This window comes from Melanotaenia boesemani, chromosome 14 (assembly GCF_017639745.1).
Source record: "Melanotaenia boesemani isolate fMelBoe1 chromosome 14, fMelBoe1.pri, whole genome shotgun sequence".
In the NCBI taxonomy this organism is placed as follows: domain Eukaryota; kingdom Metazoa; phylum Chordata; class Actinopteri; order Atheriniformes; family Melanotaeniidae; genus Melanotaenia; species Melanotaenia boesemani.
Window position 1 is genome coordinate 34,902,281 of NC_055695.1, and position 144,179 is coordinate 35,046,459.

At 45.2% G+C, this 144,179-nt stretch overlaps 2 protein-coding genes, 1 long non-coding RNA gene and 1 pseudogene across 6 annotated transcripts; 2 read left to right on the forward strand and 2 right to left on the reverse strand.

Annotated features, from left to right (window-relative positions):
- The first annotated feature begins 1,327 nt into the window (after positions 1-1,327).
- btbd8 (BTB domain containing 8) lies at positions 1,328-85,427 on the forward strand. 4 transcript variants are annotated; one of them, XM_042005494.1, is made up of 19 exons: positions 1,328-1,422; positions 2,203-2,321; positions 24,800-24,973; positions 29,673-29,749; positions 29,982-30,099; positions 30,827-30,916; positions 44,424-44,504; positions 44,587-44,683; positions 44,904-44,995; positions 46,900-47,002; positions 47,298-47,480; positions 47,556-47,714; positions 48,640-48,769; positions 49,837-49,898; positions 50,455-50,974; positions 71,592-71,682; positions 79,447-79,520; positions 79,609-81,417; positions 84,594-85,427. In XM_042005494.1, the coding sequence occupies exons 2-19, from the start codon at positions 2,218-2,220 to the stop codon at positions 85,091-85,093; spliced, it is 4,464 nt and encodes a 1,487-aa protein (XP_041861428.1). In that variant the 5' UTR covers positions 1,328-1,422; positions 2,203-2,217; the 3' UTR covers positions 85,094-85,427. The 4 variants fall into 4 exon arrangements, with proteins under 4 accessions (XP_041861428.1, XP_041861427.1, XP_041861429.1 ...); XM_042005493.1 differs by lacking the exon at positions 1,328-1,422 and adding an exon at positions 1,538-1,828; XM_042005495.1 differs by lacking the exon at positions 1,328-1,422 and adding an exon at positions 1,538-1,828 and having other exon boundaries at positions 44,907-44,995.
- Positions 82,196-82,608, reverse strand: LOC121652638. The gene is made up of 3 exons (XR_006012651.1): positions 82,550-82,608; positions 82,457-82,500; positions 82,196-82,258 (listed from the first exon to the last, which is right to left on the reverse strand). It is a non-coding gene; the product is annotated as an uncharacterized LOC121652638 (long non-coding RNA).
- A 2,521-nt stretch (positions 85,428-87,948) lies between the features above and the next one.
- Positions 87,949-93,275, forward strand: LOC121652626 (protein SPO16 homolog). Its single transcript, XM_042005511.1, has 5 exons — positions 87,949-88,099; positions 88,190-88,283; positions 88,363-88,528; positions 92,945-93,023; positions 93,104-93,275. The coding sequence occupies exons 1-5, from the start codon at positions 88,022-88,024 to the stop codon at positions 93,209-93,211; spliced, it is 525 nt and encodes a 174-aa protein (XP_041861445.1). The 5' UTR covers positions 87,949-88,021; the 3' UTR covers positions 93,212-93,275.
- A 1-nt stretch (position 93,276) lies between these two features.
- Positions 93,277-114,569, reverse strand: LOC121652627 (annotated as a pseudogene).
- Positions 114,570-144,179: the final 29,610 nt, after the last annotated feature.

Genomic DNA, 144,179 nt, shown 5'->3' on the forward strand with positions numbered 1-144,179 from the left:
TGGCTCACTGCAGGACTCCAGCCGGGGCAGAGATGACTATTGGGATGCTTAAGGCCGCTTCCAACGCCTTCGTAGGCTCAGAGCGGCCCCAGATAGGGCATGTGACATTATTGTGGCATGTGATGTTCTCCACAACATCGCCACAATGAGAGGAGCAACATCCGACTCAGCCACTGAATGCAGCTGATAATGAAGATCCTGACCCCTGCTGAAGCACAAGATGGAAGAGCAGTCAGAGACACGACATGCCACCATCTCTCTGAGTGATGCATCAAGACATAAAGAAATAAAGACATAAATACATTATGCTGTTTGTTTTATGAAGTCTTCTTTATTCCCTGCAGGTACTAATGCAGTACAGTAGTTAACAGGTGATTCTTGTCTTGGTAAAACACGTTAAATGATCCAGTCGTGGGTTCCTCATCCACCTTTAACTCGCGTTCCAGCAGTTCTACATTTGTTTCTTTCATCTGCAACCTCATGTGCTCCATTTCTACATGTGATGTTTATGTTTGTTGGTGGAGGTGCAGCTTGTCAGCTGTTCCAGGTCTTGGTTCATTGTAAGCCGCAGGCCGAACAGCGGCTTCCTGGAGTAAGTTGGGCTGTGGAGGTGGATGGACCCATCACAATTCATAGAATATACAACTGTTACCTTAAAATAAATTCCATCTAAAGGACCCCTTAGAATAAAAAGAAACTACCATCAGTCACAAAGAACTGTCCTACAAGAAGATCAGTCATGTTGTGTCTGAGATGGATGTGTGTGCATCACGGAGTTGACCCCGGAAGAAAGGATGAACGTACATCTGTCATTAATCTAAAGAACTAACCTCTCATGTAGGCCCTGGTGTCCTGGAGGCTGGTTGGATGAGCTTCCTCCACATGTTCCCTCTGCAGTAGGACGCCCACTGTGTGGACTGAGGACCATCTCCTCAATCCCTGACCGCTGGTGGAGCTCCACCTGTTTTCTCCTCAGCCTCTTGTAATTAATCCGTTAAAGCTCTACGTTACAACACACTTCCTCTGTTAACTGGACATAAAGTCATTGTCAGGTGTGTTGTGTTGACTTGATGCTGAGAAAGACAGATGCAGACTAGAAACTAAAGAAACTGCTAAAGAAAAGAAAAACAGCTTTAACAGGCTGTGCTCGATCTCGGATCATCCCTTTTTTTGCAAAGGGAACACAAAAGAAAAGAAAATCCGTGTCCCCTGGGGGCTCCGTACACTATTTCCCTTTTATGGCAGGTTGTAGTTAAATTTTGACATATTGGTCCTTTAAATGGAGTCAAAACTCCGCCCACCCGGCTCACTGTGGTTGCGACCAGAGCAACTTTAGGATCTCAACGTTACTGAAAAATGGTACACGGCAGTCAGCGGAGAAGACGGCACTCTCAACCTCCTCTGACTTCTTCAGAAAAGCAGGTATGATCGTGTATGTTGGCATGACGCTGCAGTTTATTCACCAAACCGTCACATTAATACTGCGCATGTGCGAGGCTGTGACGGTTTGACCGGACCTTCTGTGTTTGGTAAACCGTGTGTTGTGGGTGGCGAACAGCGTGTAGCTGCCGTGTCAACAACGTCGGTTAGTGGATCAGCTGTCCGGTAATTTTACATCCACCAGGTGTTCTAACACAGGAACAGACCCGCCACCGCTCCACTTCATTTACTGGGTTGTTTTTATCATAAGGAAGTCAGGGTTTGTGGTTTAAGAGAACATTTAGTGGTAGATTTCCTTAGCTAACGCTGGTATGTTAGCCTGGAAGAAAAGATGATGATGATGATGATGGCGTCTTCATTGCAGCACAGATTGGGCCACACAGTTCAGGTATGTTCAGGTGGATCACTGAGTTTCTGTATGCAGGGCAGCTATAAAGGGGATTGCTAACACCAGCGCGAGCTCTTCGTTTTTACTTCCTCCAGCTGACAGTTATCATTGTAATTTTATATCTGACGGCTCTTCTTGCCTTGTTACATGTAGTGGTTGTAAATTTGATGAAAGATGGTGTTACTGACTGCATAACAATCATGTCAAGTCGTAAAAATGTCGTTTTACTGTGTCATTAATCAGAAAACGGATGAGGATTAATACTGCTGCTGTTTGGACTTCTCTCACCAGCTTCTTCATGATGTCTCATCCTCTCTTCACCTTCACCTGTTTAGTCTTTCACTAACTCAGGTGTCTGTCTTTGTATGTCTTAGAAAAAATAATGAACCATGATCACCACTGAGGCTGTTAGAGACTTCCAGACCAAAGAGCGCAAACACAAAGAGCAGCTGAAGAGATGTTTATCATCCGCCTTGTCTGCAGACCTGAACAGGTAGGACACGTTGCAGCTCCCTGACCTGCAGGTCAGTCTATACCTGCAGGTATAGACTGACCTGAAGATGCACCTCAAAAGGTGTAAGGACAGATAGGTCCCTGTAATTTCCTCGATCACGGAATCGTGGAATTGGCCGATTAAAACGGAATCTATTTTTAACGTGGAACATCGCGGAATTTGACCTAATTTGACTGCGATGCTGTTATCGTGTGGAGGAGGAACGCATGTCTGGGGAAAACTGCATGGAGGTAAGCACACCTGAGTGGCACAACAAGCCCCCTCCTCAGACTAAGCCCCTCCCTTTTCGAAACAACGTACACATGGCACAGCGGCGACCTGCGGCGTGTCGGTGAAAGAGCTGCAGACTCGGCGCTAACCCGTCAGTACAGAGCCGAGCAGGTCCCAAAGGACTTTTATGTGTCTGGTGAACTGATGTTTGCAGATTCTGGCAACACTCCATTGACCGGAAAGGTAAAAGTACAAGCAGCGACCATGTGCTGTCCAAAAGCGAGACACGAGGACTGAACTCAACACGAGACTGGCGGTCATGTATTTCAGTGGTGATGTCTTTGATTGGTGGACTAACTAGTCCTACAGCTTAAATAACCTGCTCAAGTTACTGTTGAAGTTTAAAATGTTGATTTGTGACTCTCAGCTGAAGTTTAATTACTTGCTGCTTGTTTTTGATTCATGTCTGTTACTGTAGTGAGGAAATGTCGCCTCAATGAATTTGAGTTCATTTCTATTTAATTATTGTACATTTTGGTCATTTACATTAAAAACATGCTGGTTTTGGTAGTAAAATAGGAGTAAAAAGGTGAAAAAATGGGATTCCCAAAAATGAAAACAGAAAGAACGGAAGTCAGCTGTAAACACTTCTTCCAGAGAGGACTGTCGTCAACCAGCAGCCACGCCGACACCTGATGATGATGATGATGATGGTGCAGCTTTGTAAGTGGAAACCATTTTCCAGACAGCTGTCTTCTCGGTGCCCACACCCTGCTTCATCTTTTTTACTGTCCGTGGGGCCTCAGGTTTGTAGTGAAACTTTGTGCTGAGGAAGACGTAAACCTGGTAACCAGAACTGAACTAGAACCACTGATTTTCTCTCCAGTCAGATACGGAGGAAATTCATGTTGACACGAGAGACGGACACGAGGAAGACGGATGGTTTCCTTACGTATTCGGTTGATGTTCAGGGAGCTTAGGACTGCAGAATATTTCATCCAAAATTACAACAAAATAGTCGATATGGAAGATTGGTCAACGAGTTCAATAATTACGTTGTAGATGTTGGACCGTAACTTGCTGATAAAACGACCACCGAAGAACAAACCACTGTCTCTGAAAACTCCTCCTTCCTCAGCCCGGTACATACAAATGAGATAATTAACATTGTGAGGAAATTTCAAAGCAAAAATCTACAGACTGTAAAAGTCTAGATATGAATTTAACCAAAAACCAAATACATGAAATTATACAACCAATTACACATGTATGTAATCTCTCCTTTTCACAGCAGCGTCCAACCAGAATGCAAAAGGCAAAAGTCGTTCCAGTTTATAAAACCGTTGTAAATTACAGACCAATCTCACCGGTGCCTCAATTCTCGAAAATTCTTGAAAAATTATTTACGGATCGCTTGAACAGTTAAACAATAAGTAGTCAGTATGGTTTCCGTAGTAACAGGTCTACTACTCTCGCTTTGATTGATCTGGTTGAGGAAGTAAGTAATAGTATAGAAGACAAAGATTTCTCAATAGTAATTTCTATAGATTTAAAAAAGCCTTTGACGCCAGCTCATATGCTCTACTTAAAAACTTGAGAAACTGCCGTTCGGGAAACACCAGTAAAATAAACCTTATTTAACGATGAGACAGCAGTGTGTTCATACAGGTGAGTACAAATCAACATTGAAGTGTATTACCTGTGGCGTCCCGCAGGGGTCCGTGTTGGGACCGGTTTTCTAGTTTTATTAATGATCTATGTCTAAAATACTTAAAATGGTACATTTTGCAGATGATACCACATTTTTGTGTTCTGGTAAGGACAGCTGGTACTGGCCCAGATGACAGTAGAAATGAACAAATAAAAAATGGTTTGATGATAATAAATTGTTATTAAAAAAATAAAAAATAATGGTATTTGGCAACTGAAGCAGTGATGTACAGATTAAAATGGAAATCCAAACTTAAATTATAGAACGCATATTTAAAGACAATTTTCTTGGAGTTATTTTTGAGCACAAACAATATGAGAAGTAAAGAAAAAATATAATCGTCATTCTTTATAGCAAGCAACGGCGAAATGCAAGAGTTTTACAAAGATTTAGAAATTTCTATCCTCAAAGTAGAGTCTCGCGGGACGAGATTTTACGAGAATAACAGCTAATGTGCTAAACACCGTTAAATGGAAGCACCTGCAAATCACAACTGCACTTTATCGAAATCTTAGAAATATCGCTTTTATTTAACGAAATACTGTAATGGAAACGTGGCTAGTCACACTTGTGTGAAATCAACCAGGAGACAGGCCAGTCCATCAGGAGACGTGGAGGAGGCCGTAGGAGGCAACAACCCAGCAGCAGGACGCTACCTCCACCTTTGTACAAGGAGGAGCAGGAGGAGCACTGCCAGAGCCCTGCAACATGACCTCCAGCAGGACACAGATGTGCAGGTGTAGCTCAAACGGTCAGAAACAGACTCCATGAGGGAGGTATGAGGGCCGAAGTCCACAGGTGGGGGTTGTGTTTACAGCCCAACACCATGCAGGACGTTTGGCTTTTACCAGAGAAAACACCAAGATTGGTAACTTGGCCACTGGCCCCTGTGTTCTTCACAGATGGAAGCAGGTTCACACTGAGCACATGAGACAGACGTGTTAGAGTCTGGAGACGTCGTGGAGAACGTTCTGCTGCCTGAACATCCTCCAGCATGACCGGTTTGGCAGTGGGCCAGTAATGGTGGGGGGTGGCATTTCTTTGGGGGGCTGCACAGCCCTCCATGTGCTCGCCAGAGTTAGCCTGACTGCCATTAGGTACCGAGATGAGATCCTCAGACCCCTTGTGAGACCACATGCTGGTGCGGTTGGTCCTGGGTTCCTCCTAGACAGTGCTAGACCTCATGTGGCTGGAGTGTGTCAGCAGTTCCTGCCAGACGAAGCATTGATGCTATGGACTGGCCGTCCGTTCCCCAGACCTGAATCCAGCTGAGCACATCTGGGACATCATGTCTCCATCCACCACAAACTGTCCAGGAGTTGGCAGATGCTTTATGTCCAGGTCTGGGAGGAGATCCCTCAGGAGACCATCCACCACCTCAACAGGAGAATGTCCAGACCTCTTGGGAGGTCCTACAGGCACGTGGAGGCCACACACACTACTGAGCCTCATTCTGACTTGTTTTAAGGACATTACATCAAAGCTGGATCAGCCTGTAGTTGTTTTTCCACTTTAATTTGAGTGTGTCTCCAAATCCAGACCTCCATGGGTTAATAAAACTGATTTCCATTGATCATTTTTATGTGATTTTGTTGTCACCACATTTAACTATGTAAAGAACAAAGTGCTTAATATGAATATTTCATTCATTCAGATCCAGGATGTTCAGTGTTTCTTTATTTTATTTATTTATTTATTTGAGCAGTGTACAAAACCTTATAAATAATAAAGAAAGCCAAGTACAACCTCTTGCCTCATAATATACAAAAAATATTTAGTAATGAAGACCTGAAGAATAAGAGGAGAAATAAATCTAAAAAACAGTGCATGCAAACCACCTTAAAAAAGATGTTAATTAAAATTAAAATGTCATATAAGCACAAAATATTACACCACTATGCACTTAAAGATGATTAATTAAATTGTATTTTCCTTTTCTCTCTTTTCTTACAAACGATTGAATGTTGACTAGATCGACACACGTGAACATGCACACCTCTATATACCTCAACTAATGACTATTCTGATAGTCGACTAGTCATCGACTATTAAAACGACTAGTCGACTAATCGGATTATGTATCCTGTAATTATTAAATGGCTCTTATTTCACTTTCAGCTTTTAAATCTTGCATGAGGTTGTTTAAATGATGTACTAATTAAAAGGGGGAGATGGACTGATAACTTTGCTGCTGTAGTTTCCCCACTGTGCGAAAAATAAAATTTTTATCTTATTTTAACAGAAGTAAATACAAACCACAAATCCATAAAAAAAAAAGAATGTGCAAATTAGCAGCAGAAAACAGCAAATAAGCTTAAATTTAAATTTTTTTAAAAAGTGAATTTTGTGCAGAACATTGAGTGGTATATACGTTGTTTGTTGAAAGTAACTACAAGACAATATGTCAATCAGTTCATTCATGCCAAGGAATGCCAGCATCTCCACGTGGTCCTGGGTCAGGCTAGCTTTCTTCTTAGAGCAGATGTTCCCAGCTGCAGAGAAGATTCGCTCAGATGTTGCAGGGATACACAGAAGGGATCTTGCCAGCTTTGACAGTGTGGGAAAACGCCACTCATTTTCTTTCCACCATCTGAGAGGGTCTTCCTTTTTGGATATTGCTGGCTCTGTGAAGAACATCTGAATTTCCCTTCTCACCATTTGGATCTTTTTGTCCTCCTGGGTTTCCTCCTCTTCCTCACTCAGACTGTCTGTGTCCGACTTAAGCAGGTTATCCAGTGCTGAGGTTTCACCTGGAACACTCACCCTCTTCTGCTGCAGCTCAGGGTCACAGCCATCATGCATTCCAGTCTCCTCCTTTGCTTCTTTGATAACAAGAACTTCAGCTGTTCCTTTCAACCTTGTGCCATCTTCAGCTGACATAAACTTCAGTTTTCTGAATCTTGGGTCTACCGGCACCAGACAGCAAGGCTTTTTCTGGGCTCATTTCTAAACGGATTTGCTCCATGGACCGTTGCAGCCCTTTGACCAGCTGTGGAAGACATGAAGCAGTAGCGTACTCCTGTCCACCAAAGTAAACGGTAGCACATTCAAATGGCTGCAGTCCTTGCACCAGCTCCTCAAGCAGCACCCACTGATCTGGCTTCAAGTCAAAGTAGTGCTTGCCTCTGTGAGTTACCTCAGGATCTGATAAAGTTGCTGTGACTGGCCAGCGCCGTTCCAGGAGCCTCTCTACCATGTAGTAGGTACTGTTCCATCTCATACTGACATCCTGAATCAGCTTGTGGTCTGGAGTGTTCATTTGTTGTTGTTTCTTCTTTAATTTAGTATTAGCCAGCTCACTTCTTCTGAAGTGTTCCACAAGGTTTCTTGCAGCACTAACTGCTTTGCTAATGCTGAGATCTTTAAGGGCACTATTGACTTTGAGCTGGAGGATGTGCCCAGTACAACGGACTGAAACCCAACCATGTTTTTCTTCCAGCATTCACATTGCTGCCACCATGTTGGACCCGTTGTCATGAACAACTGCTTTAATTTTGTTCGGTAATATGTCAGATTTCCCTATCACCTCCTCCATCCATGTTACGATGTTGGCAGCAGTATGCCTCTCCTCCAGAGGCATGGTGGTGAGGTTGAAAGTCTTCATTTGCCAATCTTTGGTGATGAAATGGCAGGACACTCCAAGATAGGACTCTGTGGCATTGCTGGTCCACACATCAGCAGTCAATGTGAGGGAGCTGTCAACCTCTTTTAAAATCTGCTTTACCTGTAAAGACAAAGTGGACTTTTGTAAATATTTTTTAGTAGTAAAAAGTTTTAGTAGAAACATTTATACAATGTGTAGCTCTTTGTTTTATTTAATAATAATAATAATAATAATAAAAGTTTATGAAATGCAGTATGATTGGTGTGTCTGTGAACACTAAACATTTACCTTTAGGAGGGCAGTCTCATATTTTTTCTCCATCAATTGGGTGAAATGGGTTCTGGATGGCAGGATGTACTCTGGATTGAACTGGCGAATCATTTCTTGAAACCCTTCACCATCAACCATAGAGAGTGGTCTCATGTCATGAATGAGCATGTTTAATACTGAGTTGGTGAGAACAGTCGCCTGCTGCGGAGTGCACGTCTGTTTCTTTTGCAGAACGTCATCTATGCTTAGACTTCTCTTCGGCCTGTATAAATTTGATTAAAAATGCTTTCGTCACACACAGGATTAAACTTTCATCTTTTAAGCTAAAAAATGACTTAACAATATACGTGCAAGCCAGTTTTTGTTATTGATAAAATCATGCATGCATACTAGCTTACAAGTTATTATCTTACCGAAGTGAGTCCGACTCATCCTCAACTCCGACATGCCTCCTCTTCAAGTGTTCATGCATTGCAGACGTACTTCCATGGTACACAAGGTCAGTCTTACAAATCTTACATGTACATAACTTATTCTGTACGTTTAGTATGAAGTGGTCTCAGACCTTCGAGGTCCTCTGCCGTCGTTTTGTTGCTTGCTCTGCCGCCATATTTTTCCACTGGCGGACTTTCTTGCGCATGTGCAACTCTCAGCAGAGATAGGGGGAAAAAGACGATGTCTCATTTTTTTTTTTTTTTTTTTTTTGCCGACAATAGTCGACGGGTAAATTCCTTGTCAACTATTTTTATTGTCGACTATAGTCGACAACGTCGACTAATCGTTGCAGCCCTAATAAGGATTAATGAAAGTTAAGAGTTTACTGTTTTTACTTATATGTATGCACACTAGGGCTGCAACTAGTGACTATTATGATAGTCGATTAGTGATCGACTATTAAAACAGCTAGTTGAGCAATCAGATTTTATATCTCGTAATTCTTAAATGGATCTTATTTCACTGTCAGCTTTGAAATCTTGCATGAAGTTGTTATGTAAGTCCAATGTTCCTGCTCTTTGTTCGTGGATTGTAAACGCACTTCCATGTTACGCAAGGCCTGCTTTACAAATCTCATGGGTATTTCATTTATTTTATAAGCTTAACGTGAAGTTGTTTCAGACTTTTGACATCCTTTGCTGCCGTTTTATTCCCTAGTCGGTCACCATATTTTTCCCCTGGTGGACTTTATTGCACATGTGCCACTCTCAGCAGAGATAGGAAAAGAAGACGATGTCTCACTCTGTAGTTTTTTTTTTTTTTTTTTTTTTTTTTTTTTTTTTTTTCCAACGGTCAAATTCATTGTTAACTATTTTTATTTTCGACTATTGTCGACGTTGACTAATCGTTGCAGCCCTAATGCACACTGGCACACGAATAACTTGCGTGAGTGCTGACACATGTATGCCTTAAAATGCTTAATAGAGTTGATGTTATACGGGGTGTGCTTAAATAAATTTGTCTTCTTCTCACTCCTTTTCGAGCTACAACAACAGATGTATATTCTATTCTATTCTATTCTACAGTCATTTAGCAGACGCTTTTATCCAAAGCGACTTACATTTGAGAGTAAGAACAACACAAGCATGAATTCAAACAAGATGGATGTCATCATTAAGTGGTAGTCAGACTGCTGTGAGTCCAGTTGGACCAGGTGCTGTCATGTGTTGCTCGAGGCAGAGCATATGAGCATATATATATATATATATATATATATATATATATATATTGTAGTGGACTCTTAAGTACATAATTCACCATGCAGTAATATAGACTGGTGTTTAACGTTGTAGCAAGTTGTTCACTGTTGCCCGGTAACCCCAAGACTGTATCTGGGGTTTCCTGTTTTCTGTCTCCACGGGCTCCTCCATATTGTTTTTTCCTAAAAAAAAGTCTGTTCTTGTTTTTGGAATAAAACGACACGAGTTGTGTAGTTAAAGTGAGAAATTGTCTCTTCCTTTCTACAATTTCCACACTGGTGACCCCGACGTGGACGTTTTCCACAAACTCCCGATCGACGATGACTACGAACGTGGTGTCTCTGAAGCTGCCAGAGTTCTGGGAGTCGTCTGCCTCGGCGTGGTTTGCCCAGGCTGAAGCACAGTTCGCCTTGCGGGACATTACCGTGGACACCACCAAGTACTACTATGTTGTCGCGGCGCTCAGCAGTGCTACAGCCACGAGATTGGTCAGTCTTTTAAAGAACCCACCGGCGGACAATAAGTATGCTGCAATCAAAGCTCACCTGCTCAAGACTTTTGAACTCTCCGATGCCGAGCGGGCCAGTCGTCTATTCTCGTTGCACGGTCTGGGTGACAGTAAACCCTCCGAGCTCATGGACAGGATGTTGGATCTCATGGGGGACCATGCACCAGATTTCCTCTTCGTCCAACTCTTTCTGAGACAGCTGCCTTCCCCGGTACGAGCCGCTTTGGCTAACACCAGCATCACGGACTGCCGTGCCCTGGCTGAGGAAGCCGATCGTTTTTTTCTGGCAAGCCGACACCACGGACCGGCTCCTTCTGCACTCGCCACCTTCGCAGCTGCGGCACCGGACACGGATTTCTCTGCTGCTGCAACGGTCTCCGGCGACATGGCGCTCACTGCAGCGACGGTCCCCCTCCGCCACCACTCCGGACAGAGTTGGTGTTATTATCATGCACGTTTTGGATCTAAAGCCAAGCGCTGCCATGCTCCCTGCGGCTACACGGGGACGGGAAACGCCAGAGCTGGCGCTCAGTAGTGGCCTTGAGTGCCGGTTCCATTGACAGGCTGCTGTTCATCCATGACGTCATCTCGGGGCGCCGTTTTCTGTGCGCCACAGGCGCGCAGAGGAGCGTCCTGCCCGCATCAAGACTGGACATTCTAGCAGGGGGACAAGGCCCCCCCCCTACAGGCCGCTAACGGTACTCCCATATAAACTTTTGGTACCCATAAGGTAGAACTGTGTTTTGGCGGACAACGATTCCACTGGGATTTCATTACTGCCAAGGTGGCAGTCCCCATCTTGGGCGCAGACTTTCTGTGTGAGTATGGCTTGCTAGTAGATGTCAAGAACCGTCGTTTGGTTCACGCCACCACCTTCTCTTCTTTCGACTGCGTCCTGAGTGCTGTAGACTCTGTCAGACTTTCAGCGGTGCTCCCGCAGGCTGACGTGTTCCATCACCTGCTAGTTAGGTTTCCGGCACTTACGCAGCCCACCTTCTCGTCCACCTCTCCCAAACACGGAGTGGAGCATTACATTACCACCACCGGCCCACCAGTCCACGCCCGTGCAAGGCGCCTGGACCCAGCTAAGTTAGCCATCGCCAAAGCTGAATTTGGCAGCATGGAGCGCCTTGGAATTATCCGCCGCTCAAACAGCTCCTGGTCTTCACCTCTCCACATGGTTCCTAAGCACGGTGGTGGGTGGCGCCCATGCGGTGATTACCGCCGGTTGAATGAGGCTACAACACCGGACCGCTACCCGGTGCCTCACATCCAAGACTTTTCGTCACACCTGGCTGGTAAAGTAATTTTTTCAAAGGTGGACCTCGTCCGTGGTTATCACCAGGTCCCAGTACATCCTTCAGATGTCCCCAAAACAGCCGTGATTACCCCTTTCGGACTATTTGAGTTTTTGAGAATGCCATTTGGCCTTAAAAATGCGGCCCAGTCGTTCCAACGTCTTATGGACTCTTTGACCGTCTCAACCAGCACGGACTGATCGTCAACCCAGCCAAATGTCAGTTTGGGTTAACTACCATTGACTTCTTAGGTCATCGGATCAGCAAGGATGGGGCTGTCCCGCTCCCATCTAAGGTACAAGCGGTGCTGGATTTCCCACGCCTGGCTACGGTGCGGTCCCTTCAGGAGTTCCTGGGTATGGTGAACTTTTATCACCGTTTCATTTCTAAAGCTGCAGCCCTCATGCGCCCACTACATGAGGTTTTGAAGGGCAGGTCCCCCAAGCAGTTGGTGGACTGGACCACTGAGAGGACGGCCGCTTTCACTGATGCCAAAACCGCTTTGGCCAATGCTACGATGCTCGCTCACCCATCACCCGAGGCCCCCATTGCAATCACTACGGATGCCTCGGACTATGCGGTGGGTGCTGTACATGAGCAGTGGGTGGCCGGCGCTTGGCAACCCCTCGCTTTCTTCAGCCGGCAGCTCCGCCCCAATGAACGCAAATACAGCACTTTCGACCGGGAGCTGCTTGCACTGCACCTCGCTGTCCGACATTTCCGTTCGTTGCTGGAGGGCCGGCGGTTTACTGCTTTTGTCGACCACAAACCTCTCACTTTTGCTATGTCTAAGGCGTCTGACCCTTGGTCTGCCCGACAGCAACGGCAACTGTCCTACATCTCAGAGTTCACCACGGACATACAACATGTTTCGGGCAAGACCAACGTTGTCGCAGACTGCCTCTCCCGCGCTTTGACTGGGGTCGTCCACCTGGGGCTCGATTATGCCCGCATGGCAGCCGATCAAACCTCCGACCCGATGGTCCGGTCGCTCAGGACCGAGGCTACTAGCCTTCAGCTGAAGGATGTCCCCTTTGGTGAGGGCAGCTTCACGCTGTTGTGTGATGTTTCCACCGGTTGTCCAAGGCCCATTGTTCCGACCACCTGGAGACGCCGTGTGTTTGATGCGGTACATGGTCTTTCTCACCCTGGTAGGAAACCATCCCAGCGTTTGGTTGCGTCCAAGTTTGTCTGGCGTGGTCTAAAGAGGGACGTGCGGGACTGGGCGGACACCTGCGTGGACTGTCAGTGTTCCAAGGTTCACCGCCACACTACAGCTCCCCTGGCGCTTTTCCCGGTGCCGGAAAGGAGGTTCGACCATGTGAATGTGGACCTGGTTGGCCCCCTTCCCCCCTCTCTTGGTTTCACTTACCTCCTTACCATGGTGGATAGGACGACCCGCTGGCCTGAGGTTGCTCTGCTAACATCGGCTACGGCTGCGGAGATGGCAAGGGCATTCATTGGTGTTTGGGTGGCCCGCTTTGGCACTCCATCTGATCTCTCCTCGGATCGGGGCTCACAGTTCACCTCGGAGCTCTGGAACGCAGTAGCAAACGGCTTAGGGGTGAAGCTCCACCGTACCACGGCCTATCACCCACAAGCTAATGGCTTGTGTGAACAGTTCCATCGTTCCATGAAGGCCTCCCTCCGGGCCAGTCTCAGGGACAGCAACTGGGTTGATAAGCTCCCATGGGTCATGTTGGGCCTCAGGACTGCCCCTAAAGAGGACCTCCAGGCTTCGTCTGCGGAGCTGGTGTACGGCCAGCCTCTGAGGGTCCCTGGGGATTTTTTTCCTGACGTTACGACCCCGTGGTCTGCAATCCATCAACGCACGGTCCTCGCGGATAAAGCGCAGCTGTTTGCTCCTGTTCCAACCTCCCAGCATGGCCTGCCGCAGTCCTACATTCCCCCACGCCTACAGTCGGCAGATTTCGTCTTCATTCGCCATGATGCTCATCGCGGGCCACTGCAGCGTCCTTATGACGGCCCTTTCCGGGTATTAGAGGCGGGGGGGATAAATACTTTGTGGTGGACATGGGCGGTAAGGCCGAGCGCATTTCAGTGGACCGCCTCAAGCCGGCTCACCTGGATTTGAGTGGACCTGTCGGGCTTGCCCAACCTCCGCGACGGGGCGACCTCCAACCGGTCCTGGGTCCCCGGGTGACCCCTTGCGGGTTTCCCCGTCCCATACCTGCTCACCCTCTGTTGTTACCTCAGGACCTTCTCCTGCAGAGGTCCCCGTCCCCGCTGTTGTTCAGCGGAGTCGTTCCGGTCGTGTGATCCGGCCGCCACCTCGTTGATTTTTCTTTCTTTTTCATGGTGGTTTCTGTTTTGTGTCTGCCACGGTAAATTCTGGGGGGACGTGTGTAGTGGACTCTTAAGTACATAATTCACCGTGCAGTAATATAGACTGGTGTTTAACGTTGTAGCAAGTTGTTCACTGTTGCCCGGTAACCCCAAGACTGTATCTGGGGTTTCCTGTTTTCTGTCTCCACGGGCTCCTCCATATTGTTTTTTCCTAAAAAAAGTCTGTTCTTGTTTTTGGAATAAAACGACACAAGTTGTGTAGTTAAAGTGAGAAATTGTCTCTTCCTTTCTACAATTTCCACAATATATATATGTATGTGTGTATGTGCTTCTTCAGTACCTGGTTGAGCCAAAGAGCTGGACAAATATTTCTAACTCATTCTGAGTAGAAGAGTTAAGCTAAATGTGGAAATGCTCCTTAAACAGCTGAGTCTTTAGCTTGCTTTTAAAAGTGGATAAGGACTCTGTGGATCGGATGGAGTTTGGTAGATGGTTCCACCACCGGGGAACAACAGAGGAGAAGAGTGTAGCTACTGATGTGGCGCCTTGTGGTGGGAGCACTAGGCGTCTTTCTCTGGCAGAGCGTAGCTGTGGAGAGGGAGTGTAGCTCTGGATTAAGGAGTGGAGGTAGACCGGAGCCGTTTGGGTTTTTGTTTTGTAAGCCAGAAGCAGAGCTTTGAATTTGATGCTCTGCAATTGGAAGCCAGTGGAGAGCGATTAGCAGCGGAGTGACATGAGCTCTTTTGGGCTGGTTGAACACCAAACGTGCTGCTGCGTTCTGGATCATCTGCAGAGGTTTAACTGAGCATGCAGGCAGGCCAGCCAGTAAGGAGTTGCAGTAGTCAATGCGTGAAATGACCAGAGCGAGTGATCTGGACATTCCCCCTTGCCAAGATACTTTGAAGGATCTTCCTGTGAGGTAGGACATAAATCACGAGAGGACCGATCCTGAGATGCCAACCTCTGAGAGTGTGGAGAACAGTATATGATGGTTGACTGTGTCAAAGGCAGCAGACAGGTCCAGCAGTATAAGGACTGAGGATTGACCAGCAGATCTGTAGAGCAGCCTTGCCTATAGCCAGACTGATATGGATCTAGCAGGTTGTTGTCTTGGAGGAACTGTGAGACCTGACTGAAGACTGAAGCTCTAGTAGTTTAGACATGAATGGAAGCAGTGGGACCGGCCGGTAGTTTCCAACCTGGGCTGGGTTGAGTGTGGGTTTCTTCAGCAGCGGGGGAACCCGAGCTTGCTTGAAGGCAGAGGGAAAGACACCAGATTTATATATATATATTTTTACCATGGTCTGGGTGATAATGGACACCTATGAAAGAACTTCCAGTCAAATAGACTTATTGTTGTAAATTATTGCTCTGACTAAAATGTAGTTGGTAACCGTGGCAACAGAAACTCAGACACAGGACTGGAGATGCACCAGATCATGTCTGATGGCGCATCGCTGTGAAAGCAGCTTGCAGGCTTATTGGACTCTGTCAGTCCAGGAGAGACGAGAATGGAGCAACATTTTCTCATCCCGCAATGTCCCAAACAGCAACGGTTAGAGTCCACAGACGTTAAACCAGCAGCGATCAGGGTCCACAGACGTTAAACCAGCAGCGATCAGGGTCCACAGACGTTAAACCAGCAGCGATCAGGGTCCACAGACGTTAAACCAGCAGCGATCAGGGTCCACAGACGTTAAACCAGCAGCGATCAGGGTCCACAGACGTTAAACCAGCAGCGATCAGGGTCCACAGACATTAAACCAGCAGCGATCAGGGTCCACAGACGTTAAACCAGCAGCGATCAGGGTCCACAAACGTTAAACCAGCAGCGGTCAGAGTCCACAAACATTAAACCAGCAGCGGTCAGGGTCCAGAAACGTTAAACCAGAGCTGTCAGTTTCCACAAACGTTAAACCAGCAGCGGTCAAAGTCCACAAACGTTAAACCAGCAGCGGTCAGAGTCCACAAACGTTAAACCAGCAGCGGTCAGGGTCCACAAACGTTAAACCAGCAGCGGTCAGAGTCCACAGACGTTAAACCAGCAGCGGTCAGGGTCCACAGACATTAAACCAGCAGCGGTCAGGGTCCAGAAACGTTAAACCAGAGCGGTCAGTTTCCACAAACGTTAAACCAGCAGCGGTCAAAGTCCACACACGTTAAACCAGCAGCGGTCAGGGTCCACAAACGTTAAACCAGCAGCGGTCAGGGTCCAGAAACGTTAAACCAGAGCGGTCAGTTTCCACAAACGTTAAACCAGCAGCGGTCAAAGTCCACACACGTTAAACCAGCAGCGGTCAGGGTCCACAAACGTTAAACCAGCAGCGGTCAGGGTCCACAAACGTTAAACCAGCAGCGGTCAGAGTCCACAAACGTTAAACCAGCAGCGGTCAGGGTCCAGAAACGTTAAACCAGCAGCGGTCAGAGTCCAGAAACATTAAACCAGCAGCGGTCAAAGTCCACAAACGTTAAACCAGCAGCGGTCAGAGTCCACAAACGTTAAACCAGCAGCGGTCAGGGTCCACAAACGTTAAACCAGCAGCGGTCAGAGTCCACAGACGTTAAACCAGCAGCGGTCAGGGTCCACAGACGTTAAACCAGCAGCGGTCAGGGTCCACAGACATTAAACCAGCAGCGGTCAGGGTCCAGAAACGTTAAACCAGAGCGGTCAGTTTCCACAAACGTTAAACCAGCAGCGGTCAAAGTCCACACACGTTAAACCAGCAGCGGTCAGGGTCCACAAACGTTAAACCAGCAGCGGTCAGGGTCCAGAAACGTTAAACCAGAGCGGTCAGTTTCCACAAACGTTAAACCAGCAGCGGTCAAAGTCCACACACGTTAAACCAGCAGCGGTCAGGGTCCACAAACGTTAAACCAGCAGCGGTCAGGGTCCACAAACGTTAAACCAGCAGCGGTCAGAGTCCACAAACGTTAAACCAGCAGCGGTCAGGGTCCAGAAACGTTAAACCAGCAGCGGTCAGAGTCCAGAAACATTAAACCAGAGCGGTCAGTTTGCACAAATGTTAAACCAGCAGCGGTCAGAGTCCACAGACGTTAAACCAGCAGCGGTCAGAGTCCACAGACGTTAAACCAGCAGCGGTCAGAGTCCACAGACGTTAAGCCAGCAGCGGTCAGAGTCCACAGACGTTAAGCCAGCAGCGGTCAGAGTCCACATACGTTAAACCAGCAGTGGTCAGGGTCCACAAACGTTAAACCAGCAGCGGTCAGAGTCCACAGACGTTAAACCAGCAGCGGTCAGTTTCCACAAATGTTAAACCAGCAGCGGTCAGAGTCCACAGACGTTAAACCAGCAGCGGTCAGTTTCCACAAATGTTAAACCAGCAGCGGTCAGAGTCCACAGACGTTAAACCAGCAGCGGTCAGTTTCCACAAATGTTAAACCAGCAGCGGTCAGAGTCCACAGACGTTAAACCAGCAGCGGTCAGAGTCCACAGACATTAAACCAGCAGCGGTCAGGGTCCACAAACGTTAAACCAGCAGCGGTCAGGGTCCACAAACGTTAAACCAGCAGCGGTCAGGGTCCACAAACGTTAAACCAGCAGCGGTCAGAGTCCACAAACGTTAAACCAGCAGCGGTCAGGGTCCAGAAACGTTAAACCAGCAGCGGTCAGAGTCCAGAAACATTAAACCAGAGCGGTCAGTTTGCACAAATGTTAAACCAGCAGCGGTCAGAGTCCACAGACGTTAAACCAGCAGCGGTCAGAGTCCACAGACGTTAAACCAGCAGCGGTCAGAGTCCACAGACGTTAAGCCAGCAGCGGTCAGAGTCCACAGACGTTAAGCCAGCAGCGGTCAGAGTCCACATACGTTAAACCAGCAGTGGTCAGGGTCCACAAACGTTAAACCAGCAGCGGTCAGAGTCCACAGACGTTAAACCAGCAGCGGTCAGTTTCCACAAATGTTAAACCAGCAGCGGTCAGAGTCCACAGACGTTAAACCAGCAGCGGTCAGTTTCCACAAATGTTAAACCAGCAGCGGTCAGAGTCCACAGACGTTAAACCAGCAGCGGTCAGTTTCCACAAATGTTAAACCAGCAGCGGTCAGAGTCCACAGACGTTAAACCAGCAGCGGTCAGAGTCCACAGACATTAAACCAGCAGCGGTCAGGGTCCACAAACGTTAAACCAGCAGCGGTCAGAGTCCACAAACGTTAAACCAGCAGCAATCAGGGTCCACAGACGTTAAACCAGCAGCGGTCAGGGTCCACAAACGTTAAACCAGCAGCGGTCAGGGTCCACAAACGTTAAACCAGCAGCGGTCAGAGTCCACAAATGTTAAACCAGCAGCGGTCAGAGCCCAGAAACGTTAAGCCAGCAGCAATCAGGGTCCACAGACGTTAAACCAGCAGCGGTCAGGGTCCACAAACGTTAAACCAGCAGCGGTCAGGGTCCACAAACGTTAAACCAGCAGCGGTCAGGGTCCACAAATGTTAAACCAGCAGCGGTCAGAGTTCACAGACGTTAAACCAGCAGCAATCAGGGTCCACAGACGTTAAACCAGCAGCGGTCAGAGTCCACAAACGTTAAACCAGCAGCGGTCAGGGTCCACAAACGTTAAACCAGCAGCGGTCAGAGTCCACAGACGTTAAACCAGCAGCGGTCAGAGTCCACAGACGTTAAACCAGCAGCGGTCAGAGTCCACAAACATTAAACCAGCAGCGGTCAGGGTCCAGAAACGTTAAACCAGCAGCGATCAGGGTCCACAGACATTAAACCAGCAGCGATCAGGGTCCACAGACGTTAAACCAGCAGCGATCAGGGTCCACAAACGTTAAACCAGCAGCGGTCAGAGTCCACAGACGTTAAACCAGCAGCGATCAGGGTCCACAGACATTAAACCAGGAGCGATCAGGGTCCACAGGCGTTAAACCAGCAGCGATCAGGGTCCACAAACGTTAAACTAGCAGCGGTCAGGGTCCACAAACGTTAAACCAGCAGCGGTCAGAGTCCACAAACGTTAAACCAGCAGTGGTCAGAGTCCACAAACGTTAAACCAGCAGCGGTCAGAGTCCACAGACGTTAAACCAGCAGCGGTCAGAGTCCACAGACGTGAAATCAGCAGCGGTCAGGGTCCACAAACGTTAAACCAGCAGCGGTCAGAGTCCACAGACGTTAAACCAGCAGCGGTCAGAGTCCACAGACGTTAAACCAGCAGCGGTCAGAGTCCACAAACATTAAACCAGCAGCGGTCAGGGTCCAGAAACGTTAAACCAGAGCTGTCAGTTTCCACAAACGTTAAACCAGCAGCGGTCAAAGTCCACAAACGTTAAACCAGCAGCGGTCAGAGTCCACAAACGTTAAACCAGCAGCGGTCAGGGTCCAGAAACGTTAAACCAGAGCGGTCAGTTTCCACAAACGTTAAACCAGCAGCGGTCAAAGTCCACACACGTTAAACCAGCAGCGGTCAGGGTCCACAAACGTTAAACCAGCAGCGGTCAGGGTCCACAAACGTTAAACCAGCAGCGGTCAGAGTCCAGAAACGTTAAACCAGCAGCGGTCAGGGTCCAGAAACGTTAAACCAGCAGCGGTCAGAGTCCAGAAACATTAAACCAGAGCGGTCAGTTTGCACAAATGTTAAACCAGCAGCGGTCAGAGTCCACAGACGTTAAACCAGCAGCGGTCAGAGTCCACAGACGTTAAACCAGCAGCGGTCAGAGTCCACAGACGTTAAGCCAGCAGCGGTCAGAGTCCACAGACGTTAAGCCAGCAGCGGTCAGAGTCCACATACGTTAAACCAGCAGTGGTCAGGGTCCACAAACGTTAAACCAGCAGCGGTCAGAGTCCACAGACGTTAAACCAGCAGCGGTCAGTTTCCACAAATGTTAAACCAGCAGCGGTCAGAGTCCACAGACGTTAAACCAGCAGCGGTCAGAGTCCACAGACGTTAAACCAGCAGCGGTCAGAGTCCACAAACATTAAACCAGCAGCGGTCAGGGTCCAGAAACGTTAAACCAGAGCTGTCAGTTTCCACAAACGTTAAACCAGCAGCGGTCAAAGTCCACAAACGTTAAACCAGCAGCGGTCAGAGTCCACAAACGTTAAACCAGCAGCGGTCAGGGTCCAGAAACGTTAAACCAGAGCGGTCAGTTTCCACAAACGTTAAACCAGCAGCGGTCAAAGTCCACACACGTTAAACCAGCAGCGGTCAGGGTCCACAAACGTTAAACCAGCAGCGGTCAGGGTCCACAAACGTTAAACCAGCAGCGGTCAGAGTCCAGAAACGTTAAACCAGCAGCGGTCAGGGTCCAGAAACGTTAAACCAGCAGCGGTCAGAGTCCAGAAACATTAAACCAGAGCGGTCAGTTTGCACAAATGTTAAACCAGCAGCGGTCAGAGTCCACAGACGTTAAACCAGCAGCGGTCAGAGTCCACAGACGTTAAACCAGCAGCGGTCAGAGTCCACAGACGTTAAGCCAGCAGCGGTCAGAGTCCACAGACGTTAAGCCAGCAGCGGTCAGAGTCCACATACGTTAAACCAGCAGTGGTCAGGGTCCACAAACGTTAAACCAGCAGCGGTCAGAGTCCACAGACGTTAAACCAGCAGCGGTCAGTTTCCACAAATGTTAAACCAGCAGCGGTCAGAGTCCACAGACGTTAAACCAGCAGCGGTCAGTTTCCACAAATGTTAAACCAGCAGCGGTCAGAGTCCACAGACGTTAAACCAGCAGCGGTCAGTTTCCACAAATGTTAAACCAGCAGCGGTCAGAGTCCACAGACGTTAAACCAGCAGCGGTCAGAGTCCACAGACATTAAACCAGCAGCGGTCAGAGTCCACAGACGTTAAACCAGCAGCGGTCAGAGTCCACAGACATTAAACCAGCAGCGGTCACAGTCCACAAACGTTAAACCAGCAGCAATCAGGGTCCACAGACGTTAAACCAGCAGCGGTCAGGGTCCACAAACGTTAAACCAGCAGCGGTCAGGGTCCACAAACGTTAAACCAGCAGCGGTCAGAGTCCACAAATGTTAAACCAGCAGCGGTCAGAGCCCAGAAACGTTAAGCCAGCAGCAATCAGGGTCCACAGACGTTAAACCAGCAGCGGTCAGGGTCCACAAACGTTAAACCAGCAGCGGTCAGGGTCCACAAACGTTAAACCAGCAGCGGTCAGGGTCCACAAATGTTAAACCAGCAGCGGTCAGAGTCCACAGACGTTAAACCAGCAGCAATCAGGGTCCACAGACGTTAAACCAGCAGCGGTCAGAGTCCACAAACGTTAAACCAGCAGCGGTCAGGGTCCACAAACGTTAAACCAGCAGCGGTCAGAGTCCACAAACGTTAAACCAGCAGCGGTCAGGGTCCACAAACATTAAACCAGCAGCGGTCAGAGTCCACAGACGTTAAACCAGCAGCGGTCAGAGTCCACAAATGTTAAACCAGCAGCGGTCAGAGTCCAGAAACGTTAAACCAGAGCGGTCAGTTTCCACAGACATTAAACCAGCAGCGGTCAGAGTCCACAAACGTCAAACCAGCAGCGGTCAGGGTCCACAAACGTTAAACCAGCAGCGGTCAGAGTCCACAAACGTTAAACCAGCAGCGGTCAGGGTCCACAAACATTAAACCAGCAGCGGTCAGAGTCCACAGACGTTAAACCAGCAGCGGTCAGAGTCCACAAATGTTAAACCAGCAGCGGTCAGAGTCCAGAAACGTTAAACCAGAGCGGTCAGTTTCCACAGACATTAAACCAGCAGCGTTTATGCGTTTTTAGACAAGTTACACATTTTTTAACGGTGAACCTTGATTCCTTTCAGTCAGGATTTCGGGCCTCTCACAGCACTGAGACAGCTCTTATCAAAGTCCTTAACAATATACGTTCTGATTTAGATTCTGGTAATGTTTCCATTCTTGTGCTGCTAGATTTGACAGGAGCATTTTATACAGTTGATCATCATATCCTACTACACAAACTGGAGCACTATTTCAGTATAGTGTATGAGAGGTTTCAGTATAATGTGTCAAGGACTTAAATTTCACATGTGTCTGTGAGAGGGTAATTCTGAATAATGTCTCAAACGGCCCCTCATAAACGTTACACTCCGTCCTTCAAGCGCGACATGCCAGTTTCTTTACGATCAACGGCAATGTTGCTTTTAATTTTAACTAGATCATCGCCTGTCTTTCTGTCTTGATTAATTTGCATACATGATACAGAGTGAATGGTGGATAACATTATAAAAACAAACAACAGGATAGACTTGCTTGCTTGATACACATTAATGATCAGAGTGAATGGTGGATAATATTTCTTGCAATAAAAACGATGTAGGAAACGATCTGTGGACTTCAACTGAAAGAAAATGTAGAATCATCCTCTGGACACACACCAGCTGTAAGAGCTGCACCCGCCCTCTGAAATGTGTGTGTCTCGTAACATAACGTTAAGCAATCGTCTCTCTTCCCTCCTCTGATCAGGTCTAATACAACAGCTGACCGACCCACTGCAGGTCCTGTGTCAGAGCCCGGAGTGTCATGGACACCTCATCGGGCATTATCCCTACCTTAAATTTAACTTGTAAAAACCTGTAGGAACCCTGTGACAGACAGAAAAACAGACAGGCCTCTCGGTTCAGTTGTGGGCCAGGACTACCCACATAGCGACCTACCTGCCTACCTAGGCAAGGCAGGTTTATCTGTACGTCACATTTCATGTAGAAGACAATTCAGAGTGTTTTACATAAAACATTAAAAGCATCAGAGCAGGAAGCAATAACACATGCATTAAAACAGACTTTAGAAGAAATTAAAGAAATTAAATTAAAACAGAAAATGAGGATTGGGTTAGGGTTAGGGTTAGTTACTTGGGCATCAACGCGGAGCCGTGGGCGTCAACGCGGAGCCGTGGGCGTCAACGCGGAGCAGTGGGCGTCAACGCGGAGCCGTGGGCGTCAACGCGGAGCCGTGGGCGTCAACGCAGAGCAGTGGGCGTCAACGCGGAGCCGTGGGCGTCAACGCGAAGCAGTGGGCGTCAACGCGGAGCCGTGGGCGTCAACGCGGAGCCGTGGGCGTCAACGCGGAGCCGTGGGCGTCAACGCGAAGCAGTGGGCGTCAACGCGGAGCCGTGGGCGTCAACGCGGAGCAGTGGGCATCAACGCGGAGCCGTGCGCGTCAACGTGAAGCCGTGCGCGTCAACGCGGAGCAGTGGGCGTCAACACGGAGCCGTATGCACCAACGTGGGTTCAACGCACGGCATCATGGGTAAACACAACTAAAACATAAGTGAGCGTGGGATGATGGCGGCTCTGGACGGGAGAAATGTCTGGCGATCAGATATGGAAGAACTCAGCCCAAGACCACTAGGAACTGATGCACCTCCATGTTTAGCTGTGATCTTCTAGAAACACAAGTTGTCCAGCAATTCTTGGTGCAGCGCCTCCCCTGGCGAAGAGAGAAACACGTTATTTTAAAGGTTTGATTCGAGTCGTGTAGCTTCAACACAATCTCAGTCTGGAAAAATATTGCACTGAACCGAGTCCCAGTCAGACCGAGACTGTCAAAAATGAATGCGTCCTTAATTTATGAGGAAAACATGGAGTAAAACATTTTTATTAGATTACCATCTGTCACCATGTCCTGAACCAGTCAGCATGAATGCATCTCCACATCAGCTCCGGGACGCTTGGAGCAAACAGACGGAACATCCAGTTGGCTGAAGATGAGAGTCGGAATGAGCTTGGAAGGTTTATGCATGGGATCCGTGGGTAAACTGCATGCAGCATACAACAAGAAAATATTTTGTTTTCACAAAATGAAATGAATGAAAATGAATAAAAAATTAAAACTATAAATATATATAAATATAATATGCTGGATTTATTTATCATCTATAGTGATTTTTTAAACTTAGATCACCAAACTTACCAAAACACAATGTAAGCATGGAAAAGTTAAGGGACAACCCTTTATCTTGTGTTTTTATTATCTTGTCTTTTTATCCCTGAATTTTACACTTATTGCTCTTGTTTTTATTGTACAGTGTCATTGTGTGTTTTGACAGGCACTTTTTCACGTGTACATGATATGATGCTGCTGTTATTTTATTCCAGCTGTCTGTAGAAAGATGGATGAAGTGATTGGGATCATGTGTAATTATGATTTCTGCTTTAGTTTGCATCTAAACACTTTCTAACCCTGGTTTATGAGCTCATGCTGATTCCTGGGTTTTTTGCCAAGTACATTCTAGAGGTCTGATTTATTCTTAAATAAGTTCTCTTACACTAAATCCAACCTCCATCCCTTCCACCCACCCTGAGAAACGTCAGAAGATGATGTTGAAAGTGGAAAAAGGAGTTGTAACTCTGATCAGTGGAAAACCTGATCCAGTGTCTAGGAATCCGGCCGGTTCTGATCCGTTTTTGTCCAGTGGTACCGAAGCTGAATGTGTTGTGGTCGCTCGGTTTGAGGAGAGACGCGACACCAGCTGACCGCGTTCTGGGTCACCCAGATCAGTCAGGGAGGGGTGATGATGATGAGGAGGAGGAAGAAGAAACGCCTCAAGACACGTGTATGTGTTCCAGTTGTTCAGTGGAAAAATGGGCCATCACTTTTATATACTCAGTGCACATTCATACACATTCATACCCCAACAGGGAGGCAACGTGGGTTTCAGTATCTTGCTCAAGGACACTTTGGCATGTAGTCAGGGGAAACCTGGAATGGATCCACCGACGTCCAGGTTGGCAGACCAGCTACAGCCGCCCTGTGAATCTTCACAGATAAATCTGTGGAGCTCTGATCTATCTTCATTGCTGCTTTTCAACATACTTCTGACATGAAAGAAAATTCCAGTATTTCCTGTTTTATTGATTTTTATTCATTGGGCTTGTTGCTGTGTTTCTGCAGGCTGCTGCAGGAGGAACTGGAGGCGGATATTTTGCTGTGTGCAGGTTCGGACTCGATCCGAGCTCACAGAGCTGTGCTGCTGGCCAGAGCGCCTGATGTCCTGCACGGTCACAGAGAGGCCTCCGTCATCCATGTGCCTGATGATCAGCTACCTGCACTCAAAGATTTACTCAGGTACACTCTCGGATTCTTTGCATTTGCTGGTTTACATCCCCGATTTAAATTAAAAAATTGGGTCTCTGTGTAAACTGTAGATAAAAACAGAGTTCAGTGATTTCCAAACTTCACCAACCCATATTCCCAATAACGCATGTCAGCTGTTGAATGAAATGAAAAATGAAATTTACTTTATTAATCCCAGAGGGAAATTGCAGTGAAGTAGTAGGGTTTTATTGTATTCATTTATTTATTTTTTGTTGTTCTTGTTAAACAAAACAATAATAAAAATGAAGTAGATGATGATAAAATGGCAAGACTGCGGCAGCAGGCTTTCTGCCAGGCTGTTGCAGCTAATTGACAGAGTCCAGTCAGCTCTCAGACTGTCATGGTGGTACCAGATCCAGGCCTTGTGATCACCGTGCAATACGAGAGATCTACGTATGGAGTCAACCATTCCAGCGTTGGCAGGCATGCTCTAGCTGCAACTGTCAACTATCCGTCTTTGTACAGTTGTGTGACTCGTGCGTGATGATCTCATCTAAACCCCGACGGAGTGGACTGCTGGTCATCAGCAGTTACAATCTGGACACATTTACCAATGCCCAGGGCCATCGTCACTCGTACTGCAGTACCTGCTGATGCTGGCTCATCTACACTGTGATGACAAGGAGGAGCAATATGCTCACTGGGTGATATGGATGGGGCAGGTGTGGACAAGGGCCATTGGCGGTGGTTGCGGACCAGCCGGACAGTGTGGCGTTGGTGAGTGGGGGCGGCTTACCTGTGCTGGCATGGCAGCGAGATGGGGTGGTGGACAGTCTCTGGCAGTGGGAAACCAGCTGGATGGTATGGTCAAGAAGGCTGTTTCTGCAGGACAGAATAGAGCGGCATGGCGGATGGCTGCCAGCAGCAGCGGCTCGCATGGATAGTGACCAGACTATCGGGAGAGCAACCCTAACCGCGCATCACGTGGATGCTTGGTCTTATGGAGGTCAGGATTCCCCTGGGCAACAACTTGACTCAGAGCTGGGTACAACTCTAATCAGAACAACAATTGATCTGACGAACCCTACACATGTAGGGAGTGGGCATTCGAGCAGGAAACAGTCTTTCAACTGGGCAGTCAGAACAAACAAGAAGCGAGGTCCTCTCCCAATAACTAATGCCAAATACCCTGGACTTCAGTGCAAAAGCCAAGGGCTTATTAGTTGGACATCACAATTTCAGATGGGATCAGGATCACGTATCAATTCGATTCCTCTTTAATTCTCTAATCGATTCTCATTAACTTTGGTTGGTTGCAATATCTCTTTAGTTTGAAGTAGTTTTTATTCCACCTGAACAAAATAAAGCTGGCTTAATTTAAAAATAAGAATTTCTCTGTCAAATGAACATTTTAACATCTAATGCAAGTGCAGATATCAGCCTCTGCATCATTAACAGATTTGTGCATAAAAATGAGCATGTTTGCCTTTTCAGAAAGATACAAGATCTTTCAGGACTGGGATCACATCGTGCTTTTCGGCCTCAGACCAGCCAGGGATCAAATGCTTTGTTTAACCCTCTCTGCCTGGGTGGTGGTAAGGAGAAAGTCATGGAATAAATAAAACAGAGCTGTAATGCTTAAAATAATATTTTTGCCATTTCAGTTTTCAGTTGAGCCATGCCAGACAATATGCAGCAAATTATCTTACCGAAACTTACAGGCTTCCGTAGCAAAACACCACACCACACGTCACCACAAACCTGGCAACTGCTCAGTGACATGCTTTATTTTCGCCTCAATCATTTTACTCTTCCCTGCCTCGATGAAAGGGCTAGCTAAAGGCGTGAGAACCTGCCTCTGAACCACAGGCAGTCCTCGCCAGCTAAATGTTAGTATGAGATGGATATTATTCATACAGTACGGCTCTAACGTTACAACCAACCAGACCTGGAGGAGCTTTACACTGTACTATAAGCTCCAGTTCCAGAGTCATCGCATTGCTAAGCAGCATCTCAAAGACTTTACTTTTGTGCAAAGTAATTGCAAGCTGTGTGGTCAAACTCTTCAGCGTGTTGGAGGTGTTTCCCCGCTTTGTTGAGATCGAAACTCTGCACGGGTTGCAACTGGCCTTAGTAACGTCTTTTTTTGTAAAATACAGTCATACTTTAGAGCACTTCTGCCTCGATGTCATCTTGGCTATGTCGTGGGCCAAAATACGAAGCATTTATATGATGTCATCACGCAAATGCGTCAGACGCTAGCAGAACCAAGGAGCCTAATCGTTAGGCAGACTGATTAACATTTCCAAGGAACTGAACTACTGGAGCCGGTTCTCTACAAGAACCAGTTCTCCATTCACATCCCTGATTTCAGTATTAGAAGTCTTAAACAGAAATGCCAACAAATCCAACATTTGCTAATGGACTCAAATCTTGATTTTCTCTGTTTATCTGAGACATGGCTTCATGAAAATCCCCCCTGCTGCTCTGAATGTACCCAGCTACCAAGTCTTAGAAGAGGGAGAGTCCAATCAAAAGGAGCTGGTGTCAGGATCTATTTTAAATAAAGCTTCCAGTCTAGTGAAATAAGTTCGCTAAACAGTAAATTGGAAAACATTGGACTAAATATCACTTAGCGCCCACCATCTTTACACAAGGCATACTTAGCGAATGCTGCCCTAAGAAGGAAATGATAAGCGTGGAAGATTTTAATGGGAACTGGAATAACTGATGGTCATGAACTCGCACAAGTAATTAAAGGACCAACTAGAATAACCTTGATTGATCCGGTGTTCAATAACAAACCAGATCTTTTAATGTCGTAACTGGAATATCTGACCACAATTTTACTCTGGTGGCCAGAAAACGAACAAAAAACAAGATTTAATTACGCCATCAAAAAGGAACAGGAGTTCTATTAACTAGTTGGAATGTTACTACTCCAGTAACGTTAGTCAGAGGGGTTACATGCAGAGAATGTGGGAAATGTGGAATCTTCGAAACCCACAATCAACACTCATTACCAAACAACTAGTAGCTCAACGTTCCAACATCCACAGATGGCAACTGCTATCACAGCTTGAGATTAACGAGGTACAACACAAATGCTACGGCAAGGGGGAGCCAGGACGCCAGGTCATGGGGGAGTTAACAACAACTCCTCATCCAGAGATGGGGTATAAAGCCCCACTAAGCACAATCACGCTGAGCGAGGCATTGACTGACCTAAGAGATGAGATCATGGCAAAAATGAACATCAAGCAACCCCGATGTCAATTACAGAGGCTGAGTGGAGCACCATCGGAAAGTCTCCTGGAAGATGTGAATGCAGCTTTGAGAACGATTCCTACAATGACCGTCATGACCGTTCTTGCTTCTAAAAAACTACAACGAGATACACAGCAGCTATATTTATTCATCTTAAGAAAGCATTTGATACAATAAACCATGAAATATTGATTGATTAATTGGGAAAATATGGGATTAGAGTATTGGCACTGGAGTGGGTGAATTATCTGAAAATCAGAAAAGTATTCATGATTTAAAGCAATGATATATGTAAAAAATCTCTATCAGTCCAGTTTGTGTTGGTTGCTAATGATACAACTATAATTGTTTCAGGTGAAAACCTGAAGCAACTTTATGGAAATGGTCACCACAGAACTCAGAAAAATTAAATATTGGTTTCACAAAAATAATTTATTATGAATTTTAATGAGGGTTCATGAAATTAAGGTTTTAGGGGTGATAATAGATGACAAAATTAGCTAGAAGTCATATTAAATACATAACCGTGAAGAAGTATATCCATAATAGCTAAAGCAAGACAATTTATAAAACACAGATCTCTCCAGCTTTTATTCGAGGGTCTCGCCATACTTCACCTCCCTTTGGGGCAACGCTGGAACCAGGGCTCCATAAAGCCGGGTATCTTGAACACTCAACTCCACTTTGTTAAGTCCAGAATATTGAAATTAGATGACAAGAAGAAGAGTTTGACATTTTTATGTTGGTGTTGGGACGTACCATTTCCAGGTTGCATAGTTTACTCTTACTCCAATATTCTCTTTGATTTTCAACAACAGAAACCATGTTTGGCTACAGAACTGTGACATGAAATTAAACTCTTTTCAAACATCCAGATAGAATTAAAAATATTCACGAATAAAATAATTTAATATTCATGTAAGAAATAAGTATAAAATTTGTTTTAACATGGATGTTTAAGGAAATAGAGAGAGGCATCGTTGTAAAACCAGCCTGCCATCTGGACTACCGGCACAATATGCAGAATCATTGAGAAAAATCTGGTCCGCATTGTGCTCTATGTAAAGATAGCAGCCTAGTTTTTCAGGCTGGTCTAACCAGAGGAGGATGAAACGGTTCCAGTGTTTTTTTGCTAAGTTATCTGAACAAAAACCAGGCATCTATTTTTTTACACTGGGTCTGCTTCAGTTGGGATGAGATCCAGATCAGTTTTAGCGTTCTTTATCTGAACTCCAGCTCAGACAAATTTAAAGTTTTAGTATGCTTCAGTTCTTCTCTGTTAATCTGGAGGAAAATGTTGAGTAATTTAAGACAAACTGTAGAAGATGTGATTTCTATGCACTGAAAGAAGAATCTAGATTTCTTTCTCCGCTGCAGTAGCCGGCGGGTGAGTCAGGCTACAGGCTCCGGACTGGATGTGAGGAAGTCCTGCTGGGTGAATGACTGACTGTAATCCCTACAGGCGAGCATACACAGCAGCCCCAAGCACACGGAGACCAGACAGTGTTTCACCGTCAGAGCTTCTCCTGTCAGACTCAGGTGAACAGCTCCCTCCATCCACGTTCCTCACATCATGTTATGTTGGTCATAACCCACTTAGGAGCGAATCAGATTCAAATCCCTGTACTGCAGCTAATTCCAGCCTGGCTGTGTTCCTTCATGGTGTAAATCAATCTTTCCACAACTCATAGAAAATCTTTCGTATGTGTGTAGATTGAAGTATTTCTCTCCTTTTTGTCCTTCCTGCTGTTCCATCTGAACTCCTGTCTAGGCCATGTTTTTTCCGAGCCAGCTTCCGGTCTCGGTGCGGACCTTCTGGATCTGTACCACAGAGGAGAGCAGTGTGACATCACCATCCAGGTGGCAGAGCAGGTCTTCTCTTGCCACAGGTAGGGATAATTGTGGTTTCAGTCTTTTTATTTTCCCTAAGAGTGATTAAACCGGGACACGTTGGTACTAAGGGACCCAAAGTGGGCCAAAAAAATCTCCCCCCACCATTACACCAGCAGCAGCCTGAAGCGTTGATCCAAGGCAGGATGGATCCATGTTTTCATGATGTTTCCAGCAGATTCTGAGCCTAGCATCTGAATGTGGAGCTGAAATGGAGACTCATCAGACCAGCAATGTTTCTCCATCTTCTATTGTCCAGTGTTGGTGAGTGTGTGTGAATTGTAGCCTCAGTTTCCTGTTCTTAGCTGGCAGGAGGCACCCGGTGTGTCTTCTGCTGCATCCTGGTCCAGACAACTGCTGCTCTGGATATTTTCTCTTCTTCGGACCATCTCTGGAAACCCTGGAGATGGTTGGATATTGGTGGACATGATGAAGTAGATGGGGTGTGTAGGTCGCAATAATTAAATCAATTTAATTAATTAATTAACAACTTAATTAATCCCAGAAGGAAGTCGTGGGATAGAGCAGGTAAACAGTGTGGATTGAAGAAGCATATTTTTCCTTCTAATGAAAGTCGGTATTAACTGTGGTGGTTCTGTATATTTCCATATCAGTGATATTAACACCTGACCAGCCACCGAAGCTCACACAGTCCAAGCAGATGACATGAAATATTAACTGGTAGGTGGATCTAACATGCACCTTCCTGCTTCATTTGTTTTCTAGGGCAATCTTGTGTGCACGGTCCCAGTACTTCCGAGCTATGCTCAGTGGACATTGGATGGAGAGTTCCAGACAGCATATAACTCTGCAAGGGTAAGACTGGAAGACAGCTATAGATCAGGAATAAAAGTCACATTTGTCTGAATTATTGCTGTTAGCAATCGATGCCTTGCCACCAGACGTGAGAACAGTAATCAAAAATTGTACTTAATTAGATTAGTTCTTCAAAATTACATCACTTAACTAGACATTAAAAGCAGTCATCCAAAAGATTACTCAAGTAAGAGTAAAAAATATTTGGTTAAAATACTACTCTTGCCATCACACTAAAATTTCAAACTCTTATCGATACTAATGACAGGGCTTGATTCGATTTTTGATACTACAGTGGGAGGGAAGAAACACTTTTAAATCCAGACCAGGGGCCTGATGTCTAAACCTGGGCGTAGCAGAGCAAACTACAGGTGGTGTCCGCAGGGAAAACAAGAAATGCGGCGCACAGAAACTTCCAGATTTATAAAAGTGTGCGCACACACGTCCCATGCCTGTTTCGGTTTATAAATCAGAAACAACTCTAAAATGGGTGCACATGAGGGAACGCTTTGCCCCGCCCATATGGCGGCTGTAAAAGGTCAGGTGATCGCCTATGATAAATATTCACAACATCATTTCCATGATGGCTAAAACTCCTCCTCGCCGTGGTTCATAAGTGTTGCATCACTTCTAGACCTCCAGTCTGGTGCCTCTCTGCTGGGTCTTGAATGAAGGACTGTAGCTACTTCCCACCTGTTCTTTTACTGGCTGCTGCATGCTGGGACGACTTGTTCAGAAAGACATCTGCAGACACCAGAACGTAGAGCAGTTCCGGTACTTCCATTAGCCGCCTGAAGCCTTGTTTCCAACAACGGATACGGAGCAGATCCTGCAGATGAAGCAGCCGCCTCAGTTAGTGGACACAGGCCGATGAGCCACATGTTGAACCATACGTGATCTGGACATTTAAAGAATGAAAATACTTTGGTTAATGACAGATTTCAGTCCCAATTGCAGTTTCCCTCTGGGATTATTATTATTTTTCATTTCATCTCTCCTGGTTCTTCCTGCAGCTTTAGTCCATCCAGCAGCGAGTCCATCGGGGAAACCGGACGTTGCTGCAATCTGTGTTTCCTGTTCTCCCTTGGTGTAGGAAAGTTCATGTGACATTGGGACGAACCAATGATGCCGTCTAACACGGCTGAAGGTTGGCTGTGAGATCCCCGACCTGGTAGCCGGTTCCTCTGGAAGGTGCCGGTTGTCAGAAAACCCAGTTAGCACCTGCAGAGGGACTGGCACGGCCTGGTTCCTCCTGTCATGGCCCGGTTCTTCCTGTCACGGCCCGGTTCCTCCTGTCATGGCCCGGTTCCTCCTGACATGGACTGGTTCCTCCTGTCATGGCCCGGTTCTTCCTGTCACGGCCCGGTTCCTCCTGTTGCAGCCAGATTCCTCCTGTCACAGCCCGGTTCCTCCTGTCACGGCCCAGTTCTTCCAGTCACGGCCCGGTTCTTCCTGTCATGGCCCGGTTCTTCCTGTCACGGCCCGGTTCCTCCTGTTGCAGCCAGATTCCTCCTGTCACAGCCCGGTTCCTCCTGTCACGGCCCGATTCTTCCTGACACGGCCCGGTTCCTCCTGTCACGGCCCTGTTCCTCCTGTCACGGCCAGGTTCCTCCTGACACGGCCCGGTTCCTCCTGTCACGGCCCAGTTCTTCCAGTCACGGCCCGGTTCTTCCTGTCATGGCCCGGTTCTTCCTGTCACGGCCCGGTTCCTCCTGTTGCAGCCAGATTCCTCCTGTCACAGCCCGGTTCCTCCTGTCACGGCCCGATTCTTCCTGACACGGCCCGGTTCCTCCTGTCACGGCCCGGTTCCTCCTGTCACGGCCAGGTTCCTCCTGACACGGCCCGGTTCCTCCTGTCACGACCAGTTTCCTCTTGTTGCAGCTCGGTTCCTCCTGACATGGACCGGTTCTTCCAATCACAGCCCGGTTCCTCCTGTCACGGCCCAGTTCTTCCTGTCACGGCCCGGTTCCTCCTGTCACGGCCCGGTTCCTCCTGTCACGGCCCGGTTCCTCCTGTCACGGCCCGGTTCCTCCTGACATGGACTGGTTCCTCCTGTCATGGCCCGGTTCTTCCTGTCACGGCCCGGTTCCTCCTGTTGCAGCCAGATTCCTCCTGTCACAGCCCGGTTCCTCCTGTCACGGCCCAGTTCTTCCAGTCACGGCCCGGTTCTTCCTGTCATGGCCCGGTTCTTCCTGTCACGGCCCGGTTCCTCCTGTTGCAGCCAGATTCCTCCTGTCACAGCCCGGTTCCTCCTGTCACGGCCCGATTCTTCCTGACACGGCCCGGTTCCTCCTGTCACGGCCCGGTTCCTCCTGTCACGGCCAGGTTCCTCCTGACACGGCCCGGTTCCTCCTGTCACGGCCCAGTTCTTCCAGTCACGGCCCGGTTCTTCCTGTCATGGCCCGGTTCTTCCTGTCACGGCCCGGTTCCTCCTGTTGCAGCCAGATTCCTCCTGTCACAGCCCGGTTCCTCCTGTCACGGCCCGATTCTTCCTGACACGGCCCGGTTCCTCCTGTCACGGCCCGGTTCCTCCTGTCACGGCCAGGTTCCTCCTGACACGGCCCGGTTCCTCCTGTCACGACCAGTTTCCTCTTGTTGCAGCTCGGTTCCTCCTGACATGGACCGGTTCTTCCAATCACAGCCCGGTTCCTACTGTCACGGCCCAGTTCTTCCTGTCACGGCCCGGTTCCTCCTGTCACGGCCCGGTTCCTCCTGTCACGGCCAGGTTCCTCCTGACACGGCCCGGTTCCTCCTGACACGGCCCGATTCTTCCTGACACGGCCCGGTTCCTCCTGTCACGGCCCGGTTCCTCCTGTCACGGCCCGGTTCCTCCTGTCACGGCCGGGTTCCTCCTGACACGGCCCGGTTCCTCCTGTCACGGCCAGGTTCCTCCTGACACGGCCCGGTTCCTCCTGACACGGCCCGATTCTTCCTGACACGGCCCGATTCCTCCTGTCGCTGCCCAGTTCCTCCTGTCACGACCAGGTTCCTTCTGTCGCAGCTCGGTTCCTCCTTTCACGGCCTGATTCCTCCTGTCACGGCCCAGTTCCTCCTGTCACGGCCCAGTTCCTCCTGTCACGGCCCGGTTCCTCCTGACACGGCCCGATTCTTCCTGACACAGCCCGGTTCCTCCTGTCACGGCCCAATTCCTCCTGTCACGGCCTGATTCCTCCAGTCACGGCCCAGTTCCTCCTGTCACGGCCCGGTTCCTCCTGACACGGCCCGATTCTTCCTGACACGGCCCGATCAGATTCCTCCTGTCACGGCCCGGTTCCTCCTGACACGGCCCGATTCTTCCTGACACGGCCCGATCAGATTCCTCCTGTCACGGCCCGGTTCCTCCTGACACGGCCCGATTCTTCCTGACACGGCCCGATCAGATTCCTCCTGTCACGGCCCGGTTTCTCCTGACACGGCCCGATTCTTCCTGACACGGCCCGATCAGGTTTCTCCTGTCACGGCCCGGTTCCTCCTGACACGGCCCGGTTCCTCCTGTCACGACCAGGTTCCTCCTGTCGCGGCCCGATTCCTCCTTTCACGGCCCGGTTCCTCCTGACACGGCCCGATTCTTCCTGTCACGGCCCGGTTCCTCCTGACACGGCCCGATTCTTCCTGACACGGCCCGATCAGGTTTCTCCTGTCACGGCCCGATTCCTCCTTTCACGGCCCGATTCCTCCTGTCACGGCCCAGTTCCTCCTGTCACAGCCCGATTCCTTCTGACACGGCCCGATTCTTCCTGACACGACCAGGTTCCTCCTGTCACGGCCTGATTCCTCCTGTCATGGCCCGGTTCCTCCTGTCACGGCCAGGTTCCTCCTGTCACGGCCTGATTCCTCCTGTCACGGCCCGGTTCCTCCTGTCACGGCCAGGTTCCTCCTGACACGGCCCGGTTCCTCCTGACACGGCCCGATTCTTCCTGACACGGCCCGGTTCCTCCTGTCACGGCCCGGTTCCTCCTGACACGGCCCGATTCTTCCTGTCACGGCCCAATTCCTCCTGTCACGGCCTGATTCCTCCAGTCACGGCCCAGTTCCTCCTGTCACGGCCCGGTTCCTCCTGACACGGCCCGATTCTTCCTGACACGGCCCGATCAGATTCCTCCTGTCACGGCCCGGTTCCTCCTGACACGGCCCGATTCTTCCTGACACGGCCCGATCAGATTCCTCCTGTCACGGCCCGGTTCCTCCTGACACGGCCCGATTCTTCCTGACACGGCCCGATCAGATTCCTCCTGTCACGGCCCGGTTCCTCCTGACACGGCCCGATTCTTCCTGACACGGCCCGATCAGGTTTCTCCTGTCACGGCCCGGTTCCTCCTGACACGGCCCGGTTCCTCCTGTCACGACCAGGTTCCTCCTGTCGCGGCCCGATTCCTCCTTTCACGGCCCGATTCCTCCTGTCACGGCCCAGTTCCTCCTGTCACAGCCCGATTCCTTCTGACACGGCCCGATTCTTCCTGACACGACCAGGTTCCTCCTGTCACGGCCTGATTCCTCCTGTCACGGCCCGGTTCCTCCTGACACGGCCCGATTCTTCCTGACACGACCAGGTTCCTCCTGTTGCGGCCCGGTTCCTCCTGACATGGACCGGTTCTTCCAGTCACAGCCCGGTTCCTCCTGTCACGGCCCAACTCTTCCTGTCACTGCCCAGTTCCTCCAGCCACGGCCCAGTTCTTCCTGTCACTGCCCAGTTCCTCCAGCCACGGCCCAGTTCTTCCTGTCACTGCCCAGTTCCTCCAGCCACGGCCCAGTTCTTCCTGTCACGGCCCAGTTCCTCCTGGTGCGTTTCTTTAACGCTGGCCCAAGGCATCATAGGGATCTGAGACCACCACAGAAATCTGAGAGCACAGCACACAGTGGTCGGAACTGGTTCATGAGCCAGGCAGTAAATCTTGCTGGTCTCTGAAAACCCGGTCCCTCTGGACTCTTGCTCCATGTGGTCCAGCAGAGCCAGATCAGCCATTGTACGTCTTTATCTCGTTTTATCCAACCATCAATGATCTGAACAGCTACAGGAGGAAACACCTGATTGTAGCCTGACTGAGAAGCAGGTTTCCATGGCGACCATGTTATTGTAATAGTAATGATTATTAATGTGTCTGGAACCTGCTGGCAGCAGACCGTCGCCTTATTCAGCCCTAATGGAAGACTTGTTCCACAATAACAGAACATGTTTTCCTGGTTGAGCTTCGGGTTAATAACAAACACCTGCTTCTCCCAGCGCTCCCAGCAGGATTAATATCAAACGAGATCTTTATTCATTTCTGCAAACAGCTTTAATATCTAACATGTGGTGTGAAAGGTAATATGTGACTATGAACAAATGTCTCACGTCTCACATCATCTTTGGTTTTATTCTGGACCGTTGGTGTCACAGTTTCTCATTTCTCCAGATTTTGTGCGTACAGCAGGATCAGAGTAGCCATGGAGGTAGGAACGTTCTCCTGCAAAGTCTGGTGTTTACAAATCCCAGAAGTTGAGTAGAACTGGTGTACGCTGGTTTCTGTACATACGCCAAAGTTACGACAAAGGTAACTACACAACCCAAACAATACAATAAAAACTATATATGAATAAATGTAAGACATTAACGCATTTACTTTACAAAGTTAATGTGTTTTAAAGCTCTATTAGCTTGTCTTCTAACACTTCTGCTTACAAACTAATAAAACCTTTAACCACTACTTAGTGTACGTATTTACAAAAGTGTTATTTTCTTTAAAATACAGATCAAGTAAACAATATATCAAGAACTATTTGAGATGATTGACATCTTAATAAAATGTGTTTTAAAATCACATTTTGAATAAACCTTGGGATAAAATTCACATACTGGACAGGAGCCTGGTCCACACAGATGTACTCAGCAACAGTCCTGTTAGTTAGTATGTCTGGTGATTTGGTGTCTGTATTTGCATTGTTGCCGGTAGGGCGAGGTGTGTTTGGAGTTGTTTAGCTTAGCCTGTAGCTTAGCCTGGGACTAAATGGGTTGGAATATACTGGCTGCGAATGCTAGCATACATGTCAGTGTTCTGCTATGTTTGTGTAAATTTGCTGCAATCGACAGAAGCACGGTGCGGCAAAAATGCTCTATACTGAAGGTCACGACTAGGGGCGCCACACAGCACTAGGACTTTGAAATGGAAAAAAGGTCACATTTTACCAGTCACATTGTATTTCCAAGTCATCACCCCCCCAAAACGCTTGCAGTTTGGTGCCAACTGTTCAGGTATTTCAAGTTTCAATGTGCAACAGGGATGAAAAATCATACAGATGGAGGTAGTTGTGGACAAGGTTCGAGAGTTAGTCAAACCTCAGAGAATAGTGGATACATCTCAGGGAACAGCGGACACGCCTCTGAGAACGGCAGACACACCTCACGGAACGGCGGACACATCTCACGGAACGGCGGACACTCCTCAGAGAATGGTGGACACTCCACAGAGAATAGTGGATACATCTCAGGGAACAGCGGACATGCCTCTGAGAACGGCAGACACACCTCACGGAACGGCGGACACACCTCACGGAACGACAGACATGCTTCAGGGAATGGCGGACACTCCTCAGAGAATGGTGGACACAGCTCACGGAACGGCAGAAACACCTCAGAGAACGATGGACACTCCTCAGAGAATGGTGGACACATCTCAGGGAACGGCTGACATGCCTCTAAGAACAGCGGACACACCTTATGGAACAGTGAACAAACCTCAGGGAACGGCAGACACTTCTCAGAGAACGGCAGACACTCCTTGGAGAAAAGTGGACACAACTCTGAGAACAGCGTACCTCAGGTTTGGTTTGTTTATTTCAGTGTCATGCACAAGATGTGCCCAGCCCACATGGGCTTACAAGACACTATACTGTATAAATCAAGACAATTCAAAGATGGCAAAACACAGGTTAAAGAAAAAAGAAAATAAAAGGACACATATAACCATCCACTTATAAAACAACGACTACATGGGTCAGAATATACAAATGAGACAATTATGTGCTGATGTAGGATACACTGTTTTCTGTCTTAAATTCTAGGCCTTCTCATTAAATCTAACTAACATGTGTATGTATATATATATATATATATATATGTATATATATGTATGTGTGTATATGTATATATATATATATATGTATATTGTTTTATATTATTATTCTTTTTAGGTGTATGTATATGTGTGCTTGTGTATGTATGTACGTGTATGTGTATATGTATGTGTGTATGTATATATATGTGTATATGTGTGGGTGTGTATGTATATATGTATAATATGTTTTTTTTTTATTATTATTATTATTATTTATTTATTTATTTATTTAATATTTTTTTTTTTTTTTTTTTTTTACTTGTAACCAAAGTGTTGCCCACTGTATGGGCTGTTCATCTTAGTCTGACTTGCTCATAAATCTTTTCTACGATTGGAACACACTTAAATTCTGTCATCAATACCATCTATTCCTCTTTTCTCTTATTGACATTGTCCCTTTATATATACATATATATGGTCTATTAAGTTTAACTGCAATTTGCAACTCAGTCTTATTATGATGTTACCTATATTTGGTTCACTCCCCGAGATTTTTATTTTTATTGCTATTTCTGTTCACTATTATCACTACTCTATTAATAGTAGTATTTTTGTCTTTTTCCCCTTCTTGTCTGCTTACCTATTTTTTACCTTCTCTTCAGGACATATTCAGGTGTCCCCCTCTCTGAGGTGCTATTACTTTCTCCTTATTATGTACCGGAGCAGAGGCTTCAATGATTTGGATAGTTTTGTTGTCACTTGGAAGACGGGTTGTTGAAGAATGTTGAGTTTACGGAGCTTGCTGCTAATTTTTCTAGCAGCTGTCTTGTTTTGGGAGGGTGGGTTGGGGGAAGTTGTCACTGCCTATAATGTTTTAATCTCTACCATCTTGGGAGAAAGTGCTGGTCACTTTGCTCATGTGCTCCACCCACTAGGTCACCGCGACCAACTTTTCATCTACTTACCTAAGCATGTAGTATGGTAAATCATCTTAAGATTGTAAGCTGGAATGTGAAAGGATTAAATCACCCTGTCAAAAGAAGAAAAGTTTTCTCGCATCTGAAACACCTTAGGAATAAGATAGCTTTCCTACAAGAAACCCATGTTCGTGGCTCGGATTCCAGTCGTCTGTTACGTTGGCCAGGGCAATGTTTCCACTCATCCTTTCAGGCCAAGGCCCGAGGGGTCTCAATATTTATTAACCGAGATGTCCCATTCGAACCACATAATGTGACCTCAGACCAATATGGACGATATGTAATTGTCGCGGGTAAATTGTACAATGTTCTGGTAGTTTTGGTTAACGTATACGCCCCTAACATGGACGATGCAGTTTTTTTTAAACAATTGTTTTCATTACTACCAGATTTAAGTACATACCACCTTATTCTGGGGGGTGACCTCAATTGTTGGCTGGACCCAACTCTGGACCGGTCTTCGAGTAATCCCAGCCCAGCAAATAGGTCAGCCTGCCTTATTAATGACTTTCTTTCTGATTTTGGTGTTAGTGATGTCTGGCGTTTCTTGCACCCGTATGATAGGGAGTACTCTTTCTTCTCGCAGGTCCATCATACATACTCCAGAATTGACTATTTCTTTGTAGATGACAGATTGCTCTCTTTCGTTCACTCCTGTGACTATCAGCCCATTGTTATCTCTGATCACGCGCCTGTCGTGTTATCCATGTCCTTTCCCGGCCACCTTCCAGAGTGCCGGCAGTGGCGCTTTAATTCAACTTTACTATCCGATGCTGAATTTGTTAAGTTTATGGAGACAGAAATAGCCTTTTTCATTGAAACTAATACCGATCTGGACATCTCCTCTCTCACGCTGTGGGATACGCTTAAAGCTTACTTACGAGGACAAATCATTGCTTACAGTGCTCGAATGAAACGTGGCTACAACAGAGAACGAGATGAGCTGGTTCACCAGATTGGAGAAATAGACAGGCTGTATGCCCAGAACAAATCTCCAGATTTGTATAAGAAGCGGGTAGAATTAAAAACCAAATTCGATTTGCTTACCTCTTACCATGTTGAACAGCTGCTTTTACAAAACAAGACTACATTCTATATACATGGTGACAAATCAGACAAGCTTCTAGCTAATCAGCTTAAAGGTTTCAAGGCAAAACAGGCAATTTCAAAAGTACACTTGGAAGATGGCCAGCTAACTACTGACCCTCTAAAAATCAATGCAGCTTTTAGAGAGTTTTACACTCGATTGTATACTTCAGATCTCTGTGCAAACTCCTGTGTAATCCAAAACTTTCTTGATAACCTCGACATCCCCTTGCTTTCACTCGACCTTAGGGAAAAATTAGAAGAGCCCATATCTCAGTCAGAGATAGATATAGCCATAAGCTCAATGCAGTCAAACAAGTGCCCAGGCCCAGACGGATTCCCGACAGAATTCTTTAAAAATTTTTCCCTATTACTTTCACCACTCTTATGCTCAGTCTTTTTAGAGTCCTGTAAGTTGGGCCATCTTCCGCAGTCCTTCTCTGAGGCATGTATCACCCTTATTGCAAAGAAAGACAAAGACCCAACCAACTGTGCTTCCTACAGACCGATCTCCCTCCTAAACACTGACGCTAAGGTCCTAGCAAAAGTCCTAGCTCACAGACTGGACAACATTCTTCCTACTGTCATATCCAAAGATCAAACTGGATTTATCAAAGGTAGACACTCATACTTTAATATTAGACGGCTCTTTGATGTTCTCTATTCTGCCCATGAAGACAGGCCAGAGATATGAACCAGGTTAAACAACTGATGTCACAATGTCCCTTGTGGGACGGGTGAACTCTGTCAAAATGGTTATTCTACCTAAGTTTTTATATCTCTTTCAAACATTGCCGCTTTTTGTCCCCCGCTCTTTCTTTCAACAGCTGGACTCAGCTATATCCTCCTATCTATGGCAAGGCAAGCGACCACGTTTAAATAAGAGCTGTCTCCAGAAATCTAAACTTAATGGGGGGCTCGCATTACAAAATTTTTGCTACTATTACTGGGCAGCCCATCTGAGGTGTCTTGCGCACTGGTCCTTTTATTATGAACGGCCTGATTGTCCTGACTGGGTTGCATTGGAGCTCTGTCCACACGATAACTTTTCCCCTCTGGCCTCCGCTGGTTCTGGGTTACCTCTTTCTCCTGTCTCCTTATTCAGTAACCCTGTGGTCAAACACTCCTTAAAGGTCTGGGGCCAATTTAGGAAACACTTCGGCCTTCATAGTTTTTCCCTTTGGAGCCCTATTGTCAAAAATCACCTTTTCAAACCCTCTATCATAGATCCGGGCTTTCAGCGGTGGCACCGGGAGGGTGCCACACGCTTCCAACATTTGCTGATCGATGGTACCATAGGCTCGTTTGCTCAGCTAAAAGAGAAGTTCAACCTTTCTGATTCAGACTTCTTTCGGTATCTTCAGATTCGACATTTTCTCAATTCTCAATTGCCAAAAATTTCAGTTACTACAGAGACCACCACAGTGGACAAAATCCTGTCCTTAAACCCATCCAGTAAAGGCCTTATTTCTAAACTATACAACATTATGTTAGATCTTACCAGTCCTTCAGGGGACAGATTCAGGAGGGCCTGGGAGGACGACCTGGGCCTCACTATAACTGATGATGTCTGGGACTCTGCTCTTAGATTGGTTGACTCCTCTTCTCTTTGTGCTCGCCACCGGTTAATTCAGTTCAAGGTTGTCCACCAGGCTCATATCTCCAAGGCCAAGCTGTCCTTCATGTACCCTGAAATTAGTCCACTATGTTCCAGATGTAATGTTGTGGAAGCCACTCTCAGCCATATGTTCTGGTCTTGTCCACAGTTAAGTAACTATTGGGGAGATGTCTTCAGTACACTATCTAAGGTCTTTGCCACTAGATTGAAACCGAACCCTGTTGCTGCCCTTTTTGGGGTTCTGGAGGGTCAAACCCATCTGAGTACTGTCAAAAAACGCTCTATAGCCTTTGCCCTACTTCTGGTACGTCGTGCCATCTTACTTAGATGGAAAGACGCCTCCCCTCCATCTCACTCACAATGGCTGCAAGATGTTATGTCCTGTCTAAAACTTGAAAAGATAAGATTTTCACTTAAACTATCCCTTGACACTTTCGAAAAAGTATGGGGTCCCTTTCTGTGCACATTTCCGGCTCTAAAATGATGAACAATTGTAGCAACTTGGCTGCATGATACATAATACAACCCGGGTCCTAGATGTGGTGGAGCGAACACAGCACTCTGGCAGTGGCAAGGGGTGGGTGGGTTTTTTATTTTGCAGGGCTTTACAATTTTGTTTTTGTTGGGTATTTCATTTTCACATATTTTGTTGCATTTTAAGTTTTGCCTCATCATTGCTGTCAATTCATTGGCTCTCTGGAAACTCTGTTCTGTAGTGCAGTGATATATTTGTACTATGTTGATAACTTGAACTGTGGGCTTTTGGTGGCCCTAGTCCATATCCCTGTCACTGTACTGATTACATACTTGTTTTACACCAAAATCATAGACTCTTTGGGAGCCTACAATTCGCTGTCGAGATGTTTCTATTATTATGTGAAAATCAAAAAAAACATTTTGATTATAAATCTAACTAACATATAAACCTCTTCCTGGAAGAAACAACTCAACGTGTCATATTCAAAGTCATCCAGAGCAAATCAGCTTTCTTCCTTTGTACTTTTTCAAACAAAGATTTCTTCAGTTCTTTGTACAGTGGAAAGAAAAAATTAAGTTCATCTTCAACAACTTCCAGAGCACACAAACATGTAAGTGCTGCTCTTCGGGTGTACCGTCATACCTGCCTACTTCTGCCGCTAGGGGCAACGTTCCGATCTTAACTGTGCACAGTTAGATATGCAGAGTTAGATATGAGTCTGTAATTTTTTTAATCTTAACATAAGTTATAAGTTTAGGTTTCCTCCAAATCTCCTCCTTCCATAGTTTGTTAAGAAAATAAAAGAGCTTTAGTTTTACGGTATCTGTCTTACACTGCAGATTGTTACTAAAAATATAGTGTAGATCACAAGAGGAAAATATTTTGTAAATGTCACTGGACCACAGATGATTATGAGCTCTATCCCAATTAAAAACTTTTTTGGTCAACCTTTCATCTGGCATTCGATTTAATCGATTCCAGAGCCGAACCATTTCACATCTTTGAGACAGGATTCCCATCCTGAGTCTATAACGCTCTTTGCAGTGAATTTGTGAACTCCACGAAAACACCTCGAGGCTCAACTCTAAATTGCATTAGTTTCGGGGGAGTCCTTAAAACCCCATAATCCAGGAGCATGAAATAAAACTGAACCAACTTTAAAATCAAAGAGCTTACAGAATGTTAAAAAGCCAAGCTCATATGAAGCTCATATTTTCCTGTATCCAAAATCACTCTAGGCTTTATGTCATCATCGTCAATATAATCTCTTACATCTGCAATGCAGCTATTAAAGTCACTACCTATATAGATGGAATCCACATCAATGGAGTAAATCAGGGTTAGTAAATGACTAAAGAAAAGATCAGCATTTCACCCTCAAGTTGAAAATTCTGGTGATAAATAACAAGAAATTATAAGAAAAGAGTAACATGACAGCCGATGCTCACAATGTAAACAGATGGTTTATCTGCTATGGTTGCGTCAAACACATCAGAGTTTTTAACAGAAGCACCGACACCGCTGGAGGCTTTCACGGCTCTGCTGGGAGCAATGTGACTAGATCCAAGCCAGGGAACGACTCAGGGAACGGCAGACGTGACTCAGAGAATGGTAGATGCGACTCAGGGAACGGCAAACGCAACTCAGGGAATTGCGAACGTGACTTAGGGAACGCTGAATTCTGTTTTAAATTTCCTTCCAACTGGGGGGCTTTGCTACAAAATCTCCCAGAAGATAATGTTGTACTTAATTTTAAACCTGGCCAGAATGCAAACGAGTGTGGCTGCCGCAGGCGCGTATTTACTTCTGAATGCGGATACTAAAATATTAGCCAAAATTCTAGCTATTAGGCCCGATACTGTTTTAATGATTGTACTTTCCTTTGATCAGACGGGCTTAATTAGGGGTTGTCATCTTTCTGGTATATGCAGACTCCCCCGTGTTGTTTCCTGTCTTCGGTGACCCATGAGGTGGTGGTCTCCCTGACTGCATGAAAGCATTTGATCAAGTTCAGGGGCCCTTTTTATGTTGTTTTTTTATTCATGTTTTATTTATGGGCTGCATTTACACCAGATTAACCAGAAAAGTGTGGGAGGACTTTCTCTGTGGAACTAAACTCATCACTAGCCACCTCTGGTCACTGCACTCGCACCCCAGACACAGAGACTCCTACTACTGGTGGAAACCACAACATTCACATTTTTACCAGGAAATGTTTGATTTCTCCTCTGTGAGACCGATAAATGTCTTCTGTTTACTGGATGCTGACCAACATGCCCAGTCAGAGGTGGCTTCTTTCAGTTTCCTCTCTTAACAGACTAGGGCCTGATGAGATGGAAATTTTACTCCAGTTCATGTATGGAGGCGTTGTGGACTTACCAAGTGGAGCCAGTGCCAGGTACTGTAAGTGAACAAACATGTGGTCCAGAACCAGAACTAGAGGACAAGCTGAGCTATATGTGATGTTTCCTGTCCCACAGTCAGGTGGTCCTGGCTGCAGACATGCTGGGTCTGGAGGGACTGAAGGATGTTGTGGAGCTGGTTCTTCTCAGAGACTTCTGCCGTTTCTTACCCAAGGTTAGTCTGAGTGTAGAAGCTTTCCACATGTGTGGCTTCAACAAATTAAGATTCATCTGTCTGATAAATGATCACTTTTTTCCTTAGAGAAGACTTTTGTTAAAACATTTGACGACTGAAATAAAGATGTTTGTGGTGCAGATGTAAGATCTGGCCTGTTCTTCATGATGTTTCTTCTCAGTCAGATGGATTTTAACTCTTCTTCCTCGTCTTGTTATAGCAGCCAGTTGATGGGGTTCAGAGAACAGTTCTTGAGTGCCTGTCACTCACGCACGTCCTGGGTCTTCAAAACCTGCACATGTTATGTAAGAGGTGAGTTAGTCAGAAGCAGTAACCCTCAGTGATCAAGCGGGATGAAAAACCACTGCAAGTTAAACTGATTCATTTGTTGTACACACATCACTCTCTGGTTGCTAGGTAACCATCAGGTCAGAGTTCAGATGAAGAGAGTTTTATTTCAGAATATCTGTTGTTTTCTGTCCTGTTTTAGCTACAGTGATGACAGCGCTACAACTCTCATCCCACAGACCCCAGTCCACAGGTTAGAGCTCATACTGGACACAAAACTAAATAATTCAAACTGAAGTGAAGACAGTTCCTTCTCACTTGGACCCAAACACTTACTCAGTCCTGATGGCCACTAATCCAAGTTCCATTTCAGTCCCTGAGCTTCCATTTCATCCGTTTCCGCAGAGACATCCGTCCCGGTCCATCAGGAGCTTTACCAGAACAGCTTTTTTCCAGCATTAACAGTGTTTGAGTCCCTTCTTCAGAGTGTGTCGGTCCGGAACGTTTCCAAGCAGACGTTTGCCCCCGGTTTTACTGATGTTTGCACATCCGAAAGTCTACATGATGCAGCGTTCACACAGACAGAAACCTATTTAAGATGTCATTTAGGACAGTTTGCTGATACTTCTGAAGATTTTTTTAATTTGGTCCTGTGGTGTAAAATCTTAAAAGTGAAAGAGGGTGTCTTTATTTTATACCATACCGGTGCGTCCTGCTGCCACTGTGATGGTGAAGCGTGCAGATCTGTGCTGCCCCAGTCTTCAGTCAGCAAAGCTCTTCAATTCTCAGAGACCAGGGGCCTCATGTCTAAACCTGAGCGAAGCAGAGCAGACTACAGGTGGCGTACGTGGGAAAACAGGAAATGCGGCTCACAGAAACTTCCAGATTTCTAAAAGCTTGTGCACCAAGTGCCAACATCCGCTTGTAACTTGCGGAAGTTTAAAAAGGTTGCAGTTCCACCCTCATCCATTAGGGGCTCCAAAACAGAGCAAATCCCCATAGACTCTCATGTTAAAAAGACCAACTTCACAGCAGAAATAAACATGTTTAAAGCCTGGTACAAAAATCCATTTTAGGATTAAAAGGTCAAGTTTTTGCTTCATGACAACTGTGAGGGGGGTGAATTTTTTACTAACTCATCCGTTTAGATGTTATTTAATCTTGAAATTCGGCATAATTAGGGGCCTTTTGATTGACAGGAATCCAATATCCGTGGCAAGAAGGAAGAGTGCAGCACAACTGCGGTTTTTAACCGGCTAACAGTGCCTTAGCTTTAGCCCGTCTACCTTTGTTAGCTGGTTAGCTACCGTTAGCTCGGTTAGATTTTAGCTACATACAGCTCTGAGTATGATGGGTGTCAATCATCGACCCCCACCTTCACAGTCCCCTTCTCAGCTCCACCACTTTTTTGGATTTTCCGGGACTAACGACAGGCGTGACGCTACCAAGATGGCGACGGTGGGAAACGCTCAACGAGCTTCAGTTCAGCTCTTCAGAAACCTATGGGTGACGTCACGGAGGCTCCGCCCATCTTTTATATAGAGTCTGTGGTGCGCATGCACGTCCTACGCCTGTTTCTGTTTATAAATCAGAATCAACTCTAAAGCGGGCGCACATACAGATGGTGGTAGTTGTGGACAAGGTTCAAGAGACGGTCACAGACACGCCTCAGATATTCAAAGGAATTAATTTATATTTGTGTGTATGGGAGGGTCAGAGTAGCCGTGGAGGAACATTCTCCCGCCAAGTTTGGTTTTCATAAATACCCAAAGTCGACTATGATTGGCATACGCCGGTTTTTGTTCCTACACCAGCTTGATAACGAAGGCCACAGAAGATATGCTGACCGAGTAAATAGCCTGCAACTCTGAATGTGTTAATGCAGCTCAGTCCAACGTCACCGGCTGAGCTCTGCTGTGTGTTTCCAGGTGGGTTGCTGAACATTACGTGAAGGCCTGGTGTGAGAGAAACTTTTCCCTCTTGTCCTCGGAGCTCCACAGAGCATGTTTAAATGCTGTTACTGAAACAATGGTGAGTTTCTCCTATCACCAACCCGTACAGGAAGGACATTTCACCAAGATCAGACCAAAGAAGAGCTTTATTACGATGACAGTAAAGACTGAGTCATTCAGGAATTGAAAGCAGAGGCAGGCTTGTAGCTGATGACTGACTTTCTCTACAAGGAAAACACCAGTCTTCTCCTGTACTGACATACAGAGACACCATGTAGAAAATCCCTGCATGATGTAGGGTGATGTAGGATGCTGCTTATTTGACCTTGTGTTCCTACGTAAAGTTTGTTCAGCTGATAGGTGTTTTCATTCAGACTGTGCAGAACGCAGTGAGCGTGCTCTGTGGCTCTGAGCAGCTGATTGGTAGTCTACCTGAGGTAAAGTGGGCCCAGCAGGTGAGGAGTCTGGCTATGGAACTGCAAGAGGACAGCCTGCAGGTCATCGTCCAGCACCTCCCCTCTGTCATCCATACTCAGGCCTTCCAGGACCTCTGCAGGGTAAGAAGGTGATGAATCCTCGCTCTGACTGGAAGACTGTGCAGTTCTTTGCTTTTACCTGTCTCTTATTTCCAGAGGGAGGAGTTCACCAGAGAGCCCACCCTGCTGAAGAAGATGTGTTCAGCAATCAGGGAAGGTGTGACGGTAGAAAACTGCTGTGGTCTCTTCACTGCTGTCCACAGTCTCTGTGGGGACGAGTCGGATCAGGATTTTCTCCTGGAAAACAAGGAGGAGGTGAACTGCACGTCCTTCATGCCTTTTAGTTCTCTGATGTGAAACCTGGGTGAAGCTGCTCATTGGTCCTTCCGTCAGTCGGGGACTGATGCCTGCAAACAGTTCCCATCATCTGTTTTACAGGCTGGAAAAGATTTAAATGAACCAAGGAGACATTTTTCATTCTTTAGGAACAATAAGAACACTGTGATAGCCTGGGCTCATTTAGCTTTGCGATTTCTGCCATGTTTTTAATTTGTCTCTTTCTTTGTTCTGAGCTGCTTTCATTAGCTTTTCTGTCCAGTGGGTTCAGCACTTCTTTCCCTTTGGCTGGTAAGAATATCTGGTTGGGTCAGTGTGAGCACGGGGAGTGGGGCATTTAAGTGATGCCAATCTGAAAAGTGTGATCTCTTTGGTTCCTGGACAGAAATTGAAACTAATAAAACCTCATACAGTTTGTGAGCTGTAGTTGGTATAAGCAAATAACGAGAACCCCGTTAAACCAGTATTATTTAGTGAAACAAGTTTTAATACAGAGTAAAAATGGGATCAACTGACACATTTAGCTTTGAGATGACTTCATTTAAATCACATGACCCCGTAAGTATGGTCTGGTTCAGGAGGATGGATTAGACTGACGTATGCCGGCACTAATCTGGCTGTATCTGCTGATGGACAACAGAGGAAGCTCCTCCCACTTCTCCTCCTCCCTGTCCTCCTCCAGTCTGTCTTTCTTTTAATAATCAGCTGTGGAAACGGAAAAATCAGCCCCAGTGTTTGTTCTGAGAGCTCAGGTGAATCCTGCAGCAGAGGCAGAGAGACGGGAGGGTGTCAGAGGGAGGGAGGGTATTTGTTGCCATAGTGACAGGGTCTGGGAGCAGCTGCTGATTGGTTGGTGCTGTAGCGCAGCGTTTCCATTCTTCTCCTCCTCTCTGTGCTCCTGCAGCCATTCAGACAGGAGATCTGTTGGCTCCGCAGGCGGATCTGGACCTTTCTGCTTCAAACCTTTTATGCCGTTCGGCACACGGAGGGATGGGAGAAGCTGCCATCCAGACACAGAGACCGGATCCTGGCAGGTAAACAACCTGAGTCTGTCTGCATTTCTCCCACACGGTGTTCATGCTGGTGGATGTTTTCTTTCCCTCCTGCTAAGATGGCATGTTCCTACAGCTAAAATGTTCCCTCAGATTATTTAACGCTTCAAAGTTTCCAGGTTAGTGATCACTACTAGCCTGCTTACCACTAACCTAGTCACTACTAGCTTGGTTACAACTAACCCTGTTACTTCTAGCCCATTTACCACTGGCCCAGTCTCTACTAACCTGGTCACTAATAACCAGGTCACCACTAGCCCACTTACCACTAACCTGGTCAATATTAGCCGGCTTACTACTAGCTTGCTCACCATTCACCCATTCATCCATTCATCCATTCATCCATTCATCCATTCACCCATTCACCCATTCATCCATTCACCCATTCACCCATTCACCCATTCACCCATTCATCCATTCATCCATTCACCCATTCATCCATTCACCCATTCATCCATTCACCCATTCACCCATTCATCCATTCATCCATTCATCCATTCACCCATTCATCCATTCATCCATTCATCCATTCACCCATTCACCCATTCACCCATTCACCCATTCATCCATTCACCCATTCACCCATTCACCCATTCATCCATTCACCCATTCACCCATTCATCCATTCACCCATTCACCCATTCATCCATTCACCCATTAATCCAAGGGAAACGGCAAGAAAAAGTTACTTGTCCAGAACCTTTACCTGACCAGGTGTATCCTGACTCTTTGGCAGCACATATGCTGTGCAGCTGGTTTCTGGCTCAGACCTGCTGCTGTTCCACAGATACTTAACACCCCCTGCTGTTGGCGGGTTCAAGACTTGAAAACATTTAACCTGATGTATTTTCTATAAGACTCAATAAAGTGTTGAAATTCCTTGTTTATTATTTATGTTTGTCCAGAAAATAAACACTGAACATATAAATGAAAGGGACGTCTGCTCTTTGTCATAATGGAGGAACCAGAAACGGTGTTTCTGTTAGCCTCACATTTGTTTGAGATGTAATTAAGATTGAGTTGTAATTATTTTTCTCTCATGTTGACAGACGCTATTGATAAAGGAGACAACAGAAGACTCAGCAAAAAGCCCGTCTTCACCAGCTCTCAGGTCCCCTTCTATTCATTCACATTATTTTAAACCACAAAACGGAAAACATTCAAACTGTTGACATGAACTTCAGCTAATTAACTTAGCTCAGAGGAATTAATTTGTTTAGTCCATACTATCCTTATTGAAATTGGTCTGGAATGAGACGGAAATCACTGGAATCAGACTGGATTCATGCTTAAATCAGGCTTGAATCAGACTGGAATCAGGCAGTAATCAGGCTGAAATAACTTTAGAATCAGACTGAAATCACTGAAATCAGATTGGAATCAGGCAGAAATCAGACTGAAATCACTGAAATCAGATTAGAATCAGACTGAAATCAGACTGGAATAAGGCTGGAATCAATCCGAACTCAGATGTCATAAATATTCCACCTCTAGTGTAAAGACATTGTCCCTGTACAGATGATATGAGTATCTGAGAAGGATTCATGTTGTCTGAGGATGATTAGATTTTTTATTTGAGGATTTTATGCTGTAATTGTTGTGCTGTTCCTAAACATCTGTTTGATCCAGTAATGTGACTAATACAATGACTTGTTTCTATCCTGCAGTCGAAGGCTGTAAAATGCTCAACATCGCCTCCTGAGAGTCCTGCTGTGCTCCGGACCCATAGGTCCCAAAACAGAAACCTTTACTCCCATAGAGCAGCAGCCATGAAATCTGATGGGCTGGTTCCAACTAGCAATGCAGGAGAAGGTCACCCCTCCAAAGCAAAGAATGCTAAGAAACCAGGAGACAAGAGCGCAGCATCAAAAGCTAAAGCAGCATCAGCTGGCTCAACGGTTGTCAACAGTACAGGAGCTGCAGATGCAGCCGGTGCCAACGGGCCCAGAAGCTCTCATGAGGTTAAAGAGCAAGACAAGAAAGCAAAGCCAGGTGCAAAGCCTAAAACTTCTCCTCCAAGCTGCACATCCACAGGCCAGGCAGCAACAACCAAGCTTCAGAGAAGCTCTGCAGGAAAGGCAGAAAGCTCTGCTGGTACCTCCAGGACCCAGCCCAACGCCTCGGCCACATCAGGCAGCATCTGTCCAGAGATCGGTAGCAGCGGTCTTCCCACCCAGGCCATTCCAGGTTTTATTACTTCTTTGCATTTCAAAAAGTTAATGCAGAAATTCCTCCTAAGCCCAAATTTTGTGTTTTTTTATTATAACTAATAATATTTTTAGACAGGGGGGAGGCATATAAATCTAATCCATCCAGCATTTAGTGGACGGTGTTTCCCTTACATTGACTCACAGCTATATTGTTTTTTTGTTTTGTTTTTTTTTAATAAATCAACCTTATTTATCAAATTGAAGACATTTTACAAAACAATACTTACAACATGACATCACATAGACATGAAATAACAGGGAGTGTCTAAAAAATATAAAAAGCAAAGCTTGACAAAAAAATAATTAATATTAACCAAACTAAAGAATACAATGTATGAGGATGCATAGAGATAATTATCTAGTAAAATGAATCTTGATGTTTTTCATAAGGACCGAATGTTATGAGAGTGTTCTTGTTTTTATAAACTTTACAGATTGTCAAAAGATTTAAGTTCCACATAAAACAAAGTTTCATTTGACATTGCCTGGAGAAATCTGGCTTTATGGGTGGGAAATTCACCCAACAAACACAGCAACTTTATTATATCATGAACCTCTTTATCTTTTCATCCAACATTTAAGAATGAGACCATATTTTCAGTGATAGTCATCAGGACCCCATTAGATTCCCAGATCAGTAAAGACGTCCGGACCACTGAGAGAAAGACTCAAGCTCTGTTTTCCAGAAGGAACACAAAAGCGACAAATCAGGCCTAAATTTGTTAATAAATTAATTACGGGGACAATATGTGTATTTCTTTGTAATTTTATTGGAGATAAAAAATGTATTAAATTCAGTCCTGGCATATTTATCGCTCGCCAACCAATAATTGAGTTTGGATACTGGAACCTTCGCCCAGCCATGGGGCAGGAGTTATTCCAGAGAGGGTCATGGACGGAGAAGGAGTTATTCCTGAGAGGGTCGTGGACGGGGCAGGAGTTATTCCTGAGAGGGGCGTGGACGGAGCAGGAGTTATTCCTGAGAGGGATGGGACAGGAGTTATTCCTGAGATGGACGGGGCAGGAGTTATTCCTGAGAGGGTCGTGGACGGAGCACGAGTTATTCCTGAGAGGGACAGGGCAGGAGTTATTCCTGAGATGGACTAGACAGGATTTATTCCAGAGAGGGTTGTGGACGGGGCAGGAGTTATTTCTGAGAGGGTCGTGGACGGAGCAGGAGTTATTCCTTAGAGGGTCGTGGACGGAGCAGGAGTTATTCCTGAGAGGGTCATGGACGGAGCAGGAGTTATTCCTGAGAGGGGCGTGGACGGGGCAGGAGTTATTCCTGAGAGGGTCGTGGACGGAGCACGAGTTATTCCTGAGAGGGTCATGGACGGAGCAGGAGTTATTCCTGAGAGGGGCGTGGACGGAGCAGGAGTAATTCCTGAGAGGGTTGTGAACGGAGCGGGAGTTATTACTTCAGAGGAGCGTGGACGGAGCAGGAGTTATTCCTGAGATGGGGCGTGGACGGAGCAGGAGTTATTCCGGAGAGGGTCGTGGATGGAGCAGGAGTTATTCCTGAGAGGGACGGGGCAGGAGTTATTCCTGAGAGGGTCGTGGACCGAGCACGAGTTATTCCTGAGACGGTCGTGGACGGAGCAGGAGTTATTCCTGAGAGGGTTGTGGACGGAGCGCGAGTTATTCCGGAGAGGGTCATGGACGGAGCAGGAGTCATTACTTGAGCGGGGCGTGGACGGAGCAGGAGTTATTCCTGAGAGGGGCGTGGACGGAGCAGGAGTTATTCCTAAGAGAGTCGTGGACAGAGCAGGAGTCATTGCTTCAGCGGGGCGTGGACGGAGAAGGATTTATTCCTGAGAGGGGTGTGGACGGAGCAGGAGTTATTCCTGAGAGGGTTGTGGACGGAGCAGGAGTTATTCCTGAGAGGGACGGGGCAGGAGTTATTCCTGAGAAGGGCATGGACGGAGAACGAGTTATTCCTGAGAGGGTCGTGGACGGAGCACGAGTTATTCTTGAGAGGGTCGTGGACGGAGCAGGAGTCATTACTTCAGTGGGGCATGGACGGTGCAGGAGTTATTCCTGAGAGGGTCGTGGACGGAGCACGAGTTATTCTTGAGAGGGTCGTGGACGGAGCAGGAGTCATTACTTCAGTGGGGCATGGACGGAGCAGGAGTTATTCCTGAGAGGGTCGTGGACGGAGCAGGAGTCATTACTTCAGTGGGGCGTGGACGGAGCAGGAGTTATTCCTGAGCGGGTCGCGGACGGAGCAGGAGTTATTCCAGTTATCAATATATAAAGCAGATGTTTTCCTCGTCTCTCCACGGTTTGTTTTCTAGATTAAAAAAGAAGGAATAATCTTTTCCTCCATGTTCCAGCTATCTGGCCTGAGACCTTATGAACGCTCCCCTGGCTTCTGTCGGTAAATGAGTGCAACTGCACCTTATCTTCAGTACTTGGAGCAGGTATTTTTAAAAGCTCATTTAGCTCTTTTAATTTATCAGTGTAAGCTTTGATTTGACCACTTAATTGTTGCTTTCCAAAATGCAGTAATAAAAGTTGACCTTCATATTTGAAAAGCTCCCATTTTTGTGTCGGTGTAATGTCAGATATCAAATTAAATTTAATAATAATTTGTTTAATACCCAAACGATTAACCTGATTGTTGTAGAAATGAAGAGTATAACTTCCAGTATCTAGGTTTGTTGTGTTGAGTAGAGCTCAAATTTGACAAAGACATATCTATTCCAGCATGATCAGTTAAGGGAGCAGCAGTAATATTACATGTTTGGACCCAGGGAGCCAAATTATCAGAGATAAGCTGGAAATCTATATGAGATTTTTGTGACAGTTCTGCTTTAAACCAGGTAAAGAGGTTTGTTTCCAAAGCGTGTAAAACTCTCAAATCATCCAATACTGAAAGCTTACCACAGAAATCATAAATAACAGGGTTAAAATGATCCTGATAACCTCTTGCGGGGAATCTATCTGTACATAAATCTGGAGCCTCATTACAGTCACCGCCCACAATCACAAATGCTGAGGAAATTTGTTCTTTCCCTAGAGAATTTTGTTACACAAGAGTTCAAGAACGTGATGTTAGAATTCCTAGCATTAAAGACATAAACATTCACCAAAATAAATCCATCCATCCATAGAATCCATCTACCACTTTCAGAAACCTCTGAGTATATGAGCTCACCATTAAATTTAGGCTGGAGTAAAACTAAAACACCTAAAAATTAGTGCCATTAGAAAAAATGGCTTTCCCTCCCCACTGATTACGCCAAAATGCTTCATCTTTTGAGGTGGAATGACTTTCCTGGAAAAAACAAACATCTTTGATTTGATGACTGCAAAATAACAATAAAGCTTTTCTTTTACTTAAATCTCGTACTCCCCCTTACATTTAGAGAAAAACATGACAAACGAATATCAGACATAACGCAAAACACAGATGGACTAAACTACTCTAACAGAAGAAATTGAAGTTAATCAAAAAGCTGAACTGTGCAGAAAAAAGTGCAAAACTTAAATTCATAAACTAAGAAAAGCTTATGTTAAGTGAACATTTTAGAAACTGACCCATGTAAACTATAAAACAGAATGCTGTAATATTTTTGATTAGGACAATGTTAAGAGGCAAATACTCCCAAAAGTATCCGGACAAGTTCAGGGCTGTCCCCTAAGATCCAACAGTTTCCTTATACGTACCCTCTTGTCTATATAGAAGAAAAGTGGTCAAAGAGAAATATACTTAGAGATTATGCAACTTATTATACAACTGCTATAGATCAAAATAAAATTTTCTACAAAGATTAACCAGTCTGACCAGCCAAGTACTTCTTATCAAGTCCTCGGCAGAGATCTTCTTACAGCAAAGGGCCGCTGAAGCCTGCTGTCTTCTTCCGCTTCCTCACCTCCTCTACCAGCAGCCACAGCTTCATGCTCGCATCCCTCACCTGCTGGGTTTAGTCCTCTGATATTTTTACTTTTTTTGTTTGTGGACTTGAGAAGATTTAGCATCTGCCCAGATTTGGTCATGGTATGCCCGGTGCGAGAACCGAACTTTGATGGGGCCATATATTAAAGATGGGTGGAGCCTCCATGACGTCACCCGTAGGTTTCTGAAGAACTGAATTGAAGCTTATTGGGCTTTCCCACCGTCACCATCTTGCCAGCGTCATGCTTGTTGTCATTCCCGGAAAATCCAAAAATAGGCAAAATGATGGAGCTGAGAGGGGGACTGTGAAGGTGAGGGTGGATGATTGACAACCATCAAACTCCAAGCTGTCTGTAGCTAAGAGCTAACCCCGAGCGACGGTAGCTAACCAGCTAATGGAGGTTGGTGGCTAAAGCTAAGGCACTGTTAGCCGGCTGCACTCTCCCTTCTTGCCACAGATGTTGGATACCTGTCAATCAAAAGGCCCCTAATTATGCTGAATATCAAGATTAAATAACATCCAAACGAATGAGTTAGAAAAAAAAATTTACCCCCCTCATAGTTGTCGTGTTGCAATTTTTTGTACTTCTGCATAGGCTTCACATTTTGAAGCCTGTGGGAGATGTCCTCCGATTTTTGGAGAGATTTGTCATCCCGTGTCCTCCTCTGTCTTCCTGTGTCCCCGTCTGTCCTCCTCTGTGTTTCTTTGTCCTCGTGTGCATGGGTTCTCCAGCTTCCTCCCACTGTAAAAAGACCTGTTGGTTCTGTGATGAACTCACTACCTGTCCAGGTGTACCTGCCTCTCACCTGCCAATTGCTGATAAAAACTCCAGCTTCTCTGTGAGCCTCAATTGGACTGGAATCTGGTTCAGTTTTTTTCCACCTCTCTCTTTATTTACACATTTGGATAAACACAATTATGTCTGTCAGTCATAAACAATGAAACACTGAGATTACATAAGCCATGTGAGAGAAGTGATATTAGGCATCTGTAATGTATAAAGAACACAGTATTACAGACAAAAGGAACAAAAACTAAAATGTGCCCTGGCAGCTCACCCACGGATCAGCTCTCTCTGTCCAGAGCCACCTGGAGGCTTTTTCTGCTGCCTCTGTGCTGTTAGAGTTGGCTCTCCTCCTCCTTTCACCTGTGATACCGAGGGCAGTAAAGGCCCTGCAGAGGGCCTGTCCTGCAAAGCCTCTGCGTCCAGCCTCCACAGGTAAGCACCTAGCCTTGCAGCCTTGTCTGTGGCAGTCTAGGTCCTGGTACTTGTTCGTCTTCCGCTCAAAGGTGTCCTCCATTCTCTCTTCCCATGACACAGTGAGCTCCAGCGTGACAACATTCCTTGTTGCCTCTGACACCAAAATGATGTGAGGTCTGAGAGTAGGCCTAGTGACATGCTGGGGGAACTTGAGTTGCCTGCCTAGGTCCACTGTCAGCTGCCAGTCCTGTGCAGTGTTGAGACGTCCTGATGTTTCTCTAGATGTTGCTGTTGGCATCGCTCCAGCTCTGAGTAAGCTGATGGTGTGCTTCCTAGGTTTGGCTCTTGAGCAGGTGGCAATAGCACCACTGATGCTCTCTGCAATCGTCTTTAACACTTGTTGACGCCAGCAGTATCTGCCTTCACCCAGAGCTTTTGGGCAGCAGCTCCAAATATGCTCTAGGGTCTCCTTCCTCTTTGCAAAGGGGGCATGATGGTGAGTCTGCCAAACCCCAGCAGTGCAGACTGGATGGACTGGGAAGAACATCAGAGACAAGGAACTTGATGCACTTCATCCTGGACCAGTTGCCTTCGCTCCTTCCCCCGTACTCTGTCATAGCGGGGGAATGGAATGGATGCTAGCCCAGCTCTTCCTCTGGCCACAGTCCCAACCAAGACTCCATGCCGCAAACGAGATTCTGTCCTCTCCACTGCCCCTGAGATTTTTGGGTCTTCTGATTCCCGAAGCTGTAACACCTGTCTCATGTGCAAGACCTTGATTTAAGGGGAAGTAACAACTTGCAGGAGTTTCCATAGAGGGCGATGTTACTTAAGCTCCGTGGTAAGCCCAACCATCTGCTCAAGTAGCGGCTGACTTTCTTCTCCAGGTCTATAATGGTGGAGATTGGGAACTCATGGAGGAGCAGTGGCCACAGTATCCGAGGTAGAATCCCATGCTGGTACATCCATGTCTTAAATTTGCCCAGTAGTGTCCTATCGATGGTTTTCATCCAACCCTCTAGCTCCTCACAGGTGTTCTTAATGGAGACTGTATCGCTGAGGCTGCTGTCAAAGAACTTCCCAAGGCCCTTCACAGGCTTTTCTGAAATGGTGGGTATTGGTGTTCCTGAGATCAAAACCCTGAACCTATCAACCACTTTACCTCTCTTCAGAACCAAGGATCTTGACTTTGATGGCTTAAATGACATCCTTGCCCAACTCATCAGTTCGTGTCAGGTCGTCCATTAAGGTGTGGATTGGTGGTTGCCGAATCCCAAATCTAGATTTAGGGCCTGTGCACTCTTGCTCAACAGATTTTACCAGCATGTTCATAACCAGGGCAAACAGGATCACTGAGATGGTGCAACCCGTGATGATTCCCACCTCTAATCTGTGCCACTCAGATGTCACTGAACCTGCTGAGACTCTGCCTAAACACGTTGTAATTATCCAGAATGAGGTCTCTTGCTGCTGATGGAACATGGTGCCTCTCCAGTGTTTCCATTACCAGCTTATGGGGCATTGAGCCATCGGCATTGGCCAGATCTAGCCAGAGCACCACCAGATCTCCCTTGTTCTCCCTTGCATCTCTGAGGAGCTGTGTGTCCATGCCTGTATGCTCAACACACTTGAACTTCTTTCAGGAGTGGTTTCCTCTGATGGAAAGCCTCCTCAGGCTTTGGTGGCCTTATCACAGTGTAGCACTATCCTAGATCTTGGTCTGCGGTGGGGTCGCTAAAGATGCTGTGAAGGTGTTGGTCAATTTCTTCCTTTGCACAGGCTAGGCATCCACTGCATGTCTGTCCAAGGAGCTCTCTGATGAAACCAAAGGGGTTGTTAATGAAGGCAGTGTGTTTCCTAGCCCTTTCTCTACGTCACCTTCTATGGTATTCCGCTCTGCGCAGGGTTAGGACTTCTTTCCTGATGTTTTAACTGCCCACTGGTTCTCGGTGTGAGGCTGCCTTACTCCCCTTTCTTCCTCTACACCAAACCTCTCCACAGCCATGCTCACTATGATGGTTGTCATAGTTTGCAGCCTCCCTTCCAAACCCCCTTTGGCTGTTGTTTCCACAACTGCATCTGCATCCTCGTCAAACTTGCCACTCTGATGTTTTGGAGGCTTGAGGCCACTTGATCCTTCTCTTCTCAGACCATTTGTTGGAAGGGACTGACAACACAGGTGGTGACTCTGGGCTCTGTGGGGAGACTCCGGGCCCTCCTCCGTCTCACCAGGTACTGGACCTTCCAAGTCAACAGGATTTTAATAGTGTTGTTTATAGGAGTTGAACTACAATTACAAATGAGAAATAATACCATCTCTTCTATGATGTCAGTGAGGATGTAAAGATTAGAGTTGTGGTTTCAGACCGAAATTTTACTGTGAAGGGGCATCTGAAGAACTAGTGAACCACTGAGTCATTTTCAGATTCACAGAAAGAACATTCTGGATGAATTCCCATAAATTTAGATAAAAAATCATTTTGGTGGATAGAAGTTATGAATAGTTTAATGTGGACGTTTTTACTTTTATTTGGAATCACAAATTTATTATGACCAGACCACATATTATGCAGTGAGAAAAATCTGTTTCCGCAGACATTAATGCCATTAATAAAACTTAAAAATTCCTTGAGTAATACCAGTACCATTTTCCTTACTGAATCTTTCATAACTAAGCATGTTCTCATCAGTGTCTAAAAGTTTGGAAATCAAAACCAGATTACTGTCTACACAATCTTTGTTAAAAGGGGGTCTGTTTTAATAGAGAATGTATTGATTATTCCATACGATGTATTTGTGGGGTGAAAAGTTATGTGTAGAAGCCAGCTTTGAGGAATCTCATGCTTGCTTGTGAAAGTCTGATAGTTTGACTAGTTATTTGTTACAGTTAAAATCGCAACTTCACAAAAACAAGGGTTAAATAATACATTTGGAGTCAAAAGCTGAGGAGCATTTCCACCAGCACACGTTGTTTGACCCAGTGGAGTTTAAACACTTGGAAGTGAAATCAGTAGCATTGAAGCTTCCATCAGCGTAGTCCCTAACCATTATGTTCCTCTTGATATATCCAGTCTGGTTTTTCCAAATAAAACAAAAGTGAGTCAGTTGATGTTGCTGTCTTTTTATCCACATATAATCATGATGCAAGTTGATTCTTGAAATTCCCTCTGCTTTGGAGAGAACGCTCTTCCTTGTATAGTCAAGTCTGTTAAATGTGGTCTTTGTTTTCTGTAGATTTGGAGTAAAGTTGTCCTCCAGTCTTTCCTTTGCTGATTTTTAACTGATATTCTGAGATAATTCACTGACTGCTTGACTGTAATTCCATTGATAACAGTTTTGTTAGTCATGAATAGAAAGTATTTTAGTCTTTTCTGTTGATATTTTGAAAAAAGATCCAGTTCCATCAGAATGCTCCTACCTTGGGTTTCATCTTTAAGAAAAATACAAGTCATCTGCTAGCTGAGACATTAAAATAACACAACCACCTACTCTTATACCTTCAACATTGATACACTTTATAGTATAAAGGGTTAATAGTTCTGCCGTCAAGAATAAAAACGGCCAACTCTGTCTCATACCACTGCTCAGTGTGAAACACCTAGATGTTCCGTCTGAAACCCTGTTTATACCTTTACAAATTATTCTAACCATATTCTTAAATCTTAAAACCAAATTCATACAAAGCTGTTTATATAAATTCTTGCTCTATAGCAGTGGTCCTTGGGGACCCCCTTCATTCAAATATTAAAAAGCTATGGACCCCCTGCCCCACCTCCTGGCCCACCCCGTGCCAACAACATACATGGTTTAAGGCTTTGAAAAGTGAGATTCTCACCATAAATAACATTTTCTGGCTGAGCCCTGTCCTTCGATAAACCCAAAGTTAAATTAACAACATATAGCTTTACTGTTTTTCTCAAATTAAGGACAATGTGTGGACATTGATCACAATAGCTCTGCAAGTTTAAAGCATCAGGGGGGAACCCCTGGGGGATCCCGGACCCTAGGTTGGGAACAATTGTTCAATAGAATCAAATGCCTTATAGAAGTCTAGGAATGGGATAAGTCCAGTACAAGACTTAAGTTATTGAAAATATGCTTCCCTTCATACAGCCTGGTTGTGTTATTGTCTTGAGGACAGGGTTTTAATCGTTATAGACATGTTAACAATTTATCATTAGAATTTAGGAGAGTGACAGGATGCCAATTTACAATGCAACAATTATCTTTATTTGCTTTTGGTCAGTGTGAAAGGACCTTTTTCACAGATTCTACTAATTCACCAGACTTTAAACAGTCTTCAAAAACAGTGAAAATCGGGTTTCTTAGATATTTCTATATCTATCTGTCCGTCCGTCCGTCGTGAAGTCATTTTACTAATACTAACGGATACTACACCTGCACACTTGTGAGGTTTGTCAGGCCCACCTCCTGTTGCATGATCGAGTTTTCCTCCAGAATTTCAACATGCATGTCAAGCTACTGTCCTCCCTCACCGCCTGCTCTCACCTTCTTCTGTGAACGGTGTCTCTGTAGCAGCATAACTATCGTAACCTTAACATTACCAAGTATAAACAAAGTATCATCAAACTCTAACACACTATCCATCTGCCCTCATCAGAAAATTAGGATTCCAGAATTTTTTTCAAAAAGAATGACACCACCACCAGAACGAGTACTGCAGTGGCTAAAAATGACTTTACCCCCCCACACACTGGGTTTGCCACAGTCGTTACTTTCATAATCTTCACATAAATGGTACTCAGCTATGTTGATTACTATGGTGCTTGATTGTACCAATAAAGGCTTTTACTCTTTCCATCTCGTTTTAACTGTACAGCCCCAACATATAACAGAGTATATAACAATGACTGAGCACATGGGGGAGGTCATTATGTAATGGGGGTATGATGCTGAACTACAACTCCTAAACTCTACTCTCCAGGTCTAACAAATGTCGGCCTTTCTTGGCGTTGTTTCCGGAGAACTTTCACCCCCTCCACCAGGTCCAGGATGGCTTTCTGCAGAAGTTCGACAGCAGTAATCTCCTCTGTTAAAAAAATCCAGCAGCCTCCGGATGTAAACTAGCCAACACGCTTATTACTTTCAGTCCTGTTCCAAAATATCAGCATCTTGGGCCGTTCAGGGTTCAAACCCTGAACGGCAATGTTTATAATCCAAAAACATCCATACACCTAGTACTTGTAGACGTTGAAATAACACTGAAAGCTAACGGTGAGGAAATTTCTTCAGGAAGTCAGAACAGAAGCAGGATGGAAATCCACCCAGTTGATATTTCTCATTTCAGGAAATCTCTCCAAGTGTAATTATCCTACTGCAGATTATTTCTCTGGATTGTGGTACAGTTAAATGTTTTTATTTCCTTACATGAAGATAGATCATTTTCCATTGTGAATTGGTACTGGGAAGTCTTGAAACACATTTTACAGATAAAAAAAATGGTGTGAAAGATACAATTTGATGTCAGACAGAGTCTCGGGGATATGATTTAACGTTCTGCACTTACAGGGCCTTAGAGTGAAACACCCTGTAAAGGAGAACATAACTACTTCTTGGCTTGGTTTGGTTAGGGCTAATTTAGCGAGCTGGATTTGGTTAGGTTAGTTCAGCGGCCTGGATTTGGTTAAGGTTAATGCAGCCGGCTTGATTTGGTTAGGGTTAATGCAGCGAGCTGGATTTGGTTAGGTTAGTTCAGCGGGCTGGATTTGGTTAGATGAATGCAGCGGGCTGGATTTGGTTAGGCTTAATGCAGCGAGCTGGATTTGGTTAGGTTAGTTCAACGGGCTGGATTTGGTTAGATGAATGCAGCGGGCTGGATTTGGTTAGGCTTAATGCAGCGAGCTGGATTTGGTTAGGTTAGTTCAACGGGCTGGATTTGGTTAGATTAATGCAGCGGGCTGGATTTGGTTAGGTTAGTTCAGCGGGCTGGATTTGGTTAGATGAATGCAGCGGGCTGGATTTGGTTAGATGAATGCAGCGGGCTGGATTTGGTTAGGCTTAATGCAGCGAGCTGGATTTGGTTAGGTTAGTTCAGCGGGCTGGATTTGGTTAGATTAATGCAGCAGGCTGGATTTGGTTAGGCTTAATGCAGCGAGCTGGATTTGGTTAGGTTAGTGCAGCGGGCTGGATTTGTTTAAGTTAATGCACCGGGCTGGATTTGGTTTGGTTAGTTCAGCAGGCTGGATTTGGTTAAATTAATGCAGCGGGCTGGATTTGGTTAGGGTTAATGCAGCAAGCTGGATTTGTTAGGTTAGTTCAGCAGGCTGGATTTGGTTAGATTAATGCAGCGGGCTGGATTTGTTTAAGTTAATGCACCGGGCTGGCTTTGGTTAGGTTAGTTTAGTGGGCTGGATTTGGTTAGATTAATGCAGCGGGCTGGATTTGATTAAGTTATTGCACCGGGCTGGCTTTGGTTAGGTTAGTTTAGTGGGCTGGATTTGGTTAGGTTAGTTCAGCGGGCTGGATTTGGTTAAATTAATGCAGCGGGCTGGATTTGGTTAGGGTTAATGCAGCGAGCTGGATTTGATTAGGGTTAATGCAGCGGGCTGGATTTGGTTAGGTTAGCTCAGCGAGCTGGATTTGGTTAGGTTAGTTCAGCGGGCTGGATTTGGTTACATTAATGCAGCGGGCTGGATTTGGTTAGGGTTAATGCAGCGGGCTGGATTTGGTTAAGTTAGTTCAGTAGGCTGGATTTGATTAGGTTAGTTCAGCGGGCTGGATTTGGTTAGGTTAGTTCAGCGGGCTGGATTTGGTTAGATGAATGCAGTGGGCTGGATTTGGTTAAGGTTAATGCAGCCGGCTGGATTTGGTTAGGGTTAATGCAGCGAGCTGGATTTAGTTAAGTTAATGCACCGGATTCGCTTTGGTTAGGTTAGTTCAGTGGGCTGGACTTGGTTAGGTTAGTTCAGCGGGCTGGACTTGGTTAGGTTAGTGCAGCGGGCTGGATTCGATTAAGTTAATGCAGCGGGCTGGATTTGGTTAGGTTAGTTCAGCGGGCTGGATTTGGTTACATTAATGCAGCGGGCTGGATTTGGTAAGGGTTAATGCAGCGAGCTGGATTTGGTTAGGGTTAATGCAGCGGGCTGGATTTAGTTAAGTTAGTTCAGCGGGCTGGATTTGTTTAAGTTAATGCGCCGGGCTGGATTTGGTTAGGTTAGTTCAGCGGGCTGGATTTGATTAGGTTAGTTCAGCGGGCTGGATTTGGTTAGGTTAGTTCAGCGGGCTGGATTTGGTTAGATGAATGCAGTGGGCTGGATTTGGTTAAGGTTAATGCAGCCGGCTGGATTTGGTTAGGGTTAATGCAGCGAGCTGGATTTAGTTAAGTTAATGCACCGGGCTCGCTTTGGTTAGGTTAGTTCAGTGGGCTGGACTTGGTTAGGTTAGTTCAGCGGGCTGGACTTGGTTAGGTTAGTGCAGCGGGCTGGATTCGATTAAGTTAATGCACCGGGCTGGATTTGGTTAGGTTAGTTCAGCGGGCTGGATTTGGTTAGATGAATGCAGCGGGCTGGATTTGGTTAAGGTTAATGCAGTGAGCTGGATTTGGTTAGGGTTAATGCAGCGAGCTGGATTTGGTTAGGTTAGTTCAGCGGGCTGGATTTGGTTAGATTAATGCAGCGGGCTGGATTTGGTTAGATTAATGCAGCGGGCTGGATTTGGTTAGGTTAGTTCAGCGGGCTGGATTTGGTTACATTAATGCAGCGGGCTGGATTTGGTAAGGGTTAATGCAGCGAGCTGGATTTGGTTAGGGTTAATGCAGCGGGCTGGATTTAGTTAAGTTAGTTCAGCGGGCTGGATTTGTTTAAGTTAATGCGCCGGGCTGGATTTGGTTAGGTTAGTTCAGCGGGCTGGATTTGGTTACATTAATGCAGCCGGGCTGGATTTGGTTAGGGTTAATGCAGCGGGCTGGATTTGGTTTGGTTAGTTCAGTAGGCTGGATTTGGTTAAGTCAATGCACCGGGCTGGATTTGGATAGGTTAGTTCAGCGGGCTGGATTTGGTTAGGTTAGTTCAGCGGGCTGGATTTGGTTAGGTTAGTTCAGCGGGCTGGATTTGGTTAGATGAATGCAGTGGGCTGAATTTGGTTAAGTTTAATGCAGCTGGCTGGATTTGGTTAGGGTTAATACAGCGAACTGGATTTGGTTAGGGTTAATGCAGTGGGCTGGATTTGGTTAGGTTAGTGCAGCGGGCTGGATTTGGTTACATTAATGCAGCGGGCTGGATTTGGTTAGGGTTAATGCAGCGGGCTGGATTTGGTTAGGTTAGTTCAGTGGGCTGGATTTAGTTAGGTTAGTGCAGCGGGCTGGATTTGATTAAGTTAATGCACCGGGCTGGATTTGGTTAGGTTAGTTCAGCGGGCTGGATTTGTTTAAGTTAATGCAGCGGGCTGGACTTGGTTAGGTTAGTGCAGCGGGCTGGATTCGATTAAGTTAATGCACCGGGCTGGATTTGGTTAGGTTAGTTCAGCGGGCTGGATTTGGTTAGGTTAGTTCAGCGGGCTGGATTTGGTTAGATGAATGCAGTGGGCTGGATTTGGTTAACGTTAATGCAGCCGGCTGGATTTGGTTAGGGTTAATGCAGCGAGCTGGATTTAGTTAAGTTAATGCACCGGGCTCGCTTTGGTTAGGTTAGTTTAGTGGGCTGGACTTGCTTAGGTTAGTTCAGCGGGCTGGACTTGGTTAGGTTAGTGCAGCGGGCTGGATTCGATTAAGTTAATGCACCGGGCTGGATTTGGTTAGGTTAGTTCAGCGGGCTGGATTTGGTTAGATGAATGCAGCGGGCTGGATTTGGTTAAGGTTAATGCAGCGAGCTGGATTTGGTTAGGGTTAATGCAGCGAGCTGGATTTGGTTAGGTTAGTTCAGCGGGCTGGATTTGGTTAGATCAATGCAGCGGGCTGGATTTGGTTAGGTTAGTTCAGCGGGCTGGATTTGGTTACATTAATGCAGCGGGCTGGATTTGGTTAGGGTTAATGCAGCGGGCTGGATTTGGTTAAGTTAGGGTTAATGCAGCGGGCTGGATTTGGTTAAGTTAGTTCAGTAGGCTGGATTTGGTTAAGTTAATGCACCAGGCTGGATTTGGTTAGGTTAGTTCAGCGGGCTGGATTTGATTAGGTTAGTTCAGCGGGCTGGATTTGGTTAGGTTAGTTCAGCGGGCTGGATTTGGTTAGATGAATGCAGTGGGCTGGATTTGGTTAAGGTTAATGCAGCCGGCTGGATTTGGTTAGGGTTAATGCAGCGAGCTGGATTTAGTTAAGTTAATGCACCGGGCTCGCTTTGGTTAGGTTAGTTCAATGGGTTGGACTTGGTTAGGTTAGTTCAGCGGGCTGGACTTGGTTAGGTTAGTGCAGCGGGCTGGATTCGATTAAGTTAATGCACCGGGCTGGATTTGGTTAGGTTAGTTCAGCGGGCTGGATTTGGTTAGATGAATGCAGCGGGCTGGATTTGGTTAAGGTTAATGCAGCGAGCTGGATTTGGTTAGGGTTAATGCAGCGAGCTGGATTTGGTTAGGTTAGTTCAGCGGGCTGGATTTGGTTAGATTAATGCAGCGGGCTGGATTTGGTTAGGTTAGTTCAGCGGGCTGGATTTGGTTACATTAATGCAGCGGGCTGGATTTGGTAAGGGTTAATGCAGCGAGCTGGATTTGGTTAGGGTTAATGCAGCGGGCTGGATTTAGTTAAGTTAGTTCAGCGGGCTGGATTTGTTTAAGTTAATGCGCCGGGCTGGATTTGGTTAGGTTGGTTCAGCGGGCTGGATTTGATTAGGTTAGTTCAGCGGGCTGGATTTGGTTAGGTTAGTTCAGCGGGCTGGATTTGGTTAGATGAATGCAGTGGGCTGGATTTGGTTAAGGTTAATGCAGCCGGCTGGATTTGGTTAGGGTTAATGCAGCGAGCTGGATTTAGTTAAGTTAATGCACCGGGCTCGCTTTGGTTAGGTTAGTTCAGTGGGCTGGACTTGGTTAGGTTAGTTCAGCGGGCTGGACTTGGTTAGGTTAGTGCAGCGGGCTGGATTCGATTAAGTTAATGCAGCGGGCTGGATTTGGTTAGGTTAGTTCAGCGGGCTGGATTTGGTTACATTAATGCAGCGGGCTGGATTTGGTAAGGGTTAATGCAGCGAGCTGGATTTGGTTAGGGTTAATGCAGCGGGCTGGATTTAGTTAAGTTAGTTCAGCGGGCTGGATTTGTTTAAGTTAATGCGCCGGGCTGGATTTGGTTAGGTTAGTTCAGCGGGCTGGATTTGGTTACATTAATGCAGCCGGGCTGGATTTGGTTAGGGTTAATGCAGCGGGCTGGATTTGGTTTGGTTAGTTCAGTAGGCTGGATTTGGTTAAGTCAATGCACCGGGCTGGATTTGGATAGGTTAGTTCAGCGGGCTGGATTTGGTTAGGTTAGTTCAGCGGGCTGGATTTGGTTAGATGAATGCAGTGGGCTGAATTTGGTTAAGTTTAATGCAGCCGGCTGGATTTGGTTAGGGTTAATACAGCGAACTGGATTTGGTTAGGGTTAATGCAGTGGGCTGGATTTGGTTAGGTTAGTGCAGCGGGCTGGATTTGGTTACATTAATGCAGCGGGCTGGATTTGGTTAGGTTAGTTCAGCGGGCTGGATTTGGTTACATTAATGCAGCGGGCTGGATTTGGTAAGGGTTAATGCAGCGAGCTGGATTTGGTTAGGTTAGTTCAGCGGGCTGGATTTAGTTAGGTTAGTGCAGCGGGCTGGATTTGATTAAGTTAATGCACCGGGCTGGATTTGGTTAGGTTAGTTCAGCGGGCTGGATTTGTTTAAGTTAATGCAGCGGGCTGGACTTGGTTAGGTTAGTGCAGCGGGCTGGATTCGATTAAGTTAATGCACCGGGCTGGATTTGGTTAGGTTAGTTCAGCGGGCTGGATTTGGTTAGGTTAGTTCAGCGGGCTGGATTTGGTTAGATGAATGCAGTGGGCTGGATTTGGTTAAGGTTAATGCAGCCGGCTGGATTTGGTTAGGGTTAATGCAGCGAGCTGGATTTAGTTAAGTTAATGCACCGGGCTCGCTTTGGTTAGGTTAGTTCAGTGGGCTGGACTTGCTTAGGTTAGTTCAGCGGGCTGGACTTGGTTAGGTTAGTGCAGCGGGCTGGATTCGATTAAGTTAATGCACCGGGCTGGATTTGGTTAGGTTAGTTCAGCGGGCTGGATTTGGTTAGATGAATGCAGCGGGCTGGATTTGGTTAAGGTTAATGCAGCGAGCTGGATTTGGTTAGGGTTAATGCAGCGAGCTGGATTTGGTTAGGTTAGTTCAGCGGGCTGGATTTGGTTAGATTAATGCAGCGGGCTGGATTTGGTTAGGTTAGTTCAGCGGGCTGGATTTGGTTACATTAATGCAGCGGGCTGGATTTGGTTAGGGTTAATGCAGCGGGCTGGATTTGGTTAAGTTAGTTCAGTAGGCTGGATTTGGTTAAGTTAATGCACCAGGCTGGATTTGGTTAGGTTAGTTCAGCGGGCTGGATTTGATTAGGTTAGTTCAGCGGGCTGGATTTGGTTAGGTTAGTTCAGTGGGCTGGTTTTGGTTAGATGAATGCAGTGGGCTGGATTTGGTTAAGGTTAATGCAGCCGGCTGGATTTGGTTAGGGTTAATGCAGCGAGCTGGATTTAGTTAAGTTAATGCACCGGGCTCGCTTTGGTTAGGTTAGTTCAATGGGTTGGACTTGGTTAGGTTAGTTCAGCGGGCTGGACTTGGTTAGGTTAGTGCAGCGGGCTGGATTCGATTAAGTTAATGCACCGGGCTGGATTTGGTTAGGTTAGTTCAGCGGGCTGGATTTGGTTAGATGAATGCAGCGGGCTGGATTTGGTTAAGGTTAATGCAGCGAGCTGGATTTGGTTAGGGTTAATGCAGCGAGCTGGATTTGGTTAGGTTAGTTCAGCGGGCTGGATTTGGTTAGATTAATGCAACGGGCTGGATTTGGTTAGGTTAGTTCAGCGGGCTGGATTTGGTTACATTAATGCAGCGGGCTGGATTTGGTAAGGGTTAATGCAGCGAGCTGGATTTGGTTAGGGTTAATGCAGCGGGCTGGATTTAGTTAAGTTAGTTCAGCGGGCTGGATTTGTTTAAGTTAATGCGCCGGGCTGGATTTGGTTAGGTTAGTTCAGCGGGCTGGATTTGGTTACATTAATGCAGCCGGGCTGGATTTGGTTAGGGTTAATGCAGCGGGCTGGATTTGGTTAGGTTAGTTCAGTAGGCTGGATTTGGTTAAGTTAATGCACCGGGCTGGATTTGGATAGGTTAGTTCAGCGGGCTGGATTTGGTTAGGTTAGTTCAGCGGGCTGGATTTGGTTAGGTTAGTTCAGCGGGCTGGATTTGGTAAGATGAATGCAGTGGGCTGAATTTGGTTAAGTTTAATGCAGCCGGCTGGATTTGGTTAGGGTTAATACAGCGAACTGGATTTGGTTAGGGTTAATGCAGTGGGCTGGATTTGGTTAGGTTAGTGCAGCGGGCTGGATTTGGTTACATTAATGCAGCGGGCTGGATTTGGTTAGGGTTAATGCAGCGGGCTGGATTTGGTTAGGTTAGTTCAGCGGGCTGGATTTAGTTAGGTTAGTGCAGCGGGCTGGATTTGATTAAGTTAATGCACCGGGCTGGATTTGGTTAGGTTAGTTCAGCGGGCTGGATTTGTTTAAGTTAATGCAGCGGGCTGGACTTGGTTTGGTTAGTGCAGCGGGCTGGATTCGATTAAGTTAATGCACCGGGCTGGATTTGGTTAGGTTAGTTCAGCGGGCTGTATTTGATTAGGTTAGTTCAGCGGGCTGTATTTGATTAGGTTAGTTCAGCGGGCTGGATTTGGTTAGGTTAGTTCAGCGGGCTGGATTTGGTTAGATGAATGCAGTGGGCTGGATTTGGTTAAGGTTAATGCAGCCGGCTGGATTTGGTTAGGGTTAATGCAGCGAGCTGGATTTAGTTAAGTTAATGCACCCGGCTCGCTTTGGTTAGGTTAGTTCAGTGGGCTGGACTTGGTTAGGTTAGTTCAGCGGGCTGGACTTGGTTAGGTTAGTGCAGCGGGCTGGATTCGATTAAGTTAATGCACCGGGCTGGATTTGGTTAGGTTAGTTCAGCGGGCTGGATTTGGTTAGATGAATGCAGCGGGCTGGATTTGGTTAAGGTTAATGCAGCGAGCTGGATTTGGTTAGGGTTAATGCAGCGAGCTGGATTTGGTTAGGTTAGTTCAGCGGGCTGGATTTGGTTAGATTAATGCAGCGGGCTGGATTTGGTTAGGTTAGTTCAGCGGGCTGGATTTGGTTACATTAATGCAGCGGGCTGGATTTGGTTAGGGTTTATGCAGCCGGCTGGATTTGGTTAAGTTAGTTCAGTAGGCTGGATTTGGTTAAGTTAATGCACCAGGCTGGATTTGGTTAGGTTAGTTCAGCGGGCTGGATTTGATTAGGTTAGTTCAGCGGGTTGGATTTGGTTAGGTTAGTTCAGCGGGCTGGATTTAGTTAGATGAATGCAGTGGGCTGGATTTGGTTAAGGTTAATGCAGCCGGCTGGATTTGGTTAGGGTTAATGCAGCGAGCTGGATTTAGTTAAGTTAATGCACCGGGCTCGCTTTGGTTAGGTTAGTTCAGTGGGCTGGACTTGGTTAGGTTAGTTCAGCGGGCTGGACTTGGTTAGGTTAGTGCAGCGGGCTGGATTCGATTAAGTTAATGCACCGGGCTGGATTTGGTTAGGTTAGTTCAGCGGGCTGGATTTGGTTAGATGAATGCAGCGGGCTGGATTTGGTTAAGGTTAATGCAGCGTGCTGGATTTGGTTAGGGTTAATGCAGCGAGCTGGATTTGGTTAGGTTAGTTCAGCGGGCTGGATTTGGTTAGATTAATGCAGCGGGCTGGATTTGGTTAGGTTAGTTCAGCGGGCTGGATTTGGTTACATTAATGCAGCGGGCTGGATTTGGTAAGGGTTAATGCAGCGAGCTGGATTTGGTTAGGGTTAATGCAGCGGGCTGGATTTAGTTAAGTTAGTTCAGCGGGCTGGATTTGTTTAAGTTAATGCGCCGGGCTGGATTTGGTTAGGTTAGTTCAGCGGGCTGGATTTGGTTACATTAATGCAGCGGGCTGGATTTGGTTAGGGTTAATGCAGCGGGCTGGATTTGGTTAGGTTAGTTCAGTAGGCTGGATTTGGTTAAGTTAATGCACCGGGCTGGATTTGGATAGGTTAGTTCAGCGGGCTGGATTTGGTTAGGTTAGTTCAGCGGGCTGGATTTGGTTAGATGAATGCAGTGGGCTGAATTTGGTTAAGTTTAATGCAGCCGGCTGGATTTGGTTAGGGTTAATACTGCGAACTGGATTTGGTTAGGGTTAATGCAGTGGGCTGGATTTGGTTAGGTTAGTGCAGCAGGCTGGATTTGGTTACATTAATGCAGCGGGCTGGATTTGGTTAGGGTTACTGCAGCGGGCTGGATTTGGTTAGGTTAGTTCAGCGGGCTGGATTTGGTTAGGTTAGTGCAGCGGGCTGGATTTGATTAAGTTAATGCACCGGGCTGGATTTGGTTAGGTTAGTTCAGCGGGCTGGATTTGATTAGATGAATGCAGCGGGCTGGATTTGGTTAAGGTTAATGCAGCGAGCTGGATTTGGTTAGGGTTAATGCAGCGAGCTGGACTTGGTTAGGTTAGTGCAGCGGGCTGGATTCGATTAAGTTAATGCACCGGGCTGGATTTGGTTAGGTTAGTTCAGCGGGCTGGATTTGGTTAGATGAATGCAGCGGGCTGGATTTGGTTAAGGTTAATGCAGCGGGCTGGATTTGGTTAGGGTTAATGCAGCGAGCTGGATTTGGTTAGGTTAGTTCAGCGGGCTGGATTTGGTTAGATTAATGCAGCGGGCTGGATTTGGTTAGGCTTAATGCAGCGAGCGGGATTTGGATAGTTTAGTGCAGCGGGCTGGATTTGGTTAAGTTAATGCACCGGGCTGGATTTGGTTAGGTTAGTTCAGCGGGCTGGATGTGGTTAGGTTAGTGCAGCGGGCTGGATTTGGTTAAGTTAATGCACCGGGCTGGATTTGGTTAGGTCAATTCAGTGGGCTGGATTTGGTTAAATTAATGCAGCATGCTGGATTTGGTTAGGGTTAATGCAGCGAGCTGGATTTGGTTAGGTTAGTTCAGCGGGCTGGATTTGGTTAGGTTAGTTCAGCGGGCTGGATTTGGTTAGGTTAATGCAGCAGGCTGGATTTGGTTAGGTTAGTGCAGTATATATTGTGAATCAACCTTTTAGTCTCCAGTGCCATTAGTAGGTTTTGGTTAGGTTAGTTCAGCGGGCTTTACTGTCCATTCGGTGGGAGTTTTATTTCTGAAATCCACCGCAGCTGTTTGTCCTGTTCAGACCTCCAAAAAGAACATTCTTGATAAACTGGAAGAGCTTAAAGCCCACTCAGCTGACCTTCCAGTTTTAGTTTAGTTTCCTGCTGTAGTTGGCCGTGAGCCTTTTCCCAGATGTACATCAGCTGTATGATTCGTGTTCTGTGTTCTAGGAGCGAAACCCAAACACCCGACCGCCACCACGGCGAGCAGATCCCCCCTGGCCAAACTTCCTCAGAGATCAGAGACAACAAGGACCAGCAGGTAAACATTTTTCTTGAGTTTCTGAATGACTTTATTCAGTCACATACACAGTTTAACCTCAGATCAGGGTTGGTGCTGGTCGGTGATGGGTGGCTGTCCAGGGGGACCTGGTCTTCTTGGGTATTCCTGGGAACCATTCAGGCCATTTGGTGGGCATCCCTGGCCTCCTGGGGCCACTGCTCCATGGCCGCGAGGCACCTGGCTGAGGCCGACCTCTGATGCGTGGTTATCCCAGTGGTGGGCTGGCTGAGATTCCTGCCCTTGGGGGGGGGGGGGGTGGCGGCATTTTATTCATACCTGTTGTCTACTGACCTGCATGTTGAGATAGCCAGTGTGTCGTGGATTTAATCACTAACAACTACCGTTATGTTCATGTTTTTTTTTTGTATTGATGTTTTTAACACTTTCTTTTTATTTCTTTTAAAGAACATGTAACAAACATGGACATACTGAAAGAAGACTTAGAAAAATAAGAAATACAAGCCTTAAAACAGAACATAGTGGATTTCCATGTCTCTATAGTTTGTTCCCATTATATTAATTCAATATAATCATCCTTATCCCGTCATTATACTATACTTGAGTCCTTATTTTATGGGTCAAAAACTCCATTTCATTTCTCTGCCAGTCCTGCTGTTGGCAGATCTGCTTTGTGCCATTTTCTTGTGATTGCTTGCTTTAAAAGGCTGCCAACACAGTTCTCAGTACATTTCTGTCCTTTTTAATACAACATTGCCTGATATGTCTCCCAACAATAACAGCATCCCAAGCTCTTTCTCCAGTTTTTTACTTCAGCATGAACTGGGTGACACCGCTCATCTGTCGAGCATACTCATGACTTTGTCTCTGTTCCAAAAAGATTTCCCTTCTCTGAAAAAACGGTTCTAAATGTTTCCATTTTTATAAATAGTCTTGTCACGCCAACAAATAGTTTATCTAAATTGCATGGAAATAATTCTTAAATTTCCGCAAAGCCGTACCTCCTTTATCTTTACCCACAGTGGGGCAAAAAAGTTTTTATTTAGCCACCAATTGTGCATGTTCTCCCACTTAAAAAGATGACAGAGGCCTGTAATTTACATCATAGGTATACCTCAACTATGAGAGACAAAATGAGAAAAAAATCCAGAAAATCACATTGTCTGATATATAAAGAATTAATTGGTAAATTCCTCAGTAAAATAAGTATTTGGTCACCTACAAACAAGCCAGATTTCTGGCTCTCACAGACCTGTAACTTCTGCTTTAAGAGGCTCCTCTGTCCTCCACTTGTTACCTGTATTAATGGCACCTGTTTGAACTTGTTATCAGTATAAAAGACACCAAAACAATCAGACTCCAAACTCCACTATGGCCAAGACCAAAGAGCTGTCAAAGGACACCAGAAACAACATGGTAGACCTGCACCAGGCTGGAAAGACTGGATCTGCAATAGGTAGCAGCTTGGTGTGAAGAAATCAACTGTGGGAGCAATTATTACAAAATGGAGGACATACAAGACCACTGATAAGGGGGACCTAGAGAATGACCTGCTGGGACCAAAGTAACAAAGGCTCATCAATAACACACTACGCCACCAGGGACTCAGACGTGTCCTCCTGCTTCAGCCAGTACATGTCCAGATCTGTCTGAAGTTTGCTAGAGAGCATCTGGATGATCCAGAAGAGGATTGGGAGAATGTCATATGGTCAGATATGACCATAATATAGAACTTTTCCTTAAAAACTCAGCCTGTTGAGTTTGGAGGAGAAAGAATGCTGAGTTGCATCCAAAGAAACAGCAAACCTACTGTGAAACACGGGGATGGAAACATCATGCTTTAGGGCTGTTTTTCTGGACCAGGACGACTGATCCCTGTAAAGGAAAGAATGAATTGGGCCATGTATTGTGAGGTTTTGTGTGAAAACCTCCTTCCATCAGCAAGCACACTGAAAAATAAACGTGGCTGGGTCTTTCAGCATGACAATGATCCCAAACACACCGCCCGGGCAGCGAAGGAGTGGCTTCGTAAGAAGCATTTCAAGGTCCTGGAGTGGCCGAGCCAGTCTGCAGATCTTAACCCCATAGAAAATCTTTGGAGGGAGTTGAAAGTCCGTGTTGCCCAGCGACAGCCCCAAACATCACTGCTCTAGAGGAAAACGGCATGGAGGAACTGGCCAAAACACCAGCAACCATGTGTGAAAACCTGGTCAAGAACTACACGTCTGACCTCTGTCACTGCCAACAAAGGCTATATAACAAAGTATTGAGATGAACTTTTGTTAATGTGTATAGTCACTTTTAGGGGGATGTAGTGCCCTCCAAATATCAACTAGTACGATTTAGTAACGTGGTTAGTACTTTCGTCATATTTGTTGTGTCCAGTTTAATGTTCATTACTATATGAGATATATATATATATATATATATATATATATATATATATATATATATATATATATATATATATATATATATATATATATATATATAAATACAGTGCATCCGGAAAGTATTCACAGCGCTTCACTTTTTCCACATTTTATTATGTTACAGCTTCATTCCAAATTATATTAAATTAAGTTCTTACCTCAAAATTCTACACACAATACCTCATTATGACAAGGTGAAAAAAGGATTTTTTGAGATTTTTTGAATTTATTAAAAATGGAAAACGAAGAAATTGTAGAATATCACCAGCTTAAATCTATTATAAGTAAAAAATAAAAAATCAATTAAACTTACAGCTACCTATTAGGGTGGCAGAATTCATGAATCTCAATGCCCCAAAGCTATTATCAAAAACATATAGACTATTATCCAAACTAGAAGACTCAATCTGTCTTCCAACTTCAGAATGGGAGGGTGACTTATCCAGTAACTTTAATAAAGATAAATGGTCACAAATATGTTTAAACACCTTTAAAATGACTAAGAATTCAAATATGCAACTAATACAATTCAAAATTCTGCATAGAACTCATTATACAGGACAAAGGATGTTCAGGATGGGTCTGTCACAATCAAACATCTGCACACACTGCAATGAAAACACACCTGACAACTATTTCCATGCCTTGTGGTCCTGCACACCTGTCTGCAGGTTCTGGCTTCAGGTATGTGTGGACATGTCAACATGGTTTAAATGTAATATTCCTACAATCCCCGCACTATGTCTACTAGGTGACTTGGGTGACATTAATATGGCAATTAACTCTGCACACATGATACGCACAGCATTATGCATCGCAAAGAAAACTATCCTTGTGAACTGGAAAAACAAAAATAATCTGTCTATTCAGCAGTTTAGGAATCTCTTAGTTGACCACATCAGTAGTGAGACAATGTCTGCCTCCTTAAAGAACTATTTAGCTGAATCTCCCTCTGGTCCCCTGTGCTTAGTTCCATCACTTAGTGTAGGTGGAGGACTGTGACCTCGTTGCTATGGGGGTTGGATATTGGCAGGGAGGGGAATCGGACGAGGGTCCGACTGAGAGGTTTTTGTGTGTGTGTGTGTGTGTGTGTGTGTGTGTCTGTGGGTGGTAGTGTGGACTGTGCTTGGGGCTCGCTGTCCTCTGGTCCACCTGGGGTGTCCCCCATGGGGCATGGTGGGTGGGTTATGTGTGATGTGGGGGGAGGGTGTGAGTGTGGGGTTATATGGGGTGCAAATTGGAGAAGGTGGGGAGTGGGGGGAGGGGGTTGATGGCGCCCTGGTTCCCGGGTTGTGTGGCTGGAACATCGGGGTGTGTGCTGGCCTACGCCGGGTGGCTGTCTGGGGGGGCCTGGTCCTCCTAGGCATGGTGAGGGCCCTCTGCCTTTGGGGGGGGGGCCGCCGCCTCTGGGCTCCTGGGGCCCTGGGCCCTTCGCTTGGACTGCCCTGGGTGGCCGGTCCCTGGCAGGGCCGGCGGCTGCTGATCTTGGCCCAGTGGGTCCTGTGCCCTGGGGCCATGGGGGGCTCTTGCTGGGGCTCTCCTTTGCCGCCCTTCGGGTGGGGCTGGAGTCATCTTCGGGGTGGGGTAGCTTGGGTTGGTGCTCCCGGGCTGCTTCTGAGGGCCCGGGTCTCTGGCCCTGGTCTGCCTCTGGCCTCCGTGGAGGCGTGGTCGCATTTGCATGATCTCACTCACCACTCTTTATCACTGATCACTCCTCATCCTCATCCTCTGCATGCTGACACAGTCGCTGAGTTGTCCAGTGGGTTTAAATACTAAGAGATAATTCTTCTTGTTTTTTACCTGAGTTAGTATCTGGTCGCTGTTATGTCTTTTTGATTTGGTTATTATTTAAGAACTTTTAATGACTAGCAGCCCTGTTTTTTCTGTGTGTGTGTTTCTGCTTTTGTAAAAGTTGTAGGAAATGTTCTGGTGTGTTCATGTACAGGTGTAACAGTTTGTTGTCTGGTGATGGTGTGGATTGAAGGGTCGTTTCCTTCTGTCTGTGATGTTTTTGTCTCCTTTCTTCTTTCCCTTTTGCTTCTTTTTGCTGTCTTCCTTCTTTTTCTGTCCCCTCCGGTCAGGTCCAGCAAGATTACATAGATTCCGTGATTCAAAGTAAATAAATAAATAAGATTATCAAGAGGAGCCTTACCCATAGGCCTCCCCTTGGCAGAGCAAATTTATTCAGCACGATACAGCAACCAGATTATCATTCTGGACAGGACAAGTTAAAAAAATTGCAAACAACAAAGAATTTACAGAAAATAGCATGAGAATAAAATTAAGTAAATAAGGGCTATGCAACATGTGGCAGTACTGGCTGAGCAGTCAGGTAGTGATTTGAGGTGTGTAGGTCACGTGACTAAAAAGCTATTAAAGTTTGAAATATTAAAAAAATTAAAAATAGCATGAGATGAAAATGGAAAAAACAAAGGTTGTGCAACTTGCACGAACAACTGTTGAATAGTTTAGAAAAGTTTTGACATTTATTTTTTATGTGGTTGAGGAGATATTGTTTTTTAAAAATTCTGGTATCTATGATTTGCTGACGGTCCCTAACTGGTAAACGTGGAAAGGCATAGCGTTGTGCTTCTCGACCCCGTGTCAAAGTGCATAGGCTCAGCTAAATATGACGAGGAGACTGGGTGTCCAAATATCTGCTGAATATGTTGGCGGACGTCCTCTCACCTATGTGTGGCGTTCAGGTGGTAGATGACGTACGCGGCACTGGCAGACGTCAACTCACCTGTTCGTGTGCATCGGTCTGTGTTTGGTCACATCACAGCCAAACTCCTAGAGCGATCCAGAGAGCAGCTGACGTACTTCAGGCTGTTTTAATAAAAGAAGTCAGTGTAAAGCTTCGATCTAGACTGAGACGGTAAATAAAACGCTGTGTAGTTTTCAACATGAACTCAGTCGAGTCCGTTATTCCAGTAAAAGATCAGCTGCTGCTTGTTGCTGCCTGACTTCTGCTGGATGTGCTGCACTGATAAAAACACTTTGAATTACTTTGTGTTGTAAGGGGCTAAACACATTTTCAAGCAGGTTAAGTGAAGCGTTGCACTTCACACACACACCCAGGTCATTGTAATAATCACTGCTCATGTAAATATATGTGTTTTCTTAAATTCTAGGAGTCATTTTTGTCAGTGTGGCGGTGAGATGGGCATTAAATTTTGTTCTAAGGTGTCTTAAAAAGATCTTAAAAGTCTTAAATTTAACTCGTAAAAACCTGTAGGAACCCTGAAACAAGGTTTTCAAAAATTGTTTTCCACTGTTAGACTGAGCATATACATAATATAAATAATATTTGGATTAAATTTATATGGCCCTTTTCCAGGCACCCAAAGTGCTTTACATTGTACCCATTATTTATTCATACCTGGTGATGCTAAGCTACATGTAGCCACAGCTGTCCTGTGGCAGACTGAGACGTGGCAGAATACAGCTTCTCTGGCCACCACTCAACATTCATCCACATCATACAGCCGACACTAGAGGCAAGGAGGGTGAAGGTCTTGCCCAAAGACACGACAGGTCGACAGAGGGAGCAGGAATCAAACCACCAACCTTCTGATTATTGGACGACTCGCACTGCCAACTGCACCATTCTCTTCCTTATCCCTAATTTCTTTGATACACTCAAATTTCTCAGAATTGGAACTTTAGGTAAACCAGGAAAAGTAAACCACAGATTGTATACCTGCAGAAAACCCATAATCTAGAAAAGAAAGTGAGAAACTTAAAGGTTTGTCTGTTTTATTATTTATTCTATCAGGGGTGATATAATGATATAAAGTCACGATTTACTGCTGATGCTGTTAATGCTAATGTTAATGCTAACGCTAACGCTAAGGGACGAGCCTAAAAGTTTAACCCCCTGCAATGTACAAATGAGCCCCGTGTTTTCTTTTTATAAGTGGGGGGAAGCGCTCTGCCACAAATCTTTTGTTGTAAACATGCTTCTTCCACCATCTCGGTATCTTCACCCTCAGGCTCGGAGTCTGGTTCAAACATGAATGGCTAAACTCCATAAGCTGCTGCTCAGTCAGGTTCGCTCACCATCACTAAGCTGTTGATGTTTTAAAGTCGGACGCTCTGTGCACGCACTGGACCAGCCCCCTTCCGACTCTGGCCTCTCTGCAGCCAACCAGCACGCACCTCATTAATATTAGTCAAAAGCTTGCATGAACTCTCACGAGACAAAGTTGTGGTTTGAGCAATGAGTGACAACAAGCTCTATGTTTGATTTCTTTTGTTTAATAAGTCTTTAAAAATACTTAAAAAACACTTAGAGGACAGTGGACACATGAAAAGACCAGGTGATGACACCTCTAAACCATTAATATTCAAAGACAATATTTTAATGTGATACTTTTACAGGCTCTTGGGGTCCTGTGCTCTGGCCACCATGGATGGCCGGTGTCTGGCTGGAGCCTTCCTCTGCCGCCCTCTGGGTGGGTCTGGGGTGGTCTTCATGGTGGGGTGGTGGGGTGCTGCTGATGGCCCGGGTCTCTGGGCCGTCCTAGCCTGCCTCTAGCCTCCGTGGGGGCGTGGCCTCATCTCTGACCCTCCTCATTCCTCATCCTCTGCATGCTGACTCAGCACTGAGGTGTCCAGTGTGTTTATACACTAAGAGATGCTTTGGTTCAGGTGTGTGTGTTTCTGGTACTTTGGTTGTTGTGATACATGTTGTTGTTGTTGTCTTGGTTATTTTTTTAGGAACTCCTGATGATTGTCTGCTTAGTTTACCTGTAAAAGCTGTAGGAAATTCTCTGTTGTGTTTCTGTACAGGTGTTTGAAGCTCGTTGCTTCTATCTACTGGATCTTTGTCTCCTCTTCCTTTTTTCTACTTTACTTTTTACTTCTCTTCTCTGTTTTTTTCTGTGCCCCCCAGTCAGGTCCAGCAAGATTAAAAAAATTCCATAATTCAAAATAAATAAAAAAGATTGAATAAATAAATAAATCAGATTATCAAGAGGAGCTTTCTCTTGGCAACACAGCAGCCAGACCATCATTCTGCTGCCACCATCCTGGACAGGACAAGGAAAAATATAAATGAATAAAGACATTTGCAGGGCGATGTGGAGCGTTACTGGCTGAGCACCCTGTGTAATGAGGCTACAGCTCCTCGGTGCAGCCAGCCCAGGTTCGAGACCCACCTTTGCTGTCCAGCTACTATTGAAATAAAGGCCACTACAGCCCAAAAATCTTACATTTACTCTTCGGGGTTTGACCCACAGGATGAGTGATTCCTTTTTATTGCTGTTTTATTATGGTTCAAGAGACCAGTTTGTAGTTAAATCATGTGAACTGATGTTACTCCCTGGTTTTTGCTGATCTGTTTAACTAGTCCTACCAATAAACCGAGAGATGCTGGGAAAGTGAAGACTGCTGGAGTGTCCATTGCCAGAGCAGATCATCTCGGTGAGACGTTCAGGGTCTTCTTAATTCTGAGGACTATCAGTGAACCAGCAGATTATTCATGTTTTCCTTTGTTTTCACTTTGGTTCAGGGTCCAAACATGGAACCTCCATGAAAAAAACAGCTTCTCCCAGAAAAGAAGACAGCAAGGAAGCACTGAAATCTTTAGCTGAAATCTCTAAGAAGAAGATCACCAAACCCGCTTCAGCAAATGTAGTCTCAGCTAAATCCAAGTCAGCCAAGGTCTCTTCAGCCGCTGTGAAGCAGTCTTTGTCAGCGGCTGCTAAGACGGGACCCAAGCTAAAAACTGCTTCAGAATTATCTGCTGACAAAGCTTCACCAAAAACCTCCAGAATCTCCACCGCATCCAGAACATTTGAAACTAAAGGAAAAGATGCAGCAAGTGGGAAAAAATCTGAGCGCATTGCAGCTGAAAACTTGTCTGTGGAGCAGAAAGACGTCAAAGAGCTGCTGACCTCTGAGGAACCTGCAGTATCCAGCACACAGCCAACAAACAAGGCCAGTTCACAAACAAGCCCTCCCCTGACTCTGCAGAATCCCGAAAGACCATCTGGAATCAGTAAGAGTCCACGAGACAAGGCCTGCGAGGCTCTGTCAGCTACCAACACCCCTCGTGTCAGATTTGCTGAAGTAGACTTCATCCAGCAGAACGGTGGAAAGAACGAGCAGCAGTCTAACGACAGCACGATCCCTACACTCATCAGTGGGGGACAAACTAAGGACATCAGCTCACCAAAAGACCCTGAACACCCCGAAAACACCCCTTGCAGCAGCGCTGACATGCCTTTAGAGGAGTCCTGGACTGGAGTCCAGCATCAGATCAGCCCAGAGTCCGAGACCGGCAGCACTCACACCACCTCCTCAGATGACATCAAGCCTCGCTCCGAGGACTATGATGCCGGAGGCTCTCAGGACGACGACTGCTCCCACCACAGAGGCGTATCCAAGTGCGGCACCATGCGCTGCCATGACTTCCTGGGTCGCAGCAGCAGTGACACAAGCACGCCAGAAGAGTTAAAGATGTACGAGGCCGGCGCCGGACTCAGGGTGGAGGTCCGTCTGCGAGGCAGAGATGCAGAGACCACCAGTGAGGATGAAGGGGTGAGACATTATCCTCCTTCCTGGCCACAGAAAGACGCCAAGACCACCATGAAAAGTGTCCCCAACCACGAGCTCGCCTCTGAGGAAGAGGAGGAGGATGAAGAGGAAACAGAAGACGAGAGGTCAGAAGTGGAAATTATTCCAGGCCATGCTTCGCCACCACCAACGGATGCCTCACCGCACTTTCAGGGGATTGTCAACTTTGGTTTTGATGACGACGGCGTGGAGCAGGAGGATGAGCAGCCAGACTTCCACCCGGACTTCCAGTCCACATCCAGCTTCCGACGCTCTGTGTTGCTCTCTGTGGACGAGTGCGAGGAGTTGGGATCAGAGGAAGGTGGTGTCCAGACTCCATTTCAGCAGCCAGATGAAGCTTTTACTCCCTGCGATGTGTTTGATTCTGACTTTACAGAGGCTGGGTTCAACCATGGAAGCAGAGATCAACAGACCCACAGTCTGAACACGACAGGTATGAACCACAAAGAGGAGAACCAGCAGGACACAAGTGTGTTCCTCACAGAGATCCAGGAACTTGTGCAGAAGGAAACCAACCATGTGGATGAAGGGAAGTCAATTTGTCCTGCTGTGGACACCAAAGACCTGCCCCCCCAGGAGCGCCCCTCCCACCTGGATCTGCCACACACTGAGCAGTACAATGGAAGGCTAAGCAAAAATTTCACCTGTCTGTCAGAGAGCAGAAAAGCTGATTTACATCTAGACTTAAATGACCATCAGTTGACAGGAAGTTCTCCTGTTCATGCTGCACAGCCGTCAGCAGGTAATGTATGATCCATGGCCCCCCATAGACTTCCCTATCTAAACCCATTTATCTCCCCATCAGTGAGGGTGAACTTTATGATCTGTCAGTTCCCACAGCTTTATAAAAGACTAGTTTACTACTAGTTATTAGTTGCCAGTACCAGAAATGTGTTTTCATCAAATTTGCAAAACTAAAATCTCCCTTCCATTAAATCTGTAGCTGTGGAAAATGTTTAAAAAGTCACATCAGCATCCTTTAAATAAAATTCCAGCAGTTACCTGCAGTCATCTAAATATTAACTCAGCATTAACTCTGTGTTAACTCAGCTTTATCTGTGTTAACTCAGAATTAACTTGTTAACTCAGCATTAACTATGTGTTTACTTAGCTTTATGTCAGCATTAACTCAGCTTTATCTTGCCGTTAACTCAGCATTAACTCAGTGTTAAATTAGTGATAACTCAGCATCATTTCAGCGTTAACTTAGCTTTATCTCTGCTTTAACTTAGCTTTAACGCTCTCTTAATTAACTCACCACTAAATCACCGTTATCTCAGCGTTGACTCAGCATTACCTAAGCATTAACTCAGCATTAAATCAGCATTAACTCAGCATTAACTCAACGTTAACTCAGTGTTAATTCAGCATTAACTCAACGTTCACTCAGCGTTAACTCAGCATTAATTCAGCGTTAACTCAGCTTTATCTTGGCTTTAACTTAGCATTAACGCTCTCTTAAGTCAGCATTAACTCACCACTAAATCACCGTTATCTCAGCATTGACTCAGCATTAACTAAGCGTTAACTCAGCGTTAACTCAGCATTAAATCAGCGTTAACTCAGCATTAACTCAACGTTAACTCAGCGTTAATTCAGCATTAACTCAACGTTCACTCAGCATTAACTCAGCGTTAAGTCAACGTTAACTCAGCGTTAATTCAGCATTAACTCAGCATTAACTCAACGTTAACTCAGCGTTAATTCAGCGTTAACTCAGCGTTAAATCAGCATTAACTCAGCATTAACTCAATGTTAACTCAACGTTAACTCAGCGTTACCTCAACATTAACTCAACGTTAACTCAGCGTTAATTCAGCTTTATCTCGGCTTTAACTTAGCATTAACGCTCTCTTAAGTCAGCATTAACTCACCACTAAATCACCGTTATCTCAGCGTTGACTCAGCATTAACTCAACGTTAACTCAGCGTTAATTCAGCATTAACTCAGCGTTAAATCAGCATTAACTCAGCATTAACTCAACGTTAACTCAGCATTAACTCAACGTTCACTCAGCATTAACTCAGCGTTACCTCAACGTTAACTCAACATTACCTCAGCGTTAATTCAGCATTAACTCAGCATTAACTCAACGTTAACTCAGCGTTAATTCAGCGTTAATTCAGTATTAACTCAACGTTCACTCAGCGTTCACTCAGCGTTAACTCAACGTTAACTCAACGTTACCTCACCGTTAATTCAGCATTAACTCAGCATTAACTCAACGTTAACTCAGCGTTAATTCAGCGTTAATTCAGTATTAACTCAACGTTCACTCAGCGTTCACTCAGCGTTAACTCAACGTTAACTCAGCGTTAACTCAGCGTTAATTCAGCGTTAACTCAACATTAACTCAACGTTAACTCAGCATTAATTCAGCGTTAATTCAGCGTTAACTCAACGTTCACTCAGCGTTAACTCAACGTTAACTCAGCGTTAACTCAGCGTTAACTCAGCGTTAACTCAGCGTTAACTCAGCGTTAATTCAGCGTTAACTCAGCGTTAACACGGCATTAATCGGCAGTTACCAGTTGCTCAGAAAGAAGAAAGTAGTGTAGATTCCACTAAGACCAATAAGTTATCTGATTAATCCAGAACAAGATGCTGCCTGGCGACAAGCACTTTTATGTAGATAAAGAAATGATTGAGTTTATTTTTGCTCTAAATGCACAGATCATTTATCATTTCCAGGTGCAGCCTTTTAATATCAGAATATCGGATAGATCACATCTTGTTTCTGAGACTTCATCCCTCCTACGTCTCGCTGCATCTTTCGCGTTTGTTACTTTTATTCATAGTTAAGACTGAAGTTACGACTATGTTTCCCTCTTTTTCACTGCAGTGTTGATGTTTTATGACAAACTAAAGCTGATAAAGTCTTCATCCCAGAACGCTGCAGTTCATAGTTCAGAAGTTCACTTCTCTGCTCGGCTTTTTAACCATAATCATATTTACTTGTGAAACGATGTTGAAATGCTGCATGTAGCACCTTTTCAACCTGATGAAATTTAGGTCCAGGCGGGTATTGATTCCTCAGATCTAACATGTCTTTGTACAAAGGGTGTTTTTTAGTTACACTTTTCTTTTGCATTTCACTGCTGTTTGTTTTTCTTAGTTTTCAAGCCTCTCCTATTGTTGTTTTGCACTGGCACACATGCATGCTACTATCACAGTTAACTTGTCCTTATGTCATCCTTCATGTTTGTTTTTCTTTATACCTTCCTTCATACTTAGTAGACCTGTGTGTAGATAGATGTCCATCTTTTAAGAAAAGTGTTCTGTTGTCTGTAAACAGATTTGGTGTAGTATCAGTGGCCTCTGTAAGGTATGCGACGTGTGTCATGGTTCTGTCATGTCTCTCTTTCTTCACTTCCATATTCCCAAAGAGAGAAAATCAAAGAGAGCGAAAATCCTGCTGCACCATTTTGATGTTCTGTCCTGATAAAAGCCTGACGTATTTTGTTTTCAGCATCAGATTATCATAATATATGTTGTTTAAAATCTTTAGATGAGACATATAATGTAAAAAGAAAAATGGCCGCACGACTGCTGCAGCTGCGTTTTTTCTGACTTTTCTTTACATCTCTTCAGAGACCTGCACGTAAATCTCTGAACATATCGGTGTTACCGATAAATGAAACCTTCACTGGTGCCAGCATGCATGGCTTACTTTACCTGTACTGGTGGATAAAGAGATGCATCCAGAAAAGCTTTCCTCTCTACATTACCTTTGAAGCAGCTGTCACTCTTTGACCCTTGCTGCCTCCTCACAGAGTGGTTGTTCTGACAGGGCACAGCTGTGTTAAAGGTAAACTCATCTGTGGGTTGTTTTAGTTGGCAGTAATCTGTGAAATGAAAGACGAGCTGTGGAGGAGTGGTTCAGATTGTCATTCTGCAGTATTGTCAATTGTTTTTAGGGGACAATGGTTGTGACAGATTGGATCAAACCTGCAAACTTGACCGCCGACCGTCCAAAGCCCTGTCTCCCATTTACGAGATGGATGTGGGCGAAGCCTTTGAGCGCTGTTCGGATAAAGACAGGAACCTTAAACAACTGGTGGAGGAGGGAAAACACAGAGGCAACAGGGATATAAACAGCGAGTTTGCAGAACGGGACTGGAGCCTGCTCAGACAGCTTCTCTCAGATCATGAATCCAGCCTGGGCGTCATAAACCCCATCCCTGAGGAACTCAACCTAGCCCAGTACCTCATCAAGCAGACGCTGTCCTTGTCCCGGGATGGCCTGGACTCTCAGGCCTTCCTGTCCCCAGAGAAAGAGACCTTCAAGCGTTGGGCAGAACTTATATCCCCCGTGGAGGACTCCTCCACCAGCATCACCGTAACCAGCTTCTCCCCAGAAGATGCTGCCTCTCCACAGGGCGAGTGGACCATCGTGGAACTGGAAACGCATCACTGACTCACCTGCTGAACCGTTTCCACCTCCTGGTTGAACTTAGGTTGAATGGGTCTTAATTTATTATCTTAGAAATCTTTATGGTTGCTTTGTCCTGGACAGTACAAAGTTTATTTACGTCATTTTCACCTCAGTGGACGTTTTGGTACACCAACAGGTTGTTATGCATGCTGATATTTTTACATGTCTGATGTCAGTGTGCATACATACAAGGGGGGTAGACGTTTCTTTGTCTGTGCTCTTTTATGATTTGGTTTACTGGCATTTCTTAAAAAAAAAAAGGTTTAATCTGCTGGCTTGCATACATATGAAATAAAGGTTTGTGTTTTTAAAGAAAGAGTGTTTGTCCCGATAAATGGAGGGAATCATCTGTTCATCAGGAAGAAAGATGATCATCATTAAACAGAACTATTTATAGACTTACACAAAAAATTAGGTCACTTCAGGAGATTGCACTAAATATATTTTATAATATTCAGTAATTAAAATACTTGTTTGTATTGATAAGGGTATTTGTGTAAGTGCAAAACAACAAAAATGACCCATCTATTCAGTATTTAGCCAGTTGTGCAGCCACAAGCAGTTAGCTCCTGTTTATTATAATACACACTGATAGCTCTTTGCTGAGGTACGTCTGGTATGACTGGCATGGAGGGAATAAAAACCCAGATGAAAGGTATGAAACTGAACCTATGCTGTAGTTTTCTGTTAAATTATTTACAAACGATTCAGTCACATCAGTCCACACCCGACACGCTCCCGGTGTGGACTGGTGTGCCACGGAGGTCCGAACGAAACTGACGCATGCACACCTGGTGGAAATTGGGGGTAATAATAACTATGTGCAACCACAAACTACAGTGAACTCCTAGCATCCAAACCACAGCAACACTAGAAACAGGAGACATAAAGTTAAAGCGCTAACGTTAAACCAACTCAAATCCTACACGGCAATAAAATCTGAAGTAGAATAAACGGCAGTCAGCGCTGTCCCTAAAAACAAAGTACATAAAACAGTAACGTTTTCAGTCTTTACAATCTTTACCACAACTAAAATCATTATAATACAAATATCTCCCACTCTAACAATGCTAAAACCCCCACAAGTCCATCTTGCCGGCACAGGGAATCAGAACTGTCCCGAGGGGTCCGTCCTCCTCCAGTGCCCGTCTCCAGCCTCTGCAGAGCCCTGCTGACCTACTGCTACACCAAGTCTGCTTATTGTGGTCATTTTATGCTTTTTCTGTCCTTTTAAAAGTAGACTTCGATTGTCAGTATTATAACTCGCTGTGATCAGTCTTGGATTTAGTTGAACAATCTGTCCAAGAAGTGAGGTGGAAGAGATCCTGGAGCGATGTGGGGAATCCGGCTTGCTTCCATGTTATTTATTTTGTAAGAGAAGGAAACACTAATTGAAATGTTTTATTTAATTGATAAAGTGAACCAGGGATGGCATCATGGTGATGTATCTCAGTTCCTCACCACCATAAGGGCGATGATTCTGCCACATATTTAACAAGCTGCAGCTCGGTCAGCAGGAACATCAGGATTTCCTTACTGTCATACTTGGTATACAGCACGTTTCACATTGGCTTTTAAAAGAGCTTTTGCTAAGAGTTACTGTGTTTTTCTTTCATTAAAAAGTCGGGACACGATGGGAGGACTAAATCTCTCCTGTTCGTTCTGCCCAGACCAGGGGTCTCATTTATAACCGTTGCGTACGCACAAAATGGGGCCTGAAACTGGCGTACGCCTCTTTTCACGCAAAGGTTGTGATTTATAAAAAACAAACTTGACGTGAAAATGTGCGGTCTTTCACGGCAGCTCTGACCCATGCGTACGCTGGTTTTGGAGGCTGGGGGAATTGGCGACACAGATGGAGAGGTGGGGAATTAACAACACACTGCATCCAGAGTCCTCTTGTGGCAGCGTGGGGTCCTGTCACCATGTCTCCAATTAATTTTGCGCTCTGGCTGTATGACCGCAGATGTGATTTCGGCTCACTGGTCAGCGTGCATGACTTCAACCCGGCAAGAGTTCATAACCCGTCTCCGCTGTCTATGCGTCCTGCTACACTCTTCCACATCTAATTTCCCTAAATATCAAATATTAATAGATAGAGAATAGATATACTTTAAAGTATAAGAAGGATTCATAACAGCAGTGTTATATGCTGCACAGGTGAGCTATAACCACACAGCCTAAGGACCTTCCAAATAAATAGAAAGCTAAGAAAAATAAATCTCCTATCAACATATAATCAATTTGCCCACCAACGCATTCTCCTCCCCAGTGATCACCAAGGCTCTGTCCCGCTCACAGAGTTAACTGAGGTAACTATGTGTTGCCACTCACGACACTTACTCTTATTTGTCACGCCACTACTGTGGCTACCAAACAAAATAATTTTTCGACTCTCCACCTCACTCACTAATGCATCGATTTCTGCCTCTGTGAAGTTGCGTTTTTTGGTTCGCTTCCCTGCGGTTGCCATTGTTCATGGATCACAACATGGATCAGCTGGCTCATTTTAATACACGCTGAGGTACTTTGCATTGACCATTTATGGTGGAAAGTGGGTGTGTAGTGGGCGGAACATGAGCCAAATTCACCTGCGCAAACTTCAAGGACGAGTGTGATTTATAAAGGGGAAATTGCTTGCACCTGTGCGTACGCACGGTTTTATAATTCAGAATATTTTATGGCGTACGCCAACTTCCGGTTTTGGGCGTAAGTACACTTTTAGTAAGAATCCTACGCACAGTTTTATAAATGAGACCCCAGATCCGGTTCGGTCCGGATGAAAACTGATAACTTGCCACGACCAACATGGCGGCGCCGCTGACGTACGAAGCGGGGACCAATGTGGCGTCTACGTCTCGTGCAGTGAAACTTCGCGGACCGAGCGTTTACTACGTCATAGGTGTTGCTATGGTAACTGTCATGGCGGCGCTCAGAGGGACGTCTCCGCAGTGGAAAACGACCATAATAGTCAGCTCTGCGCTGCGGGTGATTAGCGCCATTTTTACTCTTCTGCTCTGTGTTGTTGAGACACCGGCTCAGTAAAACGGTGGTTTCCGTTATTTGTCTGGTTTTTAGAGTCATGAGACCTGCAGGCAGCTCCGCGCGCAGCCGCACCGGATCCGCTTTTCGGACAGCATTGAGTCTGGAGTCTTTGTCTTTCCTCTGTCAGGTAGCAGGAAGTTCAACCCCAGACTGATGAGGTCTGACTGGAGGAAGTGGTTTTAGTTCATGGTGGCTTTCTAATCTAGGCACTGCGTTTCTGCTGGTTGGCCCTGAAGACCTCCCAGAGCCTTTTGAAGAGTTTCAGCTCATTGAACGGATTAAAAATTTCCTACAAGTCCACCGGAACTGCTTTCTGCTCCTGCACGACCCCTTTAATGATAAGAAGGACGTCCGCGCACTGCTTCAGAGCAGGTAACAGCCGCCATGCCTTCACTGAAGCTCAGATTTACTGCAGTCCACACTGACCCTGAACGCGCTCAGATTCACCGTTTCTGAGTGTCTCAAACCGCGCGCATACATGAGTGCACTGGAAGGTAGTGCGTAGGTAGTGTGTAGGTAGTGTGTATTGTGTAGGTAGTGTAAAGGTAGGGACGTTCCAGCTTTTCATTCTTAATTTACAGAATGAATTTGCAGCTCTTGGTTTTACTTTGTTTACTCCTTACTTAACCCCACCTGTAAAATTTGTTTTACTGTTTACTCCTTACTTAACCCCACCTGTAAACTTTGTTTTACTGTTTACTCCTTACTTAACCCCACCTGTAAACTTTGTTTTACTGTTTACTCCTTACTTTAACCCTACCTGTAAACTTTGTTTTACTGTTTACTCCTTACTTTAACCCTACCTGTAAACTTTGTTTTACTGTTTACTCCTTACTTTAACCCTACCTGTAAACTTTGTTTTACTGTTTACTCCTTACTTTAACCCTACCTGTAAATTTTGTTTTACTGTTTACTCCTTACTTTAACCCCACCTGTAAACTTTCTTTTACTGTTTACTCCTTACTTTAACCCTACCTGTAAACTTTGTTTTACTGTTTACTCCTTACTTTAACCCTACCTGTAAACTTTGTTTTACTGTTTACTCCTTACTTTAACCCTACCTGTAAAATTTGTTTTACTGTTTACTCCTTACTTTAACCCTACCTGTAAACTTTGTTTTACTGTTTACTCCTTACTTTAACCCCACCTGTAAACTTTGTTTTACTGTTTACTCCTTACTTTAACCCCACCTGTAAACTTTGTTTTACTGTTTACTCCTTACTTTAACCCTACCTGTAAAATTTGTTTTACTGTTTACTCCTTACTTTAACCCTACCTGTAAACTTTGTTTTACTGTTTACTCCTTACTTTAACCCCACCTGTAAACTTTGTTTTACTGTTTACTCCTTACTTTAACCCTACCTGTAAACTTTGTTTTACTGTTTACTCCTTAATTTAACCCTACCTGTAAACTTTGTTTTACTGTTTACTCCTTACTTTAACCCTACCTGTAAAATTTGTTTTACTGTTTACTCCTTACTTAACCCCACCTGTAAACTTTGTTTTACTGTTTACTCCTTACTTTAACCCTACCTGTAAAATTTGTTTTACTGTTTACTCCTTACTTTAACCCTACCTGTAAACTTTGTTTTACTGTTTACTCCTTACTTTAACCCCACCTGTAAACTTTGTTTTACTGTTTACTCCTTACTTTAACCCTACCTGTAAACTTTGTTTTACTGTTTACTCCTTAATTTAACCCTACCTGTAAACTTTGTTTTACTGTTTACTCCTTACTTTAACCCTACCTGTAAAATTTGTTTTACTGTTTACTCCTTACTTTAACCCTACCTGTAAAATTTGTTTTACTGTTTACTCCTTACTTAACCCCACCTGTAAACTTTGTTTTACTGTTTACTCCTTACTTTAACCCTACCTGTAAAATTTGTTTTACTGTTTACTCCTTACTTTAACCCTACCTGTAAACTTTGTTTTACTGTTTACTCCTTACTTTAACCCTACCTGTAAACGTTGTTTTACTGTTTACTCCTTACTTTAACCCTACCTGTAAACTTTGTTTTACTGTTTACTCCTTACTTTAACCCTACCTGTAAAACTTTGTTTTACTGTTTACTCCTTACTTTAACCCTACCTGTAAAATTTGTTTTACTGTTTACTCCTTACTTAACCCCACTTGTAAACTTTGTTTTACTGTTTACTCCTTACTTTAACCCTACCTGTAAACTTTGTTTTACTGTTTACTCCTTACTTTAACCCTACCTGTAAAATTTGTTTTACTGTTTACTCCTTACTTTAACCCTACCTGTAAACTTTGTTTTACTGTTTACTCCTTACTTTAACCCCACCTGTAAAATTTGTTTTACTGTTTACTCCTTACTTTAACCCCACCTGTAAACTTTGTTTTACTGTTTACTCCTTACTTTAACCCTACCTGTAAAATTTGTTTTACTGTTTACTCCTTACTTTAACCCTACCTGTAAACTTTGTTTTACTGTTTACTCCTTACTTTAACCCCACCTGTAAACTTTGTTTTACTGTTTACTCCTTACTTTAACCCTACCTGTAAACTTTGTTTTACTGTTTACTCCTTAATTTAACCCTACCTGTAAACTTTGTTTTACTGTTTACTCCTTACTTTAACCCTACCTGTAAACTTTGTTTTACTGTTTACTCCTTACTTTAACCCTACCTGTAAACTTTGTTTTACTGTTTACTCCTTACTTTAACCCTACCTGTAAACTTTGTTTTACTGTTTACTCCTTACTTTAACCCTACCTGTAAAATTTGTTTTACTGTTTACTCCTTACTTTAACCCTACCTGTAAAATTTGTTTTACTGTTTACTCCTTACTTTAACCCTACCTGTAAAATTTGTTTTACTGTTTACTCCTTACTTTAACCCTACCTGTAAACGTTGTTTTACTGTTTACTCCTTACTTTAACCCTACCTGTAAAATTTGTTTTACTGTTTACTCCTTACTTTAACCCTACCTGTAAAATTTGTTTTACTGTTTACTCCTTACTTTAACCCTACCTGTAAACTTTGTTTTACTGTTTACTCCTTACTTTAACCCCACCTGTAAACTTTGTTTTACTGTTTACTCCTTACTTTAACCCTACCTGTAAAATTTGTTTTACTGTTTACTCCTTACTTTAACCCTACCTGTAAAATTTGTTTTACTGTTTACTCCTTACTTTAACCCTACCTGTAAACGTTGTGGCATCCAGCGCAGGATCCTCCTCGGGCTGCACATGAATTAGAACGTATGCTTATTTATTTTAAGGTATATGACCTTCTACTTGCTGCCTAATAGCAGCGCCGCTACGTTAATATACTTTTCTTTAAGTTCTTCCAAAATCCAAAATCACGTGAACATACTGCTGCTGTCGGACAAAAACATCCTATCTCCAAAAGTATCATTTTTCAAGAAATGAAAAAAACTGTGGTTTTGTAATAACTGGACATAATGTCATCCAACTTTGTACTGTGTTTTAATCATATGTCTTTGGTTAAATATTTGTAAAACAACAGACCGACATAAAGGGTGACCAATTGTACGAAGGAAAATAATAATCACAAATTTTGGACATAGGAGGTTTTGGCCCGAGAGCAGCGATACGTGTTTGAACCGTGGCCTCCACTGTATTAATCTATCTCAGTAGATAACAATAGAAACCATCAGCACACGTTCATGTGTCTTTGCATGTCTCCCCCATACCTGTTAGTACAAAGTGCAATTTAAAACACTAATAAAACAGCTTTTAAATAAGCAAAGATTTCTTAACTGAATTAAAGTATTTTACATTATACATGTGTTTTCATTGGTGTTTACACTGATACCTTCACGTCTGCAACAGGAAACCGATTCTACTAGAAACCATCATTTAAAATATGAAATGCAGTAATAAAGACACTAAAACAGGGATGCAGAAAACATGTTATTTAAACTTTTTATTTAAACATTTCTCTCTTGCCGCCTCCTCTTCTCCACAGCAGCGTCCTAGCCCGCAGGTGGTAAATGCCTCAGTGCCACTGCTGGCTCGGTGGTTTGATGCCACAGTGACCTACGGTGAACACAGAATGACAGGTTATATAAAAGCAAACATTATTATGTACTTTATGGGTACTTTGCAGACGCTTATCTAAAGTGATGTACAATCAGCTACGGCTTAGTCAGCGTTACCATGGAAACGGGCCGGTTCTCTAAACCAGCGGTGTTTCCTAATCAGTTTTCAGATCAAGGACCATTTCGTTTATGCCAGAGACCCCGCAGTGCTTAATCTGGAGGTTCAACCATCATGAATAAACATGCGGAACCTATAGCATTAATCATTTTTAACACTTATAGCCCATCTACATCCGCGAAATCGGCTATAAAACTGCTAACATTTACGTTGCTAACTCTACTGCAGCCTCCAACAAATGATCAGATCCATAACTGTCATCAGGGATAGAAGAGATAAGAAGCATGCTGCAGTTTATATTAGAACTATGATCAAATAACTTCATACTTACAACAGTAGAAAATACCCTCCGCCTGCATCGGTACCGCTGAGTCGGTGGCTGCCAGCTCTGAAAAACTGGTTGAAAGTCCCTCCCCTTCCGCTACGTCAGCAAGATGGCGTCCGTTTAGTGCGTGTAGTGTCCATCGTTTCGCACTAGATTTTTAGCCGAGTTTAGGGCAGCATCCGGGTACTTTCAGTGTTTTTACTGAAGTTTCTGTGTTAGTGCACTAAACACCTAAATGTAGTGTTGGAAGTACAGAAGTGTGCGGATTGGGACACACCCTCTGTCTACTTTGTAAAAATGAGGAAATCTTGCTTTTAGGTTCTTTGGCAGCAGTCTCAGGATCTTGCCTGTTCACACTTATCCTGATTTAGTCAAAGGAATGCTGACCATCGCTAAGGTATGTGGGAATTCTGGGTAACGTATTGGATATGTTGCTGGTTCCTTGTGAAGTTTAACCTAAACCAACTTTCTGTGCAGGCCACCAGTAAGCCACATGTGGACCGGATCCGGGACCGGATGTCTCTGGCCCGGGCTCGAGTCATAGAGACCAGTCCTAAATGTGAAATGCTAAGAAAAATGTTGTAAAGCAAGTTTTCTTTTCAGTGATTAAAGCTGCACAAATCAAATAAAAAGCAGAGCTGAAACATGTTTTGACAAACGTTAAAATGGTTTATTTTCACATTTGTCTAATAAAACGTTTCGTTTACTCAGCGTGCCGTCTCTTTAATGAAGCAGGATTCATCTGTTTGGAGAAGAAGGAACTGGTCTCAGTTTGCTTTGGTCAGCTTTTCCTCTGCGATCTCTTCGATTCGGGCTATAAGACTCTCCATCAGGTCAAAGGTCACCAGTGCACTCTGCATCACCTGCAGTAACGGAGGCTCGTCAGAGTCCAAAATGAAGTTAGCAGGTGAAATAAAGTTCTCTGTACCTGGTTCTGGACCTCTGGAGACATGCTGGACACTTCCTCCTGCTTGGCTGGTAGTCTGGAGGATCTGGCAGCATCTCTGGCCTCTGCAGGAACGTGGAGGACAGAAATGAGGCGTTTACTGTTAACGAGTTCATAAAGATTAGCTGCTGATCTTTACCTTTGACTCTCAGCTTCTGGTCCTCCCGCAGTGCTCTCAGTTCGGAGGAATAGTAGGATCTGGACCTGCTGATACAAACTCGCAGCAGTTTCAGATATTCATCGTTCATCCTACACAGCTGTTGGCACACACCTGCCTGAGAGTTGGAGACGTCCATCATCAGCTCGCTGCATCCTCACTGAAAACCTGGATTCACTTACTTACCTGCAGGTCTGTGACTCTGATGAGCACGAAGCGCAGAAGATTCAGGCTCTCCATTATCCTGGACCAATGAAATTACAGCTACTAAGCTCCTCAACACCACACCGGACGAAAGGTAACAGTTCTGTTGAGCTAAACGACGCCCTGACTTCGTTTCTCTTACTTGTCCATGCTGGTGAGTACATCGGTGTCAGGACCTCGTGGTAAACTTAGCACCAACCCCAACAGCGACAGCACCTCCTTCCCCAGGAACCAGTCACTGGCGTTCCCCTGATTCAGAAGAGTTTCCATTCCTTCACCCCAGGCTGAACCCTGAATGAGCCAGAAGTTCAATAAAAACCACCAAAGTCTTTTATCTCACCTTCATGGAAAAGCCAATCTGACTCCTGATGTTCTTCACTATGTAGCCTTCAATGCCGGCATGGTTGCTGGTTTTTAACATGCACCTGCAAAGGAAACGAACCACATCCCGTTAGATGTGAACGCAGGAATAACTCAAGTAGATTCTAAAAACTGGAAAGAACGTTCCGGAGTTTGATTTAAAGTAGAATTTAGTGTTTCACCTGAAGAATTTGTGTTTTGCTTCAGCGTCCAATTTGTTGATGAACTTCTGGAAAACCTGCAGCCCAGATTTCCTCTGGAGAAACGGTGACGACATGAAGAGCCAATGAGAAGAAAGCTGATGAAGAGCACGTTCCTGCGGCATCCCAGGTTACTCACCAGATGCTCCAGCGGACAGTCGGTCACAACTCGCCTCAGATTCTGTTCATTTCAGCACATGAACAGATGTGAGGTGAAGACATCCTGAGAAAACCTTATTCTGCTCTCCACATTCATACTTTCAGATGGTTGTGATTCATGTTTAGTCACGTTTGTGCAGTAACAATGTTTGGCCACTGGAGGGAACAAATGTGCTGTAAATGTAGAAGAAGGAAGAAGCCAGCTGATTTCGTCCTGGGCGGACGGGTTACCTGCAGGGCTCTGTAGAAGCTGCTCAGCTCCAGCAGACCCACGGGAAGGCTGCCATCATCCACCTTCTCCAGACTCGTTCCCAGCAGTGCCTGAATTCACGGATGTCCATGATCAGAAAACACCTTAGTTTTCACCTGTCTACGGCTTTCGTGCAGATAGAGGTGCTCACCAGTCCTTTGAGCAAATGGGATTCCTTGTTGCTGTCAGAGACACAGAGACTGAGGTGAGTTTAACCCTTTAGCAGCTTTAGTGTCGTGGCCTCATGCTAACGACGTACCTGCTGAGCAGCTGGCTGACATGCTGCATGTTGCACTGAAGAATGAACACAGGGCTGGAAAAACAGGTCAGATCCTGTTTAAAAACATTCTTCCCACCATTGCTAAAATAAATGCTGCTTCCTGTCTTGGTATTATCCAGATGATGGTTTCTCATCTCACCTGAACACTGCTGGGAAGCTGCCTATGGCCATGAGCTGGACAAACAGCAGGTAGGCCAGACATGCAGTGGACTCCTTGTCCATCACGGTGCTTTTCTTCAGAGAGCTGAACACCAGCAGACCTGAAAGAGACTCTCTGATGGCTGCCAGGATGATCTGCAATGAACATACACATTTGACTAAAGTATGGCCAACACAGTTTTAAAGGTGCATATTCAATAACTGTCATAAAATCATGAAGCTGGTCCCTGACACACCTACAATTTACTTTCATTAAAACGTTTTAATATTTAGCATTTATCATATTTCAGATTAATTTCATCACACACTGCTCTATTTCTACTTTATTATATACATATGTATATATGCATCTGTGTGTACATATACAGTCCCTGACAAAAGTCTTGTCGCTTATCCATTTTGTAGAAACAAAAGCTTATAACCTGACTTTAAATTCATCGATTGGTTTTAGAAATGTCTCATATGAAAGCTAAAACCCTCCCAAATTATGCTCAATATACTAAAATAAATTTGCTTCACTGAAGAAAGATTGATCATTTAATGAACACAGAAAGGTCAGATTTTGGCAAGACAAAAGTCTTGTCGCCTACAGAAAATTGAACAAATAATTTACTTCAAATACAAAAATATGTTGCATAACATCAGTGAATTAAGTAGTAGTGCTGTGAGATCCATATTCAGTATCTTGTATGACTTCCATGAACTTGAAGGACTGCATCCATGCGGTTCGACAATGATTCATACAATTTGTTGATGAAGTCATCAGGAATAGCAAAAAAAGCAGTCTTACATGCCTCCCAGAGTTCATCAAGATTCTTTGGTTTTGCCTTCCATGCTTCCTCTTTCATTCTACCCCAGACATGCTCAATGATGTTCATGTCTGGTGACTGGGCTGGCCAGTCCTGGAGCACCTTGATCTTCTTCGCCTTGAGGAACTTTGATGTAGAGATAGAAGTATGTGATGGAGCACCATCCTGCTGCAAAATTTGACCCCGTTTATGGTTGGGAATGTAAGAGGTAGCTAATACTTCTTGATATTTTAGGCTATTGATATTGCCTTCCACCCTGCAAATGTCTCGCACACCCCCATACTGGATGTAACCCCAGACCATGATTTTTCCGCCACCAAACTTAACTGTTTTCTGGGTGAATCTTGGATCCATGCGGGCTCCAGTAGGTCTCCTGCAATATTTGCGGCGGCTGTGATGTAATTCAACCGAGGATTCATCTGAGAAATCCACCTTCTGCCACTTTTCCAGTGTCCATCCTTTTAGCAGGCTGTGGGCCTTGGCAAATGCCACACGGTTTTTTAATTGCCTTTTGTTTAGAGCTGGTTTCTGTGCACTGATTCGACCATGGAGGCCATTTCGAGACAGGATTCTACAAACTGTTCTGGTTGACACAGGAACTTGAGGTGACCAGGCCTGGTGGAGCTCTGCTGCAGTGGAAAAGGGGCTGGCCTTGGATTTTCGAAGCAACAAACGGTCCTCCCGAGCAGTTGTCTTGCGGGGTCTGCCGGACCTGGGCTTGTCAAAAACATCTCCAGTCTTTTCATATCTTTTTCTTATTCTTTGTACTTGACGCTGAGACACATTGAAGGTGTCAGCCACCTCAGCAGTGGATCTGGTCTTCAGCCTCTTGATAATTAACGCTTTGGTCTCAGGGTGGATCTTAGGCATGTTGTCAGAGGTCAAGTTGCAGTTGATGTGAAGGTCTGGTGTGCTGGGGTTCTTTTTATACACACCCACTAAGTGATTGATCAGTAACTGATCACAGGTGAGGCTGTAATCTAGGATTGGGTGCATCATATGACAAGGCGACAAGACTTTTGTCTTGCCAAAATCTGACCTTTCTGTGTTCATTAAATGATCAATCTTTCTTCAGTGAAGCAAATTTATTTTAGTATATTGAGCATAATTTGGGAGGGTTTTAGCTTTCATATGAGACATTTCTACAACCAATCGATGAATTTAAAGTCAGGTTATAAGCTTTTGTTTCTACAAAATGGATAAGCGACAAGACTTTTGTCAGGGACTGTATATATATATATATGTGTGTGTGTGTGTGTGTGTGTGTGTTCAGGTCACTGTTGGAGGCTACTACTCTAGTAACCCTAGTGGGCGGGGCTACATGAAGAGAATGTGGGATGTAGGGATACTGTGATATCCACATTCTACACTGACACCAAAACAACTTGTAGCCCTGTGTTCCAACATCCACAAGCAGTGACTGCTATCACACTTAGATACAACATGCTAATGCTATAGCAAGGAGGAGCCAGTTAACGTCAACAGTCAGCAGCAGTGATCTTGGAGAAGCTTGGCCAACATAACATCAATATGAATGACAGAAAGGAGGCACCATGGAGGAGGTTGGAAGCCACAATCAGGGAAACTTAGAGGAAAGTTAGTCACCTGTCAGAACTCCAGAAGGGTTCAATCACAAAAGGGTACCCAGGAGGTGCAGCCAGGCGTCCATACCTGAGGCTGGAAACTACCAAACAAAATCTCCAAGCATTGGCTGCACGACTGAGGAGATACAAGAGAGAACTAGAGGCCAGGAAAATAAACCGGCTGTTCTCCACTAACCCAGCAAAAGGTAATACCACGCTTAACCCACCAAGGCTGGAGACTGAACATTACTGGAAAAACAAATGGGAGAAGGAGCCATCACATAACACTGAAGCACAGTGGTTAAAAGAAGTAAGAGTGGACCACATCTCCTTCCCTGAACAGTCCGGTTACCATCATGGTGGCACACATCCAGCAAAGAATCTCAGGTATGAAGGACGGATCAGCACCTGGCCTGGACATGATCCATGTCTACTGGTTAAAGACGCTAACTTCACTCCATGAGCACCTAGTGGCACAACTGAGCCATCTACTGAGGGATGGGACCCACTCTGAATGGCTGACCAGGGGGCGGAACCACCCTAAACAAAAACAACATGTTCACCTAGAGGTGTCACACTGAAAACGGTTGATCCTGGAAAGTAAATCCTGGAACTCCAGCCCTCACTAAGACCAGGAAAGTAGATCCTAGAACTCCAGTCCTCACTAAAACCAGGAAAGTAGATCCTAGAACCCCAGTCCTCACTAAGACCAGGAAAGTAGATCCTAGAACTCCAGTCCTCACTAAAACCAGGAAAGTAGATCCTACAACCCCAGCCCTCACTAAGACCAGGAAAGTAGATTCTAGACCTCCAATCCTCACTAAGACCAGTAAAAAGAGATCCTTGAACTCCAGTCCTCACTAAGACCAGGAAAGTAGATTCTAGACCTCCAATCCTCACTAAGACCAGTAAAAAGAGATCCTAGAACCCCAGCCCTCACTAAGACCAGGAAAGTAGATCCTAGAACTCCAGTCCTCATTAAAACCAGGAAAGTAGATCCTACAACCCCAGCCCTCACTAAGACCAGGAAAGTAGATTCTAGACCTCCAATCCTCACTAAGACCAGTAAAAAGAGATCCTAGAACCCCAGCCCTCACTAAGACCAGGAAAGTAGATCCTAGAACTCCAGTCCTCACTAAAACTAGGAAAGTAGATCCTAGAACCCCAGCCCTCACTAAGACCAGGAAAGTAGATCCTAGAACTCCAGTCCTCACTAAAACCAGGAAAGTAGATCCTAGAACCCCAGCCCTCACTAAGACCAGGAAAGTAGATTCTAGACCTCCAGTCCTCACTAAGACCAGGAAAGTAGATTCTAGACCTCCAATCCTCACTAAGACGAGGAAAGTAGATCCTAGACCTCCAGTCCTCACTAAGACCAGTAAAAAGAGATCCTAGAACCCCAGTCCTCACTATGACCAGGAAAGTAGATCCTTGAACTCCAGTCCTCACTTAAACCAGGAAAGTAGATCCTAGAACCCCAGCCCTCACTAAGACCAGGAAAGTAGATTCTAGACCTCCAATCCTCACTAAGACCAGTAAAAAGAGATCATAGAACCCCAGCCCTCACTAAGACCAGGAAAGTAGATCCTAGAACTCCAGTCCTCACTAAAACCAGGAAAGTAGATCCTAGAACCCCAGCCCTCACTAAGACCAGGAAAGTAGATCCTAGAACTCCAGTCCTCACTAAAACCAGGAAAGTAGATCCTAGAACCCCAGCCCTCACTAAGACCAGGAAAGTAGATTCTAGACCTCCAGTCCTCACTAAGACCAGGAAAGTAGATTCTAGACCTCCAGTCCTCGCTAAGACGAGGAAAGTAGATCCTAGACCTCCAGTCCTCACTAAGACCAGTAAAAAGAGATCCTAGAACCCCAGTCCTCACTAAGACCAGGAAAGTAGATTCTAGACCTCCAGTCCTCACTAAGACGAGGAAAGTAGATCCTAGACCTCCAGTCCTCACTAAGACCAGTAAAAAGAGATCCTAGAACCCCAGTCCTCACTAAGACCAGGAAAGTAGATCCTTGAACTCCAGTCCTCACTTAAACCAGGAAAGTAGATCCTAGAACCCCAGCCCTCACTAAGACCAGTAAAAAGAGATCCTAGAACACCAGTCCTCACTAAGACCAGGAAAGTAGATCCTAGACCTCCAGTCCTCACTAAGACCAGTAAAAAGAGATCCTAGAACACCAGTCCTCACTAAGACCAGGAAAGTAGATCCTAGACCTCCAGTCCTCACTAAGACCAGGAAAGTAGATCCTAGAACTCCAGTCCTCACTAAGACCAGGAAAGTAGATCCTAGAACTCCAGTCCTCACTAAGACCAGGAAAGTAGATCCTAGAACTCCAGTCCTCACTAAGACCAGGAAAGTAGATCCTAGAACCCCAGTCCTCACTAAGACCAGGAAAGTAGATCCTAGAACCCCAGTCCTCACTAAGACCAGGAAAGTAGATCCTTGAACTCCAGTCCTCACGAAGACCAGGAAAGTAGATCCTAGAACTCCAGTCCTCAGATCTTTACACTGGCTTCCTGCTGTTAGTTTACAAAGACCTGACCAGACTCCATTCAGGATCTTCTGGTTTGTTATGAAGCAAGCAGATCTCTCAGGTCTTCAGGGTCAGGTCTACTTTCTGTTCCCAGAGTCAGAACTAAACGTGGAGAGACAGCTTTCAGCTTTTATGCTCCTCACATGTGGAACAAACTCCCAGAAACCTGCAGGTATGCTGACTCAGCAGTTTTACATAAGCGTTAAAACTTTTCTATTTGCTGCCTTTTATGAGAACAGCTGTCAATTCCCCACACTGGATGTTTTTCTGTTTTATCTGTATTATTTTAGGTGTTTTAATCCATTTTTTTCCTGTTTATATTTATTTTTCTATTTCTTTTAAAGTTTGTTTTAATGCACTTGCTTGTTGCACTCTGTGATGCTTTTAATGTTTTATATAAAGCACTTTAAATTGTCTTGTACATGAAACGTGCTGTACAAATAAATTTGCTTTGCCTTACTTTCTATCTTGCCAGTGAGCTGAGCTGCTGTCTGTCAATCATTTCTGCCTGTGCGTCCCAACCCACCCACTCTCTGTCCCCTTATCACCGCCCACTCTCCGCCCCCTTATCACCCCACACCTCCCACCCCAACCCTTGCAGTTTCAGCCATTTTTCAAAATTTGGCAGGGGTGGAGTTACACTTTAAAATTAAACTACCTTAAACTACTTTAAGTCCATTCTATTTTTTGGATATTTTCTATTTTTTTCTGCTGTTTTGAATTGAAATCCAGTTAAATCCATTTCCCAGACATTACTAAAGCTGAGTTTACAATATTAATGTCTGTTATTTGATTTATTAAAATCAATTTTTTGAGGCAAATAATGTTATGCAATTGAAATACAATTCATCAAGATTAATCACAAAGCCTGTAATACATAGACATGTAATACATGTAATACACTGTACATATTTATGAAATGTTTGTTTTTACCATTATCTCTGCTGCAAAGACCCATAATGTTGATTTCCTGTCTGGATTCAGCTCAGCTTCAAGTAAGGGATCTCTCAAGCTCCGCATGCAGCTAAATGGAGAAATAAATCACAGTTATTGGCATCCATTTATAATAACATATTAACATATAATAACATTATTATCTCCACCCCTAATTAGGGATAGATGTGTGAAGAGACTTTATTTATTGTACTGTCAGATTCTCCAGAGAAAATATTATATATAAATAAAATATTGTATTTGCTGTAAAAACGAAAAACTAAAGTTTCCTACAGGAGAGAAAGTGAACAGTTTATTCATGCTGTGTATGAATGAATGTGGTCAGTTGATCATTTTGTTAATTCACAGGAACAGAAACGTACAACTTCAGAAGTTCAATCTTCAACCTCTCATCTTCAGTGGTGCTCACACAGTTCTCATCTTTGCCCTTCACTTCTTCTACAAAAGGCTTTGTAAAGCGAAGCAAAGCGGAGCAGCAGCGGCCCAGGCCGTGCTCATCGGCCTCCTCCTGCTGCCGGGTGTAGGGAACGGGGAGCCGGGACAGCTGCTTCTGAACGGCTGACAGGACGAGCCCAACGCAGCATTCCTTCCTCTCCTCCAGCCGCAGCAGGACTTTTCAGAAGAAACGTTTCTGTTAGCTTACATCCATTAGTCCCGTTAACTGGACAGCAGGCGGAGCCAAACATCATCATGAAATCTATAGAGTATATTAAACTGCAGTATAGTGGGTAATAAAGAGCTAACGTACCAGTCTGAAGATGTGGGAGAAGGGTTAAGATGGTTTCAGAAATGGCTCCAGGATCAATGTCTTCAATTACCTCCAGCAAACTTTGCAGGAGTTTCTTTGGACTGCAAGTCTGCACAACACAGCAGATAACTAAGCTAATGTTCAGTCATTATTCGGCAGGTTTACTGTTCTTTGGGATGAGAATCCTGCCATCACCTGAAACTGAAAGAACGTTTGAAACCTTGAAAGTCAGTGTTTGACAATTTAAAACCTGAAATAAAGTTTTTCAAGTCTGAAAATAAGATTTGAAACCTTGAAAAGTATTTTGAAAGTCTGAAAAAAAGTTTGAATTTCTGCAAGCATAATTTTGTACTTGAATTTTAATTTTTCATAAATGCAATATGCATATTACAGAGTTTCAGCCTCAGATTTTCAGAGATTCAAAACTCTTGTTACAACCTTGTTGTTTTCAAGTCTACATGTTCAGAGTTTCAAACATGGCATCGTTTTCCCACCACATTAGTTCGCAAACACTTTTCAAACCTTGTAATATGAAAAGTGCTGTTCATGTTCGCAAAAAAGTTTCATGGTTTTAAAACTTTTTTGCGAACATGAACTGCAGTTTTCAGATCATATTACAAGGTTTGAAAAGTGTTTTCCGAACTAATCTTCTCCAATCCTCATTTTGTAAGGAATAAATTTTACTTTGAAATCTTTGCGCTCGTAACTTTGCAACTTTGTCTACACCGCTGCGAGTTGCGATGGGGGATTTATGGCAGTTTTCTCTTGCTGTTTCGGTTTGAAACTCTGAAAAACTAGAAAAAAAAAAGAAAAACAGCTCCAGGGGGAGGGACACCCGTCTCTTTAACGAGTCGTTTTCCTGGTGAAGTGTTAGTCCAGTCACATGAAAGGTCCGGTGGGACTAACAGCGTCATGTGCCAACGACTAACAGAATGCGCAGTTCTTGTCACCATTGCCGGGCGCTGAGACAAAGCTCAAATCGTGGCAGTGGCAACTTCCGGTTGTGGCGACTTGTCACGGACTCACAGAGCCTGCCAAAGCGGATGCCACGACTCACCACAGCCGAACGTTTATTACCGTAAACAAATTTATTTAGGCACAGAAATGTAGCTGGATGTAAGCTGCTTCAACCGTGCTGCGGCAGCTCTTTGGAGCACCCGGGGACGGGGGAAGTGCCTGCAACTTGCACCAGGCATGAACCAGATGGTAAGTATAATGAGAGGATTAATGGGATTTTATTTACCACCTCGACTTGTATCTGTATTGTATTGTAAATGCATACAGTCCTTGTAGCATAAAGGTTATTAATAGCCTACTGTTAGACCATGCTGTGTGTCAGTGGTCGTGTTTATTGAGTGTAAAATGTTTATTACAAGGTTAAAAAAGTGTTTGCGAACTACGAAAAATTAAAATTCAAGTACAAAATTATGATTGCAGGGATTCAAACCTTTTTTTCAGATTTTCAAATTACTCTTCAAGGTTTCAAAACGTTTTCTTTCAGTTTTCAGATTTTGGCAGGATTCTCATCCCATATTTTCTACCTACCTTGGTCAGATATGTGATGGAAGCCTGGCAGTTGTCAAGACTCTCCTGTTTTCTTATTACTTCACTAACCAGAGGCTCCACGAGAACACAGCCCATTGACTTGACGATCTCCTGAGTGCATAAGACAACAGTCAATAAAATCAGTACCCATGAAAAGAGGCCTTGCTGGTATTGAGTTAGTTTTTATTTGCATATCTCATACAAACACATTAAATTCAACATGTAAAGTTTAACATTTATCTACAATCTGCTTCTGAAAGTGTGACCAACACTCTGAAAAATGAGAGGGCCATTTTACCTGGTTCCAGGATCATGGAGCTGCAGAGCTTCTTCAGTACTTTAAAATTGTATTTATTTTTGCCATATATGAAAGTAACAATATCATTAAACATTCACATATTTCACATATTTATATGTTAAGTAAGACAAGTATAATAAAGATTATTGAGTAAGACATGTTTCTCATGTCTCAGCAGGAATTCCTGGCTCAGAGTTCTGCTGCTGGTTGACCCCGTTTTCCTCCCCACCCACTTAATCCCATCAGGTTCATATAGTCGACCATGAAGTCTCTGTTTTCTTTTTCGTCAGACTGATAGAAAAACCCCATAAACAGCTGATGAGACGCCTCACAGTAACATCACCTGACCCTGCGGAGGATGTAGTTGAAACATGTCAAGGTAACAAAAATATTTTTTTTCTCATCTGACAAAAGAAAATAGAAAGTTGACAATAACTATAAATTGGACTAATGTGGAACATGTGATGGATTTGTTTTTAAAGTGGATTATAACTGGACAACAATGAGGATTGGACTGAAATTCAGTCGTGGATCCATCAGTGGCAACCACACATTTATTAAATTAAACACATTCTGTTAATAAATATTTTAATTATATTATTATTGTTATTGTTATAAATAAAAATAATCATAATAATATATGATTTAGCACATGGCTTTATTTTAAGAATAGTTGAAAGTGGCATCTTTAATCTGTAAATGGACAAGTTAATCAGCAGAAATACAAACTGTTCGACGTGTCTGCAGAGTAATAAACATCCGATGGACAAACCAGAACGCTGCTATAAAGGACTCTATCATATCAGGGTTAGGGCCTTTAAACCTTGACCGGTGATTTGGTGTCATTGATAAAATCATAGGCTATGTGTGTGTGTGTGTGTGTGTGTGTGTGTAGTCGCTTAACTATTTTAGAACGATGGCCCAACTTTTGTCCTTAAATTATACTAGTAAAAACTTATTTATTTGTAATTCCAAAAGCCTCTTATATCTTTCACATTAAAGTTTAATTCACAAAATGATGGTAATTACTAGAAGCAGTCCATGTGTAGACATCCAGCCAGCCATCATAATTTTATATTTTTTATTTATGCACATGATATTCAGCATTATACACATTATTTTTGAGTTAGAAGCTCAAATGACTAAATTATCACTACCTCCCAATAATAAGAGAAACTTTGGGTTACCTGGTCAAAATCTAATCAGAAACTCTGGCTTAACCTTGTCTGATTCTACTCAGAAATTCTGTGTTAAGTTGGTCCGCATCTAGTAAGAAACTCTGGTTAACTAAGTCTGAGCCTGGTCAGAAACCTTGGGTTAACATCGTCAAGATGGCCATATGGTCAGGAAGCTCTGTGACCTCTGACAACAGAGAGGAGATGACGGAACTTTACGGAGAGGCTACAGTGTTACTATCTTCAAACCTCCAAAGACAATGATGGATCACATACGACAACTGACTTGAGCAAAATCGAACAGGTACTTGAAAAGGAACATGCTCAACATCAGATGTGGGAGAAAAACTTTGGGCTTTCAGAAGATCTTTTCCGGCTCCCACTGTGAGTTACCTTTTCCTCTACATCCCGTCCTTGTCCAACTTCCTTTCCAGTTTGGACTGAACCCTCCTGAGAAGAGGTAATGCCCGGCGGACGTGGGTCACCGGGGCCCCCCTCTGGAGCCAGGCCTGGAGGTGGGGCATGGAGGCAAGCGCCTGGTGGCCGGGCCTTTGCCCATGGGGCCCGGTCAGGCTCAGCCCGAAAGGGAGACATGGGCCTCTCCTCCCGTGGGCTCACCACCTGCAGGAGGGGCCATAGGGGTTGGGTGCATTGTGAGCTGGGCGGCTGCCAGAGGCGGGGACCCTGGTGGTCTGATCCTCGGCTGCAAAAGTTAGCTCTAGGGACGTGGAATGTCACCTCTCTGGCGGGGAAGGAGCCTGAGCTGGTGCGCGAGGTTGAGCGGTTCCGGCTAGATATAGTTGGACCCACCTCAACGCATGGCTTGGGCTCTGGAACCACTGCCCTCGAGAGGGGCTGGACCCTCTTCCATTCTGGAGTTGCTCCCGGTGACAGGCGACGAGCAGGTGTGGGCATGCTCATTGCCCCCCAACTTGGCGCCTGTTTGTTGGGGTTTACCCTGGTGGACGAAAGGGTAGCCTTCGGGTGGGGTGATGGGTCCTGACTGAGCAGTTAAGAGTACCCACCCTTTTTGGAGTCCTTGGGGGGACTCCCTCTCTCCCTCGTTCTGCTGGGGGACTTCAATGCTCACGTGGGCAATGACAGCGAGACCTGGAGGGGCGTGAGTGGTGTTTTGTTGTTGGACTTCTGTGCTCGTCATGGATTGTCCATAATGAACACCTTGTTCAGACATAAGAGTGTCCACATGTGCACTTGGCACCAGGACACTCTAGGCTGCAGTTCAATGATCGACTTTGTAGTCGTGTCGTCAGACTTGCGTCCTGGACACTCAGGTGAAGAAAGGGGCGGAGCTGTCAACTGATCACCACCTGGTGGTGAGTTGGCTCAGATGGTGGGGGAGGATGCCGGTCAGGCCTGGCAGACCCAAGTGTGTTGTCAGGGTCTGCGGCAGAGTCCCCTGTCGGAAAGAGTTTCAACTCCCATCTTCGGCAGAGCTTCAACCATTTCCCGGGTGAGGTGGGGGACATTGAGTCCGAATGGGCTGTGTTCCGTGCCTCTATTGTTGAGGCGGCCAGCCGCAGCTGTGGCCGTAAGGTCGTCGGTGCCTGTCGTGGCGGTAACCCCCGAACTCGTTGGTGGACACCGGCAGTAAGGGATGCCGTCAAGCTGAAGAAGGAGTCCTATCGGGCCTTTTTGGCCTGTGGGACTCCAGAGGCAGCTGATGGGTATTGGCAGGCTAAGCGGAGCGCCGCTTCGGAAGTCGCTAAGGCAAAAGCTCGGGCATGGGAGGAGTTTGGAGAGGCCATGGAGAATGACTTCCGGACGGCTTCAAGGAGATTCTGGTCCATCATCCGGCGGCTCAGGAAGGGAAAGCAGTGCTCCGTCAACACTGTGTACAGTGGGGATGGGGGGCTGCTGACCTCGACTCGAGACGTTGTGAGGCGGGGGGGGGGATACTTCGAAAACCTCCTCAATCCCACCAACACGTCTTCTGATGAGGAAGCAGAGTCTGGGGTAGCTGGTGCTGGCTCGCCTATCTCTGGGGCTGCGGTCGCTGAGGTGGTTAAAAAGCTCCTTGGTGGCAAGGCCCGGGGTGGATGAGGTCCGCCCAGAGTTCCTTAAGGCTCTGGATGCTGTAGGGCTGTCTTGGTTGACACGCCTCTGCAGCATCGCATGGACATTGGGGACAGTCCCCCTGGACTGGCAGACTGGGGTGGTGGTCCCCCTCTTCAAAAAGGGGGACCGGAGGGTGTGCTCCAACTACGGGGGGATCACACTCCTCAGCCTCCCCGGTAAGGTCTATTCAGGGGTGCTGGAGAGGAGGGTCCGTCGGATAGTCGAACCTCGGATTGAGAAGGAGCAGTGTGGTTTTCATCCCGGTCGTAGAACAGTAGACCTCTTTGGGGTCTTTGAGGGGGCATGGGAGTTTGCCCAACCAATCAACATGTGTTTTGTGGATTTGGAGAAAGCATTCGACCGTGTTCCCCGAGGACTCCTGTGGGGGGTACTCCGGGATTATGGAGTGCCGGACTCGCTTGTAAGAGCTGTCCGGCCCCTGTACGACCGGTGTCAGAGCTTGGTCCGCATTGCCGGCAGTAAATCAGAATCGTTTCCAGTGCGGGTTGGACTCCGCCAAGGCTGTCCTCTGTCACCGATTCTGTTCATAACTTTTATGGACAGAATTTCTAGGCGCAGCCGAGGTGTGGAGGGGACCCGGTTCGGTGGCCTCAGGATTGGGTCTTTGCGGATGACATGGTTCTGTTGGCTTCATCGGGACGTGATCTTCAGCTCTCACTGGAACGATTCCCAGCCGAGTGTGAAGTGGCTGGGATGAGAATCAGCACCTCCAAGTCCGAGACCATGGTCCTAAGCCGGAAAAGGGTGGAGTGCTCTCTCCGGGTCTGCGATAGGGTCCCGCCCCAAGTGGAGGAGTTTACATATCTCGGAATCTTGTTCACGAGTGAGGGAAGGATGGAGCAGGAGATCGACAGGCAGATCGGTGCGGCGTCTGTAGTGATGCGGACACTGCATCGGTCTGTCGTGGTGAAGAGGGAGCTGAGCCAAAAGGCAAAGCTCTCGATTTACCGGTCGATCTACGTTCCTACCCTCACCTATGGTCATGAGCTGTGGGTAATGACCAAAAGAACGAGATCGCGAAAACAAGTGGCCGAAATGAGTTTCCTCCGCAGGGTGGCGGAGCTCTCCCTTAGAGATAGGGTGAGAAGCTCGGTGATCCGGGAGGGGCTCAGCGTAGAGTCGCTGCTCCTCCACATCGAGAGGAGCCAGATGAGGTGGCTCGGGCATCTGGTTAGGATGCCTCCTGGACGCCTCCCTGGTGAGGTGTTCCGGGCACGTCCCACCGGAAAGAGGCCCCGGGGCAGACCCAGGACACGCTGGACGGACTACATCTCTCGGCTGGCCTGGGAACGCCTCGGGATCCCTCCGGATGAGCTGGTGAATGTGGCCGGGAAGAGGGAAGTCTGGGTTTCCCTGTTTAGGCAGCTGCCCCCGCGACCTGACTCCGGATAAGCGGAAGAAAATGGATGGATGGATGGATGTGAAATACAGAAAAAAATAAATTTATGAAGCAAATTACTATGAAATGGGGGAGTCGTACTAAGTTTGGACACAAAAAATGCTTCTGACTCAGTGAGGTGGTCGTTTTATATATAGTAATGACTACATTTCTTTTCCACAGAACCATCACGGACACGATCACAGCGCTAGCGGACAGCCCAACAGCTAGAATTACATGAATAGAGACTGAACCAAGTGAGTTCATCTGCAAAGAGAAACGGGACAGGAGTGCTATGCTTCGCCTTATTTACTGAACCTCTGAGCCAGCGGGTCAGACAGAGACCCGACACAGAGCGGCTAGCAGCTAGCCAGGGAGCTAAAGATGTTCCTGTATGCTGTATGCTTGTAGGTCTGACAGGACCAACACCAACCTTGCCAAGACTGATGCAGATGCTTAAGAAACACGCCCAACTCTCAGGGTACAAAATGAACTTGCATAAAACTCAGGTATTAGCGTTTGATTACAACCTTTTTTTGGAAATAAAGAATTTGTTTAACTGGAGGTGGGATGCAACATCTGGGAGTTCCACTGATTCAGTTTTTTTGCTAAACTGTACGAAGTCAACTACGAACCTTTAATCTCAAACGTAAGTCAGAGATGGAACGTTGTTCCTTTCTTGAACTTTGATCTGAGAATAGAATCAATCCGGATGAATGTCCTTCCACAGCTACTTTATTTTTTTCCTTGTTTGCCTGTCAAAATTCCTCACAAACAATTCCTAGAATGGGAAAGACAATTTTTTTAAACCTTTATTTAACCAGGAGGTCCCATTGAGATTCAAAATCTCTTTTTCAAGAGAGACCTAGCCAAGGTAGCAGCCAAACCACAAAGTAAATGCAGGATACATATTATAATAATTTACATTTTCATAGTAAGACAACAAGTACATAGTGATAAAAACATCTAAAAAAAATAAAAAACCAAGCACATGTCTCCGTCACCATATTCTTTATCTTTAAATTCATTTATGGACATAAGTGTTTCTAGTTTAAGGGTTAGGGTTTCTGTAGATTATTCCATCCCCAAGGTGTTGAAAAGGAGAATGCAGTTTTTCCCAATTCTGTTGCAACTCTGGGAACATTAAATAGTAACTAGTAACCACTTTGAGGAGCGTAACTGATAGGTATTAGAGCAAACAGAGAGGAGGTTACAGAGGTATAGCAGAAGTTTGCCAAGTATTGCTTTGTAAATGAAAATATACCAATGCTGCTGTCTATGAATTTTGAGAGCTGTCCATCCAACTAAATCATAAAAAATGCAGTGATGAGTGAGGGACTTGGAGTTTGTAATGAATCATAGTGAGGCATGGTACACTGAATCAACATGACGTAAGATTGAGGATGCAGTATGCATATACAATATGTCACCATATACCAATCACAGACAGAAAAGTAGCTTCCACAAGTTTCTTTTTAGCGCTGAAAGTAAAGCAAGGTTTGTTTCTAAAATAAAAGCCAAGTTTTACTTTAAGCTTTTTGACTAAAGTTGTAATATGTACATTAAAGGAGAGGTTATCATCAATCCATATCCCCAAGTACTTGTATGAAGATACTCTCTCTATGGATTGTCCATCTAAAGATGAGATATTACAATTGTCAAGTAGCTGTGATCAAGTTTTTGAGAAGACCATAAACTTTGTTTTATGTGTATTAAAAACCAGCTTTAGACTCAACAATGTATTTTGCAATGCCTGAAATGCGGCCTAAAGTTCATGTACTGCTCCTGCAATGGTGGAAGCTTGGGTGTAAATAACTGTATCATCAGCATATAGATGTAGTTTTGCTTGAATGTCTCTATCTAAATCATTTATAAAGATAGAAAACAAAATGAGACCCAAGATTGATCCTTGAGGGACACCTTTGGTTATCTCTAGCAATTCAGATGTATAACTTTCACTAATATCACATTACTAATGGAAGGAAAGGCTGGGATAGAATATAAAACAGCAAAGGCTGGAAACAGGGAAGGCTGGACACAATGAAGACTGGACACAGCGAAGACTGGAAACAGCAAAGGCTGGAAATAGTGAAGGATGGAAAAAGTGAATGCTGGAAAAAGTGAAGGCTGGAAACAGCAAAGGCAGGACACAGCAAAAGCTGGACACAGTGAAGGCTGGAACCAGCAAAGGCTGGAAACAGCGAAGGCTGGACACAGTTAAGGCTGGAAACAGCAAAGGCTGGACACAGGGAAGGCTGGACACAGTGACGGCTGGAAACAGCAAAGGCTGGACACAGGGAAGGCTGGACACAGTGACGGCTGGAAACAGCAAAGGCTGGAAACAGCGAAGGCTGGACACAGTTAAGACTGGAAATAGTGAAGGCTGGACACAGCGAAGGCTGGACACAGTGAAGGCTGGAAACAGTGAAGGTTGTAATCAAGCTTCCCTACCACGCAACGCAGCATAGAGTCTGGTCCTGGATAGACTGTAGTCCTGAATAGACTCTGGTCCTGGATAGGCTCTGGTCCTGATAGACTCTAGTCCTGGATAGAAACTGATCCTGGATAAACTCTGGTCCAAGATAAAAAACTTGTCCTGGATAGAAAATTGTCCTGGATACACTCTAGTCCTAGATAGAAACTGGTCATGGACAGACTCTGGTCCTAAATAGACTGTGGTCCTGAATAGACTCTAGTCCTGGATAGAAACTGGTCCTAGACAGACTCTGGTCATGAATAGACTCTGGTCCTGAATAGAAAATAGTCCAGGATAGACTCTGGTCCTGGATAGACTCTGGTCTTGGATAGAAACTGATCCTGGATAAACTCTGGTCCAAGATAAAAAAAACTTGTCCTGGATAGAAAATTGTCCTGGATACACTCTAGTCCTGGATAGAAACTGGTCATGGACAGACTCTGGTCCTAAATAGACTGTGGTCCTGAATAGACTCTAGGCCTGGATAGAAACTGGTCCTAGACAGACTCTGGTCATGAATAGACTCTGGTCCTGAATAGAAAATAGTCCAGGATAGACTCTGGTCCTGGACAGACTCTGGTCTTGGATAGAAACTGATCCTGGATAGACTCTGGTCCTGAATAGAAAATGGTCTAGGATAGACTCTGGTCCTACACAGACTGGTCCTGAAAAGACTCTGGTCCTGGATAGAAAATAGTCCAGGATAGACTCTGGTCCTGAATAGAAACTGGTCCTGGATAGAAAATTGTCCTGGATATACTCTAGTCCTGGATAGAAACTGGTCCTGGACAGACTCTGGTCCTAAATAGACTCTGGTCCTGAATAGACTCTAGTCCTGGATAGAAACTGATCCTGGATAGACTCTGGTCTTGAATAGAAAATGGTCTAGGATAGACTCTGGTCCTACACAGACTGGTCCTGAATAGACTCTGGTCCTGGATAGAAAATAGTCCAGGATAGACTCTGGTCCTGAATAGAAACTGGTCCTGGATAGAAAATTGTCCTGGATATACTCTAGTCCTGGATAGAAACTGGTCCTGGACAGACTCTGGTCCTAAATAGACTCTGGTCCTGAATAGACTCTAGTCCTGGATAGAAACTGCTCCTGGATAGACTCTGGTCCTTGATAGACTCTGATCCTGGATAGACTCTGTTCCAGGATAGACTATGGTCCTTCACAGACTGGTCCTGAATAGACTCTGGTCCTGGATAGAAAATAGTCCAGGATAGACTCTGGTCCTGAATAGACTCTGGTCCTGGATAGAAAATGCTCCTGGATATACTCTTGTCCTGGATAGAAACTGGTCCTGAATAGACTCTAGTCCTGGATAGAAAACAGTCCAAGATAGACTCTGGTGCTGGATAGACTCTGGTCCTGGAAAGAAAATAGTCCAGGATAGACTCTGGTCCTGAATAGACTCTGGTCCTGGATAGAAAATAGTCCAGGATAAACTCTGGTCCTGAATAGACTCTGGTCCTGGATAGAAAATAGTCGAGAATAGACTCTGTTCCTGGATAGAAAATTGTCCTGGATAGACTCTAGTCCTGGATGGAAACTGGTCCTGGACAGACTCTGGTCCTAAATAGACTCTGGTCCTGGATAGCCTGTAGTCCTGAATAGACTCTAGTCCTGGATAGAAAATGGTCCTGAATAGACTCTAGTCCTTGATAGAAACTGGTCCTGGACAGTCTCTGGTCATGGATAAAAACTGATCCTAGATAGACTCTGGTCCTGGATAGAAACTGGTCCTAAATAGACTCTGGTCCTGGATAGAAACTGGTCCTGGATAGACTCTCATCTCTGGAATATATGACGTATTCAGGCATCCAAAACAGGAGGGAATAGACTAGATAAGAAGGAAGTGGGAAAAACTGCATCAGGTGATGCTTGCTGGAGACTTTCTGGGACCATGGGAGCCGGCCAGTTTATTAGACCCTACTGGGAAGTGATCCAGAGAGCATGTTTGGAGTAAATATTCCCTTTCCATTTGTAACCGTGTACCTTATGTGTAACCATGTACCATATAAACTATGAAAACTGGCACACTGGTGACAGAAAACTACTATGTATGTTACCAGCTGCAAGCAAACAAGCTATTACAAGGAAATGGCTGAAGGTGGAGCCACCCTATGCTGAGGGATGAATGAACATGTATCTCATACCCACACTATGGAAAATATGCCTCTTGCCCTTAAATTGGAAAAAGAAAAGTGCTACCAGATAAACAACTAAAACCTGTTAATCTGATTTAATCTGAATCCACTTGAATTAATTTTTTTTTTTGGTGAGGAAGAAGAGGACGGTGAGGAGGAAGAGGACGTGAGGAGGTTACCATGGTAACAGACTTTAAGGAAGGAGCTTAAACTCCTGCAGACTGGCCTGAACACAAGATTCTGCACATCAACACGCTTATTTTCTCCTCCCTCAGACATGGAAAAACATGTTGAGACAAACGAGGGTCGTCTTCCTCTGCATGTTTCATTCATTGTTTTTTTTTAGATTGTCTCTTTTTTATTGATCACTTCTCTAATCACTTGCGTTTTGCTAATCAGTGGCTTTAAATAATTATGTTTCAGGATGCTTCTCTCACAGATTATATACCGGATTATGGATTTTAATCCATCAGTACACTGTGTCTCTCCATGGCCTGTACTTTACTCTGTGATGTCCTGGAAGATTGTGGATTTTCTTTTTTGCATAATCAATCATTTCAGTCCCTTAAGAATGAGCAAGCAGGAGATGACATTTTCTTCTGAAAGTAGGCTACGCAGAGCTGCATGAAGCATGGCGAGATGGGACACCAAGGGCACTTAGAGGAGTGTTGTATCAGTGGAGCGAGAAATCTGACGTTTCCCTCTACGCCTCCGGGTCAGGAGGCCAACAGTTGGAAAAGCGGCTGCTGTAGAGGTGTCTGTAGAGGACAGATTAACCATCGCTTCATTGTGACGAGGACAGCCGCTTGAGGAGAAAATTACCTGGTTTTTGTCACCCTGAAGAAATTTCAGCAGTTGTTCACTGCCTCCGTCGGTGACACAGACATATCCCAGATCTCTGAGCTGCTGGTAGTCTTCAGGCTTCTGATCTTCCTCCTGAGTGTCTCGCTGAGCAAGATGGATGGTTATCAGCATCATAATTTACCAACATTTTCCAAACAGGAACATGATGATGGTGAGTGGGAAGGATGGCTCGCAGTAATGCCAGCTGACTTACCCATCTCTGGATTGTGTGATTCACCTGATCTTCATTCATAATCAGCATCTCCTCAGCCTTCAGACACAATCCTGTTATTAATATCCTGTTATTAATGTCTTCTTCTTTCTGCTCTCCTTGTTCAGTGTAGCTGTAAGAGTTCAGACCACAACGTGTCGGCTCTCCTGATGTCTCCAGGGACCGAATGAGATTCAGCCTGTCAGGAACCCCAGCATAAACCTCTTAATGTGTAATAGGATTAAAGCTGAGTAGGTATGCATGGTCAATGAAAACCTGGAGCTTTCTGGAAGGATCCAGTCAGCCCTCATTTACATGCAGACATTATGAATGCTTGGAAAACTGGCAGATTTAAAGCAGAGATGATGTTTCACTGTGAAAACTAAACACTGTCTTCCTGGAAGAAATGAAAAGCCAAAATAAAAAGATAAATAAATTCACTTGTTCATTAATTCCTGTCAGTGCATTCAGTCCTTAAACTTATTAAGCTTTTCTAATTGATGAGAAATGTTTCTCCTTAAAGGAAGAATCCCAAATTTTTCTTAAATTCTTCCTTCTCTTAAATATTCTACTGGTCCTCATTAGGTTATGCAATAAATTACTACCTGTAGTCACAAAATGTGGAAAAGAACCGTTACATATACACACATTTCTCTGATCTGTAGATTTTAACTAGTTGTAGTCCCACCAGACGATTGTGATCTCTGATGGATGTTTGAGCTTCCAGACTTCCTACATAATTAAAGTGGAAGTCAGCTGTTGACAGATGACACGGATTAAGAAAACCTTTCCATAATCGCTGAATGACAACATATTGTTCCTCTGTGCAAATACAAAGGTTTCAAAGGCTCGGATCCTCTTTTCCTCTCAGTTTGTGTGACATGATGGAAGTACTAGCAGCTGAAGTCCTGATTTTCAGTGAATAGGTGAAGAAGTGTGTTTGAACAGTTGGATTTAGCTGACATCTGCTCTTCAGGTTTACTCTCTGTATTACCGTGTGATGAAAGCTTCAGACAAAAGCTACAAAACAAATATGGAGCGCCACCTCCGCCATGTTTGGCCCTGATTTAGTTCTTAAAGCTGGACCATGGGCAAGATGTATTTCACTGGATCAGATGGATCATTTTATAATTTACTCAACTACCCAACTAAAGCTCAGAGTGGTAGTCTGTCAGATGAAATCTCCCGCCAATCTCCCGCTTCCCCAGACCACACGACTCCAGCTTCCCTAGAACACACGACCCCAGCTTCCCCAGACCACACGACCCCCTCTTCCCCAGACCACACGATCCTAGCTTCCCCAGGCCACATGATCCCAGCTTCCCCAGACCACATGACCCCAGCTTCCCCAGACCACAAGACCCCAGCTTCCCCAGACCACACAACCCCCGCTTCCCCAGGCCACAAGACCCCAGCTTCCCCAGACCACACGACCCCCGCTTCCCCAGACCACACGATCCTAGCTTCCCCAGGCCACATGACCCCAACTTCCCCAGACCACATGACCCCAGCTTCCCCAGACCACAAGACCCCAGCTTCCCCAGACCACAAGACCCCAGCTTCCCCAGACCACACAACCCCCGCTTCCCCAGGCCACACGACCCCAGCTTCCCCAGACCACACGACCCCCGCTTCCCCAGGCCACATGACCCCAGCTTCCCCAGACCACATGACCCCAGCTTCCCCAGACCACAAGACCCCAGCTTCCCCAGACCACACAACCCCCGCTTCCCCAGGCCACACGACCCCAGCTTCCCCAGACCACACGACCCCCGCTTCCCCAGGCCACACGACCCCAGCTTCCCCAGACCACATGATCCTAGCTTCCCCAGACCACACCGCCCTCAGCTTCCCCCAGATTAAACCAAAGGCAATGCAGAATTTCACACCCATTTAGCCGTGAGAGAACACAAAGGTATCACTTCAGGGAAAAGAGTAGTGGCGCACATAAGGCTCAAAGATATTGATATCTACACTTTGGCTGTGGTAGAGGACCCACACAGTCTACAATTAACTTCTTAAATGGTTTGCTTATGACAGGAATAGGTAGTAAAGGTCCTTGAGGAATGGTTTGATTGGGTTTACCAGCACATTTGACATGTGCAACAATACTCAACGATGCTTGATTTTAAACCAGGCCAGAAAAAGTGCTTCAATATTCAATTGTATGTCCTAGTAATGCCCAAGTGGTCAGACAATGGGCTGTCATGAGCCAAAGCCTGTACTTGTGAGTGGTAAATAATGGAGATGACTACTTGGTAAGTTGAAGACCAGTCCGAATTATTTGAAGAAGATGTCCATTTCGCTTTAGGATATTGCCTTCCAGATAGAAGCCATCAGCTGACCACAAAGCCTCCATTGATACAACAGCTGCCGAGATCTTATTCAAAGGTGGATCAGCCCTCTGATTCCTCTCTTCCAAGCTTCAGCAGAGTTTCAGCTAGAACAGGGTCACACAACGTCAGCTAAAAAACCTCTGGTAAAGTAGCTGACCCGCTTTCCTCATCCTTACTACTTACTTTTTCAGGCTTGACAGCAGAAGCATCCAACTGGTCCAACTCATCAGCTTCTAGAGTTTTGGCCATGAAAGTATCAGAGAGTTTAACACTTCTGAGAGTGAGCACAGGTCACAACACAAGCAGGATACAAAACAGGGCTTGAATCATGCTGGTCATTAGGATTGGGGACACAGGATTGTCTACCACAACAGGTGTAGGAAACACCTTTTCACCAGACGTAAGGATGCAATCCCACAGATACAAATCCAGAACCCTAACCAACCCACATTGCAGATGCAGTGTGAAGTGGTGCTCTCAGATAGGGCCTTCTGTCATGAAGCTGTGAGGCCTCAAGTGTAGGATTTAAGAGGCAGGAGGCAGACCGGTGCAGGTAAAAAGGTTTTAATGAAGAAAAACTTAACTTACATAACACAGGGCTCTGGTGGCAAAAAACTCTGACATGGCATGGAACACTAACTAAGCCTGACAAGGACTACAAACAGTAAGCAACAAACAGAAAGCAATGAACTGGCCAGCAGGAACTGAAACCAGTGGACTTAAATACATAGAAGGAACTAACAAGGCACAGGTGATGTGAATGAGCTAATTAACCAGGTGAAAAGCAACACAGAACTAAAAATGACCCTAGTGTAACGCTTTAGTAGGGCTGAGAATCTGACTACTGCCAATGTCAAGGACAGGCAACCAGAAGTAAGTCCAACCACGGAGCCAAGGTGTGTGAATGAAGACAGAACAGAAATTAGATCCAAGCAATGCGTATATTTATAGATATATAGAATATTTCAGAACAAAAAACACACACAACCCGTCTTATATATTTATATATGTATTCATTATATTAATATTTGCTATATATAATCAGGTATGATTAATAACGACAACCACAAAAACCAAACAAACAAACAAAACAATAACAAAAAAAAAAAAGTCCAGAGAATCCTGTTTCCTCAAGCTGTTTTGAGGTTGAGAGTTCTTTTTTTTTTTTTTCCCCACAGTCCACGTGAGGGAAATAGATAAACCAAGAATCCAACTTAATCCATAAACCGAAATGGGTTCTATGAGTCCTACCACATTGATGTGTGGGCTGTTGGGTAGCTCGCCATCCAATTCACTGTCATGGAGTATGTCCAATCCACCAAAAAACCTAACCTAAACAAGGTCAAGAACAAAAATCAGTTATAAGGTAACTAGATTAACTTAAATTGGCTTCTAAACAAAAAGACAATAAATAAAGAAATGTTACAATGACAATGGTGGTCATCTTCAAGAAACTAAAAGAGAAAACACACATTCAACATGAACGTCAAGACAAGCAGCAATGCATTGCCAATAAATGAAACATTCAACTAATTAGAATGACATTTAACCAAGAAGATCAGAACGATTATCAATCAAGCATAATGAATAGTGAATCAATATGAAGCTTCATAGACATATTCAAAACAAATTAAAGTGCACTTAAATCATTTTCAAAACAGAAATGTTGCGCAACATGGGTCTACTCAATGGGTATGACGTCAATTCAAAGGTGCATAGCCGATATGGCATGTCAACTTAAGAAGTTCAAGGATCATAAATTCAAAGGGAAAACTGTGAAAACCAAAGTATTCTTTTAACAGAATATCCTTTAACAAAAGTTCGGCGTTGTTCTAACGTAACTAGAATGGATATTAAATAAATAAAACTCAAAACTGTCTGTGATGGTTGCATGCTTGGGTTAGCATCACAGTAGCAACTGCTTTCATTAAGGCTCTATGTCACCAAAACTCGCAAGGTGCACCGGCACTGATGTCTTATGTGACTCACCGGGGAGTTGCCGATCGCAGTAGGACACAGTACGTGTCACCACCGCCCGTTGTCAATGGGGTTCTGAGTCCAAACAAAGGCGCCGAGCCACAGCAGGAGCAGCAACGAGGAAGCAGCCAGCTGAGGAGCAAAAGGAAGTGACGCAAAGCGCCCGCTCCTAAAAAGAACTCAGCCCGCGAAATTAAGAGCTCTGCCGGAAGCTGAGCATTACAGTCCATGGGTTACACTTTCCCCCCCTGAACTCATGTACGTCCCCGAACATGGATCAGGCTGGCAGCAACCATTAGGCTGACACAGGGCAACAGAGTCCATATCCTCTTCCTCCTGAAGAGCAAAGGTAAAAGCTGAGCTCAAGCCATGGAGGAGGCTATGAATGCTTTTCAGCAGTGGGTGGCCAAGATGTGAATACTGTAACCGATCTGGTGAGCGCCTAGTGCGGACAGAGCAACGTACAGTTGGTTCAGGATACAACGGTTCTGATTGAACAGGTGAGTCTGGTTCAGGTTTAATGCAAGGAGGCAGAATAGATTCAGACTGGGGAAGTCCTTCTTCCTCTCTAGAGTCGACAGTAGGTTCTACAGATGCAAGTGCAGCGTCAATTTCTGATTCCACTGTATCCACAGCCATAGCTGCCCCTTCATCTATTCGGGACACTTCATCCACAGCTTCCAGATCCACCGCACTTCCATCCTCATGAGCGCTGGAAGCTGGAGGTGCCAGAGGGACCACAGGCAAGTCGAAGTAAGGGGCAGACTGCTGGGTAGTGGGCAGGTCAATAACGGTTGAGAACGTCAAAGGCGAGAGTGCGGAAGGAGCATATGCAACGTCAATGTCGTCCTCTGTGTCCTCAACAGCAGGGTCTAGAGGAAACTCAGCCAGAGATGTTCGTTTTCCTTCTTTCACGGGTAAGTCCTCGTCATGAGCAGGTAGGTACCCACAGGGAAGAAGGAGATCTCTATGCAAGGTCCTTGTGGCTTGTCTTTGCCTTCCTTCAGGTTTTACAGTGTACACGGGAAGATTGCCGGCTCTCTTGACCACTATGTACACCTCAGGCTCCCATTTATCAGCCAATTTGTGCTTGCCTCTCAAGCGCACATTTCTCACCAGGACTCTGTCTCCAATGTTCAGGATAGATGGAGTAACATGACGGTCAAAGCGGAGTTTGTTTCGGTCCATAAGTTTCTGGGAATTCTTTGAAGCCAACTTATACCCCACTTCCAAGTAGGACTTCAACTTCTGGACATACTGTGAATGAGAGTCAGACTTGTCATTATCCAGCGGCAGTCCAAAAGCCAGATCTACAGGGAGTCTTGGTTGACGACCAAACATAAGTTCATAAGGTGAGAACCCCGTAGCATCGTTTTTCGTACAATTATATGCGTGCACTACTGGTTTCACAAAGTCCTTCCAATGACGTTTTTCCTGGTCAGTGAGTGTACCCAGCATGTCTAACAATGTTCTATTGAACCTCTCGACAGGGTTTCCTCTCGGATGGTAGGGAGTTGTCCTCATCTTTTTGATACCAGCCATTTCACAAAGTTCTCTGATGATCTTGGATTCAAAATCCGTGCCCTGATCGCTATGCAGTTTTTCTGGGATGCCGTAATGCACAAGAAAGTTATCCCAAAGGCACTTGGCAACAGTCGTGGCTTTTTGGTTGGGAGTTGGCACGGCGATGGCATACTTAGTGAAGTGGTCAGTCATGACAAGTATGTCTTTGATCCGTCCATCTGGCTCAACAGACAAAAAATCCATGCATACCAACTCAAGAGGATGAGATGTCTGGATGTTGACAAGAGGGGCAGCATGTTCAGGTAAGGTCTTCCGTCGCACACATCTCTCGCAGGTCCGGATTTTGTTGACCACATCCACAGACATCCTCGGCCAGTAAAAGCGGGAACGGACCAGGTCCAGAGTCCTTTCGATTCCCATGTGGCCCATCTGGTTGTGGAGCTGGTGAAGCACGTCGGCCCGGTACTCTTCTGGCAACACAAGTTGGTATTTGTGCTCACTCCCCACCTGTCTCCGTCTCACAAGAAGGTTGTTACGGAGCTCCAATTTGTTAACTTCTCGTAACAACAGAGGCAGGTCTGGGAGTTGTTCTCTCAGCGAAGGTGGTGCCGACTCCCCACTCTCGAGCTGTGTGATGACATGCTGGATTACGGGATCAGCTCGCTGCTTGAAGGATATTTCAGTGGCTGAAAGCAGAGGAAGCACAGAAGAGGTGAACTGGGTGTCTTCCACAAAGCTGTCTGGAACACTGTCAGCATGCACTGACATGGACAGTACTAAGGCATGGTTAAAATCAGTCTCTGGACTGTCCAGCAGATGGCGGTCAGATATGGCTCGGATTGTCTGCTGGTCGAGAGAAACATAGACTGGTTCATTGAAGTGTTGCTGGGTAAATTTCAAAATACGGTCATATTCTTTTCTGGAGACAATGTCATCACACAGCTCACCGTGTGGTCTGCGAGACAACCCATCAGCGTCTGTGTTCTGCTTGCCGGCTCTGTAGATGATTTTAAAGTTGAAGGCGGACAAGGCAGACAGCCATCTATAGCTGGTGGCATCGAGTTTTGCAGATGTCAACAAGTAAGTAAGTGGGTTGCTGTCTGTGACGACGGTAAACTCTGCACCATACAGGTAGTCGGTAAATTTTTCAGAGACTGCCCACTTGAGAGCCAGGAACTCTAATTTGTGAGCAGGGTACTTAGCTTCACTCCTGGAGAGACCTCGGCTGGCGTATGCAACAACTCTATTCACCCCATCATCTTCCTGGTAGAGCACTGCACCAAGGCCAGTGGAACTTGCGTCGGTGTGAAGAGTGTAGGGTTTTTGAGGATCTGCAAACGCCAAAACAGGAGCGGAAGTGAGTTTAGCAATGATTGTTTCAAAGGCTGTTTGACATTCCGGTGTCCATCGTCCTCCAAATGGCTCTTTGGGGTTTAAATAAGCTTCAGGCTTGATTTTGGACTTGAGTTTTTTTTGAGATGGAGGATAACCTGCAGTGAGATCATGGAGTGGCTTGACAATGACTGAATACCTGTGGACAAACCTCCGATAATACCCAGCAAATCCAAGGAAAGACCTCAACTCCTTTAGGTTTTGGGGAACTGGCCAAGAGGTAAGGGTTTTGATTTTGTCTGGGTCTGTCTCAACACCATTTTGGGAAACAACATGTCCCAGATACTTGACTGAGGTTTGGAAAAACAAGCATTTCTCAGGGGACAATTTCAATCCATAATCCTTTAGGCGGTTCAGAACTTTCATCAGTCGCGCCTCATGCTCTTCCAGGGTAGGTGCGAATATGATTAAGTCATCGATGAAAACCAAGACCTCTTTCAGATGTAACTCCCCCATACATTTCTCCATCAGCCGTTGGAACGTGCTCGGGGCGTTGGTCACTCCTTGGGGCATCCTGTTGAACTCATAAAATCCTAAAGGGCAAACAAAGGCAGTTTTAGCCTTATCAGTCTCTTCCATCTCAATCTGGTAGTAACCAGATTTTAGATCGAGCACAGAGAACCATTTAGAACCTGATAATGCAGAGAAGGTGTCCTCCAGTTTGGGAAGTGGATAAGCATCCTTGATAGTCTGCAGATTTAATTTCCGGTAGTCGATGCACAACCGCACACTTCCATTTTTCTTGCGCACCACGACAATCGGAGATGCAAACGGCGATTCGGACTCTCTGATAACTCCAGACTCCAACAGTTCCTGAAGATGCTTCCTTACAGCATCCACATCCTGGGGATGGATTGGCCTGGGCCTCTGTTTGAATGGGCTAGGATCAGATAATTTTATTTGATGTTTTACTTTATCTGTTCTGCCAAAATCCAGGTCATGCTTTGCGAAGACCTCAGGAATGCTGTTGAGTTGGTCGATGATGCGCCGCTTCCATTGACTTGGTAGGGGAGAGTCTTTGAAGTCATATTGCAGCGGAGGTGGCATAGCTGTAGGTTGGACTGGATGGACGCTTTGTTCTTTAGAGTAAATGCTCTGGAAGGCACATACTTCCGCAATGACTGTTCGTGCCGGAATGGTGACTGGGTGGTCAGATCCATTGGTAATGATGACTGGCAGATGGCATGGCTGGTGTGCAGGTAAGTCAGCAAGGCACGACTGCACCGTGAGCCCACCAGGTAGAGGGCAGGAACTAGGGTGTTCAATCATAACGGCCTTTTCACCCTGCAGCACTCGTGTGGCCAGGAATCCCTCGAGAACAGTGGTTTGGCCAGCATTAATGGTGCGTGACTGATGTAGTCGCAGAGTGGCATACTGGTCATCCAAGCTGTTCCTATGGCGATGCTGGAGGATCTTCACGACAGCTTGGTAACCAGAAACGGCAGGCTGGAAGAGCTGATCCGAGTGAGCGTCCCAGTATTCGTTGTAGGCAGAGTCGAGGGTGTTGGTGCCGATAAGTATCAGTGGTTGAGACTGCTTCAGGTCAGGAACCACAAGGGCCAGAGTGTCAACAATGATGGTGGAACCAAGAAAATCAGGTGGAAACGAAATGTTCAGTTCAATGTACCCCAGGTAAGGTACAGATTGTCCGTTGGCCCCTTCTATTTCCAGCAGGTCATTCAGTGGCTTGATATCATGATCAGAAAGATAAGTATTGTAGAAAGAGTGCGGCACTGTGGTAACCTGGGAGCCAGTATCGAGGAGACAATTGAAATGGGTTCCTTTGATTTGGATTCTACCGGTGCTCTTTGTTCCCACAAGTCCTCTGGGCAGAAATGGCATTTGGCTTGTATTCTGGGGACAGTTGGTATTTGCAGCCCCTGAGTGTCCCATCACAGAAGCTGCTTCTAGTTTGACTGAGTGTTTTTGTTGTTCCATGCTTGCTGTTTTTGACGAAGTTGCTTTTTCTTCTGCTCGACCAGACTGGGATTAGCTGTGTTGGTGCAAGAGGAGGAAATGTGCCCATCTTCACCGCAGTTAAAGCAGTACCATGGCTTAGGTTTCGCTGTGGACCGGGGTGAAACACGGCTGAACTGGCGTGGTGCTGTTTCCGCTTCTGCTGGCCTTTTCTGTGCAGACAAGAAGGCAGACATCTGGCGCTGGAGCTGCTGTAATTGCTTTTTCAATTCTTTAAGCTCATCACTCGAGCTTGCAGGATGGCCACAGGAACAAAAGCTTTGCGACTGGATGGTCACTTTTTGCTTGGGACCGGAACTGATGTGTTTCTTCATCAGCAGCTCTTTGGCTTGTTGCCTGTCTTCTTCTGTACGTAATAGCAACAGGAGTTCTGCGAACGGAGGTGGGTTTCCTCTACGTTGTTCAAGCTGCAACTTTGTTATGACTGCATTGTCCCAACATCCACGTAAAAACTGCTTAAGAAGATGTTTGTCGGTCTCAGCAACTGGAATGCCTTTCCTCTTTACAACCGTGTTGAGCGTGAGCTGAAGACGCTGGAGGTAGGAAGATGGTCGCTCTCCTGGATTCTGCAGGATGTTCAGGTATTGGGCATACAACTCCTCACCATCTTGTACTGTCCCAAAAGCTGAATCCAGTATGTGCAGCAAAACAGTTGGACGAGTGTCAGGGCTCAACCCTTTGACCAGGTCAGCAGCGGGTGTTAGGAGGCTCTCAATGATTCGTCTGGTGACGTGTAAAGCAGAAAGGTTCGGGTCAGCTAGCAACAAATCAATTTGTGATCGCCACGACTCAAAGTCCGCTTCGTTACTGGGTCGTGGAAAACGCCCAGAAAAAGAACGGAGACGAAGTGAAGCAGGAACACTTAAATCAGTATTTCTGACGACATGTTCAACGACAACTCTCTGTATTCCTGGAGGGTTGAGATTGTCTTGCGAAAGGGAGATTCTGGCGGAAGATCGGTGGCTCTGTCGTGGTAGTGGCCCCTGTTGGCCAGTAACAGACTGGTGAGGGCGTGATGGAGAGGGTTGAGAAGCAGGCTGAGACGTCTGTGGTTCAGACACCGGCTGTACTGTAGTCCGTATGCCCACTTTAGATTCCTCTTCTTCTTCCCCACTCTCTTCGTCCTCCTCAGCACCATCATCATCATCATCATCGTCGTCGTCATTATCATGTGCTCCACTTAAATCCAAATGTTGACGGATTTGTTCCATCACAGTTTTGAGTACGTCCTCAAAACGTGTACCGCTGCGGTCAGCCATCTCTTTAAAAGTGCGTATGTAGTCAGGGGTGGGGTTGCTGCTTCCCGCTGTGGCGGCATATTCCTCTGCGAGGGCAGTGACATGATACAAACGGTTAGCAGCAGATAGTGCACTTGCATCTTTAAACTCAGCGATTAGGTTTTTGTAGAAAGTGCTTTTAGGGTCGCTAACAAATAAAACAGTCTTAAGTGCGCCGTAAGAGCGCAAACAATCAAGGACTTCATCATCATCGCTAGTATTGGATACGCCAGAAATAACAACAGATTGTGATACGTTTACACCAGATTGCATAATAAAGTCCATTTTTACCTGCACAAGGAAAACACTGCACAATTGTTATTCACACAACAAGGCTCCTGGCTGGCTCGCCAAATGTAACGCTTTAGTAGGGCTGAGAATCTGACTACTGCCAATGTCAAGGACAGGCAACCAGAAGTAAGTCCAACCACGGAGCCAAGGTGTGTGAATGAAGACAGAACAGAAATTAGATCCAAGCAATGCGTATATTTATAGATATATAGAATATTTCAGAACAAAAAACACACACAACCCGTCTTATATATTTATATATGTATTCATTATATTAATATTTGCTATATATAATCAGGTATGATTAATAACGACAACCACAAAAACCAAACAAACAAACAAAACAATAACAAAAAAAAAAAAGTCCAGAGAATCCTGTTTCCTCAAGCTGTTTTGAGGTTGAGAGTTCTTTTTTTTTTTTTTCCCCACAGTCCACGTGAGGGAAATAGATAAACCAAGAATCCAACTTAATCCATAAACCGAAATGGGTTCTATGAGTCCTACCACATTGATGTGTGGGCTGTTGGGTAGCTCGCCATCCAATTCACTGTCGTGGAGTATGTCCAATCCACCAAAAAACCTAACCTAAACAAGGTCAAGAACAAAAATCAGTTATAAGGTAACTAGATTAACTTAAATTGGCTTCTAAACAAAAAGACAATAAATAAAGAAATGTTACAATGACAATGGTGGTCATCTTCAAGAAACTAAAAGAGAAAACACACATTCAACATGAACGTCAAGACAAGCAGCAATGCATTGCCAATAAATGAAACATTCAACTAATTAGAATGACATTTAACCAAGAAGATCAGAACGATTATCAATCAAGCATAATGAATAGTGAATCAATATGAAGCTTCATAGACATATTCAAAACAAATTAAAGTGCACTTAAATCATTTTCAAAACAGAAATGTTGCGCAACATGGGTCTACTCAATGGGTATGACGTCAATTCAAAGGTACATAGCCGATATGGCATGTCAACTTAAGAAGTTCAAGGATCATAAATTCAAAGGGAAAACTGTGAAAACCAAAGTATTCTTTTAACAGAATATCCTTTAACAAAAGTTCGGCGTTGTTCTAACGTAACTAGAATGGATATTAAATAAATAAAACTCAAAACTGTCTGTGATGGTTGCATGCTTGGGTTAGCATCACAGTAGCAACTGCTTTCATTAAGGCTCTATGTCACCAAAACTCGCAAGGTGCACCGGCACTGATGTCTTATGTGACTCACCGGGGAGTTGCCGATCGCAGTAGGACACAGTACGTGTCACCACCGCCCGTTGTCAATGGGGTTCTGAGTCCAAACAAAGGCGCCGAGCCACAGCAGGAGCAGCAACGAGGAAGCAGCCAGCTGAGGAGCAAAAGGAAGTGACGCAAAGCGCCCGCTCCTAAAAAGAACTCAGCCCGCGAAATTAAGAGCTCTGCCGGAAGCTGAGCATTACAGTCCATGGGTTACACTAGCTACAAGAAACAAAGATCATTTTCGGAGAAAATGGCGGCGCACAGGAGTGCAGCGTAGCTCTCCGAGTTGGTGTTTGCTATTCTTGCTTTTTTTGCTATTTGTTCTTTCACTGTTATGCTCAGTTAGCAAGGCAACACAATCCTACAACCGCCAGTACCTGACTGAAATCGGTTTAAGTATCAACTTAGACATAACATGCGAGTATCAGCGGACTCACAGCATACCAACAGACATAATGAGACCACCAGGTTCTCCGTGGATGGTCAGCCTACCTACGAAGCGACGAAGACGGCGTAGAGCAAGGCTACTCAATTCGGTCCTACAAGGGCCGCAATCCAGCAGGTTTTCCATGTATCCCTGCACCAACACACCTGAGTCAAATTAATGAGTCATTGTGTAAAACCTGATTGGCTGTTAGAGCCACCTAATTTGACTCAGGTGTGTTGGTGCAGGGATACATGGAAAACCTGCTGGATTGCGGCCCTCGTATGACAGAATTGAGTAGCCCTGGCATAGAGAAAGAAAGCAGAAACGAGGATGCCGGTCGGGCCATGATGCTAGACTGAGGAAGCATCCTCACAGACCATCGCTACCAAGTGTCTTCCTCACAAAAGCCAGATCCGTCATCCATAAAATGGATGAGTTGGAGTTACAGTTGGCTACAAACTACTTTGTGAGGAACCTCAGCATTATCTCCATCACGGAGACGTGGCTTCATCCGCTGATCCCTGACGCTGCAGTTCAGCTGACAGACCGCATGCTACACCGGCTAGATCGAAACAGCGACTCGGGTAAGAGCAGAGGGGGACTCTGTGTTTACGTGCATACCAAATGGTGTAACAACAGCAGGATCATTGACACGCATTGCTCTCCTGATTTAGAGGTCCTAGCAGTCTCATGTAGACCTTTTTATGTACAGAGGGAGCTCACAGTAGTTATTGTGACGGCTGTTTACATACCCCCGGATGCTAACGTCAGCACAGCCCTTAGCCTCCTGCTCGCTATTCTAAACAAACAACATCTAGCCCACCCTGATGGAGTTTTTGTTGTGGCTGGTGATTTCAATCAAGAGTGTTTAAAGACTGTGCTTCCTAAATTTATCCAGTATGTGAACTGTGCCACCAGGGGGGATAAAACACTGGACCATGTTTACTCCCATATCAAACATGCTTACAGAGCCTCCCCCCTCCCCCATCTCTCCGGATCCGACCATCTCTGCCTGTCCATCACCCCCACTTACACCCCCCTGCGAAGACAAACAAAGCCACAAACAAAGACAATACAAACCTGGCCTGAGGGAGCTCTCTCTCAGCTACAGAACTGCTTCGAACTCACCACTTGGGATTTATTCGATCAGCAGGACCTACAGGAATACACAGAGACTGTGCTTTTCTACATCAGATCCTGCGTGGACACTGTTACAGTCAAAAACGGATATGGATCTACCCTAATCAAAAACCCTGGATGACCAGTGAAGTTCTGGAGCTTCTCAAACGCCGCAACTCATCCTCAGGTCTGGTGATAGGACCCTGTATAGCGAGGCCAGAGCTGACCTGAAGAGGGGCATTAAAGCAGCCAAGGAGGCCTACAAAAATAAGATAGAGGAGTATTTCTGGCAGGGAATCCAACACAACTTTGCCCGTTTCGAAGCAGTAAACCCCACAGCAACCACTCTACACCTACCAAACTCCAGCAGCAGCACACTAACACTTCAGGAACATGAAGTGAGACGGGTGCTGAAGACTGTCAACCCCAGGAAAGCTGCCGGCCCAGACGGTATACCTGGGAAGGTACTTGGAGCATGCGTCGACCAGCTGTCGGGCATCTTCACCAAAATCTTCAACCATTCTCTGTCACAAGCCATCATTCCCTCCTGCCTGAAATCAGCCACCATCATCCCAGTCCCAAAAAAGCAGACAATCAACAGCCTCAGTGATTACAGGCCTATAGCCCTCACGCCTATAATCATGAAATGCTTTGAGAGACTGGTTGCAAAACATATCAAGGACCAACTACCTCCCACACTTGACCCCCACCAGTTTGCATACTGTGCAAACAGATCAACAGAGGACACCATCACCACAGTTCTCCACACAGCTCTGAGCCACCTAGAGCACAGGGGGAACTATGTGAGGATGCTCTTCATAGATTATAGCTCAGCCTTCAATACAATTATCCCGGATATTCTGTCTGGAAAACTCTCCCATCTCGGGCTCTCCTCACACATTTGCAGATGGATCAGAGACTTCCTCACAGACCGCCCACAATCTGTCAAACTTGGCCCCCATCTCTCCCCCACCATAACCCTCAGCACTGGATCCCCACAAGGTTGTGTACTGAGCCCTCTCTTGTACTCACTGTACACATACAAATGCACACCAGCTCATCTCTCCAACTCCATCATCAAATTGGCTGATGATACCACCGTGGTCGGGCTCATCTCAGGAGGAGATGAGTCAGCCTACAGAGATGAGGTGGTGAAACTGGAAGTGTGGTGTTTAGTAAACAACCTTACACTGAACATCACAAAACCAAAAGAACTCATCATGGACTTCTGCAAGAACAGAGCAGACCTGACCCCCCTCCTCATTAATGGAGAGTGTGTGGAAAGAGTCCACTCATTCAAGCTTCTGGGCGTCCACATCTCAGACAATCTCTCCTGGACTGTAAACACTACAGCAGTGGTGAAGAAGGCCCAGCAGCGACTCCACTTCCTGAGAGTACTCAGGAGAAACAACCTGGATGAGAAGCTGCTAGTGTCCTTCTACCGAGCCACCTTAGAGAGCATCCTGGCGTACTGCATCACAGCGTGGTACGCTGGGTGCACAGCAGCAGACAGGAGAGCACTGCAGAGAGTGATTAACACAGCCCAGAAGATCACCGAATGCGCAACCCCCCCCCCCGGACTAAATTGCCAGCTCTCGGTACCACAGCAGAGCCTTAAACATCGTCAAGGACCCGTTCCACCCTAACTACCACTTGTTCAACATGCTGCCCTCTGGTAGGCGCTACAGAGCCCACAAAGCCCGTACAAACAGACTCAGGGACAGCTTTTTCCCCAGAGTGCCCTGAACTCCCATGAACAAACCAAACAATAAGGAGAACACACTCAACAATAAAAAGACGAATCATCACACACATGTGCAATAGACTGCAACAAGTATTATACCACTGTGAAACTTGAACCTTGTTGTGCAATACAATACTTCTAAGTGCAATACATTCAAATTGTAAATATATGTATATATCTGTTTTTAGTACTTACCATATTTATATTCTACTTTAAGTATTTTATTTCTATTTATTTCCTCCTTTTGCCCTTATTCTTAATATTTTTTATATTCTTTTTATTCTGATGCAAACACTATAAGGAGTAGCACCCCCTAATCTCGTTGTATGCTCTGGTTTACAATGACAATAAAGGCTTTCTGATTCTGATTCTGATAAACCACGAACATAACAAAAAAAAACATAACAAAAACCAAACACATAAAACAAGAACATGAATCATGACACCTTTCACATCTGTGGATCAGGGCATCACCACCAAGAAAGGCAAGACTCCTTGGCCTTAGATGTATCTCCCGACATGCGGATAGGCACAGACTAGCATGGATGCAGGACTAACAGCACAACAGGACTGGTGCTCAGAATCAGCACTAAATTCGTTCTCCACAAAGAAAAAGAAGAGGTGAAGCGTTGCGGCAGACAGCTTCGTGGGACTGACCTTAGCATGAGCGATCAGTTTCCCAGAGAAATCCTGGAGCATCGCAAGATCTTGTTCCCCATCAGGAGAAAATTCCTGGACGGAGGAGCCCGCGCTGTCATATCGGTGAACAAACTTTACGTCAATGGACAGCTACATCGTGACCATAACACCACTCCCTGGCTCTAGTGACCTCAGATATGTATCCACACTTTGCACAGGTGGTATAAATGCTAATCAGACTCACTGGACTTAAGTCACATTAGACAATAATACTGCCAGTTTCTAATGTTCACAAAAATGGACTTATATTTTATAGGTTCATTTTCTTTTTTCCACCCACTTCCCCCCTTTTTTTTTGTCATTTTCTTCCCGCTTTATTTTTCTTTTTTTCTAGCTGCCACCTCACGGAACCATATAACACTAATGCTAAGCTGCACAGTACATTTAGTAATACCCGCATATATAACCCAACACTCACATTTATTAATTCCAGTACATTTAATAACATTCAACACAGCCACACAACATTACGCATACATATTCATACACTTACACACACACACACACACATACACATTTAAATCAACAAGAAGCATCCAACACTCACTTTTTCACCACAAGCATGACCATACTTAGTGTGAAGGAGGTGTTGATATGTGAACCAAACTTGTGACCTCTAAAGAACTGTATAGGAAGCTGATTTATATCCTCAATCTCCCCAGGTTGTCCGGCCAGAACAAATAATAGTAGACGTCAGTTACACTCATGCCACTCTTTATTATTGATTCTCGATGATCAATGAGGGTTGTGATGAGGTTTATATTTATGTTTATGGTTTCTACAAAACAGAAATAAAGATAATAAGCAATCAAATAAATGAGCATGTGTCATCTATTTAAACACAAAGTGAAATGTTACCATGATACGGCAAACAATTATTGAGAACACTGCCCATGAACTTAAACAGTACAATATAATGGAAATATGCCATCTTGAGTCCCTGAACGCACCATTGGATGTAACTAAGGGAAATTCTGGATTACGAGCGATCAGTGAATGCATCGCTAGCGAGGTTCACACCACGACGATAAATGATCATTTCTGAAGCAATTAACATGAATTAAACATTCAGAGTGATAGATATGGGGCTAATAAAGAATATTACATCAAAAATACCCACAAATTGAACAGTTTAACCAAGTACCAAAACAGATTAGCTTGAACAGAAACTCAACAATACACAATACTTTAGGAATGGACTGTGCAATAAAGAAGGCAAACTTACAGTCTCATAGACGCATAAACACTTCGGAAATGAAAACCTGAGTGTCCAAATGACCAGAAGGGGACTAATGACAGGAGAAGTCACTGTCCTTCCATGGCTGCTACCTGCTGACTAATGAGGGCGGTGGTCAATCCGAGGAGAGAGACGTTGATTGGTTGAGCAGAATGTAGTGACGCCCCGTAGCGAAGGGAATTGGTATTATGGGATAGAGAGTGTAAAAGAAAGGCATAACTATTATGGGATGCTGATGCATTCAAAGTGTCCCGAAACAAGTAAAACTGAAACCTTGTGAACAGCTGCCCCCAACTTTGAGGAACAAAGTTGAACATTCAGTTGGGAACATCCTGTGGTAATGCAGGGAGTCTGATGAGCTTAGCAACAGGCCTTGTGTATAATTTGTCTCTCACTTGAACTTGAACGGTCCTCACCTTACCATCGACTCCGGGGAACACAGCTGTGACAGTACCAACCAGCCACAGAGCACGTGGGAGCTGCTGGTCAACGATGAGAACGATATCACCTGCGGAGAGATCTTCCTGTTCCTGCTGCCATTTTGAACGGCTCTGAAGGGTAGGTAAGTAATTCCTGATGAACTGGATCCAAAACTGGTCGGCCAATGCTTGACAGTGTCTCCACCTACGACGACTGAGGAGTTCATTCTGAGGGTAGATGACTTGGGGTGTTGAAGGATCCAGTCGTCCCATTAGCAGCATATTGGGAGTGATTGGATCTGGGTCTGCCACATCGGAAGAAGTATAACCAAGGGGTTTAGAGTTGATGATACCCTCTACCTCTGCCAAGATTGTTGAAAGGACTTCTTCTGTAACTGTTTGAGACTCCAGGATTGTGTGCAGAGCCGATTTGATAGAGCGAATTTCTCGCTCCCAGGAGCCTCCGAAGTGAGGAGCACTTGGCGGGTTGAAACGGAAATTAATTTGCTGACTAGCAAGCTGTAACTGTAGGTCGGGAACAAGTGAGTTGAAGGTCTCTTCAAGTTCTGAGCTGCCACCTTTGAAGTTTGTTCCCTGGTCAGATAGCATTTCTTGAGGCTTTCCTCACCTGGCAATGAAACGACGCAGGCTCATGAGAAATGAGTCAGTGTGTTGTTAGGCACTTGAATATTATACCCCATCGCTTTTCACTGCGCCTCCCAATCTTAATCAAATAAGGCCCAAAACAGTCCATTCCAGTTGAGTAGAATGCTGGTTGATGTAACCTTAAGCTGGAAGGTGGGATGTCAGACATTCGGGGAACGATTGGTTGACTGCGCCACTTGCGGCATTCAGGGCAGCGATGCTGATGTTTGCGGACAGCCTCTCTGCCACGCAGGATCCAGAACCTTCTCTGCAGTTCAGCAAAAACTCTTTCTGGTCCTGAGTGAGCAAGTGTGCTGTCATAATCTGCAATGATGAGTTTTGTGATGGGATGATGAGGATCGAGAATAATGGGGTGTAAAGTGTCTTGACTGAGGGAATCACATCGTCGCAGTCTGCCCCCAACACGGATTAGCTGAGTCTCTGAGTCATATTCTGGGGCTAAAGTGAGAAGTCTGCTACTGGAAGAGACTGGGCTTTGGGATGAGAAGAGGAAGAATTCCTCCGGAAAACAGTCTTTTTGAACTTGTCTGAACAGTGACAGTTCTGCTTGTCTGAAGTCGTCAGCTGTGGGATTAGAGTCAGAGGCTGCCCCGTAACATGCTCGAACCGAAGCCTCTAGTAGCTCTGTGAATGTGCTGAATCAAGTGTGGTCAGGTAAAGGGGGGTTGGGAGAAGTAGAGACATGGCAGCAGAACTGGGCTTTACAGAGTTCAGTTGGGTCTTCAGGTGAGAAAAGGTCTGGGCAAGGAGGCCATGATGACTCGGTTTGTTTTAAAAATGCTGGTCCCTGGCTCCAGCGATTCTGACTGCTGATCTGCGAGAGGGTTAGTCCACGTGTTATTTCATCAGCTGGATTGTCACTGGAGTTGACATAGCGCCAGGAGCTGTTCTCTGTTAGCTCTTGGATGTCGGCGACTCTTGTACCGACGAATACTTTGTAGCGGCAAGAAGGTGACTGCAACCAGTTTAGCACGGTAGTAGAGTCACTCCAGTAGATGATAGAGGAGATGGGCAATGTAAGCTCCTGTTTCAGGACAGAGCCAAGCTGCGCTCCAATGTGGGCAGCCAGAGCTCTAGCCGAGGGATTGATTGTTGCCGAACTGGTGCGACACGTGACCTTGCAGCTAGAAAGGCTACTTGGATCTCACCATTGTTGCTGACAGTCCGGAGATAGGCTACAGACCCGTATGCCTTCTCTGATGCATCGGAAAAGATGTGGATGCTCTGAATTGCAGTTGAGAGGTCTGTGTCTGGATGGACATAACAACGGGGAAGGGAGATATTAGAGAGGACATGGAGTTCGCTCTCCCAAGCTTGCCAGAGTTGAAGAAGATCCTCAGGAAGATGAGGGTCATCCCAGTCACGTTTTTTTCCCCAAAGTCGCTGCACCAGGATCTTGGCTCGAGTAGTATAGGGAATAAGCAGTCCCAGGGGATCATACTGTCTGGCTAAGACCCGGTAGATATTGCTCATGGTGGGTTTAGATTGCTCTGTGTGGCGAAGACGGTAAGTGATGGTATCTGACCTGCAGTGCCAGTGCAGTCCCAGAGTTCGTTCTGGTGGATCTGCTCCATCCATGGACAACCACAGATCTCTGCTTTCAGATGTGAGCTCAGGGGGCATGTGACTAATAATGTCCGGTACATTAGTAGCCCACTGCCGCAGTTCAAAGCCGCCAGACTGGAGTAGGTCTTGTAGCTTAGTGACTAGCTGTTTGGCTTTGGAAATGGATGGAGGGGAAGCTCTGGAGAAGATTGTCTACATAGAAACAGTTCTCTATTGAGTGATGAGTATCCTCTTCAGGGCTGCTGTGATCGATGACATGCTTTTGGAGGGCAAAGGTCGCACAGCAGGGACTGCAGGTGGTGCCAAAGGGGAGCACCTGCCACTCGTAAATGTCAGGGGGTCTGCTGCGGTTCATGTCCCTCCAGAGGAAACGGAGGAAAGGCTGGTCCTCAGGCAGAAGGCGTACCTGATGCAACATGCCCTTTATGTCGCTGCTTACTGCGATGGGGTACTCTCTGAAACGTAGCAGGACGCCGATAAAAGTAGCTCCTAAGGTAGGCCCAGAAAGGAGATGTTCATTCAGGCTGGTGGTTTTAAAGATGAATGAACAGTTGAAGACAATGCGGTCTTTGCCGTTGTGACTGACCATGTGATGTGGAATATACCAGGCTTTGCTGCATTGCTCTTGAGAGGAAGCAAGTTGCCTGATATAGCCTGCATCCAGCAGCTTATTGATCTCCTTGTTGTAGGACGCTGCCTTCAGGGGGTCTTTGACGAGGCGATTCTCTGTACCACGTAGGTGGCTCATGACTGCTTCCTTTGGGGCATTCAGAGGAGGAAGTCCTTCCTTCCACAGCAGAGGAGTGGCATACCTGGAAACTGTTCCAACATCAACTCTGACAGTTTTTTCTTCCAACAGTTTGATTGCTGCCTTGTCCTGCTTTGACCTTGTGATGAATTTCTCATTACGATAGGGAAGAATATCTATCTGCCATAATTTGGAAACATGGCTGAGTAGATCAGCAGAAGAAGACAAGGTGTTAATGAGGAGGCATTGAGGCGTGGAGGACTGATGCATCAGGACTTTAGCAGGGCCTTGAAGTGTCCAGCCTAGACGGGTTTTGAGAGCCACTGGACCTCCAGGTCGTCCTAAATGTACCGACTCGACTGGAGTGAGAAAGTGAGGGTAGTCAGAACCAATAAGAAGCAGGGGCTGTGCTCGACTGAAGGAGTGAAGTGGGAGACCTCTGATATGACGGTAAGTTTGTTGTAAGGTCTCAACGGGGTGAGAGTGTATGGATAGGCCGAGGTCTGTTGCTGTAAAGGCATTGTGAATGCGAAACCTTCTTTGAGGACTAGTTGTGGAGGATATAGAGAAGGATACTGATTTTCCTGACACTGTCTTGACATCCTGACGGATAGTCCTAAGTGCTAGGTTCTCTCGCTGTCCCTGAAGTTGTAGCTCTTGGGCGGCACTGTGGAGAATGATCGTGACCTCAGAGCCATCATCGAGTATGGCATAAGTTTCAAGTCTCCGCTTGCCACTGTAGAGGAAGACTTTGACCATCTTCAGCAGAACGCAGCTACTCCTCATAGCTGGGTCCAGATAGTAAGTAACTGGCTGCACAGTCTCTGGGGGTGGTCGCTCTGACCTGTTGACTGTAGTCAGATTGACTTCATGTAATATTTCAAGGTGAGTCTGATTACATTGTTGGCACTTAGCTTTGAGGTAGCATTGTGCAGCTTGATGATTTCTACCACATCTCCAGCAACGCTTCTCCGTTCTGATCCAAGCTACTCTTTGGTCTGTGGTGAACTTCTTGAACTCTGGACACTGGTTGAAATAGTGTTGGACATTATCACAATAAGGGCAGTATTTCTTGGGTTTCTCCTGTTTGGGCTGATGCTGACCTGATGTGAATGGCTCGGATGACTTGGGAGTGGGCTCTGATCCAAGCAGTACTGTAGTAGGACGTGCACCTGATTTCACCTGCTTGGGCTTGACTCTCTGATGCTCATCTCGAAATGACCGTGTGTGAGACGGTTGTGAGTCATCATCCTGAACCCTGACTTCATATTCGAGCCACTTTGAAAAGTGCACCAAAGTTGGAATGGGAGTGCTGATGGGGTCAATGAAAACGTTTGAATTGGGCTCTGAGTTCGTGTGGTAGCTTTGACAAAAGGCGTGAGGTGTGTGATCCACACTCCAACTCAGTCTTTCCATCCTTTCCCAGCTGCTCTAGCATCCCGACGAGGGCTCTGACTTTGAGTGCGAAGAGGCGAAACCCACGGCTATCACCACTCCTGACTGGTGGTTCAGCTAAGACCTCATTGATGCGCTGCAGAGCTAATTTGTGAGGCTGCCCGTACAGTTCGGTGAGAGAAGCCATAGTCTTTGTGTAGGGAGTTGGACTATTGCTATAGGAGTCTGCTATGAGCAGGGCATCCTCCAGTTTGAGGTGGTCAACAAGTATCTGATACTTGAAGCGCTCTGTTGCATCTTTAGGCAAGATATTGTCCAGTGCTATTTTGAGGCGGGCAAACTGTCGAGGGTCGTCCTCAGTGAAGTGAGGAATATGAGGCTTTGGCCCTCTGTACACAGTCTCTGTTGAAGGCAGTTCAGATGTGAGTGTGTATGGCTCTGAATACTGTGGGGTGGCCATGAATCCTGATTCCTCAGGGGGATATGACACTGGAGGTAGTGGCTCATCGGATGGTGGAATAGGGACTGCCTAAGGCCATGGCAAGTACTCTGGCTCAGCCATTCGTTGACTAGAATATAGATTGGGAGTGGATGTATGTTCTGGAGGATAAGAGGGCATATATGAGACAGCACTGTCATTGAATTGCACAGAATGTCTTTCAGTGGTGTGGGGAGGCTGAGGAGCTAATCTCAGTGAAAGGGTGCTGAATAGACTTTGCATGTCCCGTCTGAGTTGCTTATTTTCCTCCTTGATTTCCAGTAGAGCTGATAAGACTGCTTCTGGGCTGACAGTTTGATGTGCTGGTCTCTCTGGAGTAAAAAGTGGAGCAGGAAGTTGAGCACTAGCTCCCTCGGTGGAGTGGTCATAGAGTGTATTTGAAGGGAGCTGACGTGTTGGGAGAGTCACCTGGAAGTCGTCAAGGTAGCGAGGCTGACGAACATCACGGTGAGGACGAGCCATTGTTACTCTGAGGAAATTGAGGATCCGGCTCGAAGGACCATGTGAAGGAGGTGTTGATATGTGAACCAAACTTGTGACCTCTAAAGAACTGTATAGGAAGCTGATTTATATCCTCAATCTCCCCAGGTTGTCCGGCCAGAACAAATAATAGTAGACGTCAGTTACACTCATGCCACTCTTTATTATTGATTCTCGATGATCAATGAGGGTTGTGATGAGGTTTATATTTATGTTTATGGTTTCTACAAAACAGAAATAAAGATAATAAGCAATCAAATAAATAAGCATGTGCCATCTATTTAAACACAAAGTGAAATGTTACCATGATACTGCAAACAATTATTGAGAACACTGCCCATGAACTTAAACAGTACAATATAATGTATATATATATATATATATACATATATATATATATATATATATATATATATATATATATAATGATAATATATATAATAATATAATGAATGCGCCGCAATTGGAAGCAGCAATTGTAGTAGCTCTGTTTTTAACTTGTGATTTTTTGCAATATAGCCGTCTTTTTTAAGACATCAGCTGTCAATCTGTGTCTGTTCGGGTAGATTTTTTCGCGCTGGTCAGAGGCTGTGCTATACGGGAGATTTTTCTGAATATTTTTTCTTTTTTGCAAGACTTGTTATTGTGAGTCTCCATGGCAACGAGACTTGTTTACCATCGGGATCAACTGATAAAACTCTCCAAACTCAAGATTATCAGTGAAACAACACTTCAAATCCCAACGGAGTTGAAAAGAAAGAGAAGAGGATGCAGGGCAGGAGCGAGGCAGAGAGAAAAACGGTGGCGATTCAAACCGTTTCTTCCAACGGTTGTTATGGGAAACGTGAGATCGCTAGTTAACAAAATTGATGAACTTCAGGTGCTAACCAGGTCTCTTAAAGAATACAGAGAGTGCAGTATTATGTGCTTCACCGAGACATGGCTGCATGAACACATCCCAGACTGTAATGCGTCTGTACACGGCTTCAGGACGGTCCGTGCAGACCGCAATAAACAACTCAGCGGGAAGCTGAAGGGAGGTGGAATTGCGGTGCTGGTAAACCAGCGCTGGTGTCATCCTGAACATGTCACTGTTAAAGAGAAGATCTGCAAAAGAGACATTGAACTGCTAGCTGTGAGTCTCCGCCCGTATTATTTACCCAGAGAGTTCACATGCGTTATTCTGGTAGCGGTATATATATTACCTGGTACCGCTCCAGACGCAGCCTGTGATGTCATTAACTCTGTAGTGGCCAGGCTTCAAACACAACATCCAAACGCATTTGTGGCGATCTCTGGAGATTTTAACAACATCTCCCTCTCTGCAACTCTACCAACTTTCCAACAGTTTGTCAGCTGCTCCACCAGAGAAAACAAAACGTTGGACTTATTTTATGCAAATTTTAAAAATGCATACAGCTCCTTTGCCCTGCCACCTTTAGGAAGATCAGACCATAACCTAGTTCTTCTCTCCTCCTCCTACAAGCCCATCGTTCAGCAACAACCAGTCATTAGAAAGGCTATTAGAACCTGGTCTAATGAAGCTGAAGATGCTCTGAGAGGATGCTTCGAGGCTACAGACTGGAACGTCCTTTGTGAACCTCATGGAGATGACATCAATGCCTTGACTGAGTGTGTGACAGATTATATTAACTTCTGTGTGGACAGCACCGTTCCAACAAGAACAGTGAGGTGCTTCCCCAATAACAAACCCTGGATCACCAGTGACCTGAAAAAGCTGCTGAACATCAAAAAGAAAGCTTTTAGGGATGGAGACAGGGAGTTATTGAAGTCCACACAAAAACAACTTAAAACACAAATGAAGAAGTGCAAGGAGGACTACAGGAAGAAGTTGGAAAGTAAGCTTCAGAAAAACAATGTGAGGGATGTGTGGTCAGGAATGAAGAAGATCGCTGGCTTCGGGATAAAGGAGGATCAGACTGATGGAGGTCTGGACAGAGCGAATGAACTGAACATGTTCTTCAATAGGTTTAGCTCACCTCCTGCTTCAACCCCAACTAGCCACACACCCTCCATGAGCCCACAGCTTTCCTGTCACACCTCCACTCTGTCACCCTGCAGCTCAGTCAAGGACCTGGACACAACCTCATCTCCCTCCACATCAGGACTTCCTGAAAACTCCTCTGCCTCCACCTCCACTCTGTCTGTCTCCTGTAACCAAGTCATGCAACAACTGGTGAAACTGAACCAGAACAAGGCTGCAGGTCCAGATGGTGTCAGTCCCAGAGTTCTCAAGACCTGCTCAAAACAGCTATGTCCGATTCTCCAGCACCTGTTCAACACCAGCCTGAGCCAGAGAAGAATCCCGGTGCTGTGGAAAACATCCTGCCTTGTTCCAGTGCCTAAAAAACCACAACCAGCTGAACCAAAAGACTACAGACCAGTCGCCCTGACATCTCACGTCATGAAAGTCCTGGAGAGACTCTTACTGGCTCACCTCAGCAAGCAGGTGAACACCTTTCAGGACCCATTACAGTTTGCATACCGTAATGGGCTTGGGGTTGAAGATGCCATCATATACCTGCTTCAGAGAGCCCACTCTCATCTGGACCAGTCAGGCAGCACTTTGAGGGTCATGTTCTTTGATTTCTCAAGTGCTTTTAATACGATTCAGCCTGCTCTGCTGTGTGAGAAGCTGCAGAAATTCCAGGTGGATCCCTCCACAACCACCTGGATTTACGACTACCTCACAAACAGACCACAGTTTGTGAGACTGAAAGGTTGTGTGTCTGAGATGGTGGTTAGCTGCACTGGAACACCACAAGGGACTGTACTTTCACCATTTCTATTCACGCTGTACACCTCAGACTTCCAGTACAACTCTGAGTTCTGTCATCTGCAGAAATACTCTGATGACTCAGCAGTTGTTGGGTGTATCAGTGATGGACAAGAAGCAGAGTACAGAGAACTGGTCGGTCAGTTTGTGAAATGGTGCGGTGACAATCATCTCATCTTGAATACCAAGAAAACAAAGGAGATGATTGTTGACTTCAGGAGGAACAAGAACACACATAGAAGTGTTTCCATCATGGGAGAGGAGGTGGAGGTGGTGGAGGAATACAAGTACCTTGGAGTTCAGCTGGACAACAGACTTGAGTGGAAAAGCAACACTGAGTACATTTACAAGAAAGGTCAGAGCAGACTCTACTTCTTAAGGAAGCTGAGATCTTTTAACGTCTGCACCAAAATGTTGCAAATGTTCTACAGGTCTGTTGTTGAAAGTGCAATCAGCTTTGCAGCAATCTGCTGGGGCAGCGGCATCAGAACCAGAGACTTGAAAAGAATTAACAAACTGATCAAGAAAGCCGGTTCTGTGCTTGGAGTAACTCTGGAGCCGCTGGAGTTGATCATCAAAAAAAGAATTCTGTACAAGCTGACGAGGATAATGGAAGATCCTTCACACCCTCTACACAACGCCGTGACGAAACAACAGAGTGTGTTCAGTGGGAGGCTTGTTCAAGTCCGATGCAAGACAGAGAGATACAGAAGATCCTTCCTTCCAGCAGCTATCAGGCTGAAGAACAAAGCCCTTAATTAATTAATGTGATTGTTTTACTAAAAAATTACTACTACTACAATATTGAATTTTCCTTTGGGATTAATAAAGTATTTTTCATTTCATAATGGAAATATGCCATCTTGAGTCAATTCTCGCCAAATACTGAAAACTCCAATGGATGTAACTAAGGGAAATTCTGGATTACGAGCGATCAGTGAATGCATCGCTAGCGAGGTTCACACCACGACGATAAATGATCATTTCTGAAGCAATTAACATGAATTAAACATTCAGAGTGATAGATATGGGGCTAATAAAGAATATTACATCAAAAATACCCACAAATTGAACAGTTTAACCAAGTACCAAAACAGATTAGCTTGAACAGAAACTCAACAATACACAATACTTTAGGAATGGACTGTGCAATAAAGAAGGCAAATTTACAGTCTCATGGATGCATAAACACTTCGGAAATGAAAACCTGAGTGTCCAAATGACCAGAAGGGGACTAATGACGGGAGAAGTCACTGTCCTTCCATGGCTGCTACCTGCTGACTAATGAGGGCGGTGGTCAATCCGAGGAGAGAGACGTTGATTGGTTGAGCAGAATGTAGTGACTCCCCGTAGCGAAGGGAATTGGTATTATAGGATAGAGAATGTAAAAGAAAGGCATAACTATTATGGGATGCTGATGCATTCAAAGTGTCCCGAAACAAGTAAAACTGAAACCTTTGTGAACACTTGGATTTATCACGTGGAATGTGCACGGAGCTGGGACCAGAGAGAAGAGACTAAAAGTCTTTAATAGATTAAATTATCTGCAGGCAGACATTGTGTTCTTACAGGAGATTCATATGACAAAAACATCAGTGAATGCCCTCTCTACAACACCGTTTCCTCATGTTTACTCAGTCTGTTATAACTCCAGACAGAGAGGGGTAGCCATTTTGATTAATAGAAAAGTAACATTCACAGAAATCAGCGTTGTCACAGATCCAGAAGGGAGATTCATCATAGTAAAATTATCTATTCAAAATATGAAGTTATGCTTAGCTAACTTATATGGCCCAAATGTTAATGATCCTTCCTTCTTTCACTCTTTCTTCACATCACTTTCTGAACACACAGATAGCACACTGATGGCAGGAGGGGATTTTAACATGGTTCTGGGCTCAGCTGATAGGTCTAGTAACACTGTAAATCATCGAAAATGGCAATCCACAAACACTGTTAAACAATATATGGAAGATTTTGGACTTTGCGATATATGGCGGTCTTATCACCCTAATATCAGAGAGTACACCTTCTTTTCCTCAGTTCACCATTCATACTCTAGGCTAGATTATTTTCTGGTTAGCAGCTCTTTGGTGAGATTTCAGAAACCCAGATTCACCCCATCACTATCAGCGACCATGCCCCAGTTTCCTTTACTTTGAGGAACACAAGAATCACACCATCGGCTAAAAGCTGGAGATTTAATACAGCGTTGCTTAAAGATCCCGACTTTATCAGCTACTTCACAAAAGAATGGGCTATATACTTAGAAAACAATGACAAACCAGGAGTCCCAGCATGTGTTCTGTGGGAAGCAGGGAAAGCAGTAATGCGAGGCAAAATCATCTCTTTTGCATCACATAAAAAAAAAAAAAGAAAACTCAAAAATATTAGAATTAGAAATAAGAATTAAATCATTATAAGACGCCTACAGAGCTTCACCAGATGAACCAACGATGAACCAAATAAGGAAGGCTAGGCTGGAATTAAATGAAATAATCAACAAGAGAACAGAATTTCTGGTGCAAAGATTACGCTTGGAGACTTTTGAACACAGTAATAAATCCGGAAGATTTTTAGCTAACCAGTTAAAAATAAATAAGGAAAAATCTACCATATCAGCTGTTAAAGATTCAGTAGATAATATTACACATGACCTAGATGCAATAAACAACATCTTTAGAGATTTCTATAAAACTCTGTATACATCACACTTAGATCCATCAGACAATGATATCCATCATTTTCTTAACAACATAGATCTTCCAGGTTTACAGCAGGAACAAGTCACGGCCTTAGATTCCCCCCTCACAGTGGAGGAGCTACATGAAGCCCTTAAACATATGCCCTGTAAAAAAGCCCCAGGTCCGGATGGCTTCCCAGCAGAGTTCTATAAAGAATTCTGGTCAACACTGGCCCCGACATTTTTCAAAATGGTGTCACAAATAAAGGAAAATGGTTACTTACCCCCAAACATAAACTCTGCCACCATTACTGTACTATTAAAACCAAGTAAAGACCCCACAATACCATCTAGCTACAGATCCATATCACTGATAAATGCTGACCTTAAAATAATTTGCAAAGCATTAGCTGGAAGGTTAGAGAAGTAACTCCTCTCATTATACACCCTGATCAAACAGGCTTTATAAAGGGCAGACATTCCTCTGTTAACATGCAGAGACTAATTAATATAATAGATTATTCTACCATCAATAACCTGGAAACAATAATAGTTTCTTTAGATGCAGAGAAAGCTTTTGATCGTGTTAACTGGAAATATTTACTAGCTACTTTAAACAGATTCAGCTTTGGACCATCTTTCATTTACTGGATTAAAATCTTATACAGTTCTCCTAATGCGAGTGTTAGAACAAACGACCAGACCTCTCCAAGTTTTAATCTACAAAGGGGTACCAGACAAGGTTGTCCACTATCTCCCTCACTTTTTGCTATATTTATTGAACCACTATCCGCTGCAATTAGACAAATTAAAGCTATTAAAGGCATTCAGTCCAAAAATATATTTCATAAAATAAGTCTTTATGCTGATGACGTTTTACTATTCCTCCAGAACTCACAAACCTATCTATCTGAAACAATCTTACTAATTAATAAATTCTCATCACTCTTGGACTACTCCGTAAACTGGTCTAAGAGTACAGTTCTACCCATCAACTGTAGCTTTCAAAATCTACCCAGCATCACCTTAAAATCAGGTAACATTAGATGCCTGGGTGTAAATATTCCCTCCAGGCTCTCAGAACTAACAAAACTTAATCACACTCACCTTCTTAAGACTATAGAAGATGATCTTGCTCGCTGGAAATCTCTACCCATTTCACTCATGGGGAGAGTTGCCACTATAAAAATGATGGTTCTACCCAAAATCAACTATTTGTTTTCTGTGATTCCTATGAAACCCCCCTCTACCTGGTTTAAATCGCTAGAATCACACATCTCCCGATTTCTCTGGAAAAATAAACCACCCCGGATCAGTTTAAAAACTTTACAGAAGCCAAAAGATAGGGGAGGATTAGACCTGCCTAACTTTCAACATTACTTCCTAGCTAATAGATTGCAATATGTCCTAAAATGGCTCAAACCTAGTCCACTAGATGACCTGTGGATAGATATAGAACAAACATTTTGTGACAATTTGGAAATTTCTGACCTTCCTTTATTCAGCTTAAGTATAAAAAA

Coding starts and splice junctions, on each gene's coding strand:
- btbd8 (XM_042005494.1), top strand. CDS start 2,218: ATGATCACCACTGAGGCTGTTAGAGACTTCCAGACCAAAGAGCGCAAA. Junction 44,996..46,899: donor CTGCACATGTTATGTAAGAG/GTGAGTTAGTCA, acceptor GTGTGTTTCCAG/GTGGGTTGCTGAACATTACG. Junction 47,003..47,297: donor ATGCTGTTACTGAAACAATG/GTGAGTTTCTCC, acceptor GTTTTCATTCAG/ACTGTGCAGAACGCAGTGAG.
- LOC121652626 (XM_042005511.1), top strand. CDS start 88,022: ATGGTAACTGTCATGGCGGCGCTCAGAGGGACGTCTCCGCAGTGGAAA. Junction 88,100..88,189: donor TAGTCAGCTCTGCGCTGCGG/GTGATTAGCGCC, acceptor TCTGGTTTTTAG/AGTCATGAGACCTGCAGGCA. Junction 93,024..93,103: donor GAATGCTGACCATCGCTAAG/GTATGTGGGAAT, acceptor CTTTCTGTGCAG/GCCACCAGTAAGCCACATGT.